Source organism: Empidonax traillii, unplaced genomic scaffold (genome assembly GCF_003031625.1).
Source record: "Empidonax traillii isolate 1590-97213 ecotype Southwest subspecies unplaced genomic scaffold, ASM303162v1 scaffold101:size1699134, whole genome shotgun sequence".
In the NCBI taxonomy this organism is placed as follows: Eukaryota; Metazoa; Chordata; class Aves; order Passeriformes; family Tyrannidae; genus Empidonax; species Empidonax traillii.
The window spans coordinates 694,078-815,973 of record NW_020955294.1 but is presented as its reverse complement, the minus strand read 5'-3'; the positions used below and the strand labels follow the sequence as shown (position 1 = coordinate 815,973).

General features: G+C 47.9%; 8 protein-coding genes across 10 annotated transcripts in view; 3 read left to right on the top strand and 5 right to left on the bottom strand.

The window, feature by feature from the left end:
- The first annotated feature begins 1,790 nt into the window (after positions 1 to 1,790).
- Positions 1,791 to 42,579, top strand: RABEP1 (rabaptin, RAB GTPase binding effector protein 1). 3 transcript variants are annotated; one of them, XM_027882093.1, is made up of 18 exons: positions 1,791 to 1,847; positions 18,391 to 18,519; positions 20,380 to 20,583; positions 21,791 to 21,951; positions 26,891 to 27,010; positions 28,343 to 28,478; positions 29,167 to 29,345; positions 30,271 to 30,396; positions 32,054 to 32,521; positions 34,466 to 34,570; positions 35,261 to 35,377; positions 35,983 to 36,081; positions 37,414 to 37,554; positions 38,243 to 38,432; positions 38,732 to 38,787; positions 39,232 to 39,330; positions 39,946 to 40,062; positions 41,931 to 42,579. In XM_027882093.1, the coding sequence occupies exons 1-18, from the start codon at positions 1,814 to 1,816 to the stop codon at positions 42,030 to 42,032; spliced, it is 2,583 nt and encodes an 860-aa protein (XP_027737894.1). In that variant the 5' UTR covers positions 1,791 to 1,813; the 3' UTR covers positions 42,033 to 42,579. The 3 variants fall into 3 exon arrangements, with proteins under 3 accessions (XP_027737894.1, XP_027737895.1, XP_027737896.1); XM_027882094.1 differs by lacking the exon at positions 1,791 to 1,847 and adding an exon at positions 3,851 to 3,884 and having other exon boundaries at positions 41,931 to 42,575; XM_027882095.1 differs by lacking the exons at positions 1,791 to 1,847; positions 18,391 to 18,519; positions 20,380 to 20,583; positions 21,791 to 21,951 and adding an exon at positions 26,724 to 26,826 and having other exon boundaries at positions 26,864 to 27,010.
- Positions 42,580 to 45,670: 3,091 nt separating this feature from the next.
- Positions 45,671 to 54,771, bottom strand: NUP88 (nucleoporin 88). The gene is made up of 17 exons (XM_027882142.1): positions 54,533 to 54,771; positions 53,818 to 53,987; positions 53,090 to 53,215; positions 52,810 to 52,896; positions 52,363 to 52,539; positions 51,289 to 51,472; positions 50,720 to 50,870; positions 49,957 to 50,055; positions 49,754 to 49,844; positions 49,315 to 49,416; positions 48,423 to 48,581; positions 47,867 to 47,992; positions 47,305 to 47,370; positions 47,125 to 47,205; positions 46,680 to 46,806; positions 46,212 to 46,330; positions 45,671 to 45,870 (listed from the first exon to the last, which is right to left on the bottom strand). The coding sequence occupies exons 1-17, from the start codon at positions 54,767 to 54,769 to the stop codon at positions 45,807 to 45,809; spliced, it is 2,166 nt and encodes a 721-aa protein (XP_027737943.1). The 5' UTR covers positions 54,770 to 54,771; the 3' UTR covers positions 45,671 to 45,806.
- A 148-nt stretch (positions 54,772 to 54,919) lies between these two features.
- On the top strand, positions 54,920 to 57,670 carry RPAIN (RPA interacting protein). Its single transcript, XM_027882151.1, has 7 exons — positions 54,920 to 55,024; positions 55,555 to 55,737; positions 56,243 to 56,306; positions 56,766 to 56,880; positions 57,022 to 57,085; positions 57,191 to 57,325; positions 57,449 to 57,670. Exons 1-7 carry the CDS (start codon positions 54,947 to 54,949, stop codon positions 57,476 to 57,478), a joined length of 669 nt encoding a protein of 222 aa, XP_027737952.1. The 5' UTR covers positions 54,920 to 54,946; the 3' UTR covers positions 57,479 to 57,670.
- Positions 57,671 to 57,850: 180 nt separating this feature from the next.
- Positions 57,851 to 62,042, bottom strand: C1QBP (complement C1q binding protein). The gene is made up of 6 exons (XM_027882150.1): positions 61,805 to 62,042; positions 61,004 to 61,154; positions 60,566 to 60,653; positions 59,890 to 59,985; positions 58,936 to 59,058; positions 57,851 to 58,284 (listed from the first exon to the last, which is right to left on the bottom strand). The coding sequence occupies exons 1-6, from the start codon at positions 62,040 to 62,042 to the stop codon at positions 58,135 to 58,137; spliced, it is 846 nt and encodes a 281-aa protein (XP_027737951.1). The 3' UTR covers positions 57,851 to 58,134.
- A 1,134-nt stretch (positions 62,043 to 63,176) lies between these two features.
- On the bottom strand, positions 63,177 to 73,250 carry DHX33 (DEAH-box helicase 33). The gene is made up of 12 exons (XM_027882130.1): positions 73,102 to 73,250; positions 72,068 to 72,228; positions 70,750 to 70,977; positions 69,662 to 69,832; positions 68,833 to 69,018; positions 68,060 to 68,171; positions 67,495 to 67,654; positions 67,005 to 67,093; positions 66,596 to 66,723; positions 65,834 to 66,037; positions 65,140 to 65,226; positions 63,177 to 63,674 (listed from the first exon to the last, which is right to left on the bottom strand). Exons 3-12 carry the CDS (start codon positions 70,906 to 70,908, stop codon positions 63,366 to 63,368), a joined length of 1,605 nt encoding a protein of 534 aa, XP_027737931.1. The 5' UTR covers positions 70,909 to 70,977; positions 72,068 to 72,228; positions 73,102 to 73,250; the 3' UTR covers positions 63,177 to 63,365.
- A 1,234-nt stretch (positions 73,251 to 74,484) lies between these two features.
- DERL2 (derlin 2) lies at positions 74,485 to 78,765 on the bottom strand. The gene is made up of 7 exons (XM_027882131.1): positions 78,654 to 78,765; positions 78,130 to 78,195; positions 77,786 to 77,859; positions 77,272 to 77,365; positions 76,661 to 76,856; positions 76,029 to 76,119; positions 74,485 to 75,345 (listed from the first exon to the last, which is right to left on the bottom strand). The coding sequence occupies exons 1-7, from the start codon at positions 78,744 to 78,746 to the stop codon at positions 75,240 to 75,242; spliced, it is 720 nt and encodes a 239-aa protein (XP_027737932.1). The 5' UTR covers positions 78,747 to 78,765; the 3' UTR covers positions 74,485 to 75,239.
- A 278-nt stretch (positions 78,766 to 79,043) lies between these two features.
- MIS12 (MIS12, kinetochore complex component) lies at positions 79,044 to 81,017 on the top strand. Its single transcript, XM_027882080.1, has one exon. It carries the CDS (start codon positions 79,271 to 79,273, stop codon positions 79,901 to 79,903), a length of 633 nt encoding a protein of 210 aa, XP_027737881.1. The 5' UTR covers positions 79,044 to 79,270; the 3' UTR covers positions 79,904 to 81,017.
- A 7,939-nt stretch (positions 81,018 to 88,956) lies between these two features.
- The window catches only part of CAMKK1 (calcium/calmodulin dependent protein kinase kinase 1), a 54,636-nt gene continuing 21,696 nt past the window's right edge, over positions 88,957 to 121,896 (bottom strand). Inside the window, exons 5-16 of the mRNA XM_027882092.1 lie at positions 120,580 to 120,631; positions 119,926 to 120,059; positions 119,298 to 119,334; positions 117,986 to 118,007; positions 115,980 to 116,068; positions 105,156 to 105,355; positions 104,422 to 104,475; positions 103,462 to 103,535; positions 99,315 to 99,402; positions 97,482 to 97,610; positions 97,043 to 97,146; positions 88,957 to 89,114 (exon numbers count right to left, since the gene is read on the bottom strand). Of these exons, the coding sequence (XP_027737893.1) occupies positions 89,042 to 89,114; positions 97,043 to 97,146; positions 97,482 to 97,610; positions 99,315 to 99,402; positions 103,462 to 103,535; positions 104,422 to 104,475; positions 105,156 to 105,355; positions 115,980 to 116,068; positions 117,986 to 118,007; positions 119,298 to 119,334; positions 119,926 to 120,059; positions 120,580 to 120,631 (1,056 nt within the window). The 3' untranslated portion in view covers positions 88,957 to 89,041. The remainder of the gene's footprint in view (positions 89,115 to 97,042; positions 97,147 to 97,481; positions 97,611 to 99,314; positions 99,403 to 103,461; positions 103,536 to 104,421; positions 104,476 to 105,155; positions 105,356 to 115,979; positions 116,069 to 117,985; positions 118,008 to 119,297; positions 119,335 to 119,925; positions 120,060 to 120,579; positions 120,632 to 121,896) is intronic.

Here is a 121,896-nt window from a genome sequence, read left to right as displayed (position 1 = left end):
CAGGACTAGATTTTCAAAGGGATTTATGTGTTGAATGCTTGTAATATCCAGCTACTTGTACAGGAGCCTAAGCAGGAGCTAAGAAATGTGTAAGTGTGCCTCAAGTGATAGATACTTCATTCTTTGATCATCTTGCCACTAAGTCAGCAATTCCGTGAGCAGTTGGCACTTCTGGGTTCTCCAAATACCCACAGAAAGCAAGCCCTGCATGTCTTAAGTTGGGAACACTGAAAAGTTAAATCTTTAGTCTAAGCTTGCTTTTTACAATGGCAAAGACTTGAGAAGATTTACCTCGACTGATCAAAAAGGGCAAACTGGAATAATTTTCAAAGATTCCCTGTTTCAGGTTTGCATTTGGTTTAACTGAGCAAAATTTTATTAGGAAATGCAGAATCCCATGCCTTGCTATACCATGTGTTTTGACAAGGCCTGAAAAACTGTGGTGATAAGTGAGATTGAGTTTAAAAGGGACTGATTTTAGGGTGTGTAAGCCATAAGAAAGGTGAGTCGTAACGGATCCTGCCCATGACAGGACTTGGTATTGTAATTTCCACTCCAACTCTGCTTTCTGTGATTTTACATGAGCTCAAATGATGTAAATCTACCATTTTATTGGTAAAAACCTGAAGTTTAGACACGTTCTCCCAGTCAGGTGGAAGGACTAAAGCCCAACCACGGGTGCTGGGAAAGGGACCCCGTGGCTGCTCAGGCTCCTTCCACTGCCCACCCTCGTCACACCTCAATTATTAATTTACTAATAAAACTTTCTAATTGTTTACGACTCTTAGGTGCTTCCTTCCTCATCACATCAAGGAACGACTGGACATGGCCTCCAGTGCCCTGGTCTGGTCAACAAGGTGGTGATCGGTCAAATATTGGACACGATGGTCTCAGAGGTGTTTTCCAGCCTCAGTGAGTCTGTGACTGTGGGGCAGAATACTCTGTTAGTGTTGCTTAAACCGATTTCCTGAATAATAAACACTAACTATGCCTTTAGGCTGCAGACCCCGGGGTGTGGCGCTGAGGGGAGCGGCCTGGGGGGGGACCTTCCACGAGCCATCATCACCCTCACCCTGTCCGTGTTCCAGTCCCTCTCCCCTGTCCCTTGTTGCCAGTCCCTGGTCCCTGTCCCCGTCCCTCATCCTTGTCCTCAGTCCCTATTCCTCTCCCTATCTCTGTCCCCAGTCCATGTTCACTATTCCCACATCCCAATCACTGTCCCTGTTCCCTGTCCCTATTCCCAGGCCCTGTTCCTAGGCCCTCTCCCTCTCCCTGGATCCAGTCCCTATTCCCAGCCCCTGATCCCCGTCCCTGTTCCCAGCTCCTGTTCCCTGTACCCCCGTCCCTGTTCCCTGTCCATATTCCCAGGCCCTGTCCCTGTCCATATTCCCAGGCCCTGTCCCTGTCCCTGTCCATATTCCCAGGCCCTATCCCTGTCCCTCTCCCCGTCCCTGTTCCCTCTCCCCACTCCCAGTCCCCGTCCTCACCCCGCTCTCTCCCCGCCCGGGCGGCCGTTCCCGTCCCTCACCGCGGGCGCCTGCGCGGGGCTCCTCCTCCTCCTCCTCCTCCTCCTGCTGCTGCTGCTGCTGCTTCTTTCCTCCTCCTCCCGCTCGTCCCGCCCGTCCCTCCTCCCCTCCCGCCGCCGGCGGCCGCTGCTGTCACGATGAGGCGGAGGAGGCGGCGGCCCGGCCCGGCCGCTCCCGTCGCTCTGCCCGTGGCGTAGCGGTCCCCGCCCGGAGGAGGCCGCGGCGGCGGCGCCCGCCCTGCCCAGCCCAGCCCAGCCCGGCCCGGCCCGGCCCGGCCCAGCCCAGCCATGGCCCAGCCGGGCCCCAGCGCCCCGGCCGACGGTACCGCGGGGGGCGGCGAGGCCTGCGCAGCACCGGGCTCGCCTGGGGAGCCGCGCCGGCCGCGGGGCGGGGGAAGGCGGCCTGGCCGGCCGGGAGCGGGGAGGGGTCCGGGCAGCTCGGCCGCGGGTGGTGTTTGGGGCTGTAAATGCGGAGCGAGGGGAGCGCAGAGCGGCCGGGGAAGGGGAGCCCAGCCCGGGGGCGCGGCGGGGAAAGAGGCCTCGCCGCCCTGCCGGGGGGATGTGTCCAGGTGTAATCCGCGCGGTGGGGCTCGGTCACCGGCTCGGCCGCGGCAGGTGGTGGTGCTGGGGTGTGCTCGGAACCCACCTCGGGGGGGGCTCAGAGTGGACGGTTCGTCCCTGTGCGGGAAAAGACAAAGAAAAATGACACGTCTTCTCTCAAGGTGGTGTCTCTACCTGTGCAGAAGGAAGCCAAGCTTTCTTTCCCTGGTTGTTGTTGCGGGAGGGTTATTTCTGGCTGGTTTGGGAGGAATTAGAGACGGTTTTTTACAGTGGAACTGTGCGCATATTGAAAAAAAAATACTGTAGGTATTGCTTAGCTTGGAAGGTGGGATGGAAGGGACGGTGTTCAGTGTGTGGGATGTATGAGAAGGGGTGGGGAAGCAAGAAATCAGAGTTGAGGCTGGGCATAACGTAGATACAGGAGAACTGGAGGGATGTGCAGAATCCTGAAGGATTGGTGCTTTCCCCGGCCACGGGACTAGGCCAGAGCTCTCCTCTTTCAGAGAGCAGTTGAGTTTCCCTGGGAAAGCACTCTGCCAGAAAAGGGCAATGATGTATTCTTAATTATGCATGTCTAGGGAATTATGTGGGCGCTTTTTTTTTTTTCTTTTTGGTTGAGTTACACGAGAAAGTGCTTATCCTCAGGGATTTCAGGATTTCAGGCTGCCTTTTAGAAGTTCTAATGATGAAGGTGCTTAAATTGTGGGTTTTCCCCTACATTAAGGTCAGTGAGTGCTTGCTGGCCTTTGAGAGACTGAGGGGAAGGTGGATTTCCTTGCTGTCATTGCTTGTAAGGTCAGCGTTGTGTGGGTTGTTCTCGTGTACCTTCTGGTGAATAACCATTGTTTATTGTTCTTTAGCCTGTTCTTCTGAGAGCTGCAGAACAACTTCCAACAACGTTTCTTCCTGGCTCTTGCAGGCTGCCTGACTGCAGATGTGCAGTGTGCTTGCTGCCTCTTGGCCAGGGAAGGTGGTTGTGTGTTGGTAGCAGATTGGAAGATACAGGTGGGGTAGATTTTTGATGTTGTCATTTAAAAAGAAGGCAAAAAAGGTGCAAGGAAATGGAGTGATTTGATGGGTTGGTGAAGTCTGTCTTGTAGGAGGTCTGGGTTGATGTCATTCTCGTGCTGTGGGGAGATGAGGATGCTGTAAATAAGACACGTGGCAGGGGGAACTGACTGCAAGTTGGATGGGTTCTGAAAGTGGTTGCTGTGTTCCTACACTAAGGAATTACAGCTCCTAAAATGGCTCCTCTCCCCATCCTCCTTTGGCTATAATAGGACCAGTTTGGGGTTTTTTTTGATCCACTTTGTTTACTATCCTGTTCTCATCCATGTTGGTTTTATTTGGAAGTAGCTTGCCAAAAGTGTGCCTTGAAATTCTGTTGTGCTTTAATGTCGAGAAAATTGGAGAAATGAATTATTTAATATTTTTAGTTGTCTGCACTGCATTTATGGCTTAAAGGAGTAGTGTAACCTTTGATTTAAGATTACATGAGACAAAATAGAACTGGATTAGTATGTTCCCCTAAGGAAAAATAATGGCTTTTTGTAATTACTTATATTGATTATAAATACCTTATACATTCTTTACTTGTGCAAGACACATCAGCTAGGATTTGTTTTGTGGAGAGCAAGTATAAAACAACTAAAATTTCTACTGTAGTAGAAATAATATATATGGAACAATATGAGAGGAATATAATATAGAATGTGCCTGGATGGGAAATGGGCCCAAGAATAGGGGAAGGAATAGTGCAATGAAATAGGAAAAGAATGGATGCCTTGTGCTGCCCTGGGTTTGTACTTTGGATTAGTGTAGACCTTAATAACCCTGTAATCCGTTGTGTGGGGTAACAGTTTCTATATGATAAGAGTCACAGAGAGGCCAAGTGCAGAGTCCTTGCTGCTGGGGGAGCTTTGTGAACTGTGAGCTCATGATGTTGACCTGTGCTGCGAGTGGGGGTGTGCTGCTTACTGATCCTGGTCAAGGGGCTTTCTGGGGAAGATTTAATTTATGTGTGTTGTCTGGATTGCTTGACCAGAGCAGTGATGTCTTATTTTTCAAAATATTTTTGTTCTGAGTATCATACTCAAAATTCGAAGCTCTCAGCCTCCCTGGGTTTAGTTGGGATCTGGGTGCTTGCCATCTCTGAAAATGAGGTTACCAAACAACATGCTTTGGCATAGCTTTTGCCTCTCAGAATCCTCAGGCTTTAGTATAATTCCCTTTCTCATATTTGGAAAATGCTTCAATGAAGGAACTGCAATATCATAAAACACTAATTCTTCGGTACCAAAGTTAACGGGAGTGATATGTCAGTTGTTCCACTCTTGCTGCGCTAAACTGAAACCATTAGTACATCAGGCTGATAATTAGCATATCCATTGATATTATTCAGTGATAAACTGTTAATGGCACACTCTATCAGATATTTTAATAAGAATTTGCAGAAAGAATCGATCTGGTATTGGAGCGACTCGTTCTTCCCCCTGTGCTTGGGCCAGTACAAGTGGCGTCTCTGTTTGTGGTGGGAGGTTGTGGCAGCTCTCAGCCAAGAGAACTGCTTGGCTGTAGGTAGAGGACTGGGGGACGTTGTCATATTGATTTTGGTGCCACCAGCAGCACCATGATCCTCATTGTATTCCTGTGTCAATAATCCAGGATCCCAAAAGGAGCCGGGCCTTGCTGTCGCCGTGCTCGTCGCACCCCAGGGGCCGAGCGTGAGGGACCAGGGATGTCAGAAAATTAAGTAACGAAACCTTAGGTGCTTTTATATTTCCAGTTGCTTCCCTTGCAAGTGTGTCACTTTACAATAAAACTGAAGTATCTGAAAATGCTGTTTACTCATCTCCAGGCGAGGTGTGGTTTGGAAGGGACTGGCAGTGAGTGCTGATGTCCAACTCTGCATTGTTGATGTAACTGTCTGATGTCAAACCCTTCTCTCTCAGGGAGTATCTTCAAAACTGTTGGTACTTTCCAAAAATTCCTTCCCTCACATTAATTTTTCTTGGTTTATTATTACTTACTTGCTCTGTTATTAGCTGATATTACATAGCAAATATATTTTGAATTTAAACCCACAAACACTCACTCTTTTTGGTTTTAGGCTCTGTGTGTTTTTCCATGTCGGGTCAATGGACAAATCTGGAATTTGATTTCAAAAGCAAAACACACACCTTGAACATACATGTGCCCACCTTTTAGAATTTCTAAGGGAGTTTTGATCCACTCTGCAGGTCAGTTTGTTCCAGAGTGGAAATACGCACATTCGGGGTCTTTTCCTGTTTAAGCCAAGTCCCAAATTTCCGTCTTAATTTTAAAAAATACCACGATCCTGATCTTTATAATTACCTGTTGATTTGCCTGAGGGCACAGTGAATACACTTTAACCTGTGGACTGACTCTCTATTGTATTTTGAACACTGGAAGATGTAAATTCTTTGCCCATTTTCATTGCTTCTTGGCCACTGCACCATCATCACAGGGATGAGGGACTTGCTAAGTGTTTTCTTCCCTCGCTGGCCTGGTGCCTCGGGATGCTGAGCTGCTTTCCCATAGCCCTTGGTGGGTGGAACTAGTTTGTGTGTGCTCCTTTGAAAGTGATTGAAGAAGGAATTTTGTTTAAAAACTTTTAAGAAGCTAAACCAAACAGCGTCTGTCAGCGTGGGAGTGGACCAAATCCCATCGGCTTCATTGTGGCTGATGGTTGAATAGGAGACTTGCTGGGCTTGCACTCCAGGCACTTTATTAAAAATGCTTCTCAGTTGGGAAGTTTTCTATACTAAATTTAGGTATTTTAACTGCATACTTTTCTTTAAAAAAAAAAAAAAACAAGTATGTAGCTTATAAAAGAAGAAAAAGCCTGAGGATGAGCTTATGGCTTTACTCTTGACTGAAGTGTCCCAAGATAAGAACTGGTGACTGATAAGCAGCACTTCCTAACCAGACTGCCATGAAAGCCACTCTGTGTGTGTGTGTGTGTGTGTGTGTTTCAGAGGAATATCTTTCACACCAACCTCTGATGCTTCTGAATCATTCATAGGTTTTACTTTCAGAATTGGCTTCAGTGTCTGGTGTGGTGGTGGCTGAGTTAATGGTCCTGCACTCTGCAAGTTATTCTGTAAGTAGGGGAAGCACTGTGTCATTTTAGTCATGGCATAGTCAGTTAAGCATGATGATGAATTGCCTCTGGAGAAATTTGAGTCATTTGATATTTTTATATAAATTGACATAGGAAGGACAGTAGTGTACCCCTGGTTAATATTTCCGTGTTTTTCAGAAGGAAGAGCATTGCTTGAAAAAACTCCTGGGTTGTCCTGTTTCTCTATTACAGTGCCTGTAGTACCTTAAGAACGCAGAACTGCAGCATGACTGGGGATATAATGAAGAATTGTGTTCATTTATGTATTTTTTTCCCATTCATGTCCAGCTCTATCAGCCACAACTCCCCTTGGCGTTCATTCAGCTGACTGGTGGTGGTGCCTCTCCCCTTCCTGTCCCTGTCCTGTGCTCGTCTCCCCAGGCCTGACTCCTCCAAATACAACGAAGACTTAAAATAAGGCTTTTCACGCCCCCTTCGTGGCTGTTTCCATCTCCCCTGGCAGTTTCTGCTTCCACCCAGCGAAGCAGCAGAACCGTGGCCTTGCCTGACCTTTGCTCTCAGGTTTTCCCCCTCTCTCCAGTCAAACACCAGTCATTTGACCTTGTCTTGGGCAAGCCCTGCTCTTCAGCAAGTCCTGTGCTCTCCTCAGACCTCCTTCCCAGCCACCCCCTCAGCTTCTCTAAATCTTGCTGTCCCTCTCTGTGCCTTTTGCAGCCTCTGTGGGTGTTCCTGTCCCTTGTCCTTGTTTTGGCTGCTCTGCTCTGCGGGATCTCACCCCCATTTCCTCCATCCTTCCATTCTTCCTCTTCTACAGAAAATCTCATGACTGTACAAACTTCCTCTGTGAAAAATGTCTTTTTTTTTTTTTCTTTCCAAACAGCCTGGCTCCCTGGCTGTGTCAAGTCTTTGCTTGTTTGTTGTTTTTTAAACATATTTTTCTTTATTTAAGATCTCTCCAGGTTCTGTAAATAAGAAAGGAAGATCTCCTTGTGCTTTGCTCTTGGTATAGAGCAACCACTCATCTGCTTTTCAACCCTTCCTCAGACACGTTCAGGTTCTGAGTGTTTGCACAGAACAGATTATAGAATTTCGAGGCAGGCAACTTCAGTTACCTGTTTATCATGAGGTTGGCTGGAGTCTAATTCTTCAATACATTGGTATCTTTATTTGTAAACCAAGTGCCTCGCAGATGGCAAAAATTAATTGCTGGAAGTTAACTTATGCCCCTTGGAAAGGTAGAAAATATAAATGTTCCATCTTTTGGCTATTGCAGGGGTTTTGAAAGTTGCTGTAAGTGGAGAGCAGGGCAGGAAACACACAGTGCTGAGATCTGCTTGTTTGGTTGTGTGTGCAGTGAAGAGCCCTGTCTTGTCTTGTGTGTCTGGCAGAGCTAAGAACTGAAAAATAACCGAGATTTTGGAGAGAAAATAAAAAAAAGGTAGCCTGATTTTTAGTTACTTAACAAGCAAAAAGCACCTCACCTTAACTGTGGTGAGTCACACCGAGAAGAAATTTAAATTCAGGTGGGATTTTTTTTTTATTTTATTTTATTAATATTTATCTTCCTGTTCATCTGTTGTGGTTTCTGAAAATGCTTTTTAGCGAAGCTAAAAATGCAGTAGCAGACAGGAGTTATACATGGCAAAGGGAATCAGGATCAATACTGGGAAGGCAATGGAAGCATTAACTGTGTGTGCTGCAGAGGGAATGGGCTGAGCTGGGAGTTAGGGATTACCTGGGGATGAACCCAGCCCAGCTCTGAGGGTGAGAGCAGCGTTCCCACGCCTTTCAGACAGTGACCTGCTCAGACTGTGTGGCCTGTGCTGCATCTTTTGTCAATACATGTTTTTTAGCTCTCAGATAATTGCAGCAAGATTTGAAATGCTGCTCAAATGGCAACAAAAGGGAGGAATATGGAAAACAAAAGACTGAACAGCCCTTTCACTGTTTTTGTCGGAGTGTTTCCTTGTCTAACTGTTCACCCCCCCACTTGAGCCTTGAGAGGGTAACTTTTTGTATTTGCATGGGTGGTCACCACTGAAATCCTCCCCAACAGAAATGATTTATTTTAATCTGGGCTCCATCAGTGCAAAATGAGGAGGCAGCACCATGGTTGGTTGCTTTAAAGAAAAACACAAACAAAGCAGTAACTTGAAACAGTAACTTAGATACAACCACGGAGTATAAAACTGTCTTTACATCTGTATGTTGAGTGTCATTGGCTTAATCTACACAGGAAGAAACACAAGAGCAGTGCTAGAAGTTATTGCTCAAGCAATAATTATTTTAACCATCCACCATAAATTTCCATGGCTGGTATATTTTAAGGAAGTTGTCTTTCCTGAGGCCTACTGGAGTTCATGTTAGACTCCCATTGACTTCAGACACAAGAATTGGAACATTCATCTTACGTGAACAGCAGCCTGTGCCAAAACCCCTCTGAGATATTTTATCTGTGGTGTTACTTGGTTTATTTTGGTGAAGTACGAAGCATAAATTTGGCTCTGTTACTTGAAATCATCTGACAAGCTGGCATCTTTATGTCATATTTTAAATTTTCCTTTAAAGATTGGTTTCAGGCGAGGTTTTCTTAATTGCCAGCTCGCTCTGTCTGTTTATATCCTCTTCCTTGTGCTGTATCTGGAGCCGTGTGTGAAATTAATGGCAAAGCAATTAACCAAACTCGGAATTCTGCGCTTGAGTGACACTCCTAGCTGTGAAAATATCAGAGCTGTCTGTCTGGTCTTCACAGCTTCTGTCTGAGTTCTAGATGAAACTGGAGATAAAGATGCTCAATCTCTAAGTGGTGTATTAACTCCTGATGCTCCAGAGGGTACTGAGGGTTGCACTAAGCTGATGATCCATTGGGAAGGGCTGTAGTGGCACTTGACAGGGTCTAATCAAGCTGCAGTTTTGTTCAAGCACATTTGCTTTGAAGTAGGAGTAGATGTGAGCTCAGCCTTGTTCTGGAATACAAAAGCTTTCTGATACATTTTTCTCCACTGCCCCAGGTTTTGCACCAGTCTAAACCCATCAGTCCTGGAGACACCCTTTCAGCTGCACTTGTTCAAAACCCGGGTGTGTACAAACACTGGGGGGGGAAATCTGAGCTTGGGAATTTGCTTTCTGATACCCATTACGTTTGTCAGCTTCCCCTGGATGGTCTGAATGGAAATCAGGATTTGAGGGAGGTCATTTATCACTGACCAGTGTCAGTCATCGGGTCTTAAAAAGTAAGTTCTGCTGTGTGACCACACCAGTCCCAGTTGCCACAAGGGAGAGTGGGGGACAGAAGGAAGGCCAGGGTACTTCTTTTTGGCAGGCAGCACTTAGGTTAAACTGATTATCAGGCTGTGGTTTCAGGTTGCAGCTAAGCCAGTCTAGAGGGTTGCTGCTGCTGAAAGGAGGGTTCCTGCTCTCCTCTTCCTCCTCCCACAGTCGTGTTTCCATCGTTTCCTTTGGGCCAGCTCTGCACGGTGGACCCATCACTGAGCCAGTTCAGCTCAGACACCCAGCTGAGAACTACTCACTGGTGAATTAATTAGTTTAATTCATTTACTGAAAGGCCTGAGAAGTGTTAGAGCTGGTATAAAGGAAGGCTGAAGACCACACAGTGGTAATATGAGTGTCCAAGGGTACAGTCCTGGCTTTTTTTTTCACCCTCCAGTCTCTGTGCTCACACGAGCCCTGGGTATAGGCTCAGCTACGTCATAGCTGTGCTCACTCCCCTCCCACCCCCCAAATACCTGCTCTGATCCTGTCCCTGCACAGCCTCAAAGGTCTGTGGCACGATGGGAATACAGGCACAGGAGAGTGGGAGTTTCATGTGAGCACCAGGACATGCATTGATTTCCAGCGATCATCTCTGCAGGCTTAGCCAGCTCTGCCCGTTCTGTGGTGCTTCTACCCCTGGCACATTTTAAAATATTTCAAAAATTTCATGCTGGAGGAGGATTTTCTTCCTTTTTAACAGTTCAGGAATTCATTTAGGTGACAAGTGGTAGCGAAAAATATGAATATATAGAATCATGGCAGTGTTTTCTTTTTTTTTGTCAAGAAATAGATTATGGAGGCTTGGGGGAGTACTCGTCTGTTGTTCTCAGGGAACCTATTAAATTGCTGTAGAAACCTTACTCCAAAGGATGGGAGCTGTATCCTGTTCCTTATCAAATAAAGATGTTAATCATCTTTTATTATTTCTCATACTATATTTATCATCACAGTGTTTCCATAAATACATCTGGCAACAGTATTTTCCAGGCCATTTATTAAGATTTATTCCCTTTAGGGGACTGCTCTAAGGCACCACGTTTTCCTGCCTGCAGCCTGCTCTTCTGACAACTGACATTTTCAAATTACTGTTCCTTGAAAGTGAATTTTTATCTGTTCCCTTTCCTTCTTTATTCTCTGTTGACCAGTTTGGGTGGTTAAATTATGTAGGAAGGGACAGGCAACCACAGTGGGAAAGAAATCTGGTGTTAACTCCCTTTTGTGGAGCTTGTTCACATCCATAACTTGGGTACAAATTGCTGTTGTTTCTGAAGCTTTTCTGGTACTTGTAAAATTACTGTGGCGCTGTCTGGTAGCTGTGCATGTGGAAGTGATTTTCCATGCTAATATTGATTATTTCAGCTTTTGAATATGTCCACCAAGATGCTGGTTTGCTTTAAATGACAGTCCCCTCCTACCTGTAACAATGGTAGATTAACAGAAACCCTTGCCTGGATAAATTCCACAAACACCGACACGTTTCTGCTTTTCTCTGCACCATTTTCTTGTCACCTTCCTTTGAATTTTTAAATGTCATCATTAATTTGTTCTTCCTGCTCAGGAATTGGGAAGCAGAGTATTTGGGATGGTCTCAAAGCTACGCCTCAATTCTTGTCCCTGTGACAAACGGCCCAAGATCTCACACTGGTGGTATCTGGGGGAATTTTTGAATTAATGTAATGGTTTTCGTTTATATATTAACTTTCTTCATTAAAGAGAACAATGCAGAAGTGTTGTTTTGTGTTGGTTTATTTTTTTACCTGAGAGTTGAGTCATACTTTATTCCCATTTTTTTCCCAGAAGAGGACAGCCTTTAATAAATCTGTAGGCGAAGTGATAAACATATTATAAGGAGTCACAGGGATTTTTTTTTTCTCCCTCCCACTGCAAATGAGTCAGCAATTAAATTATCTTGAAAGAAAATCACTCCTGAGTCTGTTGTCTGGGGTTAGCAACTGTTTACATTGTTAGAACAGTTGTATTAATGGTGTTCAGAGTGATAAATTGTGTAAGGGGTCTCCTCATAGTAAAATGCATATCAGGACCTCTCCCTAAACATCTGTCAATCTGAAATAATTCTTATTTGATCCGAACAGCAGGTTTCTGATGGCTTATTACGACAGTTTCCTCAACTTTAATTTTCTTGTTCTGGCAAGATGCGCCGCAAACCTCCCTGTCAAGTGTAATTGCCACGTGAAATAGTCTAATGCTGGTCTGGATTTTCTGGTTATATCATACGAGTGCTGGGAGGTGGTAGTGTGGACAAACTTGGCAGGAATATCCCCGTGTAATATGAGGACTCATTCATATTTTCAGTGTTGTTATGGTCAGTCAGGGAGATTTAAGTGACTTGACATTTCTGGGGGCTTGCTTTGAAATGCTGGGGAAGGGGAAGGGGTGGCTGTGCTGTGGCGCTGGTGTGAGCCAGCACGAGCTGTGAAGCATTTTGGATAAATCTACCCAATTCTTGGGTGTTTCTCCTTCCCTGAGCTCTGTGCTGCCATCCCCATTGTTTGCTCAAGCATTGACTGGGCTGAGTAAATGCTCTCAGCCTGGAGAGTAAATAACCCCCTCCATAAACCCGAGGAGACACTGAGCTTGTTCCTGCAATCCTTTCCTTCCAAAAAATTGATCCTCCTGTAAAGAGCAGTTATAAAAAAAAAGAAAAACTTGTTGAAGCCGAGCGGAACAAGACACAAACACTGAGGGAGCAGGGAAAAGGCTGGTGATTGTGATGAGATTGGTAACTCTGTTCTCTCCATTTTGTGTCACTGTAGATGAATTCGAAGTTCACCAGACTGTAGCTTGCTGCCGGCTTTTGGAATACTCTGATATGCATTCAGGCTTAGCAACACTGCATTTCTGGGGAGATTTCACTGGTGGAATCCTATGGAAAGCGTTTTGGCTGCATCCTGCATAGCAGGATGCAGCCAAAACGCTTTCCATAGGATTCCATCTCTGGTGATGTCCGGTTGACTTTTCCAACGCTGCGATTCATCCACTGCTGCCCTATTGAAATGACTCTGAGAACTGATGAAGCACAAAGCATGGTTGAATTTCTTGGGGATAAAATGCTAACCAGTAGTGTTTCCCTGAGATTTTAGGAGGGGTTGTTTGTCCCCACGCACCAAAACATCGACGGCAGAAATTAAATAAACACGGAGTAAAATCCCTTCGTGGATCAAGTTGAGACTTCTGTGGAGAAAACTGTGCACAGAACTGAGAGGTCTGATGGCAGTGCTGGTTAAAAGGAAAAAAAAAAACCAGCTACTTTGCTGGGTAAGGAATGCAGGAATAGCCAGGCCGTGATGATGGAGGTGGAGGACGATGCTTTTGGCAAATGAAAGACGAATTGCTGGAAAAAAAAAAATTCCACCTCACTTTTGTCAACGTGGACACACATGAATAAGTGCATTCCCGTGATACTCGATGTGACTGGGAGCTGTTCCGTTGCACTGCAATGTAAATAATGTTTAACTGAGGGTAAATTTCAAACCAGACCGAAGTTCTCCGAGGTCAGACTGACTGAAGTTGTGAGGGGCGTTGCTTGTCCCAAGGACTGGGCTTGTCCAAACTGGGAGTCAGGTGTGTGATTCCCCTTTTCTTGAGTGCAGGGCCTGGAGATTTGGACCCCAGAGCAGCAACAGCCTGGATTTGTGGCCAAGAAAGAAGATGAGGGAGGCAATGACAAAGCAAGGAAGTAGTTAACGTGTTGTGAGAGCTGTGAAAAGGGAGAAAAAGCGGGAAGTGGAAGTGGAAAAAAACGGGGAAGGAGAAACAGTGTCTTGGCTTCCCCCCCCCCCCATGTAATTGAGGATGAAGACGTTTACTGTATAAACAGACTTTGGGGGAGATATTTCTTACTTTGAATGGCTATTTATTTACTGTGCAGGCTTAATTATGCCTTTTAAAGAACCCTTTTTTTCTCTGCCCTTTGTTCTTGTCCTCATCTTGTGGCTACCCTATCCCTGGAAGTGTTCAAGGCCAGGTTGGAGCAACCTGGGATAGTGAAAAGTCTCCCTGCCCATGGCAGGGGTTGGAAAAAGATGGTCCTTAAAATCCCTTCCAGCCCAAGCCATTCTGTGATTCTTGGTTGTGTTATAGAAGAGAATCTTTCCATTGATTCAAACACCTCAATTTGTTTAGATTTTAATTATTTTTATGTGGTGGTTCTTCTTTTTTTCTTAATGGAGGATGTCATGCAGTGCTTAACATAAAAAAGGGAAATGAAGAGTAGGAATAGGCATTACTGAGACTACAAGTTAGAGTGGAAAGGCGGGTTTGTCGTTCAGCTTCAATGAAAAATAACGTCACTTTCAAACTTTAATAGCATATTGCAAGCTTCCACTTGATGCCAGTGGAGTATTTATAATGTGGTTGGGTGTTTCCAACATCCCAGTTGAATATTTTTAATCCTGCAGTAAATAAAAATATACCCTAAGAGATATAATGCGAGCAAGGCCCACATCGAGTTTGTGTGGCGTTCAACCACTACTGGATTGTTTGCCTGGGAACGTTCAGTCAATAGAGAACAAACTGTGGATGTCAAATAACCTTCAGCTGCTACAATAAAGCAGAAATGGTTGGCTGAATGCAGCAATATCTCTGAAAACCCCAAATGGGGAACTGGGTGACTTTTGCAGAAGGACTCACTGCTGGTGACCCGGGGCAGCAACGGCCCTTGTGCTGGGGCACAGCTGGGGGCAGAATCACCTGCTCTGCCCCTTTTTATAGCTGGGTTACCCTCATTGCAGGCAGTGAAATGCTCTGAAAAAGGAGCTGTGACAGTCTCAGCCCAGAGGGGTTTGTTGCCACTCTGAAAAGGAAGGTGGCGAGTGAGAGTTGGGGGAGATGAACTGAGGGGAGCGCGTGGTGACCGCTGAGCTCGAGCCGCTTGTCCTGGTGAGTGAAATGCTTGCAGCTCCCAAATGAAAAGCTGAGAAAAGCAAGTAATTATTTTCTTCCTTTTTTTTTTTTTTCTTTTTTTTTTTTTTTCCCTCTTTTTGGTTTGCTGTGCTGCTACTGCTCAATATCTGTGTGCCAGGGCAATTTGGTTTTTCCTTGCAAAAAGAGCAACCCCCACTTCCTAAGTCAGGAATTGCTTCTGTTCAACGTTCTTATTCAAAGAACCATGGTCTGTTCCTTGGCTTCTGAGTGCCTGGTGCAAACAGCTGGATGGGAGTTGTAAGAGTGGGGGGGTTAGGAGGTTGGTTGTTCTTTTTTTTAATCAACCCCTCTTTGAATAAAATAAAGAAAAGCTTTTTGCAGTCTAAATACACGTCCTAGTGGCAGACTTAGATTAAAAATTTATATGGTAACATAACTGTGGCTCCAGTGTGATGTCACAACAGAGGAAAATTAGTGCCCTTAGGAAATGAGCAACCTTATATTTTTATTTTTCCTTGCTTTTGTCTGGAGCAGTCATGATGGGAAAAGAAAGGTAGAAAATGACAGAAAATTTATTATACATGTAGATTTTTTTTTTTTCCTGATCTGTTTTCCTGTTTCAGCTGTGTAGGGCTGAACTCTTGATGTCATGTTTGACACTTTAAATATCGAGCAGGAGGCTTTGTGGCATTAATTTTATAAATAGACCTAGTACTCAAAAATAGTCTCATTGATAATCAGCTTTGTCTGTCTTAGTTCTGGAATGGACCCTCCATGTTTGTGTAACAGAAACTCTGTCATACATAAAATTAAATCCTTTTTGGAGCTGATCTGTGGAGCAGCATATAAACAACCAGTCAATAAGAAATGTGTGTTTGTTCCTGTGCTTTCCTAGAATTGGAATTTTGCTGGGGAGGAGGTTAAGAGAAAGTTGTATATTTCTCACTAGAGTTTCTCCGTGTGTATTTCAGTAGTTTCATGGTTCTCCTGTAGATTGATGACTCTGCTCTGAGATGAATTTTGCTGCCTTTCTCTTGGGTTCAGACACACGATAACATACACTGTGCTTTGCTGTAGTGTCGGGGGGATGGGGATTCCTCCATCTGACCTGTTGTGTCTCTGCAAAATCTGTGTTCTTAGCTAGAAACAAAGCTGGTAATTTAATTACTGTGTATAATTCTGTCATCAGCATTCTATTTGTCCTAATAATCTGGGGGAAAAGCGCCATTTACAGCTAATAAATTGTTGGCCAAAGGGATTTCTGTTGTTTTTTTTTTTTTAGTTTGGTGCATCAATTTCAATTTAATTTTTTTTTCTCTCGGTGCTATTTCAGGAGTTCAGAAAGTGGGTCTTCAGGGTGTTTGTTTGTTTCTTGATGACTTAGGGCCCTAAATAAGAATTTAGGTCTCCCAGAGCGCTGCTCTTGGGAATGACAGCGTGTTCCCTGCCTGTGCTGGTGCCGTGTGTGACACAGGATCCTGTTGCAGTCGGGCACAGCTCCCCCGGCACTGCCCATCTCTGTTTACTCTGCACCTCCCTGGTGTTGTTAAACATTGATAGTGCCTTCTGTGTGCTGGGAACGGGAGCCTGGGGACAGCGCCTGGAAAACCAGGGAATGCTGACGCTGCAAAAACTGGTGTTTGGCTTTGGGGTTGTTTTTCAGTTGATGCCCTGCGATGGCAAAGAAGTTTTCTGTTTCAGCTCCATTTGCAGGCCTGGGGTGCTTTGGACCTAAATTTAGAGCAAGAAGTGAGTGATAAATGACAAAGGGCTAATTGGAATTCTGTGAATGAGCCCATTTCCTGCCATGGACTGCAGTTCCAGGTGGACTTTAATCTGTGCCGTGTAGCCCGCGGGTACCTTTGTCTGGCACTCTCGGTTTGGGATCATTTTGGGAAGTGTCTGTATGGCTGTGCTACAAATTATACCCCTGAAGAGGAAAACAGTTTCTTTTTAAACCTAATCACTTAGCAGAAAGGTGGCAATTGCCAGCCTGTCTTAGAAAATAAACTTTCTTTTGCTTTTTATGCACGTGCAATTGAGGGGGTTGATGTTTATTGTACCACTGCGGTGGGGGTGTGCCAAGGTCTGTCCTGAGCTGTTGGTGTAGCACAGGTGGTAAAACCACTTTAAACCTGGTATCTGAACGGAAAGAAGGATGTTCATGCACAGCTGCAGCGATGCATGACCTGCAGTTTTATATCTTAAAACTCTGTGGTTTTTTGAATGCTTGCAGCTGGTCTCGACAGCTGCCAGATCTCAGTTGTGGTGGGGGTTGATTAGTTACTTATTTATTGCTTTTTAGACTTACCCACCAGGCTGCAGACAGGGGGAATATTGTAAAAAATGTAAATATTTAAATTTCATTTCCTTCCGGGTGACTCTGCCCCTCCCTCTTCGTGTTTGGGCGGGAGGATTTAAAAAGGATGAGTCTGTTCTTCCTCCAGCTTAAAGCACTTGAGCTTCTGCTCTTGTGATGTCCTCTTGTCCTTCCATCCTCAGCAGAAGCAACTCCTACTTTTGGAAGAAATGCAACTCTGTTGTGCTGCCCAACAGTTCCTGCTCTTTGCTAAAGGCAGGTGGGAAGGGAATCAAGTAAACAAGGAGTGCTGGGATTGTCTTTGGGAACAAGAGGCTTGAGTGATGTTTGCAGTTGGTTCAGCTTTCAGCTTTTCAGAACACTCCTGTGCAGTTGGCTTTGACCTCTCCACATGGGCGTTGCTGGCCAGAAAAATCCCTGTGTTTGTATTTAAGGTGATAAACCCCCAGGATTTTGGTAAAAAAGCGACATTAAAATGTCTTCAATCCCGTATCTACATATATCTTTTATTCAGATATCAAGATATAAAGATACATCAGATATATTAAAAATATATTTCATATATGTGTCTTTATATATAAAATATAATAAGATATAAAGATATCTCTTATATATTTTTATTATTTATTGTGTTACCTATTTTATATATATTTTATTATTTAATATTATATTTACATATATCTTATTCAGTACAAAGTTGAGCAGATTAAGTGCTGTATTTTGTAACACTATAAGCCCTCATAACCAGCAATCAGTAAAACATACCTGTGCTCTTAAAAAGCCCTTTTGTTTGTGTCTGCTCTTATTCTACGTCATCTGGTGCTAAAAATAAACATAACTCACCCATCTCGGAGGCATCGACCGTGCAGGGATTTACCACTCTGAGCTCTGGGGCTGCTTCTTAAGGTGCAAAGAAATTGCTCTTGCACATGAAGGACAGTGTTAGGGGGTCAGTCATTGTCTGGGGTCTTTATACCATCATACAATGGTATTGTATTTTTTTCAGTTATAAGGATTTTGTAACAGTCTTTAGGTGCTTTGTGGACTTCCTGCTCTTCCCTCTTTCCTTGTACTGCTAATGTGGTAAACTCTGGAAAACAGTGATGTTTGTGTGTCCTTGAGGATTTTTACCTGCTGGAAACAAGACTTTGATCTTACAATCAGTTACTTCTCCCTCAATCGTGGTCATCTCCTGGCGAACTTCTCTGAATGTGATCTCACTCATCTTCTGGTGGACATGCAGAACTGGACACTGGATAGATAACGGCACCTCATTTTTAGCTCATAAGTTTTCCTGTGCTTTGTCCTTCCCTGGCTGTGAGCTGAGCTGCTGTCACTTTGTTTTCTTTGACCTCAGCCCCTGGGAACTTGTTGCTTTGTTACTCAGCCCTCACTCACTGCTCCTGTGCCTCGGGACTAAATTCCCAGTGTTTTGGGAAGAAGCACCAATGGAAGAAAAAAAAAATCACCAGAATTATTTCTGTTTCTTCCTTTGCTGTATATAGGAAATTGTGGTTTTCTTTGGGAGATTGTTTTCTGCAGAATTCCCTTATCCTCCTTTGTTCCTCAGAGGGCTGACTAGTTGTCCTGGTATATCATGGGGCAGTGGCTGAGCTAATGATGGAGATAGTTTAAAAAGAGTGAGCCCTGAACCTCAGTCTTGCAGATTGGGGTGCCTGGATAACTGTTAGTGACGTACCTTATCTTCTGTTGTATTTTTAGTTGCTCTTCTACAACGGGTGGCAGAATTGGAAAAGGTCAATGCAGAATTTCTTCGCACAAAGCAGCAACTTGAGCAGGAATTTAATCAAAAGAGAGCAAAATTTAAGGAGCTATACCTGGCTAAGGAAGGTAAGTCCTCAATTCTCCTCAAATAATCTCTGTAGGAACAGCAGGATTTTGAACAGGTGCAATAAGAACATGAGAGAGAAGCAGAGTAAAATTCAATAGGTGGCTGTTTGGCTTCCTGGAGTGGATTTTTCGAACTAAATTTAAAGATTTGCCTGCATGGACAGGAGTCAGAGCAACTTGATGGCCATGCTGAAACTCCACCAGTGAGTTTTAATTCTGCCTGGACTCATTGTGAGCTCCTTTTCTCTGAGCAGCAGCTGATCTGGGAAGTGGAAAGACATCTCCTGGCTGCTGTGCTGGTTGTACTTTGGGGCCAGCTTTTCTGTGGAGCATTGATTTGTCTTAAATTTCCATCTGAGGTAGGCTGTAAGCAGGCAAACATCATCAAAGTTTTAATACCAGCCAAGGGCATCTATTTCGATAACACAATTTATAGGAAAATTCGAACCATATGAGCTCAAATATCTGATGAAGAATTGGAGAGTAGAGCTCTGAGAGCCAAATTGATTTATTTCTATTTCTGATGATTTTCCTGTCTTTAACATATGAAAGCAGAGCCAAAAAATAATGCATTAAGACTGCAGCTGCTGTATAAGCTTATGAGAGCAGAAATACAACAGGCACAATGAAGATCAGATCACACAGAAAGCCTATTTCTTGGTGTTTTAGCAGCTGGATGAAAGGAAATTTTAAGATACACTAGACACTGCTGATGAGATCAGCAATAATTCTCCCATTTCGGGACAGTCAAAAAATAGAAAATAAAAATAAATTGTACCAGGGGAAGAAAACAAAACCAACTTTCACATGTACTGAAATGAAGGGACACCAGAGGAGAATATACAAGCAATTCCTTTCCTTTCTTTTTTTTTTTTTTTTTTACTTCCCTGTCTCCCAGACCCTTTCCTAAATGTACTTTGGGACTGCTGCAACCCATCCTGAATAGAGTTGTTTGAAAACTAAATAATAGAAATGCTACAGAGACTTGTTTTTTTTTTTTTTTTTTTTTACAGAGGGCTTAATGCCCTTTTAAGTACCTGATTAGCTCTGGGTTCCATATTCTCTATCAAGGGGTGGGAGCACCAGGATTGATTTTTTTAGCACTGAGGGAAATACGTGGAGGTGGCTTGGTGTTTGTTGTGCACTGGCCAGATGTTTCAGCTGGAAGTGGAACAGGCTAACACAACACTGTGTTTTGTGCTAGTGCTTTTGGAATTAATTATATAATATAGATCTCCCAGAGCTGTTGGCTTCAGATTAACTGATAACTCGGGAGGATGAAATGAAATTAGTTTAATTTCTGTTTATAGGTGCAACAATTGGAGAAACAGTGGGTGTTCCACTGAATGTATCCTTTTATTAGCAGAAGCTCCCTGTTAGCAAAGTCACGATAAAGAGCAGATTAGTCTGGATGGTTTTCTTGTGTGAGCTCCATGAAGTGTTCACAGAGTTTCTGTTCAAGGAATCTGAAGTGTCCTATCTAAATTCAGAACCAAGTTGGTGCCAGAAGTGGGAGACTGTCCTCCTGTCTGTTTTTCTAAACTTTTCAAGACTTTTTACCAGAATGAGTTAAATAATGATCACCAAATAAAAGCAGTTGACTTTCATCAGGTACACTGGGCCTTAGGTTATATCTGCAGTGTCTGCTTTGGGGCTGTATCCATGTGAATATACTTCTTTAATAAAAAAAAGGGCAAACAAAGTCAAGAACTAACACTCCCTAAAGATACTTGCCAACTTTTGTTCAGTTATTGTGGTAGATGTTTTAATATCAGTGCTCTGTTCTTTGCCATAGCAACTGGGGATACTCTTCAGGCTGAATTTATTAATCAAGCTAAATATACGTAATCCTTCTTCCAGAGGACCTGAAAAGACAGAATGCAGTGCTGCAGGCAGCCCAGGATGATCTGGGCCAGCTGAGGACCCAGCTGATGGAAGCTCATGCCGAGATGGAGAACATCAAAGCGATAGCCACGGTGTCAGAGACTACCAAGCAGGAGGCCATCGACGAGGTGAAGAGACAGTGGCAAGAAGAAGTAGCTTCACTACAGGCCATTATGAAAGGTAACAAGCAGGCAGGCTGCTGAGATCAGCCACCCCTTCAGGGATTTGTGCCTGCTTTTGCATGGAATGTGGATCACTGCTTGTCGTGGCTCGGGAAACTCAGAAGTGCCGGATGCAGTGTAGTTCCCAGGAGTGTGAAAAGGAGCTTGCTGGTTTCTGTTCTGTTAACATAAAGATAGAATTTAGAAGTAATCATGGCAATAGCAACTCTCATGTATATGCAAAGCATCTTTGAGGGACTCTGAATGTGATACTTCATCCTTCCATGAAGATATAAAAGTGTGATGCTTGTAATTTGACAAGTCTGGAAACAGCTTTGGGCTGACAGCACGATTCTCTTCTTCTGTGTGAACATAGTTCTGCTCTCACTCACCCAGGTGGGCTTTTCCCCAGGCCAGTGACTGCACATGCTGCTCTGGGCCAGTCCTGGGTTCTGTTCTTCGTTACATTTGCACGTTGTACAGCTGTTGACATCTCCGAGACAAAGTGCAAGCAGCAGAAGGCAGGATATAAAGTGGGACAGACTTGTTGCCACAGCTGTCTGTTTTCTTAAAGGTTCACAAACAGGATCACACTGCCCTGAGCCTGTTGGCTGTAGGCAGTTCTTCCATCCCCTGATTATGCTTTTCACCCAGAAAAGACAAACCTTCGTGTATATTGAGTACACAAAAGTCTGTTTATTTATGATCTGCATAGATACATGAACCTAGATAAAGGCTCAGTTGTGCCAGCTGCTGTCCCTGTGTAAACACAGACGGCTCCTTACCTGAGGGGGGACTGTTAATCATCAGGAAATGCAAGCCATGTGAGAAGGGCAATGTCTTTGCATTTTGCAGTAAATAAGTAAGGTTTTGGTGGTTCGTTTGCACGATGTGCTTGGAGGTACAAAATGTGCTGCTGAATGGGATGACAGTCACGTACTTTTACTTTTATTTTGCATTTTACAATTACTTTGAAATTAAGAGTTAAACAGATTTGAGGGCTTGTTTGTTTGCATTCTAGTGTTGGCACAAATTGAGATTCAGTTCTTTTGGATTTTTGATTTAAATATTTGGGTTTTGGGGCAAGAATCAAAGGGAAGGGAGACTTCATTGTTGTCCTGGTTTTGACCAATTATAATAAATCACTGACTGGTTGGAGATGAAGCTCCTAAAGCTCTGTCCTTTAACTTACATTGGAAATAAGTTCTGCCAATGCTGTTTTGCAGAGACAGTTCGTGACTATGAGCTCCAGTACCACCACAGGTTGGAGCAGGAACGGGCTCAGTGGAACCAATACCGGGAGAACGTGGAGCGGGAAATAGCAGAGCTGAGACGGCGCCTGTCTGAAGGGCAGGAGGAGGAAAACCTGGAAAATGAAATGAAAAAGGTACCTTGTTCTTTGGTTTCTGTTTGAGGGCACGCTCGTGGTGTTACACCCGAGTTCATTTCCACGCCTGCTGTAATCCCTCAGCTCTGCCAACTTCCAGCCTTCGTTCGTGGAAGTCATCGTGACCTAATCCTGCATTTGAATCCCTAAGGGTGTTGTACCCAGTTATGTGGGTTCACTGAGAGGGTTGTACCTGAGAAGATGACAACGTTTTGCCTTCAGCTTGTAAAGCAGGTGGGCTTGTGAAGTTCCTGTCAAATGTCAGAAGAGCTCAAGTAAAACCACCTTCAGTTTTTTCTGCACTGACTGCAGTTGTATGAAATTCCCTTTACACTTCTGCACATATATTCCTTTTCTGAGACCTTATGAATTTACTGTGCCCATTAAAAAACTCAAAATATCTAAAATGCCTTTTGCCTTTCTCTAAGTTAAGCCATCTTTGTGCATCAGTGTGAAGTACAGGACTGTGCTGTCACAAAACAACGGGCTCTGGATGATGAAAAATAATTGTCCTGGAGTATGGACACACATTGTTGTAGTTATTCAAAGATCTGTGACTAAGAAAACTTCATGGGAGTAGATTGAGGTGCCTTGCCTTGAGTTTGGGTTTTATTTGCTCTGTTGAGGTTGAAGATTTGGTGTGTTTCAGGCAGGGAGCAAAGTGAACCTGTCAGAATAGGTTGATGTTTTGTGATCTTTGTTTATCTTGTTAAAAAAACTTGCATTTAAGTGAATTTGTCTTCCCAGTAAGCTTACAGTAGCCTTCAAGCTATTGTAAGACAGTTTTAAAGCAATGAATTAACCTATGTTCAATAAGGAAATGTAAGACACAAACTGTTTTTAAGAGAAGGTTTCAGCCTTATAAAGAGAAAAAAAGAAACTATGGTTGAAGCTGGAAGGAAGGTTCAAAGTGGGACCAGTGTGGTGAGTCCTGGAGAAACAACCCAGTCCTGGCAGTGCAATCCCAGCTAACTGCCAGGAAGCATTTTCAGAAAACAGTCTCTCTCAACTGATTCGGATTTTTAATCTGAATTCACTGATCGTGTAAGTTGGAGCTGCAAGTTACTGACATGACAGCACAGCTCACCTAAACTCAGTGGCTTTAGTACAGAAGTTTACTATTGCAGATAAACAGCATTTTCAGCTATACCCCTTTTAAAGTGAACTGAACATCCCTGGTGATCCTGAAGGAAAAGGTGATCAGTTTATTGATCTCTGGCTAATAAAACTTGGAAAGCTTTCTAGGCCTGGAAAGCAGAGGAACATATACTTTATGTAATAGGAGGGGGAGGGGGAAATCTGGTCTTCAGAGTACAGCTTGAAATAATTGCTTAAACTGCTTTGCATGGGGTTTTAATCTTCTTTGTCATTATTAAACCTGTGAGGTTTTTCCTCAGGGAGACGAAGAATTAGATCAGAATTAGGAAAAGGACATTTGATTTTACCTAAAAAACAAACAAGCAAATCCCAAGGCCATAAAAAGCTGTGTTTAACCAGCAAAATAACGAATATTCATGTGTCAGCAGTCAGTGTGGAAAGAGGAGTTTTCTTGATCACTTGGGATGTGCTATTTGAAGGCTTGTGATCAATTCCTCCTGCATGATGGCATTTCCAGCCAACAGTGTTCTATTTATCCTCATATCTTCCTCTGCTCCATTGTAAGGGTGGATTTATTTTATGGTAAAGCAAAGCATAAACTTGAAGAGAGCTTTCAAAAATATCTTCATCTTGTAGCCAGTCCTGAGGAATCCACGAACATCCCAAAGGAGTAAAAATAAAACGAACTGCTTTTCTCTCTGGGTTATAAGTAGATGCTGTAGCAGCACATAATACATCACATTTCTTAAAACTGGCAACAAAACCATGCCATTGTCTGGAATTCTCAATGGGGGCTGAGGTGAGAGGAGGGAGCAGAGCAGAGCAATGATTGTGAGCCATGTGCTTCAGTCCGGGGCACTGGATAATATCTCTGTTCAGTTGTGTTCAGTTTGACCATGAAATTCATTTTAACTGCAAAGAAAACCCATGACATTTAATACTCTGCCCACATATTTGCTAACATTTATGCTTATTGTCTGCATACTTTTTTTACCACGAAAGAGGTGATAACAAATACATCTGTAAATCCTGTAAATATCCCTCTGAATTTCAAGTTAGTTTATTTGGTTGAGGGCACAGATTTGGGAGTTTCAGACTTCCAGGGGTAGAGGTTGTTTGTCCTGAATTGGGAGCACTTGGAGTGGATGGGCAATATTTTGGTGAGCATCCTGTTATTTGTTAGATGTGACCACTTTGCCAGAGGTATCCCAGCCTCTCCTGATATTTGGCATTCCTGAGCATCACAAGGAGCGTGTCTGGTGGGACACCTGCCCTTGTCTGGAAGCAACTGGTTTGCTTTTCCATGTAAATATATTTCAGATTGCAGGTTTCTAATTTCTGTGGAAAAACTCTGTATTCAAGGATTCTTTTTATCATAAAGCAATGATTTCTAAGAAATCTGTGCTGAAAACTTTGCATTATTCATCTCCCTTCCCAAGTCAAAAAAGGTAAATACCTTGGCCTAGTGATTAACACGCTTAACGCTCACCTTTCAGAAAACTTACTGATGATTTATAAATAATGATTCTTTTTCCTGTTGGGCTGTGATACTGGATAGGTTTGGGGTTTGTTTTGTTTTTACAGGTGCTAAAAGCAATCCACCACAGCAACAGGTACTTCCATGCAAGTCCTTTGCTGGGAATGACTGGACTCCCTCTGGACAATGACGTGGTGGGGATGAGTTGCCCGCTGGCAAAATTTGGCTACTCTTTCTAAAAGTCAGACCTCATTTTCTGTTCAGGAAAGGAGCTGTTTTGCTGTTGGAGCTGTGATGGATATAAATACTCTTCTTAGCACAGTTGTGTCAAACTCTGAGTAGCAGAAGTCTGCAGAGCAGGTATTTTCCATGCAGGAGAAGAGCAAGAAGGGACAAACCTCCTGTTCTGAAGTTGTGCTTATTGCTCAGGAGAGGGGAAATTGGAAAGGGGAGAGTAATCTGATTTCTGTGACAGAGCTGGCCATAAAATCTGATACACAGTAAACTACTTTAGTTGGTAATGATAAAGAACAGTGGAATAGATTTAGAGGATAAATGGTTTAGTCTTGCTTTAAGGAATGAGTAAATATGATCATATGTAAAACCATGGCCTTGGACAGCCCAGTTAGTTTGCCAAAATGGTAGAAGGAAATAAACATTTCAAGGATCACACCTCTGGAAGAGCCTGAATAGCACCTTTTAGCACAGGAAATGTGATGCTGCAGCACCTCTTGCCCCGTGTAACACAAGCTTGAAGTAGCATTTTACAACAGGATAGATACTCTCCTTTTATTAAAAGGTTGAGTGGGAATTTTAACCTCAATTTGGGCATCTCAGTAATTCTGCTTCACCTCCAAGAGCAGAGCCAGTGACCAGCACTCCTTTTGTTGGCAGGTATTGGCTGTTCTGAGTTCTCAGCTCAGTATCCCACTGACCTTTAATATGCATCCTTGCAGTATGTTGCAACCACAGTGTCAAACTTCAGCTCTGTTTACCAAGCAGTACAAGCTGGAGTAATTTTTCTTTAAGTGGATACATTTTTTTTTCTTTCCAGTTGGTTGCTATTCACAGTCTGGTTTGGTTTTGCTTTCAGAGAACTTTCTGGCTGTTTCTCTGAACTGATTAGCTCCATCATGGACATATTTGTTGCTCTGTGTTGAGTATTGAACCATGTGAAACCAGACTGGCAGTGAAATGTTCCTGCAGTTATCAAGAATAATTAGAAAAGAGCACGTTCAACAGTCCAGAAAATGTTGGGCTATTTTTAGTCTATATGAGCCAGCTCGAGGTAGCATTAAATGAATGGAAGTGATACAATAAATGAACTATAAAGCACTCCTTGAAGTGGAACTCCTGCTCCCATCTGTTCAGAAATTGTGACTGATGAGTTGCTGGCTGCAAGTGACAGGTCTGGCTGTGCATGTGACAGTCACATGTCCCCAGTATTGGATTCACTGCCCAACAATGTGACATCCCTTGCTTTGCTCATGGATTTTATTGCTACTCCAGCAGTGACAAAACGTAGCAGAGGACAGGAAATGACAGGAAAAGGAGAGGAAAGACCGAGCATTTAAGAAATGGGGATGTCAGGGCCACCCTTTGACCTGTGCAGTTCTGGATTTGAACACTATTGAGTGCTGTTTCTCATTTTAATTCTCGTGATTTTTACCTGGCTCTTTCTCTTTTTTTTTCTTCTTTCCTTGTATCAATCCTTTAATTCTGATGCAATTTGATCTTTCAGAACTATTTGAAAAAATCATGGGGTTTGTGATAAATTGTCTCTCTGTATTTTGAAATACTTAGTACAGTAGCAGCAAAACACGATGCTACATCAGGAGTAATTTAAAGCTGAGAAATGATCTTCCAAAACAGAACCAATTTGAACTGTGTGTCATTTGCAGATCCCTTTAATTTCCTGAGTGATCAACTGCATGGCCAGTACCTCAGGATGCAGTTCTTTTGGGTTTTTTATATGTGCTGTGTTGCAGGACAGTTGGGCCTTTTCTGTCATTAATGTGAAATACTTGATCCATAGATTTTCTCTCAGGTATCAGCAGTGATAGATTTGCTAACATTCTCTTCTAAAGCAGATACTGATGGCCTAATCCATACATGGATTTAAAATTTAGTTGCCTCCTGTGAATGGAGTGATATCAGCCTTGTTGTCACTGAGGTGGCTGCTGAACTGAAGAAGTGGGAGTGAGACTGGAAGTTCAGTCAGCTTTTTTGGTTGATGTAGAGATTTTCTCCAAGTATCTCCAGTAATGGAAACTGCTGTGGTGAACACTGTGATGATGATGATGATGATGATGATGATGATGATGATGATGATGATGATGTTACAATTTCTTGCCTCACCTTCAGGCCCAGGAAGATGCCGAGAAGCTGCGTTCGGTCGTGATGCCCATGGAGAAGGAGATTGCAGCCCTCAAGGAGAAACTGGGAGAAGCTGAAGAAAAAATCAAAGAGTTGGAAGCATCCAAGGTGAGGTGGAGCTCTAACTGGGTCCTGTTTGTATCCTGCAGCGTGCTAGTTTGGTGCAGATAAGTAAAGGCAAATTTTGTAGAGGAAAAAAAGCGTCTATTGTGAAACTCTCTGTGCCCCATACATCTTGTCTCCTGGAGCTCAAATGGCATATTTAGCTTAAATATATATATTTCAGTCTTTGTTTAGGGGGTGGGCAGTGTGTGTGTGTGATCTGTGCTCAGAGTAAATTGCACAGCTTCAGGTCTTTAATGGAAAAAGGTCTCGAAAAAATACCTGCTTTGCACCTCTCCAGCAGCCTGGCCTTCAGATTATTGTCACACTTGGAGCCACAGAGACTCTGGGAGTCAGATTTTTCCATCTCAAAGGCTTAAAGGCTCTCTAGCAGATGGCAGACTTGGTGTCCCGGGGCTGGAGAAGCTGTCCCACCATCAGTGGCAGAACCCAAGGGCTGTCCTGAACTCCGGGCTGGCGTCGGTGCCTCCCGGCCTGAGGTGAGGACGATGAACAGCAGCTCTGTGGAGCCAGGGAGGAACTGCCTGAAGGCTTTTGTTTCCTCCAAGATAAAACCTCCTGTGATTTGTGACTCAGCAAACCATAAAACTGAGCAGTGCCATAAAGAGATCTTTCACTCTTGTTCCTTGTTCCAGGATGGGATCTGTTTCTCCATCGTGTCTGACAGAGGTTTATGTAACCCTGTCTTGAAAGGTTCTCACTGGAGCTTCTGCAGCCTCTGCAGGGCTTTGATAGTTCTTTGTTAGCTTTGCTGGTTAAAAAACAAGAAGAAAAAAAAATCTAGGCATATTTCTTCAGTATTTCTTGAATGACAGATTTCCTTTTTGAAAGAATATTTCATGAGTTTGAATGTTCCTTTTCTTGTCCGTCCCTTAGTTTTTCTCTTTTCTTAGGCTTAGTCCAAGCTTGCCCCATAGTCCTGTTTTCTGACTACTGTTATTACTCTATTTTAAACGATCTCCACGTCCTACTTATTTGTTGGCCTATCAGCACTAATTAAAGGATTCCTCTCTGTCTGCTTTCCTGAGATATTTTGCCCCTTTACCATCTCGGTGCTGTTGTGATCCAGCTGTTAGAACTGGCACACACTGATAGGTTCGACTTAGCAGAATTTTAGTGAGTAATGTGTTCAGAAATAAATACAAGCACTGCTTTGCACACTGGTAGTTGAATAGTTGTGATTTCTAGAAATAAACTTCCCCTTCAGCACCCGTCCCTTACCTGAACAGGCGACACTGTCACTTCCAACGAGAAGGAAATTCCTGAGAGTGTCCCCAGACTGGGATGGTTGATTTTTTTTTCCCTGTTTTTGTTCAGGTTAAAGAACTGAACCATTACTTGGAAGCTGAGAAGTCGTGCAGGACAGACCTGGAGATGTATGTGGCTGTTCTCAACACACAGAAGTCAGTCCTGCAGGAAGATGCAGAGAAGCTGCGGAAAGAGCTCCATGAAGGTACCTCCCTGAGAATGAACCTCTCTAAGGATGCAAACCCCAGCATAGCTGTTAATTATTTCCTCATCTCTTCTTTGAATTGGATTTAAAGGAACTGGGAGGGGAAAGCAGTGTTTTTAAATGTGAAAGGCCTTGAAATGTTTGCTGCAGAGTTGAATGTGTGAGGTTCTTTTATGACAGAGAAAATCAACAGAGCCATTCATTTTCTCAAGGGATGCTGTTGAATTTCTAAGTTCTTAAAGTGTTGTAAGCTTCATTCTTATTATATGTGTCTCATTTGTGTATAATTAGGATCATTATTTCCATAATGTATTGCTCTGGCTCCCTGAGGTGTGTCAGTGCTGGTGCTGGAGTGCAGAGGAATGAAATCCAGAGCCTGCTGCTGAAATAAATAGGGATGTGGGAGCCAGTCTTTTGAAACCAGCACTACAAAAAATAAACTGTTGGAACTCATGAATGGAGTTGAGGTGTTGGTCTCCTCACTGGGAAACTGTAAACTGTCAGTAATGCATCCCTAATCACGAGCCAGGGTTGGGAATTAAGAAAATGTCTTGTTCCATCCTGAACAATTATTGAACAAAGCCCGACTGTTTGATTAGAACAATAACTACTTTCATTCGCCACGATGCATCTCTTTGGCAAAGTTGCTAAAACAGTTCTGGTTCAGAGTGACTCTCTTTCTGCACAGTTTGCCACCTCTTAGAGCAGGAGAGGCAGCAGCACAACCAGCTGAAACACACGTGGCAGAAAGCCAACGACCAGTTCCTGGAGTCCCAGCGTTTGCTGATGAGGGACATGCAGAGGATGGAGATCGTCCTGACCTCAGAGCAGCTCCGGCAGGTGGAAGAACTGAAAAAAAAGGATCAGGTTACTGCCTGCTTCCCCCTTTTCCTCTTTGTTTTTTGGGGATGCTGTAGGTTTAATGTGGTGTAACAGGTATGGAAATCCCATGTTGGAGACAAACGTGTTTGTATTTCAAAAATCGAGAGCTGACAGTTTGAACAGAAATCTTCCCCTTGAACGACAGCTGACAGTTTGATAACAGAAACCCTCCAGTATTTTAATATTAATGGATACAGTAACTTTAATTTCTGGATATTATTACCTATTTAACTATTGGCAACATTCATTTTAATCTTGAAGGAAGAATCTGTGAGGCAAAACAACTGGGGTAAGGATGGCAGGACAGCAAGTTTCACTTCTTTCTAGGTTTCTCCAGTCAGATACATATCTTAGGCATAAATTAAGACCTTGGGTTTTATTTATCATATGCCAATGATTGTGTGCATACTTTATGACTTAATGATCTGTGATGTCTTTCTCTGGATTCTTTTTCCTTATATTCAGTTTTTTTAGAGTGCTCAGGGCACTTCCTCTTTTCACACTTGTTCATGCTTGTAAATGGCTGTTAATGAGCCTTTAGGGATGCAAATATATATATGTATTCTGTACAAAAGGCAGTGTAGCAGCTAGTTTTGTTCCTTATTTGGTAATCCCTATAATGAGAGTTTTGAGCTCAATAATAAGTTCTTTGAATAAAATTGTTCATGAATCGGCCACTAAGCTTGGAAAGTGAGTTCTCCTTTAAGTCAGTTTGGGTGCCTTGTGAAAAGAAGACTAAATTTTTTAACTAAAAGAATGTTTATGTGATAAACACTGGGGGGTTTAACCAAAATAATATTTTTCCAGCGTCTCTTTTGTAGGTTAGTTTATCATGAAAGCTGATTTCATTTCTACTGTGGTAAATTGAATCCCATTTTATATGTGTTCTCCACTGACCACTGATTTCTAGGAAGAAGATGATCAGCAAAGGCTTAGCAAGACAAAGGAGGAGAAGCAAAAAGATTCAGATGATGAAACAAAAGCTTCATGTTCTCTGGCACCTGAGGAAACCCTTACCCAGCTCTCTAATGAAGAGGTAAAACCACTGGATCTTTCCCTTGCACATTCCTGAGGGTGCTCATTGCACGTGCAGAGTTAGTGTCCTTCGTTCTCTGTAGCTTCTAATTCTTATTAAGCAATCAGAAAATCCTTGGAGGTGTACTTGAATATATAAATTCTAATAAAGATTGGGAGACAACACTGCACAACCCTGAGAGGTGCCATTAAAAACAGTAATTTTCATTTTGCATTCTGAATGTGAACTGCTGTTACGTCCTCTTGGGCTTTATAACCATGTTCCAGCACACCTAAATATTCAGAATTAACCCAATTATGTCTGAACATTCAGCAAGTGGTATTGTGGCTGCTTTGCCAACCTACTTGTTGAATTCTGGACTTACCATTTCACAGGGTCCATTTTGCCTTTGTAAGTCAGAATAAGGAAAAATTAATAAAAACCCACTAAGTTTTTGTGCTGCAGAAGTTTAGTTTGCAAAGTGTTTTGGTTTCCATATGTCTTTGGTTCTGTTGTTATTTATGACCTTTTTAAACTGTACAGAATATGGTAATGAATCATAATATCCATCATGTCTTACAACTTGTCATAATTTGAGTTCTGAGCCCTTCTCTGTTGGGCAGTTTGCAACACAAACAGGTGATTTGTTGGTCTTTTCTTGGCTGTCACTGAACAGTTGTTGTCTGAAGATACAGTTCTATATCAGTCTGTATTCTCTTGACTTTTTTATTATCAACTTAAACTCCTATATATAAATGCAAATAAAAACGTTATTGCCTAAAAATGATTAAAATGAGGCATTTTACAACAGTCATAATCCAGTAGTGCATAATATATATATTATTGATTATAATTACCTGCATGAAGTGCCAGCAGCCTGCTGGTCTCTGCTGGACCTGTTTCAGAAGTGATCATTTTTCTCAAGAGGCTGCTTTGCAGTGTTATTTTCTTCCTGTGTCTGATGGCAAAGCAGGAGTGCATAATGTATTGGAAGGTATTTTGAAAGCAGTCATATGCTTTTTAAATAAAGCCTTGCTGCTCTCTTTTCCGTGCTACAAAAAAAAAAAAAAATAAAAATAGAGCAAGAGGCTTTTAATGTGCCTCAGACACGTCACAGGACAGTTTGTGTGACTTTTGGTGCTGGCCCTCCCCAGGGTGCCTTTCTGTTCTGGCTCAGCCTTTTTCCCTTTGCATTTTATTTTATGTACAAATAATCTCGTGAAGAAAATATTTCAGTATTTTTGTGAAACACTCAGAACAACAACATTCCCTTGTCAGTACAGAGTAGATTTTTAAGGGTATCATTCTTTGTTTATCTTTTTGTTAATGTAAAGCTTCTTGGTTTATGAATAAAGACTGGTGAATTTACTAGTGGAGTATTTGCCTTCTGTCGTGGAGGTTACAGTTGTAGAAGGGGTATTGCAAGTGTATCTCTTTAGGGGAAGAAACATCTTGTCTCAAGTATTGGAAGGTAGAAGGTGACTGTGTCCTTGCTTGTCTGGCAGGAAGACAGGTTCTTACAAAAGCATTTTGTTAACAGAAGACTCTTCCTTGTTTTATTTGTTTTTGTTTTTTTTTTTTTTTTTAGTTCTAGCTGGCACATTTCAGTTCTCTGTCCTTTCCTCTGCCATCAGATGTTCTTGCTAAGGCCAATTTAAATTTGCCTTTCCCATTGCAGGTGCAGGTGAACAGCACCCACGGCTCAGTCCATTCCCTGGATGCAGACCTGCTGCTTTCTTCTGGAGAGTCTTTCAATAAATCAGACACTGATATGTTTAAAGATGGACTAAGGAGAGCACAGTCAACAGACAGTCTGGGGACATCTGGATCTTTACAGTCCAAAGCTTTAGGGTACAACAACAAAGCCAAATCTGCCGGGAACCTGGATGAGTCGGATTTCGGACCACTCGTTGGAGCAGATTCAGTGTCTGAGAACTTTGACACAGCTTCCCTTGGATCTCTGCAAATGCCAAGTGGGTTCATGTTGACCAAAGATCAGGAAAAAGCAATCAAAGCAATGACACCAGAGCAAGAAGAGACTGCTTCCCTGCTTTCCAGTGTCACCCAGGGCGTGGAGAGTGCTTACGTGTCTCCCAGCGGGTATCGCTTGGTCAGCGAGACCGAGTGGAACCTACTGCAGAAGGAGGTGAGTCCCCACTGCTGTTGTCACTGCCCTGCCAGGGCAAAGCTCTGTCTCCTTTGCTTCACACACAGCCAGGTGTGAAAGGAGAGAGCAGGACACCATAACCTGCTCCCTCTGTCTCAGCATCACTTAAAGAACAGCTGCTCTTCCCAAATGCCTTGAAAACCACAGCCAGCAGCACTCCCTGAGGGCTCCAGGGAGCTCTTGGAAATGAAGCTCTTGGAAAGCATCATCACAGAGTCGCAGAATGGGTTGGGTTGGAAGGGACCTTAAAGACCATCCAGTTCCACCCCCTGCCATGGACAGGGACACCTTCCACCAGCCCAGGTTGATCCAAGCCCCATCCAACCTGGCCTTGGACACTTCCAGGGATGGGGCAGCCACAGCTTCTCTGGGCAAGAGCCACAGGCAGCCATTCACTTTTTTCTCTTGGAATGCTTCTGTAGGTGAAGCACATTGGATGTAAACAGTGTTACCTGGCTCTGCTCGTGGGAGAGAGTAAAGTCACCTGTACTAAACACAGGATGCTTTTCACTTTGGGGAGGGTCTGGCAGAAAGGGCTGTTGGTCTCATGATTGTGGGAGAGGGTGAAAAAAGATGGGAGAACTCAAAGAGAAGGGGAAAATGGGAACCTAAGGAAAGGGAGTTCCAGTGGAACTGGGGATGACCAGGAGGGAGCAAAGCTGACAGTGCTGCTGTGTGTGCCAAGGGCTTTCACTGAGGGTTCTGCACGAGGTGCAGTTTGGAAAAGAGCATCCAAAATATGCATAACACACAAAGCTACCACAGAGGGAGCTTCAGGAAATGTTTAGGCACTTGCATCATCAGAAACCCATTTCTGAGAGCGACAAGCAGCAGATTAGACTGAGCCCTGTGCCAGTTTCAGTGTGGATGACCAAGGAAATTGTTGTTTCTGGGTGTTCTGCCTGTCCATTTTTCAGCAGCTTTGTGGGATGCCAGTTCACAGCTTGCATTTGGTTTCTTGCTGAAAAGGGGAGTATTTGGGGTTCCTGTGGTTACTCTTTCAGAGGAAGGGAGGCCAAGGAGCAGCACTTCTAGGGGAAGAAAGGGAAGGATGGGGGGAGATAACAATCCATAGTGGGTGGAAAGACAAGAGGGGGGTGAAAAAAAGGAGTGTAAGAATGGAGGGAAGAAGAGGCCAGATAAAGGACAGCTGAAATGAAGAACTAATGATATTTTTATTTCCTTAACTTGTTCAAATTAAGTGCAAATCATAACTTAGCAGGTCTCTCCAAACCTGTTGCAAAGTTGCTTTTCTGTTGTTGTTTTCCTGCTGATTTGCTGTGTGGGGAGAAATGACAGCACCCTGATCTCAGAGCCGAGTGAAATCCCCTACTCTTGAGTATTTCCTTGCTCTGTTGCCATTCTGTTGATGTTTTACTCCAACCCTTTCTTGGAATTCCGAGCAGAAATGTGCTGCTTCCCACGTGTTTCTGGAGGCAGGAGCACAGGCTGGGTGTGTGGATGCCACTCAGTGTGGGTGGGACGTGGAGCAGCAAATACAAACACAGTTTCAGCTCAAACCTGACTTGCAGCTGGACCTTTGACAGAACTTCCCTTTGTCCCCAAACCATTACAGTTGTCATCTGGCAGCAGGTTTATTCTTTGTTTCCCTGCTGCCCACTTTTATTTTCTTCTCTCCTGTTTGGTTTCTTGGTGTCAGAAGGACACACTGAGTGACTTGGTGAGCTCTTCCATGTCGTGGCTTACTGTGTTTGTGCTGAGAGTGGGACTCAGGCCAGGAGAAGCTGATATCCCGCAGCTGATTGACGTTATCCCTTCCTTTTAGAGCACCTTAATCCTGCCATTACACGCTTCCCTGTAACATTCTGTGATCACACAGCACACCTGAGGGTGTGTGGCATTCCTGCATTCCTTGGAGACCTCCATGGCCTTTCTGGAAGATGATAACTGTGTGTTGTGCAGGTGCAGAATGCAGGGAACAAGCTGGGCAGGCGCTGTGATATGTGCTCCAACTACGAGAAGCAGCTGCAGGGCATCCAGATCCAGGAGGCTGAGACCAGAGACCAGGTGGGATTTCTCTTCTTGCTTTAGCATGTGTTTTTTTTTGCAGCTGTTTGAACTGCTAAAGATGCAACAGTGAGCCATTCTTTGGTTTTGATTGAGCAGTGTCAACATACTTAAAATCTAGATAAGGCCTGACATTCATTTTATTGAAATAACCTGTTATTTGTGTGTGGTCATGTGCACCAATGTGCACATATTTCTGAAGGATTCACCTCCAAGGACCACTTTATCTGGTGCTACAAGACCATGCAGTAAAGGCCCTGCTCTATAAAAAGTGTTCTGCCCATGCTGAAGTCAGTGTCTTCCATAATTTATATTTTAAAATGCTTGTCATGCATTAAATTCTATTACCTTTGATACTGGAAGAGCTGTTAACAGAAAAGGACCTCATCCTAACAGCATAAAATGACTGTAGGGTCCTGGAGGATCTTTGTTTCCTGCCATGTACTGAGGAACAGTTTTCAGATGAGTCACGTTCTGCTCTGAAATGAGTGATTGAAGTCATTCCTTGGCAATGGGCCAGAGCAGTTTGGTGTCCCACGTTTCCTCGGAGGGATAATGTATGCTGGGGGGTGTTTCAGAAGAGCAGCAAAGGATCTTTGGGGTTGCTGGACTTGGTTTTATGGTTTGGCTCAAGAAATAAATGCTCCCCGAGAGAATGGGAAATGAAATGATTGGGTTGTGCCCACCCAGGTGAAAAAGCTGCAGGTGATGCTGAGGCAGGCGAATGACCAGCTGGAGAAGACCATGAAAGAGAAACAGGAATTGGAGGATTACATGAAACAAAGTGCTGAAGACTCCTCTAATCAGGTACATTTGGTACTTGAGGTTGGTGGGAATCTTGTTCTTCACAAGTCTGTAACCAGAACTCGTCTTGTGTTAGATACAGAGGGAGTAGGGACTGTGGAGACAACACAAATGAGAATTTTTAGGGTTAGTTTTGCTCCACCTGAGTCTGCACAGTTTGTGGATAAATCTGACGTGTCTCTAATATCATGCTACCAAATTTTGGCATTAAAATGTCAACTCTAATCTTGAAATCCGTTAGAGAGTGATAACAGGAATTTGAGTAGTGTTTGAGTTTGGAAGTGCCCTGTGTATGAAATGACCCAAACATGCTCTCAGTTAAGTAATGCTTAATCTTACTGTTACCTTGTGGTGTTGTATAACAACACAATAAGAAGAACTTAAAAGTTATTTGTTTCGTAAAAAAGAAAGTAAAAAACAATAGAAGTGAAGTTTTTGAAGGTGAGTTACTGAAGAGGAATTAACAACATAAACTTCAGAGGATTAGTTTGACATGTCAAGGTATTTAATACTAATAACAGGCAAGAAGACTTTGGGGGTTATTTCTTCTTCGAAATGTGTTTCATGCTTTATTTCTAACATGTCTGGGTGGGTTTTCTTCTTTTCAGATCTCCCTGCTTATGGCCAAGTGTCAGAAGTCAGAGAACTTCCTCAGTGAACTGCAGCAGGCATTTCTGCAAGCCAAGAGGAGCGTCCAGGAGCAAATGGTAAGGGCAGGTTTGTGTTGCTGCCCAGTTGGCTGGAGAGAGCTGAGCATCTTTGACTGGTCAAGTGAGCTGTGATGGCAAGAGCTGGACCTGAGGCACTTTGTGTCTGTCTGTTATGGTGTGTTCATGCATATTTATGTGCGTGGAAATCCCTAGATAACTTCTTTTCTCCTTATTCATTATCTGCATTTCATCCCCCTTTAGGATCTCAATTTTACCTCCAATCTAAAGGCAGTAGAGTTTCCCCAGGCAGTTTTTCAGGATTCAGCACAAGCACCATCACTAGTGAATATTTCCTTGAGTTTTGGAGATGAATGCTCAGTGTTTTTTACAGGTCAGACTTAAAATGTCAGACTTAAAACCCAGAAGAGATAAGGATGGGAACTTAATTTTTTTTAAACTATTTTTGAGCATCTTGTTGGAATTAAGACAGAGAACAGGAGTGGGACCTGGTGTTCTAGAACTAAGCTTGACTTCCTTAGAGCAATTAATTCCCTCCTGTATTAGAATCAAGGTGGTTCTTTTTTCCTCCCTGGCATTTCTGGGGGACTGAGAGAATTCATCCTAAGAAATCCCAGTATTTCTGGGGTTGTCTGTAGGACATCAGGGCACTGCTTGCAGAGGTGTTGTGTGGGAGGGCACGTCTGAGGAGGTACAGGAGATCCAGAAAATACGTTAATCTGAGCCTGCTTTTCCTGCTGCCCACCCATGGCCCAGCTCCTGTCAGAGCTCAGGTCCCTGGTTCCCCATTCCAAAGCAACCATTCCTCTTGGAAAAGTTCACTGATTTTTTTTTTTCCTTTTATAGTGCAGGCAAAGCATGTCCCCTTAATCCTTTTCCTTTACAAGGGATCATCTGTTCTGACGTTTCCCTCAGACAACAGTGGGAGGCAGACACCTCCCATGGAAAGTTTCAGGGGGAATGCTTCAGGTTTTTTCATAACCTGCTCTTACAGCTGAGTGCTGTCATTTTAATAAACACTTCAGTAAACATCACACTGAAACCACATGTGATTTCCCCCACTCCTACCCCTCCGCGAGCACAGCCAGCTGAGGGATAAATCCAGCAGAAAAGTGGGAGACTGAGCAATGCTGTGCTCATCGCTTGCTTCCTCCTCTCTGCCTGCACAGTTCAAGTTGGTCTTGCCTTTATTCCTGGTGCACAGGCCGGGCAAGAGGCTCATCTTGATCCACACCATCACTTTGCTTCCCTTTTTTAACGAGAAAATCACTTCCCCAGACTTTTGAAAGCGTTTGCTGGTGATGGGAAATGGAGCAGAAGAGATCTGAGCATGACCCTAAGTGAGAATTTATGCTTTTCTTTGCATTGGAGGCTGTCCTGACACAATCAAGGGAGCAGGTTTCAGAAGAGCTGGTGAGACTGCAAAAGGATAATGAAAGTCTTCAAGGCAAGCACAGCTTGCACGTGTCTTTACAGCAGGCTGAAGATTTCATCCTACCAGAAGCAGCAGAGGTAAAACATTTTCAGCTCATTAACACCAACAGTGCACGTGACTGGGTCTCACTGCAGTATTGTTCTTTATCAAAAAGCTGTCAGTGAACAGTAATTGGGATTTTAACCCTGTAGGTCTGTGATGTGCGAAACCAGCAGCCTAATCCCTCTATGCCATTGGCACAGCTCATGATAAGGATAAATGATACTAAAATGAGTTAACTCTGGCCTGGTGGCTGCTCTGTTGTCCGTGGAGTGTGGGTTTATCCCAGTTCAGCCAGTTTAAGGGGTATTTTGCAACTGGGCCCACCAGTGTTCAGTCCCCGGGGCCCCAGGGTGTTGATTCAATAAGTCAAGCAAAGTCAGTCACTCCTGTCCAGTTAAGACCAGTAAGAATCCTGAGCCTTGAATAGTGATAACCCTTTATCATCCCTTCCAGGGCCACTCTCTTTGGTCAAGATTAAAGCCCTGGGGGAGGTGAAGGGCAGGGAGAGCAGCATCATAAACCCGTGGGGACACGAATCTTCACCTTCTTTGTTTCCTGTGGCCAGAAAAACTTAAAAACTTCGATTTTTGCTCTGATACCTTGATAGATGTAGGGTGTGGTGTGAGGGGAGAGACCTCAGGGCAGCAGAGCTTTGTCTCTGATTGCTTTGGGTGCTGATAAACACGGTGCTGAAGATCCTGACCCCCCCATTTCCCACCGCAGGAGCTCCGGGAGCTGATCCTGAAGTACCGGCAGGACATCATCAGCGTGAGGACAGCAGCAGATCACCTCGAGGAGAAGCTCAAGGCCGAGATTTTATTCCTGAAAGAACAGATTCAGGCTGAACAGTATCTGAAGGAAAATATAGAAGAAACTCTGCAGCTGGAAATAGAGAATTGCAAAGAGGAAATAGGTGAGGCCAGGAGTGAAAGAGTCTCGAAATAGGAATATTAGAAATTCATGAGATGCACAAAGACTTGATTTTGTGATGAGTTGACTTACCTGAATTCTAAATGCTGGCCACTTTTGATAGCAGATACAGCAAACTGTGCTCCTGAAAACAAAAGTACAATCTTTTGTACTTGTTTGCTTTTGAGGTACCTTTGCTGTAACATGGGCTTAACCCTCCTTTAAATATTAATGGCAGCAAACAGGGTGTGAATAATTTTCTGTGTTTCCTGCCCTTAAGCTTTAATACTCTTTGTTTTTCAGCTTCCATTTCCAGTTTAAAAGCTGAACTGGAAAGAATAAAAGGGGAAAAAGAACAGGTAAGGAGCCCTTTCACTGTGGGCTTTTTGGTTTGTTTTTTTGTTTGTTTGTTTGTTTTTAAACAAAGGTTCTTTTTTTCCTGTATTGATGCCAGTGTAGGACTGGGACACATTCAGGGTTCTGTTCCTTAGAAGGTGTTCGGTCTGTTTATTAATCTATAACCTAAATATTGGGTTAACTAATTCCTAACTAATACAAGGCTAGCTAGTACTAACCTGAATGTTATCTTTGAACATTTCTCTCCAGCTCCAAAAAGAAATAGATGGAGAGAAAGGTGTTATTTCAGGTATTTTCTTTATCCCTAGAAGAGGTTCTTTAGGTGTATTTCTGAGGCCCAGGAAGATCCTTGGGCTGTGCTTCCCTGTGGAGGGACTGGAGGAAGATTGAAATGTTGGGAGCTTTACTTAATACCTTTTTTTTTTTTTTGAATTATTATTATATAGTTGGAAAGTTCTTCACAGGAAAACCTGCAGCAGCTGGAGAGTCTGCAGGAAGCAAAGAACATTCTAGAAGAACAGCTGAAGAAGGAGACTGCAGCAAAGGTAGCTGTGATGGGTGTGGGGTGTATCTGCATCATTATTGCTGGTCAGCTGTGGCCAGAGAATGTGTCACTACACAAGAATGAAAAAAAAAAAAAAGAAGCTTTTGAATGTTGGTAAAAAAACTGTGTCCCTGGGTGTGGGTTAAATCCTCACCCTAACCCCTCAGGATTTATAAAGTAGTGGGGCTGAATTACCTCCTCACCCTCATTTGGGGGTTTTTCCTTCCCCCAAATACTTTTGCCCCAGTTGTGTTTTCAGCAGCAGATTAACTACCCTTATCTGTGATCAGATTTCATTAAAAGTTATAACTCTGCCTTTGTGTTTTGAGATCCTTGGTCACAGCAGTTAACAACAGCCACTGGGCTTTTTCATACTGTAACCACCTAATGACACTTGTTTTTGGGTATCAGTGGATATCAGCCCCTGGTTTTTGGGTATCAGTGGATATCAGCCCCTAGTCGTGCAGTTGGGAAAACTGAGGTGTAGAAAGGCTGGTTTAAAGTGTTGCCAGGACTCTGCTGCTTTGCTCTGCTGTCACTCTTTAATCAGTTTATACAAGCTTCTACTGTTTTTTATCCAGTTTAAGCGTGGCATAAAGAGTCTTTTTCTCTGCAGGCCAACCTGGAGCAGCTGGTGTTTGAGGAGAAGAACAAAGCCCAGCGTTTGCAGACTGAGTTAGATGTCAGTGAGCAAGTGCAGAGAGACTTTGTAAAGCTTTCTCAGACACTTCAGGTAAGGAAAGTGTGATCAGTGTGTGTGGGGCTACTTTACTTTCATTGTTTCTGTGTAAAACGAGAAGTAGCAGTGGTAATTTTCTCACATTGGTTTTCAGGAACTATTTTAAAAGTTGGTAGTGTAATTGGGGTTTTATTCTGATTACTTAATTCCAGCTGATTCTGAGCAGCAAAGAAAGATACACAATTATTGTGCTAAAAAGAGCTGTAAAGAGCCATAAAGGATGGTGCCTTTAGACCCCTGTTTTTCATTGTCCATCTCCTGTGTTCCTTTTCATAGTAAATCGTTAGGGTGCAAATATTTGAGGACGAAGTGAAGAACTTGCACTGTGTGATATGAATGCATGAGAGGGGTCTTTGTGTTAGAGTTCCTGCTTTGTTTACACCCTCTAAAAGTCTTATCCTTGCTGTTGTCACTGTTGCTTTCCTTGTATTCCCTCCAAAAAGTGGCAGCTGTGGTGGATGATGAGATGCCAGAGGAGGGAGTTTTGTCAGGGGTGTTCCTGGAGGCCAGTTCTGGTTTGTCAGTTTGTCAGAACGGGAAGGGAGCTGCAGTTTGTGTTTGCAGAGTCACTGACTGTCCCTCGGGAAGCCAAGGCTGGGCTGGTCTCACCCTCAGGGTCTGTGTTTGCAGGATTTGCACCCCCTTTATGCCCCAGCTTGTTTTGCTCACAGAGGGAGGGGCTGAGTCCTTGGCCAGGCTGCTCAGAGTGAAAACCACAGGTTTTTGAATCAGGCATTCAGGTTTATGTAGAAAACCAAAACCAGAATATGGGAGATTGTTTACTAGAGAGGGTTTAGCTGGGTGGACAATAGAGATCTGTCCTCTCTTGTTCTGGCTGTGTCTGGAGGAGGAGTGGGTAGGACAAAGGAGGCTGTTGAATTGTCCTGGCTTGGGAAGTTGTTTCTTGCTTGTCATCATCCTCTCTTTGTTAATTTATTTATTTCAAAGCACTGCAGTTCTTATGGCAAACATATCCACCACTTTGAAGGTGTGTGGCGGACCCTTCCAGAACTTGCAGTAGTTTAGTCCAACTTCAGGATGAGCTCAGTAAGGGCTGTAGCTCTGCATTTGGTGCTTTCTCTCTGCCCTAAGCAATTCCTGCACATCAGTCTCAGCAGTTTGTGCTTCCAGTTTAAGCAGTGGCCTGTGCCATCTCCATGCACCTGGTACAGGATCTGCTGTGTGAGATTGCCACTGAATGAGGATTAGGGGTTATTGGCAGGATTATCCCCTTCCCTGGCCTTGTCAGTGGAGATCCTGGGCAAGTACCCCTCGTGTGAGGGGTCCACTGGCCAAATTAGGAATCAGCAGTGCAGAGGAAGGGCTAAAAATTGATTAAATGCTAGGTGAGAATTTATAACTGAAAGCCCAGAACTTAACTGAGAGAATGTGAAAGTTTGGATGTGATACATAAATAAATTGTGCTCTTTGCATTCATTTCACCGCAGCTCTGCTGGGCGCAGTTTCAGCATATAAGAAACAGCTTTAAAGCTGGATTATCAGCAGAGCAAGTAACAGGAGTGAGCTTGGAAACGGGATGTTTCCTCCAAGAGCATTTTGGCTGTGGGCTGGGGAGGCTCCAGGGCACACATCAGGCTGCTCTGGGCCTCCTTTACGTTCTTTTCTGGGAGAGTTTCCCTCTTGCACATCTCCTCCAGTTTGCCAGGGCGGGGTCAGCGACAAAAGGGAGCGATGGGGAAGGTTTGCTTGTAAAATCACAACTGCCTCGTGTCTTGGGGCTCAGCTCCCACCGTGCCGTGCTCAGCCAGCGCTGTCTCTGCTGCTCCATGGGGGTGGCGGGCTCAGCTTGGGCCGCTCAGCCCTGCTCACCGCGCTGCCTCTGTGTGGTTGGTTCCCTGCAGGTGCAGCTGGAGAGGATCCGGCAGGCAGATTCCCTGGAGAGAATCCGTGCAATCCTGAACGACACAAAACTGACGGACATTAACCAGCTCCCCGAAACATGACACCCTGCGGGGGCAGCTCCGAGGCCGCGTCGGGGGTTTTTAACTCATCTTTATAGCGACATTAATTATTATTTAACTCTAACCGAAAGAGCAGAAGACAACAGAGGGGAGCAATGGCTTGAGTTTTGTTTCTAGAGGGGAAAAAAAAAGGGTTTCGTACTGGGCAGGAAGAGAGAGAGCACAAGGGTGACTTGCAGGGTAGGAAGGAGAACTTTCTAATGGAAACACTAATGAGTGCAGTGTTTCGTGTTCCACTGAGTGGGATCAGTCCTTACATTCTGAAAAACTTCCCTCTTTCAGCCGACTTCGTAACCTAATATAGAGTTTTGGAACATTTACCCCTGTCTTTCCCTCTGTCCTTTCCCCCACTACTGTGATCAAAGTAGCTGCTGGAAACCGTATTGTCCCTCCAAAACGTGGAAGAGCAAAGTGGTTGAAGTTTTTCTGTTTGAATAGTCAGTAACAGTATTCAGCTAGCAGAGAGGATGAGGTGTAGAGTATGCTGTATGAATATTTTATATTAAAATATGACTTTATTAGCAGGACACTGGATATTGATCTTATTTCATAACTCAGTACTTCTTTTTTTTGTTTGCTTTGGTTGTTTGTTTTTTTTTAAAACCATTGGCTCTGTGAAGAATCTGAATGCTGCTGAAACGTGGATGTGACTGAGCTGTGTCTCTCCTGGACAGATAAATGCTAATCCAAAAGAAAAATGAAAACTGTACTGAGAATTTATCTCCTTGCCATTTTTCTGTTGAATTCAGATACTGAGAGAAAAGCACAAGAAATGCACTGTTTTGTAATCTCTTCTCACAAATGTAATTCAGAATACGGAGCTACAACCGGTTGTTTCTCATCTCTAAAGCTGAGCAGTACCTGGAATCCCTTCTCTGGGGGGATAAACAAACCCACAAAACCAAACAGATCCCAGCCAAGCCAAGCTGGTGACAGCCCCGTGCAGTGTGTGAGCACTGGCACGAGGGGATGCAGGACTGCTCTGCTGGGGGGTCACACCGGCCATGGGGTCAGGGGAAGGGGCTGTGCTGGATGGTTTCCTCTCTGGTTGCAGGTGTTGATGCTGGTGGTGCAAAATCCCAGTTCTTCAGAATGGCCCCTACTTAAACCTCAGTTAAAAGGAGGAGGCTGGAGGAGCAGATCACACTGTCCAAAAACTTCTTAGACTTTCCTCCATTCCTTACTGTTTTTTCTTTATGTCCTTGGTCACAGATCTGCTTTTCTTTATCGCCTTCAAAAGTGACAGAAAATGCTCCAAACTGCCATGCACATGACTGTATTTTAAGTGCTTAAATCCTATTTTTAGCAGTGGATATCCTGCTACTGACACAAAGTCAGAAGTGGTGGTTTTGAAGAGGAATGCCTTAAAAAGCAGCCAAAAAGCAGCTCAATTCCTTGTCACTCCCTGCAAGAATTAAAGCATTTTATTCACCCTAGTGATTAATCCCCTTCATAATCCTGACACCCAAAAGCCATTTGTCCCCACCTTAGCAAGGACTAGACTAACAGATGGCAGGGCTGGCATCTTCTTACGATGACACTTAATTTCACTTAAAAGTGACAGTGAAGTGTGACTTGGGTCTTTGGTATTTGGCTATTACCAGATTATGCTTTTTTAAACCTTTCTCACCCTGTGCTGAGCTGAGGGTGACAGCAGCTGGGTCCTGATGCAGAAATCCAGTCCCAGGTGTTCTGCATTCAGTTTTCCAGTGGTTGAGGTCGTGTTGTGCTGGGTCAGCTTTGGAGACAAAAATACAGGCCTTTAGTAGGAGCTGCAGAATGAGGAGCTTTTGCCTCTGTTCTGCCCCTCCCTTCCCAAAAACTGAGGTGTAGCTGGTGGCTGAGTTGGTTACTGTCACTGGTGACACTTCACCTGTTGCAGCAGGGTTGAGGAAACTTCTTGTGTGGCAAAACTGCACCCCCTCCTGTACCCTCCTCAGCAGCTGAGCCCTTGAGGAACTGCACCTCGAGGACTTGTGCAGTAGAAGGATTTTTTGGCTGAGTTTCTGGACTGTCCCAGTGTGAGAGATGGTTCCAGATGGTCCAGGGCTGGTGTGGCTGTTCCTGGGCTGTGTTTTTTTACAGGCTGTTGAACAGGGGGTGTCAGGGTGAGGTGGTGGCTGCAGCTGCGGGGGAAGGAGGTGAGTGGGCAAGTGGTTTGGGCTCCTTTGTAGCCACAGGACCAGCGTAGCTGTTGCCAAATGCAGCTCTGCCTGCCTGGGGTGTGAGTGTGAGAGCGTGTGGGGGTGTGTGGGTGTTTCTTGCTCGTAAACCAGGCACAGTTTGAGTCGTGGAGGAACTTCCTTTTGGTTTGGAGAGGACGGGCAGAGAATTCCTGCACGGTTGTTTTCCTTTTCACCACCTTGTTCCATCCTGAGCCTGCACCCCCAGTGCTCCTGGGCCATTTTAGCTTTGGAACACGAGTCAGCTTCTTCACCAGCTGGTGTTTAACTTCAGGTCAGACTTTTAAGCCGTTTCTGTTGCAATTGGAAGCCTGGCTGTTCCCAGCAGTGGTGGGAGATGATCTCCCTGCAAACAGCTGTCCCTCCTGGGGAAGGACAGCACAGCTTCAGCAGCAGCAACTCTGAGCTTCTGCTGAACTCAGACTCCAGAAACTTAAAGGGGCCTTCAAAAACCCAACAATACAGCGTGTGCCAAATGTGCAGAGCAAATTTAAAAGACTGTAAATGTAGTGAAAGCTCTTGGTGTCGATACTCACTGGGAGATGGATTAACGGTGTTACTGCTCATGGACATGAGAGAACAGATGCTCTTCCTTCCAGTTCTGGGTGTTCTGGAGCGTGGTTGGGGTCGGGGGGTGGGTTCTCCCCGCTCAGGCAGTGCTTTGTAACCAGGTCAGCTGCAATCCAGGGGGTGAGCTGTGCGGGCTGAGACAGGGGTGAGATCGAGGTCTGTCTGCATTCCTGTACCTGTATAGTCTTACTCTGTACAAAAGTGTTCTTGCAGCATGTCAGGTAACCCTGTTCCCGGGCTGTCCCAGCCCTCCCTCCCTCCCTCCCCAGCAGCTTCCCCGGCACCCCCTGCCGTGCCACGTTCTATCAGTGCAGTAACTCCTGTTCAAACCTGAGCTCGACGTGTCGCCTTTTCTAAGGGGAAGGGGGGAGGGACAACAACTATTTATTGTCCACTAGAGTCTGTCTACAGCAGAGACTGAACTGGCCTTTCAATGGCGAGGGGGACTCCAGGGCCATCTTTTGCTCAAGGCAAACTGTTTGGAAGTTAATACTGCATTCCAGTGAGCCAAGCCATTGGTGTCCTGTGCAATCGTGGGTGTAGAATTCTGCTGTCTCCAGGATTCCAGTGTAACCATTTGTTAACTGTATTGAAGGTGTGTCCTCTATGGAGAAAGTGTTCCAAATTAAAAAAAGCTGCTGAAGTGTGTGTGTGCACTGCTCTGGTCTTTGCCTCCTTGCCACAGGCCTTCCCCTGGGCAGCCCTCCTGGAGCAGGGGTGGGAGACTATCCCAGGATGAGCCCAGGGAGCTCTCTGAAGGCAGCAGCAATGCCCCACTCCTGAGGTAGCTGTAGGTGTGACACTGAAGATAAAGCACCTGCTGCACCGTCCCCTTCCCAGGAGGAAAGCAAAACACCACGGCACGTAAGGAGTCTTATCAAAAGTATTTTATTTCACAGTTCTTTACAAAATAATAAGGCGTATTGTTCAACTTACAAATGGCAAATATACAAGGGGAAATACCAGTTAAAGCTCCTCCAGCCTGTCGGTGCAGGATGACGTGTTAGAAGTTCACGTGGCTTCTGATGTCGTTGATCTGTTTCACCATCTCCCTGATGTGTTCTCCCCTTCAAGGAAAAACAATCCAAGTTAAAATGCTGCAGGTCACGTTTGTTCAAACTAATCAGGAAGGGAAACTCTTCAGGTGGTAGGAGGGAGGAATGGGAGCACTGGTGCAAGTTGTTTGGTGATCCCAGGCTGGATACAGAGTGCCTGGAACGCAGGGGCAAACATCACTGGCAGCAGATGTACTGAAGCAGATGTATTCAAGTGCTGCTCCCAGGAGCTTCACCCCATCTCCCCCAGCCCCTCCTCAGCCCCTCAGCACAGCTCCCCTGACACCCCAGACACCTGAACTGCTCCTGTCAGTGCTGGGGCCCGGATTCCGCAGGAGCCAAGTGGAACTTACTCCTCTCTCAGGACGGTTTGGATGCACTTGCTCTGGTAGGCACTGAGGCTGATGCTGGGCTTGCGAGGGCTGAGCCCCTTCTCCATCTGCTTCTGCTGGTATTCCTTCTTCATTTTCACCTGGAAGGCAGGTACAGAAAGGAAGGCCCAGTCAGTGCTGGTTGGTCCTGCCACACTGAAAGCTTCTTAGTTAGACTGGTGTGTTATACTGCAGTGAACTGATTCTTTTTGGGTTAAGATCTGCCTGCTTTTGCACTCTTCCTTCTGCAGAGAGAAGAAATGTCCCTGCCAGGGCTGAGGAAGGGGGAGCTCTCTGAGGGTTTTGTCTATTACCAACAAGACACAGTCCCTTTAGTGCATTGCTGGCAATTAACACAAGTGCAAACTGCTCTGCTGGCAGGACTCTGTTCTGTTAGCACTGAGTGAGGAGCTGCCAGTAACCCACCAGCCAGGGCCATCCTCCCCTCACCTGTCTGATGGCATTGCTCAGGTGCTGCAGCTGGTCATGAATTGTCTGCAGTTCCTTCTTCATATCTTTCTCGGTGTCGGATAGAACAGGAAGCTGAGAGTGGAAACTCCGAAGGACTTTCTTCATCCTTGATGAACAAAGCAAGAAATGGTGCTGAATTAACTTCCCTGGTAGCCCAGTAATCCCAAACCACTGCAGCCTGGTGCTGTATCCCACTGCCTAAGTGCCAGGGCTCAGCTCTTCGCTTTCAGCTGGTCTCACGTGGCACCTGAGAGCTCAGGCTGGGCCTGCAGCTGGGCTGACAAATCACCACAGGGGAACTTCAGAGGCCCAGGCTCGTGACAAACCAGCGCAGCACCTTCTGCCCCCTCTGCTCTGCCACAGCAGCAGAGCTGTGTTTCACAGGCAGTGCTGGGTGCTGAGCCAGAGCCCTGTGTGCACTCACCTGTTCATGATGTCTTCCTGCTTCTCCTTGGCCTCTTCGTACTTGTCCGCCAAGCGCTCGGCCATTTCCCGCAGGCTTTTCCTTCATGCAAGGGACAAACATTCATTCCCTTCACATTTACACACAAAGGTGCATCATTCCTGCTGCTCGACCTGGTCAAAGCAGACAGGCTCCACTCACCTCTCCTCTCGGCAGTAATTCAGATCTTCCAGTTGTTTCTTCTTCTGTCCCCACAGCAGCTTCACTCTGAAAATAAACACATTAAAAAAAAATAAAATCAAACCATCTGTGGACAGATGAAGCAGGATTTACAGCACACAGAAAATGCTGGGAGTAGGAAGAACTACACTGAAAAAGGGGCAGTGGTGAGAACAAACTCTTCCATTTTGTCCTAACTGTACAGCATAACTAACTATGATTTGAGCCAGCAGAGACTCAAGGCAGTTTTCCTGTCAGGATTAGTGCTGAATCAGATTTCCTGCCACCCTGCACTGGCAGACTGACAACAGCCAGTGGAGTATTTAATTCTCCAATGAGCCACTACAGAGATGAGTGTTCCACTCCCCCCTGCTTTCCCTGGTAACTCAATTTCCAGTTCTGGTATTCCAGTGTTACTCTTGCATTTAGCACATTTACTCATCCACAAGGCTTAGCCCCTCAGAGCAGGGTGAGTGCTCAGCACTTGGTGCTGCTGTGTCACAGGGAGGTTGCCCAGCACATATTTCTGAGGGGTTTGCATCACCTTTGCTGGATTTCCTCTTTTGCCAGGTCCTGTTTCAGGATATATTCCTCCCTGAACACCTGTGTGGCTCTGCTGAGGAGCTGCAGGCATTCCTCAGGGGGAGGGGCAGCTTCTTTATCTGCAGACCTAAAGAATAAGAGAGAGAGGTTTTTGCAATCTTACTCTTAACATGTTCCCCTGAAAGGCTAAACCACTTCCAGTGTTTATGGTAAGAGCTCAGAGGAATCTGGTTATGGAACTGAGGGATTACAATTAAATGCCTTCCCTAGAAGTAATTTTTCTCGTATGAGGAAATCCCAGGGTATCCCAAGATACTCCAAACCCAGTGGGCCAAGCAATGAGCAACCTCATCAGCTGAGGGCAGCCCTGCTTGGGGCAGGGGACTGGAGCAAGGTGATTCCCCTCCCAGCTCCATCATCCCTGGACTGGATGCCATTCCTGTACAGAGGCAGCAGGAGCTGTAGCCCATCCCTGCCACACCCAACAGGAGCTGATGAACACACACTGTTCCCAAGTGTTCCCTCTGCAGGTGGCCCAGGAACACATCTCTGCTCACTTCAGGTGCAGGGGGTTGGCAGAGCTGCGCTGCAGGATGCCCTGGATGTGCTTCTCGAAGGAATGCTCCGACTCGGCCACGATGCGGAGCGGGGACACAGCCGGGTCCGTGTCCTCCCTGGTGCAGAGCAGGGGAGGGGACGCAGGATGGACTGTGCTCCTGCCACAGAACAGCACAGGGACAGCTCAGTTAAACCAAAACACAAACCACGGCAGAGTTCAGCTGCTAACGTGAGGAACTCATCCACCATCCAAGGGGACGTGTGTCACACCAGGGGGTTCTGAGAGAAACTGTTTCAATTCCCTGGTAAATCCAGCCCCGGACAAGGCTGGTGAAGCTCCCACCCCCACAGCTCCCGGTGTGGAGCAGGAATCGTGAATATCCTTTGACTCAAGGATCAGGAAGTTCCAGAACAAGGCAAGCAAGTGCTGAACAGCAGTGACCTGCTTTGCAAAGCAGCCTGCCAGGTCAGTGCCCACCTGTGTGGAAACAGTGGAATAAATTAATGTCTGTATAGGAGAACCTGACATTAATACTGGCTCTGCTGATGGCACCTGTCCTGCAATAAAGAAGCTGAAAACACTGCCCTCCCCTCAAGGTGTACATTTAATTGTGCAAATGCACAATTACCACACCACTCTCTATCTTTCCCACCACCTCCAAACAAAGCAACTTTGGAAGCACATACTAAAATCCCACCTTTTTTTTCCCCCCTCTCAAGCAAACATAACCTTGGTGCCCATTAGGAATCTCCACACCCCTGTCTGTAAACGAGGTTTTGATTTGCAGATTCCTTATTACAAAAATGAAAATAAAGAATCGAAGAGTAGTGAAAAACAGTGATGGCCTGAGGTCCTTTCCATGGACTTCAAACCAATTCAGAACCACTTACAAGAGAGGCCTGGTAATACACTCATAGGTGTTGGTGATGCAGATCATTGTGGGCCCCAGGATGTCAGAAACGATCCAAAATCCTCTGATGGGAGCAGGCTGCCTGAAGGGAAGAAAACACAAGAATTACCCGGTCAGAAAAGTTCTCTGTTCATCAAGTTGTGCACATTCACTCTTGGAAAAGCTCCAGGGAAATGGAAGTGAAAATTTCTGCTGGTCTGAGCGGTGATTTTCAGACAGTATCACAGGAATTGAAGCTTCTTCCCTAACTGTGCATTAAGAATCCTGACACACAATTTGCTTACTTGTGTTATTTGAATTCTTCTGAGCTAACTTTATTACTTTTAATGGCAAAAATGCAGCAGAAGGTGACAAATCATAAATATTTTCCACAGCAACTCCCTGATTTGAAAGCGATTGAGAAAGGGTTTGGTTTTTACCTGCACGGCAATGGTTTCGTACAAAGAATATGTTCAACAAAGCACTTCTGTTCTGCTCCCAGCTCTTGTAAACTGTCTTTGTCTTCCTCATCTACAGAGAGACATGTCAGAATGCATCAGATCCACCTGGCAGGGTAAGGAATTCAGTACTACCTGCATCCCCCAACCTGCAGCTGGCAAAGTTGTCCCCTTCTCTCACTCACCTGATCCAAGGAATTTGTGCAGCTTATTGATCCACGTCAAGCCCACACTGTGGACACCAGCCTCGTGTGTGCAGTGGTATCTGGAGGGACATTTGGGATCTGAAATTTGAACAGCAAAGGTAAGAGAAGGCACTGAGCTGAGAAAAGCTCATCCTTCACACCTGCACTGCTGAACACACGTTATCAACTTATTGCCCAGTCAGCTGTGACATCCCGGTGCAAGCACCAACCTGCACCAGCAACTGAGCTGGAGGAGTGACACACTATTAGAGTTCTGTGTAAAATTAAACTGCACCTGAAATACCTGATGAGTTGCCTATCACACCCCATCTGTATCAGTCCACTGGGGTTTAAAGGGAAGCTCAGCTGAAGCCAGCAGAGCAGCGTTCTGACAAGCTGCTTGCCCACAGACACCCAAACACTTTGTCCTGCCCCACAGTTACACTGGATGATGAGCAGGTACCGGTCCTTCCCTCAGGATCACCCTCCCCACGACACTCTTACACACACTGGTCGACACAGAATGCAACAATTTCTGCTTTATGGCCCCCAGCTAAAAGGATTTAGGACTATGTGACCATGTGTCATGTGCCCTGGAGCAAACACTGAAGCCCCTCCCAGGCTTGCTCCTTCCACAGCTTTCCCAAGGACAGCAGGCAAATCCCAACTCCAATCCCCCTCTCTGTTTGACACCAATAAGAATTTGGATCCTAAGTGCTTGGACTAAAGCAAGAAAAAGCCACAAGCTGAATGACAGCCCCACCTTGGTGCAGTTTGATTGGGCAGGTGAAGTCAGACTCCAGAGGATCATCATCATCTCCTGTTGCCAGCTTCAGTGCAAGTTCCAGCTCGACACATTCAAACACGTACAGGGAAGGAATAAGATCAGATCGTGGGTCCCAGGACTTTTCTGACTGTAAAGAGCATTGAATTCTTTTGTGAGACATCGTTTAAATTCAAATATCAACACTGACCGAAACAGCATCAAGAAACAGTTGCAAGGCAAGAGTATTAGTTGTCAGGGAAAGTAGTTCAAGTTCTTTTTTACAAAAAAAAAATTAATTCAAATCCAGGGTTTCTTCTTAAAAGATCTTTAAATTAGTTCACAGTAAGCTTGATCAAAAACTGATCTCCTGTCAGGGCACACAAGAGTGAGATTTAAAATAAAAGCATCAGAGAACCACAGGGACTGGCTGGAACAGGAGGAAGACTCACTATCTCATTCCCAAAGAATGCAGCTTTGGCACTTGGCACACACCTCCAGGCACCCTGCACCGGGAACTTGGACTAAAGACCCAAAACTGCCTATGGAGAACAACCCAGCCAAGGTACCTGCTCATCGTCCTCTTCCCCGTCCAGCACCACGCAGTGGTACAGCATTCCCGACTCGGTGGCGATCACCAGGATGTTTGGGATGCAGGGCAGGCACAGGACAGCGCAGGCATCGTAGCCATAGTTATCCTCAGCAGCTGGGTGCATGGGCAGGGGGCCCAGCAGCTTCCCAAGGCTGCCAGCACTGCAATAAACAGCACGGGTTTGCTCCCAACACCACGGCTGTCCAACAACCCCGGGGCTCCCAGTCCCAATTCCTGTTGGACAGCAGCAAGCCAGACTTCCCTGGATCACCAGTCTGATCTGCACCTCCCTGGTGGAGATCTCAGAGAGGAAACTGCAGCTCAGTAATAACATTTTATGCTTGGAAAGCAACCAAAGCTACAGTGCAAAAAATTCATCAGGAAACATTTTCATATGAGAACACAAAGTACTCATGGAAAGCTCAAGTTAATTATCAGTTAACTGGTTCCTTGCACTTCACAGGCAGCATTTTGTGTCGTGGTATTTCCCTCAGCAGAACTTTCGAAGGACTGAGCCCATTTCATTGCCTGCAGTCAGGATCTGCTCAGTGCTGATCCATTCTCATGCAGAGGCACAGTGTTGTTTCTAACCCAAGCACCACACATTTTAATATTCACCTCTAACTGGTAAGTCTTCCACCACCTTCTCAGTTTTCTGAAGTAATTTTTTCTTGTATCATGTTTATATTTTTAATTTTCTTGACTTTTTATTCCAGACCATGCCTGTGAACCCTCTATGCTCTTCAAATATTTTTTTTCCTAAGATATCCTTGGCTTATTGAGCCTCATCCAAAGGATGTCTGTGCTGTGACCCGAAGGCCCCAAAACACACTTAACAGCCTTAGACCCACTGATCTTCTCAAAGTGCAGTGTCAGGTCTCTGATGGTAAATAATGAGAACAGTGGGTTCTCAGAAGTGAAAACTGCACCCTTAATGTCTGGTTGAGAAAAGATGACCTGCTGGTTTTGGATTCCAGTGTATCAGCACTGCCACAGAGACAGACCACGCTGCAGTACATTGTACAAACCCCCCAGCACCCCGTGCCCCTACCTCTGCAGCAAGCTGATGTAGGTGAGGAAGGTCTCTCCGTTCTCGTAGAGGATGTACAGGGGGTATCCCAACACCTCCTCGCTCCCCCGCTGCCCCAGCACGTGCCTTGGCACCGGCACCTGCGGCCCGAAGTCGAAGGCCACGGCCGTCTCACCCAGCGACGCTGTGTAGGCTCTCCTGGGATGGGGCACAAGGACAGCTACAGCACTCTGGGATGGCACTGTCACACACCCTCAAGATTCTCCTTCCCAGCTAGGCCAAGGAGGAAATGAAGGAGGGGGGAGAGGGGGGAAAAAAAGTGCAAGTACTGTGCAAGGAAGAAGTCCTAGCACTGAAGAATTCCTATCAGGTTTTCAGGTAGATTTATCACTTATTCATTAAAAGCACCACTGAGAATACAGAGCTCATTCTGCACGGGCATTTTGATATCCAAGAAGCCACACCAACCCTTTTTTGATGGTAAGAGTCTCCTCCTCTGTGTCCGAGAGTGTGATCACTTTGATGGGTGTCTGAGGCACCTTCAGGCTGTAAAACCTGGAGGGAGGGAACAGCAGCTGTGTTCATTCTGCTGGCAGCGCTGCACATTCCCTGCTGAGGGAATGTCAGCTGCTCTCACACTGAAGTACTCTTTAGTGGTAACCCCGGTTAGAATGGCAGGATGCAAATATATAATGACAAATTAAGGATATGAAAAAAAAAAAACCAACAACAAACCCACTTAAAATACCTTATAGTGTTATCTGAAGTCAAGAGCACAATGTGGGGCTCCAAGGTGTCACAGGGGTACCACGCTGCATGCTTTAAAGTCAGGGATGTTGAGCTGGTGAAGAACCTTTCTGCAATAGGAATGGTGCTGGAATACAGAGCAGAGACTTGCACTGTTACCAGAAACACACAAGTTACTTCTCAGGGGAAGGTGGGGGCAAGAGGAGCTAAAGACACAGAAGGTTTCAAAGCCTTTATCTGTGCTATTCTGGAAGTTGGAGGGTCAGCTTTAACTTGAAACTCTTTGTTATTTCCCCCCAGACCTGTGCTTTTTGCTACCACCACCCAGAGAAGCTGTGTCTGCCCCATCCCTGGCAGTGTTTAATGCCTGGATGGGACTTGGAGCAACCTGGGATAGTGGAAGGTGTTGGGGTGGAACTGGGTGGCCTTTAAGGTCCCTTCCGATCCAAGGCATTCTGTGATTTTATGAAAGGCTACAGAATACTACAGAGGAGCACTTTGCTCCTCATCAACTGCAACAAGTTTAGAAGGTAATTTATTTGGGTCACTTGACAACCAGGAAGCTCCCGAGCCAAAATAACTTCATTTATGAGTCCCTCCAACCCTGATACAACCAGTGTCCTGCAGCAGTGCCTTCTGCATCTGTCTGGCCTCAAGAAAGGGAGGCCGTGGAGGAACAGTGGCAGGACAAGGACAAGGGTGTCATTAACCACCTGAGGTCTCACCCACCTACAGTTCACCGTGGATTTCCCCCCCTCAAACTCGGAATTCTTCCCCCAGCGCTTGGGCAGCTCCAGCACCATGAGCCCCTTGGTGCCGATGAGCGCCACATGGTGCTGGGCCGGGCTCAGCAGCACCTGGTGCACCTCGAAGAGGGGCGGGTTGATGCACAGGAGGGTCTGAAAGCAACAATGTCACAGTTAACACCGAGCCACCCACAGCGCCTGCAGAAAGGCACGTCTGTATTTTGGACGGTGGAGCTCCATGGCGTGGAGTGAGGCACAGCGCGGCTCCACGGCCACTGAGGGCAGACCCACCGGGGGCGATGGACTGGCTGGGGGCCCTCGGGGGCCGGCCCCCCTCAGCCCTGCAATGGACACAGACCCCCCCTCCCCTCACACCCTGACACGGCCTCCCCATCCCCTCACACCCCACACACCCCTCGCCTCCCTCCCCACACCCCCTCCATCCCCTCCCGATCCCCTCATCCCCGCTCCACAGCCCTCACCTCCCTCTCCTCTCACAGACCACCCCCCACAGCTCCCCGCTCCCCTCACACCCCCCACACACCTGCCCTTCCCCTCACGGCTCGCCCTCCCCACACGGCTCCCCACACACAGAGCCTCCCCTTCCCTCACAACCCTCACACACACCCACACCCACCCTCCTATCCCCTCACACAGCCCCCCTCCCCTCCGACACCCCTCCCATCGCCGTTGCTCACCTGGTAGCGGCCGAGCGCGGCGGGGTCGGGCCCGCCGAGGCGGCGCAGGCCGATGGCGTGCAGGGCGGCGGCGGGCCCGTCCCAGAGCAGGAGGTCCCCGCCGAGCCCGCACAGGAGGTCCCGGGGCCGCGGCGGGCGGGGGGCGCCGGCGGGCGCGCGCTCGCGGAGGCGGCCGAACACCGCGTGCTGCGGCAGCGCCGCGCGCCACTGCTCGGCCGGGCCGCACTCCGCCGCCATCGCCCCCGCCGCGCCCTGACGTCACCGCCCCCGCGCGGCCAATCGGCGCCGCGACCGCCACGGCCCCCCGTGACGTCACCGCCCCCGCGCCGCCAATCGCCGCGCCGCGGCCGCCTGGTTTTCCTCCCGAGTGGACTACATTTCCCGGCGTGCCCCGCGCGGGGGGGACTCGGCGCGATGGAGGAGCCGCTGCAGCGGCACCGAGCGCGGTACAAGAGCCCCGGCGGGCCGGCCTGGAGGGAGACATACCGCAGGGTGAGGGATGGGGACGGGGATGGGGGGAGACCTACCGCAGGGTGAGGGACGGGGATGGGGGGAGACCTACCGCGGGGTGAGGGACGGGGATGGGGGGAGACCTATCGCGGGGTGAGGGGAGCGGGGGGAGCTACCGCAGGGTGAGGGGAGCGGGAAGGACCTGTAGCCGGGTGAAGGGAATGGGACTGGGGGGGAGGTGCCGCCGGGTCAGTGGGATCGGGACTGTGAAGGGACGTACTGCCGGGGGAGGGAGGACGGGACAGGATCGGGATTGAGGGGTACATGGTCTGCCTCCTCCCCCCCACCCCAGGGGCCGCCCAGGCTGCTCCTGCCGGGGCGCGAGTCACGCCCTGTCCTACATCCCATCCCAAATCCCATCCCGACCCTGTCCCGAACTCCCTTTGTGAGGGCCCACCCCCGATGGGAGCTGTCACCCCGCTCCCGTGCAGCCCCTCCGGGACCTCCACAGCCTCCACACAGACCCTCCTGTGTCCCCCCCGGCTCTGACGGGCTCTCTCCCTTGTCCCCAGCGCTGCCTGGAGCGCCTGAAGAGCAGCCGGGCCAAGCTGCTGGAGCGGTACCGCCGGGCCGGGGATGGAGCCCACCCCGGGCCGGCCCCGGGCGCGCTGCTGGTGCAGGAGGTGATGGAGCAGGAGTGGCAGGTGCTGCGGGACAGCCTGCCCGGCCCGCGGGGACAGGAGCCGCTGGAGCAGGTCAGTGAGGGCTCCCGCTGGGTCTGCTGCACCAACAGGCTGCCTGTGCAAGAGGCAGGAGCATCAACGCATCTTTCTGCCCTTCTGGCTTCAGTGTCTCACTGGAGGTTATAAACTCAGCTTTCCTGGTTCCACAACTGGTGCAGAGTGTTGAGCTGTGAAAGTGCCTCCGGGCCCACGAGTGGGGAATTCCTTATTTCCTTCACAAACAGCCCGTGAATCACAGCAAAAGGGTGGGTTCCTCATCTGTGCTGTGTCACTTCCCTCTCCTGAGAAATGAAACTTAAACGACTTAAAAAGCAGGTTCTTGGACTGGCTCTGCTCAGATCTGTTCTGGCTGGGTGTGCACAGGTGATTACTGCATAGATTGCCTTCCACAGCACATGGGTTTGCCAACAGATGATATAAACAGACTGAATTCATGTTGCAGTGACAGCTCAGTCAGGTGCTGTAAGTTAAGTGAGAGTGGTTGGAACGGGAGAATCACTGACTGATTCACTTTCAGATGCCGGAGGACCCTGATGAGCTGGCAGTGCTGGAGGAGATCCAGCAAGAATTGATCTTGCAAGGTAAGGGCTCTACAAGTTTTCTGATTCCTATTTGATGTGTAATATTCTGGAGACTTCCTAGTAATGCAGAATAGCTGAGGCTGCACTCCTTGGTTCTTGCAGACCTCGTGACAGGGGAAGAGCCTCCTTGGAACTCCTGGTAACCTCTCTGTTGAGGGTTTGAGTTATTGAGACCCTTTAAAGGGTTTAAGTGACATTTTAAGGTCTGTGAGAGAAGACAGAGAAGCAGGAATGAGGTGTTTGGGAGCTGTATAAATCAATTCAGAGAGACACCCACATAAGACCAGCCGAGCCATAGGAAAAACTGGATTAGCAGGAGTTATTTCAGCAAGTGTAGAAATCCAATCCAAAGGGATGAAAGTTCCTAGAAACTCCTATCTCCCCCAGGCTCTGTGTGCCCAGCAGCTCTGCCTGTGCTGCCAGGACAGTCCCTGAGGGTGTTTTGCTGTGCTGTTGCAGAGCAGTTGGTGATCGAGGAGTACGAGCGGAGCCTGAGGTTTGATGAGGAGTGTCTCAATGCCACGCTGGAGGGCCTGGATGCCACTGACAGGATCATCTGCCCCGTGTGCAGGAAGTAAGAAAGCCCTTGGCATTGGAATGAGATTGTCCACTCCCCCAAGAGAGTGGAGAGAGAGAGGCTGTTGTTCATTTTAACAAGATAAAACACACCAGAGCAACGATCTCCTAAATCTAACAGGGTTTTTGCTCTTTCCAGGAATAACCTGACTGTGAAGACTCACATGGTTTGTTGCCAGTGTGGATTGTACATCAGCACACAGGTAAGCTGAGCTGTGACATGTTCCACGTGACATCTCTGCTGCTGCTTTAAGAGGCGGTTTAAGTGACAGAGAAACTTCAGATGACTCTTCATCCATTACTCCCAGAATATGACAGAAGGGAAGCTTCAGTCCCTCCTGGAAAGCACTGTGACAGAGCACAGTCAGAGGTGCTTCCACAGCCCAGAGTTCACGGTGACCAGTGGCATGGAGGAGGAGGCCACTCTTCTCATGAGCTGTCCGGTGAGTCCCTGTGTCAGGATCCTGGACGGGATCTCTGCTTGGATCCACTTCTCAATTACAGGGGCAGAAACCACAACTCCACTGATCCCAGGGGTTTCTCTGTTCCTCTTACCGTTTGTAAAGGTCTGTGACTCCTGGACCATTCTCCTCTAAGCTGATTCAGCTGCTGCTTGACTTCTGGAGGGACTTCAATACTAAAATCCACACAGAGCTGCTAAGGATTGTTGTGTATATACTTGTACCTGCTGTGTCAGAGAGACACTTTAAAAGGCAGTAGTACTGCCTTGACCTGCACTTTTAATGGCACAGTACCTATTTTGAAATAAATATATTTAGTTTATTTTGGCCTTTGTGTTGTCTTTGAACTCTGCATCAGTGATCTCACAGCTCATCTCAGATTTCAACTTTCTGTTTGAACTTAAATAAAGTTGAGGAAGCAACTGAAAGCACCGGTTAAAAGTGTAAGTTTGCAGCTGACAAACACACTGGCATCACTTTCATGGCAGGGAAGAAGAGAAACCACCCTTTTCAGTGATATGTTGAACAGTTTTTATTCTTCACATCCATTCTTAATTGTACAAAACCCACCACGCAGGGCAAGGCAATTCCAGACTGTGACGTCAGTGAACTTGATCTGGGCTGCAACATAAATACAAATCCCCAAATACAAGTGAGAATCCTCGTTCTCCCATTCTCCAAATTCCAACTTACTTACTCTCTGCATCCACTGTGAAGATACATTTGGGCTTTGCTGGATGAAGCAGCACTGTGGAATACCCACACTTGGAAGGGAAGTTTCCTATCCTACCCTACTGGCATTTGACAAAGCTTTTAAGGTCTTCAAGGAATTTAATGTACTCCTGGTGCTCCAGTGCAGTGCTGAGCTCTATTAACTCGTCAGCAAATGTGTTGTCCACTCCTCTGTCAGCCAGGAAATCCATCAAGTGATCATAGAGAGCCTGCAAGCAAGAACAGGAAACTTCCTTAACAGAGGGCACCTGGATGAGGGGCTGCTTTTAAAATGTCCCTGAGATGTTCTAGAGCACAGCAAGCAATTTTAACACGAGTGCTTCCCAGAGAGATCCACTCTAGGAATATAAAGTTTGAACTATATGACAGACAGCCACAAACTAAAAATTTAAGCTTCTGAAAGCCTGGCATTGGGAACGTAACAAGCAAATACCAGAGTCTTGGGGATATTAATTTTTAGTGTTACAACTAACAACACACCTGGAAAACCACGACACAATGTGGCTTATCAGAAACCGCCCCGGGGATGCCTTTATCTACACATGGTATCTGATAAGCTACATTGTTAAACAAATATAAGTCAAACATGTCATCAAAAGATGCTGACTGAGTGTCAAAGCATCTCCAGTGTTGAAATCAGCCTATAAATCCGGGAACAGAAGGAAATCCACATGTCTGTGTCTGGAATGTCACCGGCACTGCACGGCTGTGGGACCAGGTAAAAACTCCCCAGTCTGCAGCAGAACCTCCCATGGAAAACTGGGCAGAGCAGGGAAATCCTTCTCTCAGACATCCACTTTCACTCCCAGCTCAGGAGGCAGGGGACAGAGTTCCCTCTGTAGCCTGCTGGCAGCACCTACCCAGTCCAGGGAATCCGTGTTGAGGGTGTAGTTGGTGTCCTTCCAGTCGGACTCTCCGGTGGGCTGGAAGCTGACCTCCCGAATGGTGAAAATATCGCTCTCCTCCTCCCCTTCGTGCCCAATCTGGAACAGGAAAAGGGATGCAAGACATACAATGAGCTCCAATTACTGGGCACGCTCAGCCAACCCCATCCCGAGGCTGGGAATGCTGCAGGCAAACCCCCAGGGCCAGACAAGCTGTGCCTCTCCCCTCTCCACTCGTGCCTGGGAGGACAGGCACAGACACGCAGGAGAACACGGGGAATTTCCCTGAGCTCCTGCTGCCAGAAGCGACCAGATGTAAATCAGCAGCCTGAATTTCACAAACAAATTAAAACCTCTGTGGTTCTAAATCTGTCTTCCCACTGATGCCTGTCTCACCCCTGTCAGCTAGGACTGGCTGCAGAAATACCTGTTAATATTTACAAAGCAAACCACGAAGTTCAGTGTGAACATTTTATTTTCTCCCCAGCTTTTGTTTAATCCCCACCTCTCCTTGTGACACCTCACAGCACTGAGACTGGCGAGCTACTGACACAGAGTATTAAATCTCCTGTTTTGGCCATTCCTGCTCACCCCTCCCAAGCTGCCATGATTTCAGCCCTGCCTCCCTGCTCCAACATAATTCAATAAACAGCCCAACAAGCAGCTGATCAGAAACAACAGGGCAGGATGTGAGGAATGCCATGGAACATCTCCTCTCCAAACACTGTTCTTGCAAACATAAAGCCTTTTTCTTTGGGGGGTTTAAACCCCCCCCCCCCCAGAGATAAGAGGAGAGTGCATACTGTGCAAATTCAGAAAAGCAAGAGACTACAAAGAACACTTAGACCCCAAGAGGGGCACAGCTACACCATGGTCAGGCAGGAAATGTGAGCAAGTCCCAGCCCAGAGGTGACACACAGTGATACCCACCTCATCTTCGGGGTAATGGCAGTCAAGAACAAGGGTCTGCTTTGTGTCATCCTTTATTACTTCCACAACAAAGTTTGGAGTTGATGTAAGTTCAGGCTAAAAAAGAGAACAGTTGAATCAGCACTGGAACCTGAAGAGCTGATGCAATCACAGCACAATCACACAGCCCATCCAGCAGAGATTATTCCCTCGTGCCTTCCACTATCCCAGGTTGCTCCAATCCCTGTCCAACCCTCCTTGGATACTTCCAGGGATGGGGCAGCCACAGCTTCTCTGGACAACCTGTGCCAGGGCCTCACCATCCTCACAGGGAAGAATTTCTTCCCAATATCCCATCTAACCCTGCCCTCTGGCAGTTAAAAGCCTTCATCCTGTTGCTCCATCCCATGTCCAAAGTCCTCCTCCAGCTCCCCTGTAGTCCCTTTAGGCACTGGAAGGTACTAGAAGGTTTCAGAGCATCTCAAATTTCTCCTTGTAAAAATGGAGATGCTTCTCACCCTGCTCTGACTTCCTGCAGCAGAGAGGAAGGTCACAGCCAAGTGACACGCAGGCCTGAAAAACCTGCTTAAAGCTCCCAAATATCAACTGAGGAGGGCAAAATGCCTCAACACCTTGAGGGAAAGATTCCAACTCCCCTCTGACCCCTTCACTGAAGGGCACATCAAGGTTAAGTTACCTCCTGCTCATCAGGTTTCTGCCCTTCTTGTGTGTCGTCTTCAGCCGAGGGTGGGATGCTGTTATTGATGTTGAATGTAACCGTTATCCTTCAGAAAGAAACACAAACACTTAGTTTGAACAAAAAAAACCCCACCCACCAGAGTGGGCATTTGAAGCTTTTGCTCAGAATTCACAGGGCGTGAGCAAAGGCAGGTAAAGACACACCCAGGAGAAGCTGCTCCCTCCAAGTGCTCTCATAAACCTCCTCCAGCTTTTACCGAATTGTTATTTTTAACACAGGAAGACTCAGCGAAACTTTGTAACACAAAATACAAACTGGTGGGGGAAAAAAATGCCCTTGGCCCCAAGTGGCAAAATGAAAGGGCCTCTGCATCACCCACTGTGGGGCAGGAGAACCCCAGGCACGGGGAATGGGCCATTCCCAAATCCCACTCACTTTTCCCCGGCGATCTTCCGCACCAGCCTGGCCTCCGTGCCGTGGACCTCCAGCTCCCAACCCCCGGAGACCTTGGGCAGGGACTTGTGCTTCTGGATCTTCTTCTCCTCCTGGATCTCATCCGTCAGGAACTGCGCGAAGGCTTTGTCTCCTGGCAGGGAAAGAAAAGGATATTAGGGGAAAGGGGGGATTTGGGAAAGAAGGAGTTGGGAAAGGAGGGTTAGGGAAAGGGAGGGTAAGGACAATTAGAGAAAGGGGTGTTAGGGCAAGGGGGTTTAAAAAAAAGGGGGGAGGGGGAGTTAAGGAAAAGCGGGAAGCTAGGGAAAGGGAGGTTAATAAAAGGGTGAGGATAAGGAAAGGGGGTTGAGGAAAAGGTTGAGGGAAGTTAGGGAGAGGGGAGCTTAGGGAAAATTGGGGCTTAGTGAAAGGGGCGTTGGGAAAAAGGAAGTTAGGGAAAAAGGGGGGTAGAAAAGGGGGGACTAGGGAAGGAGAGGGTAGAGATTGGGGGAGGGAAGGCAAAGGTGGAAGTAGGGAAAGAAGGGGTCAGGGTAAAGAGGGGTCAGGAAATCGGGGGGTTAAGGGAAACCGAGAGTTAGGGAAAGAGGGAATGGGCTTCGGGAAAGGGGCTGTAGGGGAAAGAGGAAGGGGTAGGCAAAGCCCCCCCCAGCCCCACGTGCTGCCCGCGCTGTTGGAGGAGAAGGGGGGGGCGTGCACGTGTCCGCCCCGCGCCCTCCCAAGGGCGGCAGCTCCGTCCCCCCCGCAGCCCTCCCCGCTCACCCTCGGTGTGCAGCCCCCGCTCACCCTCGGTGTGCAGCCCCCCGCAGCCGCAGGACACGCGGCCGGCCGAGCCCCGCCGCGGGCGGAGCAGCGCGGTGCGCCCCGCGCCGCCGCCCAGCTGCCACAGCGAGCGCGCCGGGGCGGGCGCGGCCAGCGGTGCGGGCAGGAGGGCGCGGGGCAGCGCGGCCCAGAGGCGCCGGCGGGGCGCGGGCAGCGGAGGGCGCAGCGCGGACACGGCGCGCAGGGAGCGGGCGAGCAGCATCGTGCGGGGCGCGGAGCGGAGGGGAGCGGAGCGGACACCCCGCCCCGGAACCGCCCCGGCCTTCCGGCCCCGGCGGGCACCGCGCGGCGCTGGGAACGCAGGTTCGAGTCCCGGCCCCGGCAGGAAGCGGCGGGACAGCACATTCCTGGGGTACCGTTCCAATGGAAGGGGCTGGGATTGAGCACGGAGAGAGGGAGCGGCCGTCACTCCGGTGGAAACGCAGAGGGAGCTTTAGGGATGTAGGAAACATGCATAGGCTTCATCTCAGATATGATCCCACTCCTCTATTTTTAATATTATATATTAAAAAATATATATATTAATATATATATGTGTGTAGGTATATTTATATATATGTGTATATTATATTTAGACATATTTTATATATTTCTCTATAGTTATGTGTATATATTATATATGTGTGCATATATGTACATATATTTGTACATATTTATATATTTATTTATATTTATGTATATATGTGTGTGCATATGTCTCTATAAGTATACATATTTATACATGTTTTATGTATTTCTATATATTTACAGGAATATACTTATATATGAATAGTCATATATATATATACTCGAATAATCATAGATATGAATATATAGAGATATATATCGAATATATAGAGATTATATGAACTGTCAGTGTTCAGGCCAGACTGTGCCAGCCGCCTCAGAAAAAAGAAAAATAAATGTTTGGGGGGGGTTGTTTTTGCTCCTTTAGCAATGAATATTTTAGAGGGAAGGCTGACCAAGGCAATGTTTCCTGGCCTAAACTGTTCCCTTTGTCCAAAGGCTGTAGAGAAGCACAGAAGGCCCACTTGGTGCTGTCTGCAAGGCTGGAGCAGGAGAGCAGCGACGCCACCACATCCCACCCCAGCAAAGGACTGGAATGTTTAACTCCCAGCTGCACCCAGGGGTTTGAACACTGCACCTGTGATGGCAGAGTCCATCCTGCACACAGAGCACAGAGTCACTGACCCACAGCCACCTCCCTTTAACCCCACACTGCTGAGGATGAACAAGTTTCCTCAGAACTGAAACCAGCAGGGCTGGTCCCTGAGTACCCCATCAGGGTTTGTTCATCCACACACCTTTTGTATCTCACAAAACCAACACAGCAGGATTCGGACTCTTGCAATAACTTCTTTATCCTGCAGGAAAAAACAAAAATATAAATCCATCCTGAATAAATACACTTAAATTGCCCCGCCTAAACAAAACGCGCCCATCTGTAAATTCACTAAAAAGTACAAAAATAAGTCTTTTAAGGCAAAGCTGAAAGCCCTGAGCCTGCTGGCTGCAGAGCCAGGGGTCAGTCCTTGGCTGTCCGGAGCTTCCTGCGGAAGTAGTCGGGAGCGGCCTCGTAGAGCCAGTCGGCATCCACCAGGCACAGGTCCCGCATGTAGCAGCGGTTGGTGCGGAGCAGCCCGTTGAACACCACGCAGGAGGGCCGGCAGTGGAACAGCACCGAGGAGGGGTGGATGGCCACGGCCTGGTGCGAGTCCAGCGTGCGGTAGGTGCCGTCCGGCTGCAGCTCCGCCGCGTTCATGAACAGGCTGTGGGCCAGGCAGCGCCGCACGCTCCCCGTGTCCGAGCGGGACGACTCCAGAGGAACCGACAGCTGCTCGGAGAGACGCAGTGACACCAAAATCACGGATTCTTTTACTTATTTCATCATTTGCTTTAGAGTAGGGGTCTCTTGAGGGTCTCTGGGGCACAGTCCTTCCTCAAATTATCCTTTTCTGGTCACAGGCCTCAAAAAACCCTGTTTTTTTCCCCTTGAATGCAGCCCAGAATGCTCTGTGGTCTGGCCAAGATAGACAGAACCACAGAACAGGCCAAGCTGGAAGGGACCCACAAGAATCATCATATTCAACCCTCAACCCTGAACAGGACCATCCCCAAGAGTCCCCATGTGCCCTAGAGGATCATCCAAACACTCTTGGAGCTCTGGCAGCCTTGGGGCTGTGCCCACTGCCCTGGGGAGCCTGTTCAGTGCCAACCACCCTCTGTGGGAAGAGCCTTTTCCTAAATCCAACCTAACCCTGCCACAACTTCAGGCCATTCCCTGGGGTCCTGTACACTGTTCACCCCAGAGCAGAGCTCAGGGCCTGCCCCTCCTCTGCCCCTGATAAGGAAGTTATAGACTGTGACACCTTCTTATCAGCCTTGTTCAGGCTCAAGACCTTAAGATACCGACTTGCACGCTGGGGTGTGGGATTACAGGACTAAGCACTGTCTTGTTAAAGCTAAAGGAATCCACAAGACCAAAGCACAATTTGTTACAATTAGAGATTTTCCCAACAACAGGAGTGAGCAAGCACAGCCCCACTTCAGTGGGCTCTGAGATCAGGCAAGCATTGTGTCAGAAATCCTGCTGCCACCAAAAATCAGGAAACAAACCCTCCAACCAGTTTGCTAGGTCAGAAAGCCAACATTATTAATGGTGCTGGCTGCATGGGGACAGGTCCACAAAGCATGCACACCCAGCAACCTAAACCACCTGGTTAAATTCATGAAACTAATATATACTCATCACATTCTTATTACTTATTTATTACATTTCCTGAATAGCACATATATGCTAATTATTTCTGCAAACTTATTTAGATATTTGGATATGAGTAGGGGTTTTCTGAGGGTCTTCAGTGGTCATTTGTGAACATCCCATTCCCTAAATTTCCCTTTAACGGACCCAGATCTGATGAATCTTCTTTCTTTGAGAGAATCTCATATGTCATAATACACCTCTCTTATCTTTTTGCTCTGCCACAGAACCCTTGTTTTCAAAACTCAGACATCTGCTAGTACATATTAAAATATTTTAAAAAATTTGTACTCTCCCTGAGAAGCTGTCCCAGAGCTCCCCGTGTCTCTTCACCTCTCCTTGACCCATTACGCCCCTGCAGCTCTCAGATTTTGGGATGCAACTCCACAGTCAGAAGCTTTACCTGACTATTCCTGGAAGACTGAAAACAAACCCACATTTTCTTACTCCCGGGATTTGCTGCACAGGGACATCAGTTTGGGGACAAGCAGGGAAATATCAACAGGTGAAACAGAAGCACAGCAAGTCAACAAATTACCTTTACACAAATGTCCCTGAGCTGAGCTCTGACTTCTGCCATCAGCCTCATGTTCCTGCCGTTGATGAAGTTCTCTTTGCACCATCCCTGCAGTGGAGACACCAGGAATTAGAAAGGGACATTTCTTCACCCCAACAGCATGACAGCCATGAAAAGCAGGATCCCCCCATACAATCTGTCATATTTCTACCCCTGATTAGTCCCCTCTGTTTAGATTCCCTCCCACAGTGCTAAGGAACAGCAAATCAGGTCAGAGTGACCGATGCTGCAAGGAATGGGGTACACCAACCCACAGACCCACAAATCAAACTGAGGAGCTGACAGGGCAGGATAAATCCAAATCTGCTCATAGGTATGCTCAGTATTTTGCAGTTAATTCTGTCACAGAGCATATCTAGGTATTTATCAAGTCTCAACACTCTTTCTCCTGTTTCCAGCTGGAACCAGGGAAGGAAGAGGGAAGGAACCTGGCTCTGATTACAGAAAGGGCCTCACAAAGCTTTCTGTAGGAACCTCTGGCACTTGAACAGCTTCCTCCAGTTCCCCAGCTGTAAAGGATGAGTCCTCTTTCCTCACAGCTTTGGGGGATGCCTGTTGCTCCAGCCAGGGAGGATGCAGGTCTCCGTCTGTCCTGTGCCCAAAGCTCCTCGCCCCCACGAGCCCAGACAGCACCGGTACCCTCAGAGCATCCCACCTTGTGCCCATTGACACTCTTGAAGGCCCTGTACACGTTGAGCAGGGTCAGATGATCCCCCTCACTGGAGATGAATTTCTTCCTGACAGCTTGCACTTCATCCCTCTGGGCAGGGGGGTTGTGGAGGACGCTGTCCACCGACAGCAGCGACACGATGCTCAGGATCTCCTCGGCACAGTGGAACTTGGGGGACAGGAGGATGGCCTGCAAAGCACACCACACAACTCATTCTGGGTCGACCAAATTCACTTCAGATGGGCAGACTTCTCTCCTCCCTGGCAAGCCAGGAACTTTATCAAACACTGCTCAGGACAATTCCATAAACATCTGGAACTAGGGATAACTGTAAATCCTTCTATTGGCCCACTAAGAATCTTTAATAGCAGCTGCCATGCTCTTTCCTGAGACTGGTCAGTGCATATTCAGTACAAACACGGTGACTGAAATCAACTACAGTAGCAGATACCTCATGGACCTGCTAAACAACCCTGGAAATTGCAAGGAATTTCACCACCTTTCAGCTTCAGAGATGCCAGAGAAAAGAAATTCTCTTTCAAAAAACCTCCCCGAATTAAACAACAAATGACAAGCAAACCAACACGAGGGCTGTAAATAATGTGCATTAATGTACAGCAAATACACCAGTACAGCTCCAGACACCTCAAATTCCACACCTTGTTGAAGGAGTTTGAAAGAGAAATGCCAAAAGTACTGAGATGAGTACATGAGATAAACATCAGCTGATTTGTCTGCAGTTTTTACCTTAGAGAACTTTGGATCCAGAGGAAAAGCTGCCATTTGCTTTCCCAGCAGGGTCAGGACAAGCTGCCCTTCCTTTTGTGTCACAGCTCCCAGCAGGTCTAGCTGATCAATCGCTGCTTGAATGGCATCTGCCAGAACAAGGACATTGGAGCTGTGAGGCTCTTGCCTCTCCCTGATGGATGGGAGGGATCACCTGGTACCACCACTGCCTCCTCCCCTGGCCAGAGGGACAAGCACTTTCCATTTAGAGAAATCAGAGTCAAAAAATGTGATTTATCCTCCTCTACCCAGGAGAACAAGCACTCTTTCCAATTTGCCCTGGCAGTGAAGACACACCTTTTTGTTCTTTGTGATTCAAAACTGCTCCCTGCTCTTTTTTACCCCTAAGGCTGCCTTTGTAACCGCTTACCAGGAGATGGTTTGGACATGAAATCAAAGGTGAGAACGTTGGGAATTTTCAGGGCCAGGAGATGAAGCACCACACTGGCCAAGTTACACCTGCAGAGACAGAAAAAACAACTGGGATGGTTCTCTTCTTTTTAGGTTTTAATTCTTTTTTAATTTTATTTCCCTATTAGCTGAGGAAGAGTCATCAGGTCTGTGCTGCAACTTGACAGAGACTAGTCTGCTGCTGCTGCTGATCCTACTTCCTAAATCAGGAAGAGGTGAGTCCAAGATTTGGAGGACAGTCAATAGAACTATTGCCTTGTGTGTCTGGAGACTCAGTGCCCATCTGTCCACCCTGAGCAAACAATTCCTAGATGTTCTGCTTAGTCTCCACACTTCATTTTTCTTAAAAGTCACCCAGACAGCCCCTAGATCCAGTTTTGCTGCTCAGTTCTGCGCACAGCCCCGGCTGTGGGAGTGCAGCAAAGGGGTGTGGCACGTTCTGTCCTCACCTCTGGATCTCAGGTGTTGTCATTTCATCAAACTTCTCAAAGTCCTCCTCTGTGTAGAGCCTGTAGCAGATGCCACTTTCCTGCCGCCCTGCTCTCCCCGTGCGCTGCCAGGCCTGGGCCTTCGACACCTGCTGCACTGCCAGCACCTCCAGACCGGTGTCTGTGCATGCAAAAGCATCACTTCAGTCAATGCACAGCTTGGGAAAACGTGGAGGATTAATAATAAAGATTTTGCCACCCAAATACTGCTCAGAGTTTGCTTGGTTTAGCTTCTGAAATACAGCAAATTATCCCGCGCTGTGGCCGCGAAGAGAAGATTCGTATTTGACGGATTTTTACCCCCACGTGGCTGATAATAATAAAAAACAACAACCAACCAACCAAAACAAAAAAAAACACAAAAGAAAACAAAAAAACCAACCACCAAACCCCACCCCCAAAACTTGTGATATTAATTCAGACAGCGCAGAGGGTGTTTGAAATCAGCTCTCAGTGGGGCTCACGGCCTCCAGGAACTTGTACAAACCCAAACCCAGTCTTTGTGCTGTTCCTCAGAATTCCTCACCAGGGCTGTACTTCTTGGCTTTGACCATTCCTGTGTCCACCACGAATTTTATCCCCGAAATGGTGATGGAGGTTTCTGCAATGTTGGTGGAGAGGATCACTTTGCGACAGCCCTGCAGGGAAGGACAAGTTAAACCCAGCCCAAAGCCACCTCAGAGTAGCTGCAACAAAGAAATGCTGCTGCTTTTGGCCAGTGTAGGCCAAGCCTACCTATCCCTGCAGCGCATTGTGCTTGCTCTGCCAGCTCTCATAAATTAAAATAATCTCCATTTTCAGATCGGTTTCCAAAACATGTGCTTACGCTTGCAACAAAACCCACTACCAGAACAGCTATTATCAATATATCTTGCAAGGATTTTGGTTTCATTTCTGGCACAACATCTGTATTATTTATCTGCTGAGTAGGCACAAGAGCTCGAGGTAGCAGAATTCCCTTTTCTTACAGCCCTGACAAAGGTGCCCAGGTTTTCAGCTTAGTATTTCCCCCATTAACTGCTGCAGCTTTTTGTGATATGGACCCATTTCCTATGAAACGGGTCAAATTTTGATTCCTCTGCCCTTTTCACTCCCTCTAATCCTTCCTTTTTTTCATGATCAGATGCATCTGTTAATACCATCGCTGTCTTACATCACACTGGACCCATTCAGCCCAAAGTCAGTGGACAGCAGGGACTATTACTGTCAGCACAGATTGCTCTAACTCCTTAAATTCCATGTTTTTTCCACCCAGGCAAGCAAATAAACTGCCTCTGTTCACCCACCACATTCCCTCACCTCAGGGGTGGGTTTAAAGGCACGGAGTTGCTGAGGGTGGGGCAGAGAAGCATAAAGAGGCAACACCATCATCAGTGGGCAGCCCTCCGGGAGATGCTTGGAAATGTCTCGGCAGGTTTTGGTCATTGCTTCGATTTCTTCCTGACCAGTCAGGAAAACCAGGATGTCCTGACACGCAGGTGCTTCCTGGAGCCAGAGGAGAAAGCAAGTTAGGAGGGTTTGGGTAGGGAAGGAGAACTGAGATGATAATGAGATGTGGGCCTGGCAGCAAGTCAGCAAAGCAGGTAAGGCAGAAAGAAAAGACACCCATGTGGTGCCAGGCAGGCAACACAGAATCATGAGCTGGGAGGGACACATCAGGATCACCAAATCCAACTCCTGCCCCTGTGCAGGACAACCCAAGAATCACACCACGTGCCTGACAGCTTTGTCCAAACAGCCTGAATTCCCAGTGGAATCACCAGAGGTGAAGAGTAAATCACATTTTGTGGGAGTGAGTCCTAACAGGATGGAGGAATTGCTGTGTCATGAAATAACTGTCCAGGACAGGCAGGGAGAATCAGCAAACACCTAGATCCAGAGCACTCAGGTGAGAACAATGTTCAGGTATTAGGTATGAAACAACATCAGAGAGCTTTGCTTAGCACTCTCCTTTCAGCTCCAGCCCTGATATACAGGTCCCAAAATCCCAACAGCAGCAGCATCTTCAAAGCATTAAATGCAGTTTAATTAAATGACAACCCCCCTGGCAGGCAGGTAGTCAAACATCCTGGCACAAAATGCCAGTCCCTGGTCCCAGAGAGAAACACACCTGGTGAGATCACTGTACCTGGTGGATCTGGAAGATGGATACCAGTGCTGCCTGGATGTAGTCACTCTGAGGCTCCTTGGTGTAAAAGATCTCAATGGGATGCTGTCTGCCTTCCAAATAGATGACAGGAGCTCCATTGAAGTACTGGGAGAACAGGTCAACATCCATCGTGGCTGACATGATGATCACCTTCAACGGGAGCACAGGATGGGTTAGCACTGCAGTCTCCATCCAGCTGGACACTGGTAAGTCAGGACTAGTCAAAAGTCACCTTCTGGATCCTGAGATCCATGCTCGGAACAGTTAAAAGGTCACAGAGTTTGGGACAGAAGAGGGTGATCTCCCCTTGCTAATGCCATCAGCTCTTTAACACAAGCATAACATGTTGGCGTGATATGAGTGAAGATGTGTGAAAATTATTTTCTGACATTGAAAAGAGAGCTGAGTACCCAAAACACAACACATCTTCCACCCTGTGCATGGGGGAGGGAAGCAGGAATGTTTTCCAAGGTTGTAAGAGCCCAGCAGACAAATCCACTCAAATCCCACACTCCAGTGTTGCCCAAAGGACCCTGGTTTGCATTTGTGCTCGTCACTCAACAGGATCAGGAGAGGAGCCCATGAAGGTCTGCAACGAGCCACGAAGCTGGGCTGGGCAATGGTGTGTGGAACAGACTGTGTGAGGACCCTGCCAGGCCCTACAGCAACCCCAACATGCTCTCACACAAACCCATGACACGTCCAAGCAAACGTGCAATGTCCTTGCCAGGAGTGCCCATACCCCACAGCTGTCCCATCAGCCAGAGCTCCCAGAGGGCTCTCAGCAGCAGCACCAAAACCTCCCCAACACCAGGTCTAGTCTAGAGCTCACACCCAAGGGGCTTTGACCAAAAACCAGCGACATGGAGGTGACCAGGTACCTTGTTCAGGTGCCATATCAGGCCCACACATCATCAGTCGGACACCCTCAACTATTCAGATTTAAAAGGACTTTTCAGGAACAGAGAAATGGTCAAGGCTCAAATTCCAAACACCGTGGAAGGTGCTCAGAGCACTCAGAGCCCAAGCCCCACTGTTCCCTTCACTGCCACCCCAGCTGCACACACTTTGAGCGGCTTCAGGCCCCGTTCCTTCCGTTTCCTTTGGGCAGCTTTCACCACTCCAAAGAGCACATCCGTGTGGACTGTCCTTTCGTGGGCCTCATCCAGGATGACCACGCTGTACTTCTGCAGCAGAGGGTCCCCGATGGCCTCCCGGAGCAGCATCCCATCCGTCAGGAAGCGGATCCTGGTCTCAGCAGACGTGCAGTCGTCGAAGCGCACGGTGTAGCCGACCTGTGGGAGAGACCTCGGAGGGCTTACAGGGAGCACCAAGCCTTGCCCTTCCCACTGCCACTGTGCCACAGGGAAGGGCTGCAGAGCCCCCTGCTCGCTGCCTGGAGGCCCTGGGAGGCAGAGCAGTGTATTTGCTGTCTGTGAGCTCTTAATCTTGCCAGTATAATAACCTACCCAAAGGATGCTCCCAGCTGGCTTCTCCCCAACTAGAACTACATCACAAACACTCCAAGTGTCAGAGAATCACAGAATATGCTAAAACAACCTACCCCACGTTCACCTAATTAATCTATTCATCTCTAGATAAAGTAACTATTTCTTTTCCTTCCTCCTCTGCTACAGGAGACTCCGTGGTCTCTGAAGGTTTTATGTAAGGGAATTCTTTCCACTCCACTTTTTTCTCACAGATTCCCAGACCTGCACAGACTCAGCACTTTGCTCTCCTTGACAGTGACTTTTGATACAGGGAGCAATGGAAGAGAGCACAGGGGGTTTTGTTCTATTCATTAAGCAGTATTTTTTCAACTGAAAGAACACAGATAATAACCAAAAAGTAATAATCAAGAAGTAAAATACCACAGAGACAGACCATGCCTCTCTTTGAGCAGGTAGAACCATTTTTCTCCATTCATTTAATTACAGAATTAGAGAATGTCCTGAGTTGAAAGGGACCCACAAGGATCATCCAGTCCAACTCCTGTCCCTGCACAGACACCCCAGCAATCCCACCCTGTGCCTGAGAGCGTTGTCCAAACATTCCTTGAGCTCTGGCAGCCTTAGGGCTGTGCCCAGTGCCCTGGGGAGCCTGTTCAGTGCCCCCACCACCCTCTGGGGGAAGAACCTTTTCCTGAGATCCAACCTGACCCTGCCCTGACATCAGCTCCAGCCATTCTCTGGGTCCTGTCACTGCTCACAGAGAGCAGGGATTGGAGCTGCCCCTTGTGAGGAAGCTGCAGATCCCAATGAGTCTCCCCTCAGTCTCCTCTTCTCCGGCTGGACAAGCTTTTCTCTCCCATCAAGCCCTGATTTGGCCCCATCCACGCTGCAGCACTAAACCAACTCTCTGAAGTCAATCTGCAAACCAACCTACCAGCTTCCCCAGCTCTGTCCTCTTCTCCTCTGCCACTCTGGCAGCCAGGGTGACAGCTGCCACTCTGCGGGGCTGGGTCACAGCAATGAGGCCGGGATGGCCAATTCCCACCTCGTACAGGTACTGAGGGAGCTGAGTGGTCTTCCCTGAGCCCGTTTCTCCTAAGGAACAACAAGGGAATGTTTGGTTTTTTTCCCCCTTTTATAGCATCATCAAATGAAAGGCTGTGACTCACGTTTTCATGTTTACTTTTAACTCTAATTCAGGAGGGGGAGGCTGAAGGCAGGAAGAGAAAGGCACACCACAAAGCAGTGGCAGGTCAGAGACAGCACCCAGCACCCTCCTCTTGCTGCTCCTGCAAAACTCCTTCCACTCCAGTGCTTTCCAGACACACTCTGGGTTAGAAACATATTCCAGTTTGTCTGGAGATGAAATGTCTGTGACAGGGCCAAGGTGAAAAACATGCAGAGCAAGGACAGACACTGATTTGGGTTATGCACAAATCTACACACACTGGGAAGTTTCTCAGCAAAGCTGGAAGTAAATTAAAGCCAAGCTTTGGTCACAACAGCAAGAAGGGAGCGCAGGCTTGAGGCTCTTAGAGGAGCTTTCAGGGCACCAACAGCCACCAAGTGTTTCCCTGCACCTGCCTGAAATCAGAGATGGCCCCTCAAGCCCAGGGAAATGTCTTCTCCACCCACACAGCACCAGCAAACAACACAAACATCACTCCATTCTCCCTCAGGGGTAGTTCCAACACCACTGGCATGAGAAATTCAGAAGGCTGGCACCAAGCAGAGAACACAGCCCACAGCCAAACTGTGGGCACTGCAGCTGCAGGCTGGGGAAAGCACAAGTGGGCACAGAGAAAGCATAATAAGTCAGTGAAAACCCCTGGAAATATAGATGAGGAGACACTTCTGAAGAGCAGAGTTTTGCCATCTGGCTTTGACCAAACTCCATAAAAACGAAGTCCCCGGCTGCCTCAACCAGCCGAGGCTCACGAATAAGAGTATTACTCGTTCCCCACTCACCGATGAGGACGGCGCTGTCGAGGCGGCGGAGCCGGGCCAGCAGCGGGCCCCGGGCGGCGGCGATGGGCAGCGAGCGGCGCTGCACGTGGGCGGGCGGTGTGTGGCCCTGGGGCTGCGCCGCCTTGAAGCGCTTGGCCGGCGGCCCCTCACGGTCCCGGGCCGGCGGCCTCTCCCGGTCCGGAGCCATCGCCCCGCTCCCTTCCCGGGGCTCTCCCGGCGCTCCGACCGGGCCCGTCCCGTCGGGGCCACTCTCCACAGCTTCCGGGGCGCCGACGTGACGTCATCGCGCCGACGCGGAGCACCATGGGAGTTGTAGTCCTTGCACGCCCACAGCGCCGCCATTTGCAGCGCTCCAGAGTCCCGGGGCCCCTCGGGAAAAAAACCCTTCGGGACCCACGGGGGAAAAAAAAAAAAAAAAGAAGAGACTTCGGGACCTTCGGCCCCCAAACGGCTGCTAAATCCATCTCAAACAGGCAAAGAGCCGCCTGCAGGCGGTGCCTTACAGAGGGCAAGGTCGTGACAATCCGATTCCTGACTTGTCCCAGGAATAAGCTACTTGTCCCAGTAATACCCCTACAAAGGGGTTCTTAAACATTGAACTAAAAATAAGAAAAAATAATAATAAGGTTTTCATCTAATTCCTATCTCATAAGCTATGCCAAAGCAACACTGGCCAAAACACTTTAACTCTGTACAAGTACTAAAAGCCAGCTCTGTAAACAACCAACAACCCCCCCAAAAAACCAGTCCAAAAACCCCATCCATTAGAACCACTCCCCAAAACTCCCTTAGGTTCTTATAAACTTTAACAGATAAAAATGCAAATGGTCTCACCCATTTTGTTATCAGGCTCTAACACACTGCTTGTGGACAAAGCATTTCCCCTGAGGTTCCCATACATTCATGCCCTGGGCTGTGAACAAGTTAAAACCCACAGCCAGTTTTTAAAAACTACAAAATCTGAGAATAAATGAGATAATCACACATGTCAGGGACAAGCCTATTCTCCAACATTTAGGAGGAAGATGCAGCTTCAATCCTTTTTTTCTATCTAGTATGATATAATCAACAGAAACCTACCCAGACCAGTCCATACAATTTAGCAACAATTGAGCTCCAAATTCCTTACGTGGCTCCTCAGAGATATTTATAATCAAGACAACTTTAAGCTAAATCCCACTCAGTGTCACCGGCCTGCAGTGGACAAATGTCCCACCCCAAACTTCATACACAGACCCCGCATTTTACATCCCGAGCAGACAATCCTGTTTCCTGGAAAAGCCTTCCACTGACCCTGCCCCTTCAAGGACTTGCTTTTCCCAGCCTCTGCTTTTTCACCTGCCGCCTCAAGACCGGGGGATTATACAAAGGATTAACCAAAAATTATCCACAAGACATTTTATTCAACTCGTCATCCGAGATACTCCAAGCAGTTCTGGCTCCAGACAAGTTGTGCTTCCCCAGCGCTGCAGGTCATTTAATACCTGTGAGCAGTGGGCTCGTGTGGGGGTGGATTTTGGAGACCCACCAGTCAGACTCAAACCTGGGCACCTGAAAAGCCACCGAAATGCCATCTTGGCCTGCAGAACATTCCAGAAACCCAAGTGGCAGAGGGGAAAAGCTGCGTGTTGTATTCCTTATGATTCAAAGATGACTGGAGACAACAGCACCTCAGATAAAAAAACCTTTTGCCATTGAAAGAGTGACTTAGACTTTCAACCATCTTGTAGTTGTTTTATCCAAGAATAAAAAAGCGAGTTAAAACCCAAAAAGTTGGGTTTGTCCCCTGTAAAGTTTCCCAGAGAGTTTCATGTATCAAATAACTTGAAAAAAATGCTTTAGAAATCACTTTGAACAAGTACTCGTGGTCTTATTAACTGAAGCTGACAGGAAACGGTTTCCAGTTTTAAATTTTTGGCTCCACTGGATTAGATTACGTCCAGCACAACAAATTCCCCGACTGGGAAGGACGCTGGAATTGTCTTGGATGAGACTGCCATTTCATAAAGTGCTTGTCTTCAAAACCATAGAGCTGTCAGAAAGTGTCCTTTCTGTGGTGGGGCAGGAAGGTGCCCCCGTGGGCCCTGCCCCGGGCCGGTCTGTCCCAGGGCTGGTGGGATTTTGGCACAGGCACCGATTTACCCTCCGAGCCGTTGACCTTCTCCCCACGCAAATCCTCCCGGCCGCTCCTCTGGCAAGGGGTTGTAATTAGGATCCTCCTCTGGGGTGTCAAATATTGCTTTCCTGGAAAACATAAAAGGTTTTTAAACTTCCCCCTTGAAATGTTTCACAATTAGGACAAAACTGCTCAAATTCTGCATGTGGAAGAGTGTCCTCCCTTGGGAACAGCACTGGGATTTACACCCGAGCCACACTTGCTCTCCAGTTCACTGGGGAGAAGGTTTAGCATTGGGTGTCCAAAACTGAGGAGGTTCTGCTTTTAACTCAGGATATTCTAGGATTCTGTAAAATGATCATCAGAGCCGTTCTGGGAGAGCCTCTGCCCAAGAGGGAACTGAGCAGGAGCAGCACCACTCAACACAATAAACCCTGGAGTTGTTTTCCATAATTCTGAAGTGAGGATGACTTACAGAAAAAACCCAAACTATGAGGTACCTTATATGTTAATACCTCAGTCTGTTCATACCCAGCAGCTTTGGTGCCACCACAGGCAAAGCTCAGCCAGCAAAGCCAAAGGAACCAGAGGGAAAACCCTTTAGCCCTTCTCCCAAATTAGCTAGCACTCACACAAATGCCAGATCCTCCTCCCTTGTTTGGCAACACAAACTCAATAAAAAAATCAGCTACAGATACGCCCCAATTCTGCCTCTGCCCAACTGACCAGAAGCTGATGTGACTGGGTAACACACAGTTTTCCAGACAAGCACTTTTTCCATGTCTGTTCCAAAGCAGACACCAATACTCACAGGACAGATGGTGTTCTCAGGAGCCTCCCACCACCAGGCTGATTGGGAAAGACATCCTCTAAGAAAAAATAAATGTGCCCAACAGCAATGCCTGGCATTAAAACAAAAGTCAAATGGTGATTTTTCAGTATTTCTCCTTCACAACTTCTAACTGCTTCACTAGAGTTTTCAGGAAATTAAAACACACCTTGGTTCTTTCACAGAAAATATTATGATACGGAAATACAAAACTCAAGGAAGCAACCTAACACCAGCTGAAAAGCTTAACTTACAGTATAAAATGTTAATCCAAGGAAAACTGCTTGTCATTACTAAACATACTGATGTTTTGGCTTTATTAGTTGATAAAACAGTAATATAAACTATTTTACTACAGCAGACTGATGCTACAATCAGATGTTGCATCAGCGCTGATTCCAGGCAGTAAAAAGCCAAAGCACCAGAAGCTCTTTCCATCCTTGTGATGGCACAGAAGAGGCTACAATGTTTAGAAATCAGAAAAGCCAGGCATAAACACACCAGATGAACTAACACCAAGTATTAGGGCATTTAACCCTTGGATTTTTCCACATTTGGTGTTTCACCTAAAACATCAGGAGGAGCAGATCCTTGTGCTTTTTGCCACTGCTTACCCAGGAGATCCACAATGATGGAGTTCCCCAAAAGCAGTGAGAAGCCCATCAATACCCAGGGTAGAAATGGGGCTTGGAAGATGAGGAGCCCGAAGAAGTTCATGCGGACGTAGGGATTGCGGCGGCTCCAGACGTACACCAGCATGATGGTGAACGCCTGGCCCAGGAAAACCAGGTTCACAAACAGCCCAAAAAGCTGGCATGGATCGTTAAGGAAACAGTTATGAGGTCAAGCACGAGAGGGAGTTCACAGCTTAGCCTATAATCCCATGTTTTCCACGCAGTTGGTAACTTCACCTTCCCAGGTTTATGTGAATCAAATGCTGGGTGGGGTACCTGCAGCATGAATAACCTCATTAAAGTATAACTTAATTTATCATGGACAAACTGAGCATGATTCCACACCTGAGCAGTCCCCTGAGAACCTCACTTCCATAGTTAAGCAGTAAAAACCAGCAACAACCACCTTAACCAACACTGTTATCCCCTGTACGACAAACAAAATGCATTCATCTAAGAATTAAGATAAAAGATTAAAATCACGGTTTCAGTTCTCACTCACACATCTTTTGCTTTACCAGAGGAGTTTGGAATTGAAACAAAAAGGATACAGTCATTAAAAATCCTCCAAAAAGAAACATAAATACAAAATCTGCCGTCCGACCCCGGAAAGAACCTTCCTCGAGCATGCGGCAGTACCGGTATCTGAGGCCACAGGTCAGGAAAATCTCATGGCAAGTCAGTTTAAAGACAGATCCAAGAGGAGAAGGAATCAATTTTACATCACCTTAAAACTTTTTTATTCGCTTACTGCATCAATCAGCTCTTTTTGGACACCTCAGCAGAGAGGGTGACAAAGAAATTACCCGGTATTTTCGCCTGTACGGCAGCACCAACCTGAAGGTTCAGGTTTGTGCGAGTCTGAACACCACAAAAACAACTGGAAAAATTCCTAGGAAGGAGATCCCGTGGATTCCCAGTCATGGCACCAGTGAGGCTGGCATTGCTGCACTCCAGGGAATTCCATGGTGAGGCAGAACTGAGCCTCTGCCCGTGTCCAGCAACATTCCTGCACTCCGGAGCTCTGCTCGCCCAAGGGAACCCAACCAACGCCACGAAGGATACAAAAAGATCATGTTAAATAAAAAATTAAAGCCAACTGGTCCAAAGAATAAGTAGTTTGTGATTAACCTCCATATCTGGAAATAAGATAAATACAAGGTCTTTAAATATGACAGCTTGTGTTTATTGTCTAAACAGATAAGAGAGTAACAGTGGAACTCAAACCTCCTTTACAGACAACAAATTTAAGACCTGAGCCAGGGTACAGTGATCTGCAGCTTTTCAGTAGCTTTTTGAAAAAGTATATCTCTGATACAAAAAGCCATAACACCCAATTCTGAGAAGACGAGCACTTCCAAACTCCACAGTGTACTTATAAAACCTCCCATGCTTCAGAAAACACTTACTTGAAAGTGCTTAAATATTAACTCGGGGTTGAAATACAGCTGGAAGGGCGTGATAAGTTCTAATTGCTGAAAGAGAGGAGAACATTTCGATGGGATAAATACAATAAAAATAATAGAAAAAAATAAATACACACCCGAACGCCAGTAACCCCTTCCTCTGTGCCAGGAAGAGCCCAACAAGTCCTCCATCAGCACAGTGAGCTCTGTGGCGAGTGGGAACCTCGATACTCCTTCACCCCCTCGCGTTGTTGTTGTTTATTTGCCCTTTGCACCTTCTCGGGGCGGGTATTGGGGATCCCCTCGCTCGTGGGGGCAGTGAGGGGCCCAGACTCGGCTCCCCTTCCCGAGGGCTCCCCTCTCATGGCCCCGAGCGCCCAGAGAACCCCACCCTGCTCCCGCTGCCCCTCACAACCTCCCTCCCGGGCATCCTCCCGCCCTACTCCCTGTGCCCCTCCCCGCCGCTCTCCTCCGCGCCCCGTGAGGCGGCGCGGCCCCCCGGGAAGGGCCCTTGGCCGCGCACTGACCACGGCGGCGGTGGTGAGGACGCAGGCCGTGGTGTAGGCCCGCGTCACGGGCGGCACCTGCAGGTACTCCTGCCGGAACGTCTGGTACGCCATCTTGGCGCCCCCGCCCCGCCCCGCCGCCCTCAGCGCCCAGCATGACGCTCCGAGCCCCTATTGGCCGAACCGCCAGAACCCGCGCTGCCGCTGCGCGCTCCCATTGGCCGGGACGCGGCGCCCCCGCGCTGCCCCGCGTTCCTATTGGTCGAGGCGCCGGAGCCCGCCCGCCGCTCCGCGCCCTCATTGGCGCCGCGCTTTGCCCGCCCGGCAAAGGGTCGGAGCGATCGGTGATTGGGCGGCGCCGGTGCCCGCGCGGGCGCTGATTGGCTGTGGGCAGGGATGCCCTGAGGGGGGAGTTTGAGCGAGGCGGGAAACGGCGGAGGCGGCAGCGCCGGGATCGGGATCGGACACCGGGCACCACACCGGACACCAGGATCAGGGATCGGACACCAGGATCAGGGATCGGACACCGGTCTCCGGTATCGGGCACAGCCTCAGTCTCCAAACCGCGCTCGCTCCGCGGCCCCCGAGCGGCAGGGCCGGCCCCGGTAGCGCCCCGCGGCCCCAGGCTCCCCTCAGCCATGTCGGTGGACCCCATGGCCTACGAGGCGCAGTTCTTCGGGTTCACCCCCCAGACGTGCATGCTGCGCGTCTACATCGCCTTCCAGGACTACCTGTTCGAGATGATGCTGGTGGTGGAGGGCGTGATCCTCAAGAAGCTGGACGCGATCCCCGGCTGCCAGATCAGCCCCTCGCAGATCCGCAAATGCACCGAGAAGTTCCTGCTCTTCATGAAGGACCACTTCGACAAACTCTTCGGCAGGATGGAAGAGGTGCTGCTGCAGCTGGTGCTGAACATCCCCAAGAACGTGCTGCTGCCCGAGGACAAGGTGCAGGAGCAGTACCCCTGCAGCAAGGAGGAATTCCAGGCGCTGCAGGAGGAGCTGCAGCAGCTGCAGCAGCAGTGCAGGGCCGAGGCGGCCGCGGGGGAGGCTCTGAGGGCCGAGCTGGAGGAGCAGAAGGCTGTCATGGGGGAGCTGGAGAAGATCGTGCAGTGTTTTAATGGGCTCGAGAACATCTGCAGGGAGCACGGGACCGGCAACTTCAAGGAGAGCTTTGCCTTCCTGAAACAGAACTCGAAGAGGCTGCAGGATGCGCTGAAAGAGGTCGAGGAGAAGAGCAAAAAAATGGAGCAGGATGAGCAGTTATTGTAATGGAACTGCTGGAAAGGCAACAGAAGTCGTGTAGAGAGCTTGCTAAAATGGTAGAGGCTTGTCTCCCTTACTCCTCTCATCCTGCCAGGAGCTGGACTAAAAGTTGAACCTCCCTAGGGAGGAGATCCTGTAAAATGCAACTCAGAATTGGTGATCTGGAATAAATTTTGGGCTGGATAACCTGGCTGTGGAGGTGCCTTCCTGGCCATTGAACGTTCCCTTTGAACACAACACGGCACGTGCCTGTCTTGAGGATTATAAAAACCAGTCTCATTAAGACTTGCAGGAATGTTTACGTGGGTTTCCAGCCCGATGGCAGTGCAGGTGATGGTGCAGGAGGACATGGGGACTTTTCCAGCTCCCCAAGGAGCTGCCTGGCACTGGCTGTGGTGCCTTTCCCCCTGTTTGAAAAGCCAACAAGTAGGAAGTGCCTGGAGGAGAACGGCACAGGGATGCTGTTGACAAGGCTCTGATGAGATCTGTTGGCATCAAACAGAATTTCAGCCCAGTTTCTGGAATCTCAGGGTTCCTCACCACTCCACATGTGCTTTCAGAGAGGGAATTTGTGTTTCCCTCCACAGGGCAGAAGCCACTGGAGGAAATGAGCACCTACTTGAGCTTATGTTGCTTTACATAGATATTTTGTTGGTTGGGTTTTATTTTTGTTGCCCAGTGTCCTTTTTCACTGAATAGCAAAGGTCCTTTTATTCATATTTGATCAGATTGTCCTGTAACTTTGTTGTGAAGACTGATGAGCTGCAGTTCTTTGAACTCACTTAATGAAGCTGCTTCTCTCTGTCCATAATTCAAAATCCCTGACAATCTGTGCATCCTTCCACAGCAGGATTTTATCTCCTGTTTAATCCCATCATTATATCAGTATTAATTTATACTTTTGAAAGGTTTGAAAGGCATTAAACTTCTGAATAGTTTTGGAGTGACTGCAATAAAAAATGTATTAAAGACATAAAATACACTTTGGAATTCTTTCTTCCCTGACATCTCTGAAGACCTCAGCTCGATAAAACCAGTGTCTTGAGCCATTATTGCCTTGGTGTGGGACTGGGGAACTTGTCAACTCATGCAATAAAAAAATGACTCAGCAGCCACTCCTCAAATCCTCACAGAGGGAATTAATGCCTGATCTTGAGCTCCAGACCTCTGCAGGAATGTTGGGGTATGTGGAAATTATTGTTCAGGGGAGGAAAAAAATAGGGAATAAGGCTAAAATTGACTTGCTTTTTTAGAAAACAACTTATGACATCAAAGTTCCCCAGTGTTCCCTAACCTGAAGAGCAGAAAAATGTGATTAATGCAACATCCGCTGTAGAGAATCTCACTGCAAAATTGTGTCTTTTTCTACCATTACCATCAGTTTTGTTGCCAAATCAAGCAGCTGCTGTCTGTAAATCGCATGGAAATGTGTAGATACTGTTTCATTTAATGCTGACCTGGGCAGTGTAACGTGCAGAAGATCCCACTTGGCAGCAGAGGGCACCAGCAGCCCGGCCCAGGGCTCGGCTCTTTTTCCCTCTCTCTGTAACTTTCCTGGGCGCCGACAATTATCGTGTCTCCTCAGAGGAATCAATTTTTTTTATCCTTAATTAACAGGAGACACTTTTCCTGGGTGTTTCCTGCCAGGAGTGACCACACACGTGCTTGCAGGAAGCTGGATCCTACTGAGTTTGTACCCCCCACTGCTGTATTTTCCCTTAAAAGAGGAATTATTTCCATTTCCACCCTTTCCTCCTCTCCTGACCAGGCAGCTCCCACCACCCTCAGGCAGCAGGTCTGTGGAACCACAGACTCGTTTGGGTTGGAAAAAGCCTCTGGGATCATCGAGGCCAACCAGCACTGCCATGGCCAGCACTGACCGTGCCCCCCAAGCGCCACATCCACATTTCCCACGGGACTGGTGAGGCATTTCCCAACCCCAAATCACATCCACGTGTTTTTGGTGCCCCTCGAGGTTCAGACCTCTTTGAGCAGCTCCACGTACCTCGACCCCATCCTGAGTGGCCTCCATGTCCGTGGTTGTTCTGCTCTCCACAGGCTCCCGTCGCTCCAGAGGCGGATCCGGAGTGCTGGAGCAGCAGTGCCCATGGACACGTCCCACCAGTGGCAGCAGGGACAGGTGGCACCAGGCTGCTGCAGGGGCAGGACCTGGGGCTGGCTTGGAAAGGAAGGGGAGAACTTCCACATGGGTGATTTTAATGCTCCTTTTCCCTCCGTGCTCGTGCGGAGCCGGAAGATTCAGAGAGCCCCGGGCTGGGAATGAGGTGCTTTGTAACAGCCGAGGTGAGAAACACAACCAGCTGCTGTTAAAATGTTACCAAGAGCCCTTTCCAGGGGAAACTGCCTCGTTGGTGGGCACTTGGTCCGAGGAACCCCCCTCAGCAGAGCTGGGGGCTGAGGGGAACAAAGCCACTGGTTTTCCTACCTGGGGACATGCAGGAGCCCCAAAACTCCACGGGGCTGGGGATGTCCTGGATACACCTCTGGATGAGGAACAGCTCTGAGCCCCGCTGGCTACTGGGACTATCAGGCTTCCAGCACAACCCACTCCAGGGAATGAAAGTATTTGCAGCTGGATTTGCAGCGGGCCAGGTGAAGCACAGACAGGGCTGGTGGTGTCCCCAAAATGCCCTGGAAACCCCTGGGGTTCAGTACTCAGTGTAAGGGGGGGACAAAGAAGAATAAAATCAAGAATATTTCTGGCAGCATTCACAGCCTGGTGGAGCACTCGGGGCTGGGCAATGCCTTGACTTAGACACTGAGTGATGGTGTAATTAGCAGCCGTTAATGAACCCACACCTGGCAAAATGCCAGCCTGGGGCTGGGAGGGGGGGGAGGGTTACCATATGCCTCCTCATTAAAAGCTTTAATTACAGGCAGGAAATGCTGGGGGCAGCCACACACTTTAATTGCTTCACCTCAAGCTGCCGGTGGGTCAGCTCCTGCCTCTGCCATCCCAGAAGGGCTCAGGGCTCCCCACCCCACAGCAGGGCTGGAGGGACCGACAGGGTGGGAGAAAATGACAATTTTTCATTGCAATAATGAAAATAAAACTCTGTTATTCCGAAAAAACACCCATCCCAAGCACTGGAGATGGGGGCTCTGCACCTGCAATCATGGATGAAGGTGTCCAAGGCCATAAATGATCCTGTTAGGTTGCACTGCCCATCTACCCAGAGACAACCACCTGAGAAGAACACTGTAAATGGCTTTTTTTGTGCTCAAGGAGAAGAAGAAACATGGAAATGTTTGGCAACAAAGGAATCACTTTCATATATATGATTTCCCCCCCTTCCCCCCCAATTAAGCCATAGGAAAGAGGGAATGGGGTTAAAGAGGTTCTGCTGGAGGGAAGCCTTGGAGGCAGCTGTGCTCGGTGTGGAGCAGCATGGGAAACAACAAAGGGTGAAGTTTATGATTCCCCTTTGCTGGGGACAGGAAAAATGATGTCCCTCACGCGGCCCTGTATGGCTTTGGCTGCTTCCCTGGCCCTTCCTCCTGCCCTGCACTCATCCTGCCCACGCTGCAGTCGGGTTTGGGTTGGAAGGCACCTCAAAGATCATCATCAGGGACACACCTTCCACTAGACCAGGTTGCTACGAAATCGCTGTGGGAAATTTAATTTCAGCCTGAAGAGGGGAAAAAAAATTACAATAAACTAAGCAAAAAATTAGAGGAATGACATCAAGGCGAAATGGAGCCCTTGGAGGTCATTTCCCTGGATGGATCCTACCCCAAAACCAAACACCTTGGACCCAGTGGTGCCACAGCTGTGACTCCTCTGCTTGGTGCCCTCCCATCCACCAGCAGCTCTGATAATTTTCGTCCCCTTCCCCAGCAGCTCCCCTGCCCAGGCAGCTGTGCCTCCAGCTCCTGCTCCTGGGGATTTTATTCCCTCTGCTTTCCCAGCTGAAAGACAATTCTCCCACTGCTTCGCCTGCTTATCCCTCCTGGGCTCTTATTACTCCCACTTCCACAATTCAGGGTATTATTCCCTCCTGTCACCCTAATTTCCAATAATTAGTATTTGGTATAATGCTACAGCAGAAGGCAGCTCTTAATGAATATTATAATAAGCACAAAATTATAATTTACTGCTCAAGAAATCCATTTTGATTTGCAAGAAAAAGAGGGGGGAGAGGCTTCCAAGTCATTTACCTGGCTGGATCCAATCCCAAATCGAGTCCCCAGCAAGATCCTAAATGACCATAAACCTCAGGGGCATTAAGTGGCCCTTTGGGGCACATCACTGACCGTGCCTCGGGGCTGGCTGGGCAGTGGTGGCAGTGATGTGACCCCAGCAGGACACTGCACCCCTGGGGAACCACAATTACATGCCTGGGATGCACCTGGAGTGGGAAACAGCATTCACCCAGAGAAATGCTCGTTCAGGAAGGTGCCCTTGATGTCCCCAATTCCCACCTGAGCCTCTGCTGGTCGCTCCTGGGGAGCTGTTTTCCTTCCTGTGGTGGTGGTGTAAATGGAATTAGGGCAAGGAAACTTCCCCAGCCCCATTGCAGCAAGAGGCTGGAACAGCTGGGGACGTGTCACTTGAGCCTCTTCATCCAGGAAAAGTCCAGGAGGGAAAGGGGGATGAAATGAAGCCCTCCAAGCCCCTCTCTGGGGGAGGTTTAAGCAGCAGAGAGAACACGTGAGCCTCACCCAGCCCCGCCCTAGGAACTGCACTTACACCCAGTGTCACCTCTGTGGACTTTATTGTCATTTTCTCCTCAGTTCTACAGTACAAAAGCATGCAAAAAATAGCCTCTCTCTTCATGGTACATATTTACAGTGTAACAGCCACGTGCTGTTACAGTTCTGAGTGCATTTTTACATCATGCTTGAGTCATAGCAGAGCACACACAGGGTCAGGGATCGAACACCGAGTGGAACAAGAGACTTAAATCAGAACAGGCCTAGAAATGGGAAACAGCAGCAAAAACACGGCACAGAGGATCTGAATGACACCCTCAGAAGTTGCAATCTGTTTGGTTTTTTTTTCTTGAATTTACACTTTTTTTTTTGGAAAGCTTTGATTGATGGCTTGTGGTTACTGACTGAGGGCCTGGGCATCCGTGAGCAGCAGCTCTGAGAGGACATGGCTTTTCTTCAGGAAGGGGAGGAGCAAGGCAGCAACTGTCCAGCTGCTTTCCTTCCCTCATCCTATGGAAGGCTGCATTCAGAGCAACAGGGCCATGGGATAATCCAAGTTAATTCATCTTGGGAGGGACTCGAGCAGAGTATGGTCTTCTGTGGGAGGCTCTGGGCCACAAAGGAATCCTTTCCACTGCTGTGCTCAGCAAACTCCACTGGAAATGTGCCCTGGTAAAGCAGGCAAGTTTGGCACCCAAACTAAGTTACATTTACACACAAAACCTCCACTTGCTGCTTTCCAGTCTCCCTGCTGGACACTGGACACCGTGGTGCTCCCAGTGGGATCCCCCAGCACAGCTCTCCTGCCCCTGGAAATGTGTTGTTTTTTTTTTTTTTTCCTGCCTTCTCACCACCAGCCCTGATGCTGAAAACCTCGATTATTTGCAGGTGTGACCTTCATTGCAACACATTCCTGCCCAAAGGGTTAAAGACACGGACTGACCATTCCTCCTTGCCAGACAGGAGAGACTAAACCAGGATTTTTGCTTAGCACTACCCCCCAAAACTGAAGGCCTAGAGCTATCAGTTGAGCAAGACAAAGAAATCCACCTCCTGTATTTCCCCCAAAAGAGAAACTTCCTTCCAAGTCCCTCAGCATTCCCAAGCTGGAAAAGCTGACAGAGCCAATGGTGCTACTGTGCTGGGGGGAAGAGGAGCCCTCCTTGGGACTCAGAGCCCACCCAACACAGTTCAGATCACCCTGGTGCTCCAGGAATTGCACAGGCAAGTGAGGATTTGGAGGGGACAAATACAGAGCACACACAAAAGCATCAGAATGTGCCCACTCCAGCTGTTCCTGCTTCTTGGAGCCCACACCAAACCCCATCCCCTCAATCACAGACAGGAACAGACAAATATTTACCCATCCAGCTAAAGAGAATCCTTTTCCTCAACAGCTAAAAGTGCAGCCTTGCCAGAGATGTTTATTTTCAAATAAACACTCTCTTTAGGTCTCATCCTTTCTTCAGAGCAGAACCAGCATTGCTCCAAGCTGCTCTAACACACACCCAAACAAGGATTTCACCACAGCTGAGTGAGAAGTAGAGCCTATTTTTGCCTCCCTGAGTGTTTCTCTCGCTGCCAGGGCACCTCTTTCATCTCAGTTCGTGCAAGTTTTCAGGCTGCTGTTTGTGATGCAATAGGGGTGATTTCTGGAGGGATAAAGGCTGTTGGCAGATCTGCTGAAGAACCAAGGTATGACACGAGCTCAGCTCTTGGCTGCTTCCTGGACCTGTGGGAACAGCTCCAGAGGGATTTCTTTCAGCTGAAAGGGCAGATATTTCAAAGCACATTTTGGGATAATGATAAAAAAAAACATCCACTCCCCTCCAAAACTGAAGTGATGCTTTAGCTACCACTAAAGGAACACAACATGGAGTTAATTTGTAAATTATAATTTGTTTGGTTGCATTAATTGAGGCTGAGAACAGCCCTCCTGCAGCCTTGCCCTGCCAGCTCCCACCCCTTGGGCATCACTAAAATAACCACAGCTGCCTGGATTAGCAAATTATTCTTCCCACATATTAAAAATACAAGAACTAACCCCATGTCTGCATTCTTGGAGCTCTTTGAGCTCAACCCAAGTATTGCTTAGACCTCAAAGCCCCACAGGGGTAAGGATGATCAGTACTCCCATTTCTCCCAGGGGTAAGGGGCCTTCCCGAGACATGACCTTGTCCCAGGGTCACTCCCTGGCCCTGCCCTGGGGACACCAGTTGGACAAAGTCCTTTTTTCCCCCCAAACTGGAGGACAGTTTGTCCAGCTTGGGCCCTGGTGTGCAGCAGGAGCTGGTGGCACCCCAGCACAGCCCAGCTCCCTTCCTCAGGCAGGGGATCCTCCTGGCCAGTCTTTTCCATCTGCAGAGCCCCCTCTGCCCTCAGTCCTGCTGAGTCCCCATCTCCACTTTCACTCCCTGTCTCTGGGTACCTAAATCTTCATCACAGGGCAGCAGGATCCCAGCAAAAGGTCCAGTGTCCCGGTGGGATGGATCAGCTGGTGCAGGACCAGGGTCCTTTGGAGGATGCTGAGCACGGGCAGACACACAGACAGGCAGGGTTTAGCACCTGGATGCAGCAGTGCAGAGCCCAGGCCCACAGCAAGTAACCTTTCCAGGATCCAGCATCACTGCCAGCTTTAAATATGAAAGGTCTCCTCAGTGAAATCCATCAGATGCCATATTATTTCCCAATTTGCCAGTATTTACAGGTGAGATGTGACTGCTGGGCATCCCACCGAGGTGGCTGAGGACGAGGGAGGGGAGGTGACAGGCTGGGGACAGGCAGAAGGCACTGGCAGCAAAGCCCAGCTATGAAAACGTTGGGAACCACCAAGATAGATCACAGCAAACAGAACAGGAACACTAGAATATACCAGTCACTACCAACAACCCCTGTACAGATATCTCCTTGCACAAAAAAAAAAAAAAAAAAAAAAAAAAAAAAAAAAAAAAAAAAAAAAAAAAAAAAGGAACAAAGTCCTCAGGATTAAACCTAAAAAAAAAAAAAAGACAGTAAGATGGTTGTGTAGGAACCAAATGTAATCGTGACCTTTATTTAAGTGCTATAAAATAAGATTCCAATCCCATTGGCTTCCCAGGGGCACGTTCAGACCCCATAAAGCTCAAGGGAAAATGATGACATATATTGTGATGAGTTGATGTCACTGGTTTTTACTCTCTGAATGCAAGAGTGGAATTCCTGATTATCCACACAAGTCCATTCAGTCAACAGCCATGGAAATGGCTGCATTTCCTTTTCAAGTGCAATCTCTCACCTGTTGTCAAACTGTAGAGATGAAGCTTCTAATTCCAAGTTTAGAAGCAATCTATGGATAAAATAGCAGCATCAGCACATGCATAAAAATTACAGTCTTAAAATAAAATTAAAAATTAAAGCCTTAAAAAAATAAATCAAAAGAAGATCAAGTTGTGATCTTGTGTTCTGTAGCTTTCCTCAGTCTAAAAACCCTCCACCAGCATTTTCCATCCTAGGGAGCTCTCCCAGTTGGGGTGGTTTTCAGGAAACCAAAGTTTAAAAGCATCAGGTAAGAGATGAGTGAGGGAAATGAATGAAATAAAATAACCCCAAAACCTGCAGCTCTCTCCAGCTTGAGAACAAGGTCCGTGGGCGCAGGAGTGGGTGCAGCTGAGGGGGGGCATTCCCAGCTCTTTGGGAAGAGCAGCCTTGGTCAGCAGGTGTCCCTGGGGCACTAAGCTGTTCCATGGAGCAGCATATCCCCCTGCTCCAGAGCTCTGTGACATCCCAAGGCTCACTGCATGGTGCAAGCTCTGTTTCACAACACTGCCCTGACTGAAGCAAGCAGGACTGACAGCTGTGCAAAACCGAGGGGGGACAGGAGCAGGAAAAGAAAAGAGAAAGAAAGGCATTGGGAGGGAGAGTGTTCGCTCCAAAAGCAAGATCTCATCCTCTTTTAACTGATACCCAAATTCTGCCCTCAGCTCCACAGCAGGAGCAGGACTGTGTCCTGACAAACAGAGGTGCTTTGCTTGTGCATTCAATAAAACAGTCGCCCTCTGACACAAAACCTGGCTCCGACGTCGCTTTTCCTCCTGATGCTTGAAACGAGAGAACGCAAAAACGCAAGGAAAAGGCCTCTGGGGCGAAGGACCCCTGAGACAACGTTACAAATAAACCCACATTCCTCAGCCAAGACACCCAGGGACAGAGCCCAGGGGTGAAGCACAAGTGGAGAGCAAGGCACACACGGAGGAGGGCACGGACGCCTCGCCCGAGGACTCGCTCTGCTCCTTCTGGCTGCTCTGCTCCTCCTGCCTGGTTTTCTGGCTGGGTCCCAGTTTGGTGGTTTTTGTTTGGTTGTGGTTTTGTTGTGGGTTTTTTTTGTTTGTTTTTTGCTTTGCAGGCCCCAGAGGGGGTGATGAGGGCGATGGTGCTACACGACACCACGATGGGCACAACAGCAGCAGCACGGGCGGGACCGGCCGGGCGGCCTCAGGACGTGGCTTCGTCTTCACACACATCGGGCAGCTCGGGGTCCCTGGATCCTTCTCTGCTTCCTTGTTTTCTACAGGAAGGGTGAAGGAACAAAGAGATTATAGGCACAGAGCAAGGCAGGGGGTGTTCTGTCCAACCCAGCTCAGCAATATCAATATTAAGGGGGAACAGCAATGAACCAGCCTGTTGTGCTGGTACCACGGGAACACCTCAGCAATACCCCTGCAGTGATGTGCAGCCTGTGCCTGGACGCTTGCTTGGTCTCTGCATCCCAAAAACTGAGCTTTGCACTTCCCTGAGTGCCTTTCTCCAGCTGCAGCATCACAAGGAGGTATCTGGTTCTTGGGGAAAGTCCTGCAGACTGGCAGCAATGTTTTCAAATTATCCAGTTTGTATTTGGAGAGTTCTGGCTTGCTTTCCTTTAATCCGATTTTTTCACAAAGATCAGAGGGATGGCTTCATCCCTTAACTGCTTCTCCAAAGCCCCGCTGTAAATGGCAATAAAACTAAATGTTTCCACCAGAGCTCAGTTTGTCCTACACAAAAACTGTGATTTCAGCTTCTGTGAGTTTGTCTGGTCCCCAGAATGGCAGCACCCAAATCCTGAGAGCAGCAGTCACAGAATTATAACCAAAGTAACTTACTTGCATTAGCACATTCACCACGATACCTTCAGCCTTTTCCTCCTATTCCTAAAATTTCTGCTGTTTTCTCATGGAGAAGGCTTGAGCTGCACCTGCACTCTGGGGCATCCTTGAGCAGCAACACCTCCACCCAGCCCAGCCATCCACACACAGCCCATGGCCAAGATTTGACCAGAGAAAGCTGTCACTGCTCTGGACTGGACTGAGAAGAGGGGACACCTCCGGGTGCCACCCACAACATCCCACAGCAGTGACTGATGGCAGGCTGATGCCTTCGCCTACAACACCCATTTCTCCATCATGAAGATATCCACAGCATCAAGGAGCTGATGATACTCTAAGAATCTGTGTCTCCCAGCGTGTCCAGCCTCACTCAGGGCAGCCTGGTTGCATCATGGAATGGTTTGGGTTGGAAGGGGGACCTTAATGTTCATCTTATCTTGTTCCAACCCCCCTGCCGTGGGCAGGGACACCTTCAACTAGACCAGGTTGCTCAGAGCCCCATCCAAACCGGCCTTGCACATTTCCAGGGTGGGGCACCCACAACTTCCCTGGGCAACCTGCTCCAGGGAATTCTGTAGGAGAATCTGCATGGGCAAGCCAGCTCTGCAGTGGAGCATCAGCACTGCTGCACAGTGTCTGGGGCACACAGCATTTGGGAAATGTGGGTTTGGAGCTCCGTCTGGGAACAACACTGAAAGCACACACAAAGCTAAAACAATTTCTGAAGAAACCAGAGACGATCAAAAATCATGTTCTCTTTTCCCTCTGCTCCAGCAAAGCCCTGCAAGGAACCTGACCTTGAACTCAGGGACCATTTCCCTGCGGGGGAGGCTGAGGAACAGCTCTGTCTTCAGTGCCTGTCATCACCCTCTTTAAATGACTGATCACCACATTTACCAGCTGAGGCTCTGCTCTCTGGCACAGCCCAGCACATCCTGCTGCTCCTGCTCCCTGCCTGGGGTGTGTTCAATGTTCCCCCAGCACCTCGAGCAGCCCCTGCCTCCCCAGACACCTCGTGTCAGGGGGAAAGGACCCTCACACTGGCAAACACCAGCCAAAAACCTGGGGCTGCCCGTGGAGCAGCAGAGATCAGACACCAGCACTCCACAGTCTGCACAGGAACCTGGCTCATGCTGTGAGGCCTGAGGCTGGATGAGAATCTCTGTTAAATTACTCCTTGTAAAAAATAAGAGTGCATTTCTGCTACAATTTCTAAGCCACCGACGAGCAAAGCCTGACCTGTGCAGTTATCCAGGAGAGGACAGGGCTGCTCACCACGGGAGCTGCAGGGAGATCACAGACACTGAGGAGCCTCACAGCACCTCCCTCCAAAACACAGGACAGGGATGGAGTGGGACAACCTACCGAATCACAGCATACACACACCACCCTGGCATGTGCTTAATTCCTCCACTAAGCCCCCACTAAACACCAGCAGTCTGCCCCTATCCAGGCTGCTGAAATCCCTTTCTCCCCACGGAAAAAGCAGCAGCAGGCAGCGGCACCAGCTGTCCCCACCGGCACCGTGGCACTCGCCATCCTCCTCCCCTGCCTTCCCCTAACTATTTTTGGAGAATCTCTGCAAGTCCTTCCTCACTCAGAGCAGGCAACATCCTGGCTCTGGCTCATCCGTTTGTCTCGGAGTGATAAACCAGGAGCCAGGCAGAGTCTCCAGAGCTGCTCCCAAAGGTATTCAGAGCTGTGCAGCTCTTTGCCAGTGTCTCAGCCCAGCCCAGATCTCAGGCCTGGCTGGAGGTGTGTCCTGCCTCAGCACTGGATCCTGGGACTTCACACCATGATGTTTGTAAGCAGCTTGTCATGGATTGCATTAATGCTATTCAGTTATTCAGCAGAATTAAGTGGCCCAACCACTTCTCAAAAGGGTCTGTGCAAGTGGTTGGACAGATGACCACGATTTGATGAAGCCCTGGTGGAGGTGGGGTTGGGTGGTCACCTGGAGCAACCAATTCCAGTCTTCTCAGTGCTGCACCAGAGGCAGGAGAACAGAGGAGCATCTGGAGCAGAGATGGCTCCAGCCCTATTTCTTCTGCATCATCACTAAATATCAAACTTGAGCCCAAATTCCAAACCTCAGCCTTCCCCAAATTCTGCAGCTATTCCCTCCACAAACTGAGCACCAGTTCCTGCTAACACCCCCCTGGCTTTTTTTCACCCCTCCCTCCCTTAAAGCAGTTGAAATGCCAAGGAATCACAAATAGCAATGAGCATAAAAAGCATTCATAAACATTAGTGTCACACACACACACAGAATGAGTGCAGCAAAACTGCTCCTACAGGAAGGAAGGATGGAGCCAAATGTTCTCACTACCACACAAATCAGACAGGCTGAGGAGGGGACACACAGGCTGAGGGGGTTTCTACAGCACCCAGGGGAAACACAGACACGGAATTACCTTAAAGATGGATGCAAATGTACGGATGTGTTTAAGAGGAATCTGTCCCTGAGAGCAAAACAACGAGACAAAGGAAGAAAGTGATCATGAAGATGATGGCAGCAGGCCAAGGAGCTTGTCTTTCTGTGCCTTAACCAGCCCAGTGAGCAGAGTGGAATGGAGGAAGCAGCACCAGCCACATTTACTTGTAGCCTGGGGAACACAGATGAGGACGGGTACTGGTACAAACCCACTCCAGCCCCTACCACTGCTGAAAGCTGTAGACAGCTTCCAGCACACTGCTGATGTCCCTGGGCCATGTAATTTGGCTCCTCTGGAGGTTTTGTCTCCTCTCATGGCCTGGCATCACCACCAATGCAGTGGGGCAGAGCCACAGCAGCAGTGGGGCCTTTGCTGGAGGGACCTGCCGATGGTGGGTCATTCCAGAGGAAAATCCTGTGCCACAGCCTTGGTCCTGTGAGGATCCCTACCTGCATGTGGGGCATGGCTCTTCCCACAAGACATGCAGTTCCCTCTGCAGTGAAAACTGATAAGGCTTTTGGTTGGGTTTCACTCTGTTCTGACAGCATCGATGTGGTCCCGACCCAGAATCTCCCCGGGACTGGAGAGACAGACACTGAGCACCACCAGAGACCAAGGGGGCATCTTTAGTGCAAACATCTGGCAAATTTAAACCCAGCCTGCAGTTCTTCCCTTGTCAAAGCTGATGCTGTCACCTTGGCTGCCCTAGGAGAACCTCTGCAGCCTGTTCTTGAGCAGCCCTGTGGCACTAAGCCCTGGAACTCCCTCAGCTCAGAGTCCCTGCGAGGCAGGCACCTCCAGGCTGCTTTGGGAGAAGCTGTTTCTGCTTGGAGACCTGGGTCAGACACTTTTTTTATCTCCTTTTCCCCCCTGGCTTCCTCATGCCTAACTTACATGGATAATATGGCCTTAAGGGCAGTGATGGCTCTTTTGCTCTTTTTTTGGGAAGGCTGGAAACAGGGCAGGCTTTTTAAATACCAACTGATCCCCCATATAGGAGCTGACAACCGCATTCCATCAGTAGCAACAGCAGCCATAATGGGAAAGTAAATTGGGTCTGTCAAAACACAGCAATTAATTTGATAGGTAGTACTTGCAATAAATGAGAGCAATAAAATGTGGTGAAGCCAGTGCTGACTCAATTAAGAGAAATCTGGAGAAGGCAGAAGAAATGCAGCAAACACAAACCCAGAACTCAGCTGTGAACAGCTGGGCTTAAAAAAAAAAAAATACCGTGAAACTGGAAATTTAGAAAGGATCAGTTGCCTCTGCAGCCACTGTTAATGATGGGCTTGAACCTGGCCACGACCTGCAGGGCTCCATCAATCACTGCCTCTCCGGGAGATCCTGCAGGAAAGGCAGGATCCAGGGACACCTGGACACCCCCCCAGGTGACAGGGTGAGGAGACAGCCTGCAGCACTCACACAGCTCTGGGTGTGCAAAGCAAGAACTGTTAAATGGGGGCATCTTCATTTCGGTTCCTCTCCACCTGCTGAGCGTGCCTGCACTTGACAGCTGCTTTTCAAACTGTTCAGTGCTGATAAACAGAGCAATAAATAACAGCCAGGAGAGGGTCTGCTTCTTCCAGCTCTAAGGAGTGCTAAAAAAGCCTTCTCTCCCCCCAGTATTAATTTAAGAACTGTTTCAAATCGCTGGTGTCTTAATGGTGTCCTCTAAAGAAACCAAGGCTACCAACACGAAAGCCCCCCCCCAGCAGAGCCCAGCACACTGTGTAGGTAATGCAGGGAGAAATGAAAAGAGATTCAGCCACATGATTCAGCTTCCCCCTCTCCAAATCTCAAGGACAGCTCCATTTTAAGAATCACCAATTAGGCATCCAGTGCCAGAAAGCAGGTTCAGCTGCCAGAGGATTTCCTGCAAAACATATCCTCAGAATGGGCACAGATATAAGATGCTTGAAGCAGCAGTGAGTGGGGCTCTGGCAACTTCACATGCGGTCCAATTAAATAAATTGAATGAAAACTGGGGTTTTCTAATTGCTTTTCTTTCTCTCTTCCATGGCAACACAAGGAGTTATTTCCTACCTATAACTAGAAAGAAGGAGATGCAGTTACAAGAGCTGATTTAGCTGTCTCTGAAGACATTGCCACTGGGGAGGAGGAGCTCTGGGGAGGAGAGCTTGGGAACGTGTGGCTTGTTTTTGTCTCAGCTCCTCGTGGGCAACCACACATCCAGAGAGCAGCGATAGCTGCAGGCACTGCTCTTCTGCCAAATCCCACTTTTGGGGTCCCCTGTCCAGCCACAAGGGTGCTGGACATGCAGAAACACTGCAGAGCCTTTACTACAACAACATGCTCTGTTCCTGCAGGGTCCTAAAAATTTATGGCAATGGAGACTCACTTGAAATTTATTTTAATTTACGCAGCGCTATTCATAACATTGGCACTGATGTTGTACTTTATATGTGTATTAAGGGTTTTCTTCCTAAGGAACAACCCACTATGAATTAAGGACTGGATGAGCTTAGTGTCTACTCTGTTTGTCCCTGTGGAAATAACACTGTAATCAAGAGATAAGTCACTGAACAATGAACATTCCCATTTAGACTCGGTTCACTTATAATTAATGTCATTAGATTCAACACATCTATTTAAATTTGAAGCAATTTTCATTAGGTTCAGCCAGTAAAGCATTTTCCAAAGTTTAAAATAATAATAATGCACATGCCTTAAAAGGAGCATCCCTGCTGGAGTGTTTAATATACAACACTTTGTTGAAGAGACTTGGCCAATGTTTTCCTTTTAAACAGGAGGGGTTTGAGATGGGTTCTCAAAGCTCCAGTTGTGCATGAATTAATTTAGGATAAAGTCAATTGTTACTGCCAAAAAACTGGCACTGGTGGCATGAAACTGAGAAATGAAGAGCAGGGATTAGTGCAGTGGAGAACTGGCACATTCAAAGGCCCTTCATATTAATTTTAGACATTAACCTGGCTGGGCAGAGGCCAGCCCAGCATGGCCACAGCTCCATCCCTGGCCTGAAATGTTTTTCAGCAGCACAAAAGTGGAAACGAGACACTTTTAAAAACCCCCTTTTAGTCTGTACAGGGAGCCTGAATAAAACAGGGATGGAATGAGCAGAGACAGGGAAAGATGCTGGGTCTGTATAAGCTGAGAAGAATTTGACCTGCAACTTTAGAAAGGAGGCAAATAAAAGCGGAGGCTTACAGCTCATCCTGGAGGCCTAAAATGATGTTAAAAGGGTTAGACATTGATTATGTGGCTGATCAGAAGCTTCACAGCTATGTGAGATCAAATGAACTTTACTTAATCTGGGAAGGTAATAAAGCACCAGCTCCAGGCAGGAACCAGCCACAGGATTAAGGAGTTTTCCCACTAGATGGGTAGTTGGTGGCACAGGTTTTCAAGCATCTCCAGTGAAAGTGGAAGGGAACAGGTTCCTTTTGGAAGCAGGCTCAGTGTGATCACCTTGAAATATCAGCTCAGGCAGGGTTTGAAAAGAAGAAATCCTGCCTTGCTCTGAGTGAGCTGTCTGGGACACTAGGAAGAACAAAATACATTTTTCTCCAAATTCAGTAAATGTTACCCCATCTCAGAGTAACACCATGCAGGGACCAGGAGTGGCAGTGAAGACTGGGTAGGGGCATGTGCCCAATTAGCAATAACTAATTTGGAAGGCACTGAGCCAAGGGAAACAAAGGAGGACAAATCCCTTGTGCTAAGCTGGCAAAGGAGCTGCGACTGCCACGCTCCAGGAATGTCCCCCAGCAGCACTCGTGTGCAGGGTGTTAAAGTGGGGTCTGGCCCTGGACTCCAAGGCAGAGTTTTTAGTGGTCTCCAATACACAGCTGGGACCTAAAGCAATTATCATCCTTAATTGAGCTGAGCCCTCAAATCCCCACACACCTGGAAGAGGCAGAGAGAGACTCCTCTAATGGCACTGTCAGTCGGTGCAGTGAGAATCAGCACACCCTCAGGGGAGTCTGCTAGGCACGGTGCTGAGATTTTGGGTGGAAAAGCATCATTTTGGGACGACACAGCTTTGTTGTGAACCAAGCCTTACAGATCTCACGGGGTGAGAACTTTATTTACACAAACATAATTGTCCCAGATCAGCTGGTACTTACTGGACTGATGGCCCAGAATCCTGTCTCTGAAAGGAATCAGTGATAAAAATGAGGGAGGAATAGTAAGAACCAAGTAAAGGGCAGAGGAATTCTCTCCCCATCCCTGCACATAGAGAACATCATGTTTAAAAGCTGTTGATGAACCTATTAGTCATTAATATGTCTATTCCCTTCTTAATCCCAATATAGCCATTTATATCCAGCCTCCAAAATATCCTGCTGCAACATGTTCCACTATTTCATAACTGTCAGTGTGGAAAAAATACTGTATGTGCTCTCCAATGAAAAAGCAATTTCCAAGTGTTCTTTGTCAGCCCACGTGTCTGTGCCCAGACTTGGGCCCCGGACCATACTCAAACCCCATCATCTCATTTTGAGTTTAAAAAGCACACAAACTGCTCATCTGGTACCAGTTCTGTTGTCCATAAAAAGGAGAGAAGAATTAAACCCTGTAATACATATCTTGACTAAATTCCAGTTAAACTTATTTTGTTTTCACCAGTTTCTAATGGATCTTTGATCACAGAGTGTTATAAACAAACAGGTAAAAAAAACAGACCCAAGTTGAGCACCTTATATGTGTTTAGGTCAAACCCATCTTACAGAGAGAATTGTATGTATAAAAAAAAAAAAAGAGCTTTTAGGCTGTATTAATGCATTGTATTTCAATCTGAGGCAGATTTTATCTTCAGTATTTGATTTAGAAGGGAGTTTTGTCCTTGAATGCTACAAGAAAAGATTTGCAAACTGCCTCCTCCACCCTCCCCAGGCACCTTTGCTCTGCCAGGCAAGGCTGTGGGTACCTACATCAGCAAATTCCCTGGGGCAGACATGGATCTCTCCTCCCGCCTCGCCTGGACCTCGAAGGGATTTCCAAAGGAGCGTTTTCTCAGCATGGCCTTCACCAGGATCTTTGAGGAAGCAAAACAGACCAGTGAGAACAGCAGGACCGACTCCTTGAAGGCAGTTCAGAGGAGTAACAACACCTTCTTCAATAATTCAACAGACATTTAACAGCGTTACAGCAAAGAGCACGAAGTGAAGGAACCCACAGAACAGCTACTTGACACTCAGGCTGCTGCAGCGCTCTGACACAACAAGTTCACACTGGGTGGAAAGGCCAAGCTTTCCATGCCAGCAGCTCACGTGCCTCCCTCTCCAAACCTCCCTCCCCACCAGCTGAAGGCTTCAGCAGAGCCCCACGCCCTCGCCCAGTGCACAGGACGTGGCTGTGGTTTGTACCTACCACAGCTGGCAAACTGGGGATGGTCTTCACCGAGTTCTTCACCTCCTCCTCGGTCACCTCCACCACGGAGCAGTGCTCCTCCTCCAGCGGCAGCGGCTCCTCCCCGCCCCTGGTCAGCCAAGGGTGCACCTGGGGAGGGACAGACACGGCTCTGGCCCTGCCTCCTGCACCACAGCTCTGGGATGCTGGGGTGGGAGGGAAGTGGGGCACAGGGCTGGGCTGGGCTGTTCCATTTTCCACTCCCAGCAGTGCTTTTGTTCCGGTTTCCTTGGAAGTTTTGGTCACCGCAGTGTAGGAGAGATATTGAGCCTTTACAGGGCATCCAAAGGAGGTGATGAAGGGTCTGGAGGGGAAGCTGTGTGAGGAGCAGCTGGGGGCATTTGGTGTGTTCAGCTGGAGGAGACTGAGGGGAGACCTCAGTGCAGTTCCAGCTGCCTGGGGAAGGGCAGAGGAGGGGCAGGACTGAGCTCTGCTCTGGGGGGAGCAGGGACAGCCCCCAGGGAATGGCTGGAGCTGTGTCAGGGCAGGCTCAGGGTGGATCTCAGCCAAAGGTTCTTCCCCCAGAGGGTGGTTGGCACTGAACAGGCTCCCCAGGGCAGTGGGCACAGCCCCAAGGCTGCCAGAGCTCCAGGAGGGTTTGGACAACACTCAGGCACAGGGTGGGGTTGTTGGGGTGTCTGTGCAGGGCTAAGGGCTGTCCCACCCACTGCCACCAACCAGCACCTGGGAGGAACCCAGCACCCTCTGACTCAGGCCTGAAACGCTTTGGAAACCTGAGTTATCCAGAATGTTTTCATCTTTTTCTCTCACATGCAGCAGAGGAAAGCCCCCCTGTTCCTGCTGTCTGTCATGGGAGAGATGTTTTCTTGGCTGTGAACATGAGGAAGGCTCCGTCCAAGGGCATGGGCTGAGCCCAGAGCCCAGCCTGGCACTGGGGACATGTGCTCTGTCAGCACCCAAGGCAAGGCCCCAGGCACACCAAGCACCTTCAGTGCATGGCCAGGGACAAGAACCAGCACCCAGCTCTGTTTTTCTACCCAAGGGATCTTATAGGATGCACATGAAATGCCCTGCAAGAGCTGTAGAGTGAAATCCCACAAATACAGCTCCAAAGGATTTCCCACATCACCGGCTGTGACCGACTGGGCACGGAGGGAAGAGATGTCACATTTTTTTTTCCTTGAAGTTTAACCTTTCTATTGTCAGGTTTGGTGGCAAATGTGCTGGTGTTGACCCAGGACAAAGCAAACAAGAGCTGTGTGCCCTGCAGAGGATGCTGATGGATCCCTTTGGAAATCTTGAGATCCTGCAGCAGGTCTGAGGCCTCAGCGAGGGGTGACAGGAGGACAGCGAGCCCATGCAAAACCAGAATAAAACCAAACCCTGTGAAGCATTGTGCTCTGCCAGGCCTATTCATTCTTTCTGTTAATAAGCATCTCCCAAGTAATGGTTCTGCCTTGAGAACAAATGTTCTGCCTTGAGGCCACTGACCACACGAGGAACACAAATCCAGCCCCCCTAACAGGTCCCACACTGCCAGCACGGGCTCTGCAGTCCCCCTGACAGTGTCGATTCTCCCAGGGATCCACTGAGATCAGCCAGCTTTTGAGTAATTTTCATTGAAATAAGCAAACAAGAAAGGTTTTTGTCAATATTCCCCAAGCAAGAAGCATCGACAGAGCTGTGGGATGCTGCAAAATCAGCGCTCTCCCTTTCCGTGCCAGGGAGAGCTCCCAAAACAAACACTGGGAACAGCTCTGCCTCGTTAGGAGGTACCACAGGAACAACAAAATCAGATGAGACTGAAAACTCTAATATCAAAGTCCAATTTACCTTAATTTCAGGGACTGTTATCCTTGTTTCTGGATTTTTATCCAGCATGCGCAGCATCAGTTCCTTGAGCTCATCACTTATCTGTGCCCTGAGTGAAGAGAACAAGCAGCAGGCAGTTAACGAGGGAATTGTAAGGGCTCAAGACACCCAGTTCTTTCTGCAGTTACTTGGTAGGGAACCTGCTCCACTCAGGAGATATTTGGTCTGCAAACCTGGCTTGAGAAAGGAAGCTCTCGTTGGCTTGGTTCCTCCTCAGGCACCACAGTTACAGAGCTTGGTTCTCCTGTCCTGCCCGCTAACACAAAGGCACCCTCTCAAAATGCACAAGAAAATACCAAGTGAACGGACCTAAGAACATCTGTAAAGACAGCACAACATAGGGAAAGTTCAGAGGGCAGATTCCAGGACAACAAAACCTTCCTGAGAGCAGAACTGTACAGATCAAAAAGGGCACAGCTTGATTTGCTGAACGTGCATCATGAGCAGCTGTGTGCTGGATGAAACCTCCCCCATATGATATTTAAATTCCCAGCTAAGCCTGCAGGTTGTGTTAATTAAATTGCTTCCACGAACACTGATGGCAGCCAGACAGTAACTCTGCATTTCCTACCTGCACAGCTCAGCCTTGGAGTAACTAAAGGAGGGAATAAAGAGATGTAAGAGAAATACACATGATTTTCAACACTATTTCCAAGATCTAAATGCTACAGTGCCTGAACTCAGAAGCCACTCTATTCACATGGTGTCCTTGGTCCTGCAGTTTGTCCCTCCAGCCCAAAGGCTGCAATGACTCCTGTGGTTAATGATGTAGGCAACATCTTCCAAACACACCAGATCTGTGTGATCAAAGGGCTGCTGCATTAAAATGCCAGCATGTGACAGAATCACATTAGGCAGCTCAAAGTCTGTGTCACGAATGACTCCTGAAGAACTGCACAGAGATGGAATTTGGCAGCACAAAACATCACTGCCCAGCAGGGCTGGATCTGAGATTGAAAACGCTGGTGAGGACCAGGTGCTGTGCCCACCTCCTCTGCACTGCCCCAAGCAGAGAAGGGAATAAACTATCACAAACCAACATGAAAACCACATCACAGTAAGGGATATTTTAGTCTGATGAAAGCAGAGCCGCTGTTTGATAAGTTATGAATACTTTAAGAGGACTTTGGTTATGGGATCTTTCCAAACAACCAAAGGAACGCTGGTCATTCAGTGGGAAGGGGCAGAAAGTGGGTTCAGTTTAAAGTCTAACCACTTTCAGAGTTGCCCCAAGGGTGTGCAGTACACAGGCAATACAGCCCAGACAAGGGCAATGACAGGATGAGTCCTCAGAGACTCAGGTGACAATTTAGGTGGGAATGGGAAGAATGGTGCTGCTCTTGGGATGAGCTCCAGGCACAGAGGAACAGCACTGGGCAGTGACAGTGCATTTAGCAAGTCAGAATAAACAGGCTCCTCCCAGAGACCACATGGACGCAGGTGAGATGGTGCTTTTAAAACACTTAACATCAGTTCTGTGCCAAACTGTCAACAGCTCGCTTTAAGACACAAGAAATAGAACATATGATCACCTAACATTTCTGGGCACCAGACTGATTTCTGTGCAACACAGGACTAATGTCATAAGGAGAGGCCCTGTAAACAGGATCACAAAGTGTCAGGTGGGTTATGGCCACATAACAGATCACATCACCCTGTCCCTGATTTTCCTTCTCCCTAGTGTGTCAGGGTAAGGTGCAGGCTGTACCTGATGGCATTTTTCATCTGAAAAGCCTCTGCTGTCTGGGTTTTCTCACAGTCATAGTCCTGTAACAGCTCTCAGGAAAATGCCAAGCACCACAGAGCTTAGTGCCCATTTGGGAGGGCTGCCAGCACCTCAGATCACCTTACAGGGTGCCTGCAGGTCAGAGAACATTGCCCTGGACTTCACCAGGAGGGACCGTGCAGAGCTTATGACTCTCTTAATACACATCTAAACAGAAACTGCTCCAGCTTGTTTTTCAGTCATGCCAGGATCATCAGGGTGTGTGAGCTAACCCCGTTTACCTCGTGTCACACCAAGGGCTCAGTGACATGAATGAGAACTGCAGTGCCATAAATATTTATCCCGGTGTCTCTAAGGGAAGGGACAGGACGGTGACGCCGGTACCGTCAGCTCCATCTGTCCTACAGCCTGTCAGGAAACAGGCAATGGGTTTCCACGGGCTGTCTGCAAAGAGCAGTGTGTCTTTTGTAGCCATGGTGAAATAAATTGAACCCAAAATACTCCTAACTATAGTGAGGTGCTAATTCTGTGGGAGGTCAGGGTGGATCCGCTCCAGTGAATTCCAGCTTGATGTGCGTCTCTGCTGCTGCCTTTATCTAACAAGTAGATGTGGTTTGGAGAGCTGTCAACACCCAGGAACCCTCTGCTCCAACCACCTAACCAGGGGGACAGCTTTTTTTAGACTGGGAGAGCAGGTCACTGAGGAATCCACATAAATCACGCAGCCCAATTATCGCTGAAGGAAATGCCTGAATGAAGGAAAGGATCTCAGCACAACCCAGTCAGCCCATTAAATGTTAATAACTTACTGCAGAGGCAGATGGGAACAGTCACTTGTGAGCTGACTGCTAACCCAAATACAGGGTGGCTGAGGGAGGGTGGGTGTTTTGCCAGGACCCGAGCAAGGGGAGAAGGCTGCCAGGGAAACATAAACATTTTGCTGCAACACTGACAAGACAAAGTCCTGCCCCATCTGCAGAGCAACTGGTGGGAACGTGGCAATGGAGCATGAGCAGCCTTTGTGCTCCTGATGCCTGAACCCTGGTCACCTGGCCCTGCCAGAGCTGCTCCACACCCAGGACTGGGGTCTGTGTGAGCTATCTAACAAGTGGGTTGACCCTGTGGCCCAGATCCTTGGAGATGTGTTCCACAGAGTCCGGTGTGAGCTCCACCAGCTGGGGCAGAGATGGCTCTGGCTCAGCTTTCTGCAGTGGCTGTGCTTCCCTCAATGCAGAGCTAATTAATGCAGCCCAGGCCATGAGTCAGATGAATAAAACAGGGCAGCCTGAGGACCCCATCACCTTCTGCAGACTCAGAGCCTGGGACTGCCAAGGCAGAGGTTCGGCCCTTCATTGTAGTGTTTGAAAATTCAGTGAGCATCTCACAGAATTCATGTCATGGATGGTGGATACATGCATGGATCACAGGCTGCCTGACAGCATCCCTCTCCCTTCCTCTCTAACACCAGATGTGCCTTTCATTGGAGTTCTAATTTCTTTGTGCTTGAAATCAAGTAATTTTACCGAGCCACCACGGCTGAGCACACACATGGAATGTACTCACATTCTGGCAAGAACACACACACTCATCACCTCTGTACTGAACTTCCCACTGCCCGAACACCATGTGAGTGGCGCTGGCTCGTCCCCCTGCCCTGCTGAGCACTGTGACCACAGCTGGCCATCCCAGCTGGCACAGCCCAGCAGCTCCCACCGTGCCCAGCGTGGGTTTCCTTCACTGGTTGAAGGAGGGTGGGGGCAGCCCCTCAATATCACATCTGTAAACTGATTTATGAGCGTTTTTTCATAACTAGCCTCAGTTTGCTAGTGCAAAAGACAAACCCATGTTCTCCTGTGGTGTGTTGGAGGAGGCAGAGCAGTGGGATTCACCGAGCTGTGGTTGTGTATCTTGGGACAAGCATCCTTCCATCAGACACTTCTCCCAGCTCCAAGGCGAGTCCACAGAAGAGGGATGCATTTATTTAGACCAAGACTGAGGTCTATAACCACTCTGCTTTTGAAAATGAATATACTGAGTCATTCCAGTGGCTGCCACATGGGGAGAAACACAACCCACCCAACAAAACCACACACCTGGGTCAGAACTTCTTAGACCCATAATGAAATCCCTTCACTTCCAAAGATTAAGAGCCATTTCCTCTAGTCCTTGTCTGCACAACAAGCACAGAGGATCAGCAGAGGCAGCTGTGACACCTCAACAGCATCACCAGCACAAAACCCACGTGAAGGACCCAGGAGAACACAGAGCACCTCACCCACCCATGGCTGCCCCTCCACAGTGACCCACTGGCATTTGTGCTGCACAGAGAATAAGGCTGAAAACTGAACTTTATTGTACAGTAGCAGAGTAAAGTTTACTCACTCTTCTGGGAACTCCACAGGCTTGGTCTTGATCCTGTTATGAAGACCCAGAATATATTCATCTATAAAAGGGCACTGTAAAATAAACAAGAGATTTTCCAGCTGTTAGAGATCCTGGCACAAGTCATGCATTTGTCATTCATGTAACACAAGTGCACTCCCTGTAATCCCTCGATTTTACACAGAGATGGAAATAAATACAATCTTCCCCAGCACAATGAATTGATTTGTTCCTTATTAAAAAATAAAGGCAGAAGAACAGCAGAGGGATCTGGGGAATATATAACTGGACTGGGATATCCTCCCTCATCCAGCCTGCCTGGTGACCATGAACTGGCTCTGCCATCTTCCCTGGCCACTTCTTACCCCTGATGCCTGTGTGGTGGCATCTGCAGTGGTCTGAGCTTGGGTAGGAGTTCAGATAATACTCCTGCACTCATACCTGGTGGTAGAGTGTGGGTGGGAGAAGGGGGTTCTGGCCACAGGCAAGGGAAATGCCATGACAGGAGGTGCAGTTTGCAGAAGGCTTTGCCAAACTGGGCTCCATCTGGCCCAACTCAGCTTTGGCAGACAGGGCTTTCTGTAACCTGGTTTGCTAAAGGGCTGCAGCAGCTTGGGATCAATCCTATGCCTCTCTCCACGCTCTGTGTAAATTTTTAAACACAGAATTTTAAATAAATAGCTCGTTTTCTAATATGGATAATGCCCCCCACAAACTGTTGTTGGTGCTATTGATGCTGCTCTAGGTCTGTAGCATGAACAACGTCCCTGCAAACAGAGATCAGTGCTGGAAATGATCCTTTCCACAATGTCAGCCCCTTCTCATCCACAGAGGGATTTGGGAGCTTGCAGAAGGTGGGTCCTTGTTTCTAATCCTTGCCTTTATTTGGAAAGGAACGAGTCAAAAGCCAGGCAGACAGACACTGCCATGCAGGGCTCCAGCAGCTGAGAGCCAGCTTACCTTCCCGTAAACAAAGCAGTACAGGGTGATTCCCATGGCCCAGACATCCAGAGCCTGAAAAAAAGCAGGTACAGGCAGTCAAGGAGACGCAACACAGATGATCTGAATGAGCTGGATTTTCCCACTGATTCACAGAACGCTGTTTGTATGGATTTAGCAGTTTCTGTGTTACTGTGCAGGGTGTCTTTGAAGTTGGGCTCCTGAAGGCATCAGTAGCAGCCCTGGGGAATGAGGACTGTGCTGGGTCAGGCACTGCTTCCTTGTCCTTGCTGTGGAGAACCAGAAAGCAGCCCCTTCTTACAAGTAAATTACACCATTCAGGGCTGAATCTCAAAAGTCTTCCAGGCAAAAAATCCCCATTAGACCTTGCCCCCATGTCTGCATTACCACCCTCAGCAGTGCCTTCCAGGGAATCAAGATATGACCTTGGTGCCCAGCAGCCCCCCTTGGTGCCTCTTGATTATTTTGGAGGGGAAGCAAGAGCTTCCTCCTTTCCCTTTGGGCAGGGAAATGGCTGCTGCCTGGGCAGGAATCCACAGCAAAGTGTCTGCCCACTGCACAGAGTGAGTTTTGCCTGGACCAGACAGAATTAGAGCTTCAGTTTTAGTAAAGAACAACCCAAATTTGCACCAGAATCGCTGGATGGGCAACAGGAGAGGATGCAGGTGGGGTGCTGCCCTTTGTGCCATGCCTGGGGATCCCAGGGGGCACCTGAGCTGAGAGCAAAGACCCACCTTTCCACTGAAACTCTTGCCAGTCTGTGAGATGGCCTCTGGTGCCATGAAGGCTGGTGTCCCTGCCGTGCTGGAGAGCTGGGCATCATTTCCTTCAAACTGATTGCTGACTCCAAAATCAGCGATTTTGATGTGCCCATCGTCTCCCAGGAGCAAGTTGGAAGGTTTGATGTCCCGGTGGATGATCTTCTGGTAGTGCACTGAAAAAAAAAAACCCCAAACAGGAGCATGGCTGGCCATGGCAGCAACACAGGGGAAACCTTTCCAGCAGGATGAAAATAAAGGTGCAAGCTCAGGCACTCCACACCAAGCTGCTGCTGGGGATGCAACACAATGTAGAAGAAATGCTATTTCCTTACAGACATTTCTTCCTGGTGCCTCACTGGGACACAACTCTCAGAAATACATCTGTCACCAGGAATTTAGCAAAGAAAGAGAAACTCAGAGAAAGCTCAACCAGGGGGACCAAGCAGAGCTGCTGGAGAGGAAAGCCACTCAATCTCTGTGGATTTGCTTGGCTTCGTCATACCAGGGGATGTGTTGGGCAACTTGCTGTATTAAATGTTTATGTGTTCCAGATAAAGAGGTTCATTTTTAATTCATTTATTTTGAAACTGCAGTGGTGCAAAGCTGATCAAAAGGGGCAGAGCCACAGGTAGAATGAAACAGGCAACAAGCAAGTCCAGCCAACAGCTCAGAAATCAGTGGGTATTTCTAACCCAAAAGATGGAATAATGGAGCTCCAACCTTGCAGCAATCACCAGCTGCTTGGTGCCAGCACCCTGAGAAGGTGCTCTCTACCTAACCAAGCTTTGTAATGGAGCCCAAAAATGACACAAACCCTTGCAAAGAGCTTGGAGGTTGAGATGCACTGAAAACAACAACAACAACAAAAAAAAAAAAACCTCTCATGTGATAATGCAGTTGCAAGACAGATATTTCCAGGCCACAGAGCGAAGTAGGAAGTTCTAGGAAAGTGGCTGATTCCTCAGGAACTTGGAGAACAACTTTAAAAATACCCCCTTCCCCCAACTTTCAGAACATAAAATGGTCCCAAAAGCAGAACTGGAGAAAACACAAGAGACTTTACTGAATGGGAGAGGAAATTCTCTAGTTCTGCTCTTCCCAGGGGACCTCTCAGCCTCCCTCCTCCCCTGGCCCCAACCTCTGTTTTCACATTTCCTTCTTGCAAATAGAGCATGTTTGTTTTTATACCTCCCCACGAGCTCTTTTCATATCTCCTAGGAAATACACAATGAGGTGGAGGAAAATGCTGGTCCAGCCCTTTCCTGCTTTTACAAACCTGGCCCATACACTGCCACCAAGGCAGCCTGCCCTACAGAGCACCCCACTTTGTGTGCCAGGAACAAGAAAGAACAAACTTCTCTCAACCACCTGCTCTTTTCAAGCCAACTTTCCACCAGGCTGTGCTTGGGGAAGGGAAGTCACACTTGCAGATATTTTTTCTGCAAGGACCACTCTTAGTTTAAAGCAGCGTTGGGGGACTCTGTCCTTGGCACATTAAAGAGACTCAGCAGACAAAAACTTGCTGGAGAGCACCAGCACTTCCATCCTCTTCCAGATGTGCAGCAACTGCGTGGCCAGGCTGTGATGTGAGCCAGTTAATGCTGGAACAGCCTGGCTAGACAGTCAGGATAAACACTGAAACCCTGCAACAACAGTAATAAGGAGGAGACATCTGCTCAGCAGCAAAGCTGACATTTCATTATGGTAATATAGGGAGAGCAAAAAAAAAAAGTGAGGGGGGAGTGAAGTTTTCTTTCAGGAGATGACGAGCTGCCTTTCAGGCAGGTGTCTGTTATCTTACCACAGGACTAAGATTCCCAAAGCCTCTAAAAAAAAATAAAAGGGCCACAAATATGGCCACAAATGTGGGTGATACAAGTACATCCCAGAGCTGGATCTGTGAAAATTGAGGGAATTACAATAGGCTAGCAGGTATTCCAGGCTTTTTATTATTTCTTCCACACAGAAAAGTAAAACAAAACAAAACAAACAAAACCACAAACCATTTTCCCTACCATATAACTATTTATTTTGTAAAGTGCATTCCCTGTCCCTGCACAGCCTCCTGAAGCAGAGGAACACCACGGGCAGTTTGCCAGATGCCCTGTGTTTGCTCAGTGCCCATCTCCAGCAGGTCTGGCCAGTGCTGCCTCTTGGGCACAGGAGCAGTATCAGGGTTGAACAAAGAAATGAGAGACACATCTTTTGCAAAAATCAAAGCCATCCAACAATGGCTCATTTGGCCAAGGAATATTTGGGTTTGCCAGACCAGAACACCCGTGTGCCTGACAGGAGCGTCGGGGACAGCGACGGTCTGACCTCAACTGCTCGGAGGAGAAAAATCAGCACACTGGTGCCTTTGGGGCTGAGAAGCCCAGGCTGTGCCCTCAGGAGTGAGCCTGACACATCCCAGGGCTCTGCAATGCCATGTGCCAGGTACTCCTGCACACCTGATTATTGAAATTGCGATGGGAAGGGGGACAGAGGCAGAGTGAAGGGACTGGGCAGGTCCGGAGTGGTGGTTCTGGGAATCTGTGTCCAACTCACACACTGTGCTGCTCTGGGTGACAGCGATGGAAGCCTTGTGCCAGCTGGCTCAAAAGGCTTCTGTTATCTCCAAATCCCCTTCCCTATCCAGCTGCCTTGTGCAGAGCCAACAGCCATGAAGAGAGAAGGAGAGGGATTGTGCACTGAGCACCAGCTGGTGTAAATGAACATCACAGCTACAAAAACTCCAAGAGCAAGTGCTCATATCTGCCAAGAAATGATTTGGTGTGGAGCTGCTAACCTGATGAGGGCAACCTGAAATCCCTTTTCTGCCCTGATGAAACAGAATTCTTAGAGTCTTAAAGCACAAGACACAGAGGAAAAGATGGTGTTATCCCTGCAGAACTCCAGAGGGAGAGCTAAGCATCTTGGAAATAAAAGCCTACCACTAATGACACCCTCCAGACTGCTAATGACTGCACAGAACAGCACCAGGAGCACACAACCCACAGAGCCACCCCAAGGGGAGCAGGTGATAGCCACAGTCAGTCTAACACAATCACCAGCATAAACTAACCCTCTAATTTCACCGGTCTGAAGCGTCTGGGAGCAAGTTTGATCCTCTGCAGTTGTAAGAGCAGCAGGTGGGAAAACCATCCTGGTTAGAGCTGCTTCACTGGAAGCCAAGCCCAGAGATCCCAGAAACAAAACACTTGTCCTGTCCTTGGGATTAAGGACACGTTGTGACACAGCCACTCCCAAACAGGAGCGGGGCTGCATCAGACCCAGCAGAGAGGGGAAAGCACTTTCTGAATAAAATTCCTAAATGTGCTTTAAAGAAACATAATCAGAGTAATGATCTGTATCACTGCACTTAAACTTGCTCCTTGAGGGTTTGGGGATTATTGTTCTTTTAGACCAACAATATGACCCCCCCTTAGTCCCCTTCATGGGAGACTGGGACCCCTGAGCTGAGTCCATGCCTTTGAGGGAACTTCCAGCTACTCTGTGTCCTGCTCAAAGAGACTGGACAAAGCAAGAATTTGGGTTTTTTTGCTTAGGACAGTACAGGAAGAGCCACAAAGCAGGCAGACCTCAGCCCTGCCCTCAGACCCACACTGTCCAGCACAGGGATGTGGCTGATGGCAGCACAAAGCCTTGGCAAGGACCATCCCTTCAGTCTCCCCTCCCAGGCCACGCACAGAGAGGACACCAACAGCTGTAAAACACTCATTCCCAGGCAAATGCACCTGTCTGCATCCCTCCCAAGGCTAAAATCCACACTGAGCTGGCCAAAGCAGAGCAATTCACTGAAGCTGCTTCAGAAAACCAACAAAATGGCTCCACACGTTGGTTTTACCTGGGAAGGGTTTTGCTTTCAAAGCAGAGCTCAGCAGCTCACTGGAATGTCCTCCCTGGGCCCCAGGATGCTCTGCACTGTCTGTGCTGACAGACCCAATGCAAAGCATGGATCAATACTCCTCCATAATGAAAAGGAAATCACACAAGTCATCACAGGGCCCTTAGGACAAAGTCTGATTATGCAGCACTCCATTATTAGACCCATTCTTCATGGGAAAGGTATTTCAGGCCTATCTGCATCTGGATAACGATCTCAGGGATTCCTGGAGCATAATCCAGGCAAAGATTCCAAAACACACTAGAAATACTTATTTGCTAAACCCCACAGCCACCCCATGAACAAAGCAGGCAGGGCAGGTGAGGGTCTGCATACTAAATTTTATCACAATCTGTGTTAAGACTGTCTGACCAGGGATATCTGACGTTTGACTCAGACAAACCCCAGACCTCAGGGTGCTCAGAAACATTGGAATGATGCCTAAAAGTCTAGCCTGTTTCCTGATTTTGGGCATGGAGCAGCATCACCTAAGAACAGCCAGCTGCAGGCTGATGGTATGTGGTGGAGAGATACGACCTAAAAGAGGATTCAGAGCGCTCAGGGTGTGAGTAATACCCAGGAAAGGACCATCTTGCCCTGTGCATCTGAATTTCAGACAGAGCTGTAGCAGGTACACTGCACCTACTGCTGAGAGCAGCTGGCACGAACCTGCACTTGGGAGTTCAAATTTGAGCCCCTGTGAAACAACTACCCAAAACAAAAGGTCTCCCTGAAAATATGGATTTTTAGGGTTTTTATTTGTTTGTTCAGTAGAATGTATTTGAACTGAGCTGGTAATAGTAGCTGTGGTTCAGCAGGTGGGGCTGGAGAAAGGGGCAGATTTTGGGAAGGGTCTCTGCTGCTGGGCCAGCTGGCTCCTGTCTGTGTGCTCCTACCTGGCACAGTCCTGCTGCTCCCTGCTCCATCATTGCTCCATAAATCCCACAGGCTATTCCAAGACTACACAGGCTTTTGCTTTCATTCAGAGGCAAATGCCTGGGAACTGTCTAATTACAACTTCACCTCCTAACAGGCAGTGAAGACCCAGAAGGGTCAGAGACAGAGGTGCTAGAAAGAGATATTGGGCCATATTCCTTTCAAAAAAAAAAGGTGCTTTTCACTGCATTCCCCCTCTGGAAACCCTGGAGCTCCAGCAGGTTAATAGCAACTTGCAAAAAGCTCATTTAAAAATTATGCATATAAAACTTCGCAATGCACTGACACACCCTCCCATTTACTGAGGCCGAATTTCACTTGATTAAAACCAGAATCCCATTCCCATTCAAGGGCAAAAGCAACCCACATGGTGCTACTGCAGAGTCTGCTTAGTATGACTCTCACATCGCCCCTGTGGCAAAGATACGATTTAACACCCTCCCAGGGAAACTGCTGCACCACCACCCAGAGCTCAAAACACAGGGCTTGCTCTTTGAAGGAAGCCTCTGCACTCATCTGCAGTGCTCCCTGAGCAAGAGCTGGGACACAGGGATGCGGTGGGCAGTGCAAGGGGAACACCCTCCCTGTGCAGTGACTGGCTGAGGATCCCAGCTCGGATGTTCCCAGCTCGGATGTTCCCAGCCCTGCTCCCTGTTTGGCTGCACCCATCAAGCCTCTGCCGCGTGGATTCGTTGCTTAAGCCTGGGTTTTACAAAGGGGGATCCCACACCCAGCGCTGCCCAGCCCTCTGGAAGAGCTCAGCTTCTCTTTGTGTCGTGCTCCTGGCAGAAGGGGGAGGTGTGGGAAGAACAGGGAAGAGGGAAAGAGGCAACCTTGCCTAAGGCTGTCCTTCTGCACTTGTCCTCCAGCTCATTTGAGCACATTTATCACCAGTCACAGGGGCCATGAAGGGCTTCCTGCCGTGGTTCCACGGGTGCCAATGCCCAAGGCACCCCAAGGAAAGTGGGGAGCAGGGTATGTGCAGCAAGTACTGCCCAAACAACCTGCACAGCCCACGCCAGGGGCTGCTTCCAGCCCCGAGCACAATCACATAACTGCATCAAACAACAAGAGGCTCTAGCACATCTCTCTGATCTGCTCCATCAGCTAATTACTCTCACTCTTGTACAACGGTCTTATCTATCAGTATCAGAAACACTTGCAGCTCACGAAAGGGTTTTTTGTTTGGTTTTTATCATCTAAAGAGAGCTTGTCTGCACGTGATAAAACACAAACCAGCCTCTCTTCTCCTTTATAACACCCAGCACCCTGCAGCTGCAGCCCCCACCTCAGCGTGCTTTGCCTGAGGAGCTCTGAACTCACATAGGCAAGAGGCAGGAGCAGAGAAGAGGCAGTTCCCTATTTCCCACAGGGGAATGAAGGTACAGATGGAGCCAGCAGCTTGATGGGAATCACAGCAGAGCAGGCAGCAGCTCCACCACAGACTCATGTCCCAGCTCTGCTGACCCACACCAGCCTGAGGGACTGACCCCTGCCAAGGGTCAAACCAGATCAAACTCATCTACACCACGGATGCTTCAGCAAACCACCCTGGGCTTACATTGCTGTAGATGTTCTTCAGGAGAGACAACCCTGTGTTGACTCAGCTGTTGATTTATTTGCTTAAATTTCCTTTTAAGATAAAGGAAATTATACCCACATATTGGTGAGCAAGTAGATTTAGTCTTATCTCAGAAAAGCCAGCTTTGACCTGCACATTATGTGGCCCCAGGCTCAGCCTGCAGGACTCTTGGGCACTGCAGGCACCTGGAGAGGTGCCCTGAAGGGAACTGCTGCTGCAAAGGTTATTTCCCAGTGGCTTTAGCTGCATGTCATGACCCTCCCTTCAACCCAGTCAGCTCAGATGAGATGAGCATTCCTCTGCAGAGGGGACCAGAACCACCACCCTTAGATCCCCTGCACAGTCACAGGAGGGAAACTTTCCACAGAGAACACAGGAAACAATGATTTTTTATTTCTTCAGCCACACTGACAGCAACTGTTTTAGCTTCTTGTGACCTGAATACTGAGCTTGCAGCTCCACAGCAGCAGGGGCAGTGGCTGTGCTTCATCCTGTGCCAGTCAGCAGGGTTTTCCCCTGGGTCCCACTCGCGTGCGTGTTCTGCGCTAAGTGGCTGCTCCTGGCCAGTGTCACAGCCAGGCCACCTGCCCAGACAGCCCTTCTGTTTGCTTACTCCTGGTCCTTGCTCAGGCTCTTACTAAATGAAGATACTCGTGTCCCAGTCCTAATATCAAACTGGGATACCTGCCTGGCACATCCCTCATGTCTTTTGGTGGGTGTATGCCCTCTTTACTATCCTGAACGTTTATTTCTGCTGAGCATCACTGGGAAAGGAATGTTTGCCTTACTAGAAGGGAGAATGAACCCTTAATAACCCTAGACAAGCACTACTAGAAGGGAGTTAAAAGTGGAAAGGGAGGTAATTGGACATATCTCTAATTCAGAGAGACGCTCAGGAACACGATTTAGTTAATGACACAAATCATCCAGCAAAACTTTCCCATCCAAAGCACTTGAGCACACTCTGGAATTCCCTCTTCAGTGGTACTTACACATGCAGAGGCCTCCCCAGTTCCTCTGGGGGTTGTGCAGTGTCAGCAGTACTGGGAAAGTCCCGGGAATGGGAGCAAAAGCATTTTCTTTTGCAGGGACCCAATAAAAGTTGTCATGTGGTTAAACAATTCCTGGCACTGCCCACACCACAGAGCCCAGGTCTAAGGCAGGTGTAGTAAAACAGACTGTGTGAATCAGTAATGAAACCAGCTCAAAGTTCAGGGGCCAGAAGAAGCGATACTCTACCATGCACAGATCTCCCTGACTCACACCTTCAGCCTGCCTCTGTTTCCTCACTGCTCAGGGAACAAGGCTTGGACTGTGAGTATCAAGGTGCACTCCTGGTAATAAAGGTACTAAACCCAGAAATCCAATCAAAAGCAGTCGACAAAGTGAGGCAGCATCATGCCATTGGGTGAGGGAGCTGTCCCCAGGGACAAACAGCAGCCACGGACCAAGTGCCACCACCAATGTCAAAGGTCAGCCCCCATCTGCCCCCAGCTTGGCTCCTGCCGCCCCTTCCTGCTCCCCATCAGCACCGGCCTGGACCAAAGCCTTGCAGGCTCCAACAGGACTCCAGTTTGCAACTCCTAATCTGATAAATCCCAACCAGCAATGGTGCACGTGCTGCTGTGATGACTGTGAGCTTCAAACAGCTGCATGGGTTATTGAGCCTCCCAAATTACACAACAATTATGGATGCTTACGTTAAAATTACCTTGCAATCTCTGGATTGCCTGGCAACACTTTCCCTTCAGCATGCACAAACGGTGCACTTTTCCTCTTAATTATGTAATAATTGCCATGCATTTACCCAGCAGTTCAGAGAGAACACCATTTTTAACTCCCATTCCCTAATAAAATAAGTGGTTACTCAATTGCCCAAAATAAAGCATCCTATTGTTCCTGTTGCTGGGCATCCTATAATTTATTGCTGAGTTTCACTCCCTCTGCCTCAGACTATCAACATTTCATTTTTTTTCCCCCTCCATCTTCTAAACTCAAAGTTTCCTCTGAGCAGGAACTGTTCCAGCAGCATCCAGCATAGCAGAGCTTGGATCTCCCAGCTGAGGCACACAGGCTCTGCTACAATATGAATGCTAATGAGAATATAAAAAGCTGCTTCTTTGCCCTTCAAACTCTACTCAAAGACAGTCTTGAGCTTCCCATTCATATCTACACTTCAACCAACTTTCTGGAGTGATCCGACTGATTTTGGCAGCACCTGGAAGGTTCTGGACTGTCAGACTTGTAAACACTGATTTTATTCCTGCTGGTTTTAGACAAAAAATGAGGTGGTGTTGCATTTCAGTGTGGAAATGGACTGGGGCACTGAAAATCACCTTCCTCTGCCTCAGCAAGGCCCATCCCATTCAGAGACTTGTTCTCTCTGGGTGGTTGAAGCCAGATGAATAATTTCTCCTGGGTTAAACTGGCTGCCTGATTATTTTGTTTGCTAGCCCTTAGTCCTTGTGTTTTTTAGAGACAGAGAAGATTTATTCCCTGTTTATCACTTCTCTCGCATTTAGGATTTTATATCAGCCTCTGTAATATCACCCCTTGCCATGATAATTTTCCATTCTGAAGAGCTTTGCTCTTATCTCTGTACATAACATGTTCCATGACCATCCTGATCACCCCTCCTGGCCCTTTTTCAGTTGTAGAGAGCTGTTCCTAAGACAGGCTGAGCCGAGCTGCACAAAATATTCAGGATACTCCTTGCCTGTACCTAAGAGCTCTTCAAGATCCAAATAACTGTATAACGACAATTTCTCTTTTCTTCTCTATTTCCTTCCCAATAATTCCCCAAATCTTGTTATCTTTGTTGAATGTCACTAAGTAATGGGCTGGCATTTTCAAGAGAACTATCCAGAATAAAGTCTGAGTGAGAACAGATAATTTAGAGCCCATCACGTTGTATGTATTTTTAGTGTTGTTTCTCCCCCTCATGCATTACCCTGCAGTCAGTAACATGAATTTTCATCTGTCATTTTATCATGCTTGCTATAATGGCATTTTCCTGCCAGTCTTTGCAGTCAGTTCTAACAACAACTGCCCTGTCATCACCAACCTCTTACTGTCCTCTACCCTTCTTCTGGTCATTTAGAAATACATTGAACAACTCAGCCCCCGCTATAGATTTCTCTTTAACTGCATGTACGACTTTTCTCCACTGTGAAAGCTGTATTACAACTTTCCTGATTGTCTGGTTATTAATTCACAAAAGCCCATCCAACCAAAGAGGTTCAGGAGCTTCTGTATGAGCTACTGTTAAGGGATCTAATCAAAAGCTGTTTGGCAATCGAAGCACAGTGCAATAACAGGATCAGCTTATCTACATATCTGCTGACTCCTCTCAAAACCAAACAGATCTGCGAGGTGTGAATTGCCTCTGGAAAAGCTGTAGTGCCTCTTCCTCCCCATACTGACCGTGGGCAATTCTTCAGTGCCTCAGTGTGCAGAGAAAACAGCTGGGGGTGAAGTGAGATCACTGAACTCTACAGAAGGCTGTCTGCAAGGAGAACATCAGGATCAAACAGGCACAGAGCCAAACTCAGCTCACCACTAGCTTGAGATACAGAAGTAGTAACTGCCAGCCATCACTGCTCACAGGATGCCAGCACAGCCCACTCCACCTCGTGCCTTCAGCTCAGCGACACCTCTTCTCCCATCCCTGCCAGGTTCAGGCCAGAAGGGCCATGTCAACTGTAATGGGGCCAGAAAAACCCCTGCTGTCATCTACAGGCCCACTGTGGCCTCCTGGTCCTCCGCAGAACAGGCACTCAGCAGTGAATCTGGCCTCAGCCACAGTGGGAGAGGGTGTCACTAAGACAGGTGACAATAACCCAGTAGGCTGCAAAGAGGAACCCTGCTGCTGGAGTCCCTGGGCAGAGCCTGGGAACTCACTTGAGTCACCACCTCCCTGGGAGGGCACAGCAGTGCTGGGCTCTCATCACCCCACAGCCCTGTGAGTGAGGAGTCATTCAGATGGATTCTGCAAAGGGAGTGGCCAAGGACACCCTCCCAGTGCCACTTGCCAGCTCTCCCCATGGCCACTGCTTGCCCTGCTAACTCCAAAAGAAGAAATATATTCCAGCTGAAGTTGACTGACTCAGTCCACATCACTGCAAACACCCATTTTCTGGCTCTGCTATTGCCCTCAGAGAGAGACACGTGGAAGAAAAAAGGCAGCCACTTTTTTCCCTATGTCCTTTCTAAGGGATCTGTGACACTGCCTGAGCTGAGCGGGGCCACCTCAAACTGCAAACCCCATCACAAGCAAACAGAGGGGGCCTCACTGGCTCATCTCAGAGCCCACCAGAGTCGAGATGCTCCCCCCCAGCTGCACAGGGGGCCAAGGCACGTGCTCTGCAGGGCACTGTCAGTGCTGGGTACTCACAGTACTCGATGCCCAGGACGATGTCTCGGAAGTAAAGCCGAGCCTGCTCCTCACTGAAAGGCTGCTCACTGGGGACCTCCATGACAGGCCTGTTGGGAAGAGGAGGGAGAGCAACTCAGTGCTTTGCAGAATGGCAGTGTCACCCCTTGCAGGAGGAGAATGTTCTCCATCACCCTGTCCCAGCCTGGAGGGCCCGGTTCCCAAGAGGTTCTGGGTGCTGTGACACAGGATGGAGGTGTGCCCACCCTTTCTGGAAGCGGTGACACCTTGATTAGGGAGCTTGGCTAGCAGTCCTGGGTGGCTTTGCATAGTCCATGAGACAGCACGAGCCACAGAGCCCTCCTCATCATCAGGATTAACTGCTGATGTCTGCACAAAATCAGGCAAACACTATTCACTGAGAGTCCTAAAGGGAAAAGAACAAAATTGGACCTGGTCTTCGGTTTCCTGCTCCTGGCTGTGAGCTCCAGCATCACCAGGAGGTCCCAGGCAGCAGTGGGGACAGTGCCAGTGCCCATGGTGTGCACTGGATGTCACGTGCTGGGGCTCAGTCCTGAAGCATCATCAGCACGCAGCTGGCCTACACCAAGCAGAAACCGGACAGGAACCACTGGCTCAAAGGTGAAGTGGGAATATTTGCAGTGTGTTGTGCTAAACTGCTTTGAGAACCTATTTAGCTGTTGAGGGTTCAGCCACCACCAGAACTCAGCCACTCAGCCCTGAACAGCCAAGGTTACCTGGTCAGCTCCTCCTCTCCTGTCCTTTGTGTGCCGCCACTGCTGAGGGATGCACAGGCTCCTCTAAAAGCCCCTCTTCTGCCTGTGCCTGCTGAAAGCTGAGGGCAAAGAGGCTGTAAGAGCTAGTCAGAATCTTCTGTTCCCCAGAGGATAAATGGCAGGAGCTAAGGACTTCGCTGCACTGGGGGTTAATCCTGCTTGTGCTCAGCAGATTGACCTTGCATTTGGATGCACGCCCGCTGACTCGAGCTGGATTGAAGTGAGTGCTCCTGAGACACTGTCCTGGCAAGCCAAACCCTGGCAGGGAACAGCCTGTTACCAAAAACCAGGCTCTGCAGCTCTTCTCCTCAGCACCCCGCAGCAGATCCGTCCTGCAGCACTTTTTATTTCTCCCTTGCTGCCCATTTGATTGATGACCCTCATCTCCCATTTGCATTTTCCTGCCACTGCCTTCCCTCCCTGTTCAAACACATTTTCCTGTTGCTGAAACCAGGGAGAAATGATGTGAGTGCAGGACTGGCAGAGCCACTAATGGAGTCTAATTGCCTTCTGCTGGAGGCAGCCAGGCTGCTCTCGGCCGAGCCACACGTTCCCTGGACACAGTTGTTTACAGGAGCTCCCTCTCCTACAGGATGGGCATCACCAGGGAGACTGGGGAGCCTCTCACCAGCAACCCACTGGAGCTGGCAGCCTGCAACCTCAGTCATGGGGATAGAGAGAAAAACAAGCCCTTTGGGAATCTCCCTCATCCTGGGGCACAGCTCTCCTGACCTCGCTGTGACTCTGCAGAGCTGCAGAATCAGTGCAGGTGCAGCAAAAAGCAGTGAGGGGCCTCCCATCACTTTATCACTTCTCCTGCTATGGAAAAATGTGTCAACAGCCTCCCATGATAGGTTAGTGCTGGGGGCAAAATAAGGTAGTGGATGGCAAGTAAATCTCGATGCAACCACACACCCCTCGTGCCAGAGGAAGCCCCAGTAGAGTATTCCCATTAAAACCTTTCCTTCCAGGCACCTGACAGGGGAATTGGCATCAAACTTGTTTTCTGAATCAGAGCCTGACACCAGGACATGTCCTCCCAGTCCATTTTTATTCATCACATCATTGCAGGCTGTAGCAGAGCAAAGGCAACTACAGCTGGGTTTTGCTTCCCCTGGGCCTGCAGACAGAGGTTTGCCCCACTGGATGCATCAAACCTCCATTTCACCTGGGAAGCTAATGATGAACACCAAAAATTTCAACCAAAAGGATCCCAGGAGGGCTACTTACCCTTTCCTCATGAGGTCAAACACTGCAAGAAAAGGAAATAAACCATGAATGAAGAAGAGCAGACTGGGCTTATTCGTTATTCATCACCTACAAAAACACATCCATTCCTATATCTACAAAATCAATTTACCTCCACTCATTTCTCTTCCCTTACCCATGACAAGGACACCAGAGGATGCAAAATGAAAACATTCATCTCTTCAGCACAGACAAATCTCCCCCCTCCTGCCAGCTCTGCACGGAGAGACAGCGGGGGCTAATTTATCAACCCCGCTGCTGCTGCTGCTCCCGGTGTCAGCCCTCGCTGATTTGAGCTCCGTTGCATTCAGTACCTTCAGGGAGGATGTTTGGTGTGATATTTCTGCTAAATTACTGATACTGAACAAGATGCTGTAAGAACATGTTGCTCCATTTCTGCTGTGTCAATCAGCAGCACAGCTACAGGTCTGGCAGAGGCAAACACTCCCCGGCAGGAGCAACTGGAGAGGATTTGTTGGTGTGAGCTGAGTGAGGTTTGCAGAGCACATGAGTTTGTGTGTCTGTTTAGGGGGTTAGTGGCAATGTGGTTTTCTGATCCTGCTCTGACCTGTTGTGTAAACAGGAGAAGGATCTGCCTTTATTCTAGAGCAGGAGAGCTCTTTCCTCATGAGTTACAAAGGGTTTTCTTGCATCTCCCAAGAAATAAGAGCAGATCCCCTCCCCAAAGCACCAGGCAGCCCTGTGGTGGGGTGTTAAGTCCTCTGAAGGCACAAACACAACTGGGCAGCCTGCACTGGCTCATCTTGCCCTCCAGGCTGAAGAAGCTGAGGGTCGTGGCAGCATTTCATTATTCAACCATCCATTGTAGGTTCTCCCTCCATCCCAGATTCCTTCCCCATGCTCAAGCAGCCAAGCACTCACAGGAGTATTCGATGCCGGCAATCATTAACAAAGAGCAAACACCACTTCCTCTAGATCTGCCTTGCAGTGGGAGGGCATTTTTGGAAGGAGAAAGGTGCAGTTGTCATCAGCTGGGTCAGCAGCAGGAGGCAGGAAGCCTCTTGCAGGAGTCTCAGTCCTGAGCAGTGCTGAGCACCCACAGCTTCCCCTTCTGCTGAGGGACTGCAGAGGCAGCAGCTTGATTTGCCTGAACCCCTCACAGGATCAAGGCAGAGGACCCCCAAGAGATTCCCCACCTGTCCTGCTGCCATTGCTGGGACTGTTCTCTGGCTCCTCAGGGAGAGCTTGGGTTTGGTTTGGGCCCTGGTTATGTGCCACTTGCAGCACTAGGTCTAAGCCCAGATGGTTCTGTGAGTTTATGAGAATCACATACCCATGTACAAGTTGTCCTCTGCAGGATCATCAAGGACCTGTAATCGATAACAGGGAAATAAGGGGGAAGGAGAAAAAGAAAAACAGCAGGAAAAATGAGAGATATTTAATGGAGTAACATTTTACTGCTCCCTGTACACTGTGCACTGCAGAGCACTGAGAACAACTTAGACCAATGTTTAGAGAGTCCTGCAGAGAGAGAGGCATTGAAGGACACAGATTTTCCTGCCTCCAGAAAAATCTGGGCTTCTGCCTGGAGAAACAGCCTACCAATAAAGGCATTGCTTGTCCTAACCTGACCTCAGTCAACAACGAAAAAGGCACCAAAAGCTTGCACTTGTGCACCTTCCCAGGCTTGTCTGCACACACGTTTCAGTGATCAAAGCTCGCTGCTGTTTCTAACAGCAGAGAGAGCTGCCTTCTCTTGGGCACCAGCCCACAGCCCAGGGTAAGTGTGTCAGTTTGTCCTTCATAACTGGTACGATCCTGCTTGGAATCACCAGCCTGAACTTCTGAACAACTATATTAAACCAATTTTGGCTGCAGAAGGGGCAGCTGAAGAAAGATCCTCGTGTTGCAACACAAACCAGACTCGTTTCAGCGTAGCTCAGGGTGGAGGAGCTGCTCACCTCTATCAGCTTCACGATGTTGATGTGGTCCAGCTTCTTTAGGATGGCTATTTCCTGATAGACTCTGTCCAGTGGTGCCATGGGCTTGGGCTGCTCTCCAGAGGATGCTTTCGAGCCTCTGGGAGGAGGCCGACCTGCAAGTGTGACAACAGAGTGAAGAACCCTTCCCAGGATGGGCAGCCACTGGCCCCTCTGCAGACACCTCCAGCTGTTCTGCCACATCTCATCCCCTTGCTCTCACCCCAAAGCATTACAGTCTCCCACCTGGAACTGAGATTTCCAAGCCTCATTCAGATCAGCTCCTCCCAGCCTGGTTTGGGGGTCCCATGGCCCAGCCAGGTGCTATTCCAGGGGGTAGAAGAGCCTCTGGAAGAAGGGGGACTACCCTGCCTAACTTCCAGCACTTAATCAGGCTTCATAGATGGGGAGCATGGGAAGAGTCATCACTTCAAAGAGACTCACAAAAATCAGAGCCAGGACTCTGAGTGTATTGAACCTGCCCCTTCACTGCACAAATGGCATTTTAACCAGCCCCAAACTACATGGGCAGCTTTCAGGTGAGGCCAAGTTCTGCAGTCCTTGCACACAACGTTTCTGCAGAGAGATTTTCCTGGCTGAGAACAGCAGGCAGACCTCCAAATGTGAGATACCCACGTGGAAATCCGTACTGCTTCAGAAGCTTCTTTTTGGAGAGGACTTTCATAGCCTGAAGGAAGAAGAAAAAGCAGTGTTAAAACTGACCAAGAGCCAAAGAGCACATTGCTGAGTGCTGGGAGTGTGCTGGGCATCAGGGACTGGCTCAGGTCTGCTCCTCAGCTTAGAGAAGATGTTGTCCTGGTTAGTGGTGGTCATGACAGACAGATAGTGACCCAGGCTCTCCTAAAAGCACTGCTAACCATTTTTTTCATTCATTTTTTTCCCCCATAAAAACTTAGGTGGTTTTGATTTATTTTCAACTGGACAAAGAAAAAGGAGCCAAATTTCTGCCTTTGGGGCAGGAGCTTGAGGGAAGAGGTGGGTTCCTCCAGCTGACCTTCATGTACCTGCTGCTTTGGATGAGGTTACAGCCATGCTGCAAGTCAGAGCCACTTCAAGGCTGCTCCACCTTGTGTTTTGCTTTGCCAGGGGGTCTAGGAAGCAAAAGAGCTGGAGGCTGTGACACCCTTGGAATCTCCATCACAGACCTGGAACAGGGCGAGGACACAGCCTGCCTGGGGAGGCCCTTTGCATTCCCAGTGGGTATTTTTGCCCCATAAACCCCTTCCCACAGTTCCAGAGTGACACAGAGCAGCTGCAGTGGGATCCAGCACCGTGCCACAGTCCATGAACAAGACACTTGGTGAGCATCCATCCCTGCACCCTCAGACAGCGAGGACAGCCCTGGTGAAGGCACAGGGAGGGAAAGAGGATTCTGCCAAAGGCCTCCCTCCCTTATCATACCCCATCACAGGCTGGCACTGCTGTGAACCCGGGCAGCTGAGGCGTGGGAGGGGGTCAGGGTAACCTTTTCTGCCGTCCAGTTGGCATCAGCACAGTGGCAAAAGGCAATCTGAATTTAATAAACAGTCTCTGTGCCTCCATCTGCTCCCTGCATTAATAACCTTTTTGGAGGGCCACTCAAACAGCCCTGAGTGGCCCAGCAGATAAATATTTCATGAGGAAGCAGCTCATGGAACCATTTGCTTAGGAAAGCAGCCTACGCTTACAGAAGCTGGGATGGCCACTCACTCCTTCCCCTAGAACGAGCAGTTACTCCCACTAATTAAGCCTCCAGATCTGTAACTCACACTGGAGTGATCCTAGCAAAATACAATTAACCAGCAGGACACAGTCAAATGCCAAGGAATTTTGCATTAATACCACAGAGGCAGGCTCAGTGCACTCTACCTGCTTTAACACCTACACCAGGGACAGGTCTCTGAAACCATTTCAGGGAGCTCCTTTCCGAGCTGTTTTTCCTGGCAGCGATGC

Bases quoted from the DNA above. Each gene is read 5' to 3' on its own strand.
- DERL2 (XM_027882131.1), bottom strand. From the start codon at position 78,746: ATGGCGTACCAGACGTTCCGGCAGGAGTACCTGCAGGTGCCGCCCGTG. The intron at 78,196-78,653 runs GTCAGTGCGCGG...CCTCTCTTTCAG, and splicing joins TCCTCACCACCGCCGCCGTG to CAATTAGAACTTATCACGCC. The intron at 76,120-76,660 runs GTAAGCAGTGGC...TTTTAATGCCAG, and splicing joins CATCATTGTGGATCTCCTGG to GCATTGCTGTTGGGCACATT.
- DHX33 (XM_027882130.1), bottom strand. From the start codon at position 70,908: ATGCTGCTCCGGGAGGCCATCGGGGACCCTCTGCTGCAGAAGTACAGC. The intron at 66,038-66,595 runs GTAAAAACTGCA...TGTGCTTTGCAG, and splicing joins TGGATCCAAAGTTCTCTAAG to GCCATCCTCCTGTCCCCCAA. The intron at 65,227-65,833 runs GTGGGATGCTCT...TCTCCACTGCAG, and splicing joins AGAGTGTCAATGGGCACAAG to GGATGGTGCAAAGAGAACTT.
- NUP88 (XM_027882142.1), bottom strand. From the start codon at position 54,769: ATGGCGGCGGAGTGCGGCCCGGCCGAGCAGTGGCGCGCGGCGCTGCCG. The intron at 52,540-52,809 runs GTTGGTGTGGCT...GCCCCATCCCAG, and splicing joins ACTCTTACCATCAAAAAAGG to GAGAGCCTACACAGCGTCGC. The intron at 46,807-47,124 runs GTGAGTGCACAC...TTGTTCATCAAG, and splicing joins CAGGAAGACATCATGAACAG to GATGAAGAAAGTCCTTCGGA.
- RABEP1 (XM_027882093.1), top strand. From the start codon at position 1,814: ATGGCCCAGCCGGGCCCCAGCGCCCCGGCCGACG. The intron at 18,520-20,379 runs GTAAGTCCTCAA...TCCTTCTTCCAG, and splicing joins GCTATACCTGGCTAAGGAAG to AGGACCTGAAAAGACAGAAT. The intron at 38,788-39,231 runs GTAAGGAGCCCT...ATTATTATATAG, and splicing joins TAAAAGGGGAAAAAGAACAG to TTGGAAAGTTCTTCACAGGA.
- C1QBP (XM_027882150.1), bottom strand. From the start codon at position 62,042: ATGCTGCTCGCCCGCTCCCTGCGCGCCGTGTCCGCGCTGCGCCCTCCG. The intron at 61,155-61,804 runs GTGAGCGGGGGC...TTTCCCTGCCAG, and splicing joins CGGGGGGCTGCACACCGAGG to GAGACAAAGCCTTCGCGCAG. The intron at 58,285-58,935 runs GTAGGTGCTGCC...TCTTGCTTGCAG, and splicing joins ACACGGATTCCCTGGACTGG to GCTCTCTATGATCACTTGAT.
- RPAIN (XM_027882151.1), top strand. From the start codon at position 54,947: ATGGAGGAGCCGCTGCAGCGGCACCGAGCGCGGTACAAGAGCCCCGGC. The intron at 55,738-56,242 runs GTCAGTGAGGGC...ATTCACTTTCAG, and splicing joins GACAGGAGCCGCTGGAGCAG to ATGCCGGAGGACCCTGATGA. The intron at 56,881-57,021 runs GTAAGAAAGCCC...TGCTCTTTCCAG, and splicing joins ATCTGCCCCGTGTGCAGGAA to GAATAACCTGACTGTGAAGA.
- MIS12 (XM_027882080.1), top strand. From the start codon at position 79,271: ATGTCGGTGGACCCCATGGCCTACGAGGCGCAGTTCTTCGGGTTCACC.